Source organism: Gymnogyps californianus, chromosome 2 (genome assembly GCF_018139145.2).
Source record: "Gymnogyps californianus isolate 813 chromosome 2, ASM1813914v2, whole genome shotgun sequence".
NCBI classification, from domain to species: Eukaryota; Metazoa; Chordata; class Aves; order Accipitriformes; family Cathartidae; genus Gymnogyps; species Gymnogyps californianus.
In genome coordinates, this window is record NC_059472.1 from 145443215 (window position 1) to 145587272 (window position 144058).

The 144058-nt window shown below is 39.1% G+C and overlaps 2 protein-coding genes across 4 annotated transcripts; both read left to right on the forward strand.

Moving 5' to 3' along the window:
* Positions 1-25689: 25689 nt before the first annotated feature.
* Positions 25690-90417, forward strand: LOC127012528 (macrophage mannose receptor 1-like). 3 transcript variants are annotated; one of them, XM_050890665.1, is made up of 30 exons: positions 25690-25750; positions 29706-30107; positions 31588-31761; positions 36389-36553; positions 39703-39816; positions 42797-42943; positions 47523-47705; positions 51580-51737; positions 58299-58412; positions 59777-59892; positions 61249-61397; positions 62986-63185; positions 63683-63807; positions 64990-65077; positions 66001-66145; positions 67704-67745; positions 67867-68030; positions 69173-69240; positions 71235-71335; positions 71843-71985; positions 72732-72846; positions 74771-74940; positions 76529-76631; positions 77511-77740; positions 78823-78988; positions 79929-80081; positions 83728-83844; positions 85779-85952; positions 89566-89619; positions 90006-90417. In XM_050890665.1, exons 1-30 carry the CDS (start codon positions 25690-25692, stop codon positions 90254-90256), a joined length of 4392 nt encoding a protein of 1463 aa, XP_050746622.1. In that variant the 3' UTR covers positions 90257-90417. The 3 variants fall into 3 exon arrangements, with proteins under 3 accessions (XP_050746622.1, XP_050746621.1, XP_050746623.1); XM_050890664.1 differs by having other exon boundaries at positions 85779-85946; XM_050890666.1 differs by lacking the exon at positions 25690-25750 and having other exon boundaries at positions 29786-29820; positions 85779-85946.
* Positions 90418-96193: 5776 nt separating this feature from the next.
* Positions 96194-128835, forward strand: LOC127012580 (macrophage mannose receptor 1-like). The gene is made up of 30 exons (XM_050890772.1): positions 96194-96254; positions 97973-98371; positions 99605-99778; positions 100760-100924; positions 101232-101348; positions 102273-102416; positions 103792-103974; positions 104157-104311; positions 105187-105300; positions 106029-106144; positions 106946-107094; positions 107521-107720; positions 108102-108223; positions 108963-109050; positions 109764-109908; positions 110380-110415; positions 110504-110673; positions 111493-111560; positions 113353-113453; positions 114716-114858; positions 116381-116495; positions 117687-117835; positions 119403-119505; positions 120325-120557; positions 122171-122336; positions 123367-123519; positions 123779-123895; positions 125332-125499; positions 127435-127476; positions 127906-128835. Exons 1-30 carry the CDS (start codon positions 96194-96196, stop codon positions 128148-128150), a joined length of 4341 nt encoding a protein of 1446 aa, XP_050746729.1. The 3' UTR covers positions 128151-128835.
* The last annotated feature ends 15223 nt before the right edge of the window (positions 128836-144058 follow it).

Sequence of the window (144058 nt, forward strand, 5' to 3'; positions counted from 1 at the left end):
TATGACAGATGTGATGTCCTTTTCCAATGCAGGAAAAGCAGTAATTCTGCATATCATGGTTACACTTACAAGCTAAGGTCTATCTATGAATTTACAAACTTACCTGAGTCTAGGTTTCATTGCTTCCTGAATTGAACACAAGTGTATCATGACTATTAGATGGCTTATCTACCAAAGTAAACTAGTTAACTAGTAAGCGATTCGGGGGGATAACGGCAAATTATGATTCTGCTTCAGATATAATTAGTAACTTAAAACTACTATTCAGACGCTGCTAAACATATCATGGGACCATGCAACAGGATCTTGCATTTTATCATGAGAAGCACGTAATTTATTTTTTCCGAGTTGTTTTTTACAATGAGAACCAGAACTGTATTCTATGTGTGTTGGTAGAGATTACACCAAAGACAGGAATTGAGTTGGAGGAGAAATGATGGAGTTTTAAACTGGAACACACAACACGAATAACACTATTTTATTTTCTTAATTAGAACGTGGAGAATTATGGACATCTAAATCACTTTGCTGAACAAACCTTCAGGGCTTTCTTTTCTCTCTTGTGGCCTTGCTTAGCAATTTGTTCTGTTTACTGTTCTTACACAAACACTTCTGCCTTAAACATCTGTTTCAATTTCCAGTTGTACCATTTGAGTTTATTAGCCCTTCTATAGTATGCATAGTTTATGAGGCATCTTATTTTCATTCACTTTCAGGTTACTTTGAATTCTCTTCTGTAGCAACATGCATTCGACTTTTTTAAACCCTTGCATTTCTCAGTAACTTAGCCAGGTGGCTCCTGAAGGCATGATATTTTCTTTCTGTAGCTGAGGTCTGCAAAAGGAACATGGTAATGGAAGGCAGCATTTCAGATACGCTTGATCAGAGTTTCTTGTACAAAGACTGATGTTACTTTGCATTTGTATTCAATCTATGAATGCATCCTGGTTTCCTCTTATCTTTTCCAGTGACTCTAATTCCATTTAGAGCAATACTAGATGGCTTCAACATCAGATCTGTGTTTTCAGTCTTGTTAGTGGGTATGTCAGAATTGTATACTATATTTTAGTGTGATGCTTCTGAAATTAAATGTTGCAATTGTACATTATACTATAAGCTGACCTCAGTTATCCCATACACTCCTGTGTCTGTTCACAGTTACCTAACATGCCTTTGTTTCACTGTTTTAATAGACACTGATATTTTGCCTGTTAATGCTTTCAGATGACTACTGTGCATAACTTCTAACTGGGGTGGTTACAAAACGTGCCCATAGCTGATGTGTTCCAGTTGTGGATGTTCTAGCCAGCTGGCTGTTTTGATACTAGTATTTTCACATATTTTTTTTTTCTCTAGAATTCTTAAGCACCCACACAACCTGTCATTACTTCAGTACTTGGTGTGATCACAAAAGTCTGTGAAATTTGAAAGGAAATACTAAAAAAAAAAAAATCCAAGATATTGTGTCATAGATCATTTTTAATAGATTGAAGAGGTGATTTTCTTTAGAAAGGGCACATAGTGTTGTCTGTATGCTTTAGGTACCTTATTCCAAAATCAGAGAAACAATGTGTATAGAAGTGTATAATTTCTACACAAAAGTGAAAACAGCTTTTTACTCCATAGTTCTTAGGCCCTGATTCAAGGAGAAGCTTGAAGCATCAAAATAGTCTTGCTGACATTGACTATTTGTATTCTTAGGTTTTCATATGTTGTGTCACATGTTCCCTAATAAGGGCCTATGGAACCTCTGTACAGAATGACTCAGCAAAAATACTTTTTGTTACTAATTGGTCTTTGGTTTTAAAATTTTTGAAGTCTTCTTTCCTTTAACACACAGAAATGCTTGTTCCTGGTTTCTGCCTTGAACACTGAAAACTTAGGTGTATCTTAAGCTTTTCTGCTTTCCAACTTACTTATTTGGGGCATTTATCCATCTTTAAGAAAATAAAAATCACCTTTCATTTGTGTTCATCATGACCAAAAAACACTTTCTAAAATGCAATGCCACTATAAATTCAGTATAATGAAAGTTGTGAAAAAAAGATGGATGCTTTTTATTTTCCTTCATGCCTTTATTAGTCACTGCTCTAAGGTATGTCCTGTAACAAATTGCGAATTTTAGTTGACTTAGAATCAGTTTTCATTGTCCACAATTGGTGCAGTAGATCACTAGATTTTTACGTTCAGAGTTGTAGCGTTTCTGTTGCATCCTACATTTTCCATTTCAGATGCAGTTTTCAGATTAAATTGAATTTGGAGCTGTATTACTTCATGTTGATTTTTCTTATTTATCAGAAAAGATTATTTCATCATCTTGCTTGGTTGTGTCCCATGTGCTAGATACTCTAAAGTGATGCCTCCTCCTACCTTGCTAGATGCTGTCATTGCACTAATTCCTTCACCCATCCTCTCGTATCTTCTCTAACTGATAATTTAGCAATTATATTTCAGTTCACCTCCTCTCTGCCGGTTTAGTATCATGAACCTGGAGATGCCATTGCTGGGACTTCTCTGCTGTGATTTATTCTGAGATTCCTCGTTTATGCATTGTTTTGACCAAGTTCACGTATGTTCTGTCTTACTATGGTATTGAACACTGAAATATGGGTGAGAGGGGGAAAGTACATGTACAGCTACTGTATGGAAAAGCTTTTTAGCAAATAAATAAAGTGTCAGACAGTTAATCTATTTGAAAGTTAAAAATCCCTGGAAATGATATGTTATTCATGTTCCAGTAGAAGACCTAATTTTTGAATGTCTTGTTTCTTTACATGTAAATTGTCAATGAAAGGCTAAAATGTTTTCATAATATTTTGTATAACCCTTTGTTATTTAACCCTTTCATTAAGGAATACAAAAATGTTAATTAACTTCAGAAGGGGTATTTTAGTGGCTTGGTTATCATGAACTGGAGCAAACTCTGGCAAGTGCCTTCTGTGCATTTCACTTCTATAAACAAAGCTTGTGTACCCATGTGTATCATCTCAATTTATGTGGGCATAACAAAGATGTCAAGATTTACTGTAAAGCATCCCAGGAAAAATACTGAGGCAGCGTGTTAAAATTTGCTGCGCTGATGTCATGGCAATATGTTCCAGAGTGCGCAGTTGCAGGAACAGTTGCAACATATTTACCCACCTCTGTTTAGTAACTGGTACCCATGTAGATGTGTATTTAATGTCACTGGCCAAAGTACATACAGACAGCAGTAAAACAACAGTAAAAAGGAACAAAATATAAGAATTACTGCATGCTTCTCAACAGGTGTGGAGCAGCATATTGCCCTCATGGTACAGTTACTCTTCATGAATTGGGGGGGGCGGAGGGGGCACCTGAAATGAATTTGAGTAACCAGAACTTCAGAGAATTCTGCCAGATTGCAATGCTTAGATGTAACAAAGGAGATAAATTTGCTTTTAATAGCATGTACATATTTTGCTGATCAGATCTAGGCTGCTATTATAGTTCTCTGATTTCATCTAGATGGCAGGAACATCAGATTTACACTGGAGAACTGCTTAATACCTCATTCTCCAATTTTTTTAGTATTTTCTCTAATATCACCTTATTTTTCACTCATATTTCAAAGATATCTGTGCAGTCTTTACATATAAAGGTCTTACTTTATTCCTTGTCTGCTGGGTTTCACAGACAGAATGAAAAAGAACATCTCTAATTACAGCAGCTACAGTGGCACTTTGAATTACGCAACTGCAGCTTCCTTTGGAGAAGATGCATGTATCTGTTTTGAAGAACAAGGGAGCATAATTTTTCCAGTTAAAAACTGGGAGGAGATTTTTTTAAAGAAAAAGGCAAAGTAAGTTACAAAAACCTCCATTGCTAACAGCAGGCAGAATCATTTTTTACTCTGTTATTCAATCTTAGTAAAGGTGACCAGCTCCGCACTACAGCTAGCCCTTTTTGATTTTCAGCTGCAATGCAGAATATTAACCTTCATGTGTATACTATCCAACACCATAGTAAAACATGGGAAGGCCTTGACATTTGAACTTTTTGCTTCAATATGTAAAAAACACTGTGCATTTTTGAAGCCTTGTTTCTTAAATTAGGATGTTTGTGTTTAAAAACATTCCATTTGCTACTATGTAAAATTGCAGACCTAAAGTTCACTTTTCATGCTGCTACCTTGGCAAAAAGGTGGTAGGAGTTTTTGTTCTTCTATCCTGCATGTGCTTCTGGAAATCCAAATAATTTTTGTCTTTGTCATGAAAAAGAAAGGAAGCCTGCTGCAGTCTGCTTTGGTTTTAATAAAGTGTACACAGTAGCAAAGTGCATTTTTGGTTTTGTTTGTTTTGATGCTCCCTTTGATGTTGGCATATGTATATATTTAGATATACTGCACTGTTGTACAAGAATTGTTTTAGTAAATAACACTATTTGTAAAAACTGTTAATTGTTTTTGGTATGAATGCAAAATATTAAAGTTGGAGTATTTAGTTCATTACGTTGCAAAGTCAATTTATAAATTTCATGGAAGAATAATCAGAAAAGGACTTTGCTGGAAGGAGTTGGAGATGCAACAGGCAAGGTCTGTTAGAAGCACTTAGCTCAAATTTTCTGATTTCAGGCAGGGTGGAGGTAGGTTTTTGGTTGTTCTGGGTTTTTGGGGGGGGGTTGCATGGTGCTTACACATAGATTATATTATTTTTACTTTTAAAGTTTTTAATCTGTCATTAACTTCCCTCAGGTAAAACCCAAGTAATACATTGTACATCTTATTTCAAGTATGCTGCATGTCCTCTTTCTTTTGGTAAGAAATACAGCACGAATATTTTAAAGGGGTGGTAAAGGACAAATGAAAACAACTGTATCTGTACAGTCTAATGTATATATTTGCTTACAGATCAATAAGCAAATACTACTGGCAGCTTGACAGTTAATTTACACAGTTATTTGACAGTTAATTCAATTTCTGATGACAGTAACACAAAGTAGCGTAAAACTTAGTTGTTTAATCTATGTGAAATGAGTTGAAGATCAGGCTGAAGCCTGGTTCGTGAATCTACGTTACTGCTTAAAATACTGTCACAGTTGAAACTTGATAGTCTTGACAGATGTATGCTGTATTCTTAAAACAATGTTAAATGTTATAGGTTTCTTGCTTAAACCCATGTAAGCATCTGAGATCACCATGGGACTAGGAGCAGTGGGCAGCAGGTTATCAGTTTGGCCTGTTCGTTGGGTCTTTTCCTAAAAACGTGAGCTAAACACCTTAGGATAAGTGATGATGTGGACTGTGGGTTAATTCAGTATGATAATTTCTGTGTTTCAAGAGAATATCGATTCAGTTGACAGAATTAAAGGTCCTATAGATTGTGTAGAAATGAAACATGTAATGTCTCTGATTTGGAACAGGGAGGGGGAATTAATATTGAGTTTGCTTTACTGCCCCTCTCTTTTGGACAGAAAGCGTGTTTCTGTTGAGATGCCTCTGATTAAAATATAGTTTGAGAGTGTGTTCCATAGTATTTAAAGCTTATCGTAAAATCTGCTGCCATGAATCTGGGCAACAGGTAAAATAAGCGTCAGTCTGTGTTTAAGGGGATCAAACCAACTATCTTCACTTAAACTTCCGATGAACTGGTTCATATGTAATCTCTCTTCATAGCGGTCACTTCATATTGCATTACGAAGCTGGGGACCTTAATGCACTGTCTTACCACTGTAGATGTTTTTCAAAATCTTATGCTACTCTGTTTCAGGGTAAAGACTTTTATCTCTCACAATATTTGTAAATTTAAATTACCTGGATTATTTTAAGTCAAGGCTGTTTTGTTTGATACTGATCATGATCTGTGTTTCAAGCAAGAAATGAGAAATAAGCCAGTGTGAGAGAACCTGTGGAGAAGCTTCCACTGATTAAGGCTGATTTGCGCTTTTAAAAATTCACATCAATGTTGGGAGTATACATGGGCAACATGCAATAATACAGAAAATCGTATGGGGGGGGGGGAAGGCAAATATGTATTTCCAGTTCTGGATTGAGAGCATCTTTAGAGCAGTGTCTCTCGAGCTGCTATAAAATATAAGGAATGTAGTGATTGTAGCACCTCATGGTTTTGCTTTGACTTTGCTCAACCCTGTTAAGCATGAGTTTTGAGTCCTTATACATGCGCCTTTGATTTCTAAAATCAACGCAGGTTGGTGTTTATGCCCCATGTTCCCGAGATTGGTGACATCCACTACCTTAGCAGTTGTACTTTGGACCCTCGTCATAGAGGTGCTGAATCCAGCAAGAACGTGTTGTGCGGGTTGGTAAAGCCTGTCCCCAGTGTGACACTGTTCACTAGTAGAAACTCATTTGCCTGGTCAGTGTCTCTATTTACCACTTTTTGGCTATAGGAAGCACATGTATCAAGAAATGGAACCCTTCAATGTATCCATGCCTGGCCACTTAATTTTATACAGTATATTCTGTAGCAGTTTTCTAAGCTTGATTTACTAATAAGCAAACAAATCTGCTGTGACTGCTACCGAAACCACACTGGAATCTATTTCTAGCCAGTTGTGATGGCTTGCTCCTGTTGACTCATGCATCCTCAGGTATTTGTGGATTATGCAGACGTGTTTACTTTCACAAACTGTGTGTCAGACTGTCCCAATTTACTGGGTTTCACAAAGGAGTGTGAACATTTAGATCCCATGGTTTTAATGTCTTTTAGACTTGTGAAAATTTCCACAAATTAGTCTTTCTTTGTTCCCCTGGTGACATACTCTTGTAGCTCATGCTGAAGAATTGCGGCAGAGTTCATTTAGGCAAACCCTGCAGCAAAAAACATGTGGCCTGAGGAATAAAGGTAATATGATAATTTATATAAAAATACGGTGTTTTACATAGGAACAAATGGAAGTCTCAGCTCAGGCGAGGACAGAGAAGTCATGGTTCTCTGGAGCTGTGTACGAACACAGGGTCAGTACCAGCCACCTCACTGAAACGTGCTATTGAAACATTCAAATAGGTGTTTTTCAGAGAAACCATAGGAGGTGTCTGAAAGACTCTTGTTAGCGGTGTGTTTGTTCAGAGGGCTCTTTTTCCTCCTGGTGCAGTGAGGAAAAACAAATAGTGAAGATTTTTTTGCTTTAACAGAGTCCACAATCTCCCTTTGTAACAAATTTCTTGCAGCTTCTGTGGAATTGTGATTTATATTATCTGATTGTGTGACTAATGACACTCAAGTGGGATTCAGCATTAGTAATTTTTAAAACTCCTCCTGCTCACTTAGCTGTAAAGTAGATAATTTTGATTTAGTAATTTATCTTAGTAAGCTTGTTCTCTCTCAAAACACGACATGCTTTCTACTCTTGAGCACTTCTTATCTTCCGGATAATCAGGGCTTCCTGTAAATGTTCGCTGTTCCTTCCAAGGTTTCAGACTCCCACTGATCACTTCAGGGGGCAGCTGTTTGCCTTGGTTGCTCAAACCAGTCCCTAATTTTGCCTCTTCCAAGAACTAGACTCCCTTGAATTTGTCTATCCATGAGGCTCAAATTGGCACCAGCTTTGTTGCTCAGGTTTCTTTATTCAAGACAGATAGTAGGTAACAAGCAATTAATTGCATATCTGTAAACAGCACCGAGCTGAGCAGCATTCAGCGGGATCCTGTAGTTCAGCAGCAGCAATGCAAAGAATCCAAATTCCAACTCTCCTGTGTGTGTGTATATATATTTTTTTTCAGTCAGTTCCATATACTATATGTGTTTCCTAATGGTTATCTCCTTTCATATGCTTTCTCATACTTGATCCTTATAGTAAGCATGTCCACAAATACTAATGGTTAGTAAATCATAAATTTGATTTATATATACATGTATATATTTCTATATTTGGACATTTCCACTCTGCAGATTGTCCTTCCACAATAATACAGGTGTCTTGTGGAGCCTTTAAGTTGTTTTCTGAAATGCAAACAGTCCTGCTCTTTAATCTCTGAAGTACTATCTCCTTCCCTCATCACTGGTTCAGGCACACAACCGCTATAATTGGGCTTTGTATTTTTCAAGTCTCCATAATGTCATTTTGGCCTACAGTATATTCTTCACACAGCACCTTGCCATTAACTTTGGATCATAATTTTCCAATTTGCTTTATTTTTTGTTCATCAGTGGTACAGTTTCACAAGGGAATTGGCCAGATTTCAACCCAGGAAAAGAGCATCTCTGTTCTTGGGGACCGAAGTTTAGTTCCAAATGGTTTAATGAATCAAGCTGATAGTTGCATCCTATTTGCTATTTTTATTCCTTACAGGACTCGGAAAGGCAATTACTTCAGTATGTGTGGCAAGTCCATCCTAAACTTTTGAGTGGTTCACCATACATTGTGTGTTGCTTTTAAGAATTTGATTATGCTTATACAATCCCAGAGATGACTGCAGCTTTCATTCCAACTAGACCATGCACTTAACAGCTTTTGCAGTCTCGTTTGTCTCTGCTAGAGACTTTGTACATACTTTGAACTCTAGTTTGTCACTAAGGACTTCATATGATGGATGGATGGCAGGGGAATGTAGGAGAAAGTTGATTGTTAACAGTGTAAGAAAGAGCAGTCTATTCCAACCCTGCATTGATCAAAGTTTGTGTCTAGATTTTCCAGGTGTTAATTTATATCTTCCAAAGTGAAAGCATGTCCTTCAAGAGCATAGGTTGTTTCTGCAACTTCCTGAAAAAAGATGTTTCTAAATCTGTGACAAATAGGGATGTACTTCCAGAACACCATGGATTGGTTTGAAAATAAACTAATTTTTATTCTACAGTGAATTAATGTGAGCACACAAATTTCAAGTAGTTAGAAATGGCAACTTTTTAAGCATTACTGAATGGCTGCAGTTTTTATCACACAGGTAGATGAAGACTCTAAGCTTTCCAAGAATAAGTTGGTCAGTCAGTGCTGCTGGGACTATTCTCTTTGACATGTCCTGGCCTCATCTTTGAAACTAAACTGCTAGAAAAATACTCTGTTATGGAACAGTTCTAAAGATAACAACCAAAATCTCATAATCAGCTCTTCATTTTTTTTCTCATGCTTTACTCAGGAGGAGGCTATTCTAATTATTTTATTTGTACCATTTGGGTAGAGCAAATAGAATAGATTTAAGTGTTTAAAAGTAAATGCTTTCCTTGGGAAGTCGTTGTTTTTAAAGTGTCGTACTGTGCTGAACACAATATTCTGACGGAAGTGTCTGTCTGCCTAATTAGCCAACCCTATTAAGAAGTGGAATTTGTAATAGACCTTGTAAGAGTTTCCACTTAAGCATAATCCAGTATGTTTCTGTATTTTTATCATGGTATTTGTGTTATTAATCTGTTCCCTCCTCATATTTTTCTATTATTATTTTGGGTAGTTTTAATGATATTTTTGTTTTTAAATAGAGTTTACATAAAGGCAACTCCCAGCTAAAAGAGAATCACATTCATAAAATATGGAGTCAGCAATAGGTCCAAGTGCAGCACATTTGTAATCACGTTGGGAGTGCCCATCCTGGTCTTCAAAATACTCTGTGTAACAACCAACCAGTTTTTTTTTCTTTTTTTTTATTTATTTTAGTATTAGGTGGAAAAAGTGAGTCTTTTCCCTCTCGCATTTGTATTGGCTCTTCTTCAAATAAATCAATAACTCTTTTGCACACAAAAACATGATGATCTTGACATTTTTCTCCTATTTTCTGTCTTACCTCCTACTCCTTCCTGTGTTTGCATTTTCCTTTCATTTTTATCCTAACAAACCTCAACTTCAATGGTCTCAATTCCCAGCAAGTCTTTCAGGCTGCAGCCAGTTGTGTGATGCACAGCTCTCCTCAGTATTTGGAAATAACGGTTCACTCTTGAAGATTTGCTGCAAAATCCTCCTGGGGTCTGCCAGGAATCTTGTTGCCATCGTTGCAGTTTATGGTCACTTAACTTGTTTCTGGCTGTTTTCTTTACTAAGTTTGATTTTTAAAATGCTTCGGAACACTAACGGGTACTTTGCAGTTCCCCCTCCTTCAAGGTCAAAGAGAATTGTCTTGCTTAAACAGTTGGAGCATGTGTTGAATCTGAGTGTGTCTTGACAGTGATAATGTCCCCATTATCAATTGGAATTTTGTATAATAATGTCAATTTAGCCTCTTACAGCCTCTTGTCTTACCTATATAATGTCGGTGCTGACTATATTCAGTTTATGACCTTGGAACTCCTCCCTCCTTTTTTTCTGGAAGACATTTGAGTCAGAGATTTAACCAAGTAAGTAGCAGCTCTGATCAGAACTACTTTCAGTTCATTTTTTTTATAAAAAGCAGGATAAGCACCACACATTCCCTGGATGTGTTCCAATCCAGATCCAAGTACCCATGCTCATCGGGACCTCCATATTGTGGGCTACTGGTATGCAAAGGGATGACACCAGAGGCGTGACTCCACATCAGTATTTTGAAAGAGTGCTCCAGACTGAATGTGGCACTGCACACTTGCTTCCCCTAAACAAGGGACGGGAAGGTCTTAGATGCTGGCTGGTGGGTGCCCGTGGAGTTAATTTTCTGTATCCTTACTAATAGCAAAACTGTTATTATTACAGTTGCAATACAGTTGCACATATAGGCAGCAGTCAGGAAAAATAGTGTTGACCACCTACATATGCAATTTTATTTTTTGAATGTTCCACTGCTGTATTAAGGAATATGACCTCCTGGTTCATTACTGCCAGACTGGTTTTTATCAGCAGCCATACTGCATGTTCCACAGCAGTAAATCCTGTAGGCTTAAGAATCTTTCTTAACAACAAAGTCTGCAAAAAATCTTTCTTTCATGATTCCCTCCTAAGCCCTGGGATCCTACAGGACAGCTGTAGCATTGCCCACATATTCACAGAATATTTAAGCCCACCTTGTGCACTGAGTTTACCGGAATATCAAGATCGCCTGGTTTTTCTGTTTCTATTGGGGGCACAAAGTTTTAAATTGTCCCTTGGAAAAAAAAAAAAAAGGACTTGGCCACTGAGATACAATAGTCTTGGGTTAATTTATTTTAAGGATAAAAATCAGTCCTGCATAAGATCAATATCAGCAGTGCAAGCCTAAAAAGCTTGTGTTTCATTTGAGAAGGTTGGTAAGCGAGGATCTTTAGCTTCTTTGATAGGAGGATGCTGTATTCAGGTATTGATCAAGATGTCACTTCTAGCGTATGCTTTGCATGGATAGTAATCTTTGCTTCACTGATTCTTTGATCTTTCATTGATTGTGACTCCCAATGCAAAACTGTAAAGGATGTTGTGCCATAAAGTGGATCTTCACTGCAGATCTAGCCTGTCATAATTACCCAGAAATACCTATTTTGTCTGAATTTCTCAGCTAAACCAGACTTGTCATCCATAGCTCGCTACAGGTATTTGGGCTATTTTATTTTTTTATTTTTAATACTTGTTTGTCTTGCAGAACAGAAGGGGCAGCTGTTGAAGGTATCTGTGGTAAAACATGGAATATAGTAGTCAATCTTTTTGGGTAATGTTGTACTTTGGAATAGCAATGACAAGCAAGAGACCGTGATGAAATGGATTTAATCTCTTTTCTTAGTACTTCACTGCCAAATTTGTGAAGCGTTGGCTTCACTTGAATTAGGTATGACACGTGGGGTAGGGTCTCAAGGACTTAAGAGTGGTGGAGAGAATGAAGGAAAAAAGCAAATTAGCACCTGAGGTGGACGATACAATCAGGAGAGACAAAGAAGGAAGAAGACTTTGTGCAAATAAATGAATCTTTAATAATAAAGCCTTATTTCTAGAAGGACACACATGCTTCATATAGAGAGGATTCATCCATAGAAACCCTCAATTGTCTGCAAACCAAGCAGTATTTTAAGTCTGTGTAAGAAGTAACCTCTTTGTGTTATAAAAGATGTAAAGTAAGCCAGGGCTCTGAGTGAAATCAGAATTACGGCACGTTCTGTAATGTCAAGAGACTTGCAGAAGTTTCCTGCATTGGGTGCAGTAGTTAAGTACCTCACCCAGGAGAATTATTAAAACAAACAAAAATTAAGGAGAGATATATATAGGCAAGTCTTTTGGACAGTATTCTGACTCCTATGGCATGTGATATCCTGAGCACTTCAGTGTTCATCTTCAATTGCTTACATTTGCACTGACTAGTTTGTAGGGAAAATCAGGTTTTATGATTTAGGAAGCATTTCAGTTTTCTTTCCCCCCGTTTGCTGTTCGCCGCTTGGGTCTCAGCTTTAAGAGCGTAAAGGAAGCATGGGATGTATATATGGAGCATGGTTTACTATATCCTGCTTCACTGCCTGTGTGACATTTGCTGATTTGGTTTCCTGTAAAAACTGATACATCAGCTCACTTCTGGTCATAGATAACACGCAGGAAGAGCTGCCAGGACTCCCAAGAAGAATAGTCCGTATAAATCCTCCATGCAGCACAGAGCTGAAGTGAGTATTTTTATTTTAGGAAGAAAAAGCAAACGGCATGTTTTGATACTGCAGAAGGAAGCTGTTCTCAGAAAATACAGATATTTTAAGTTGTTCATGATTTCAAACCCATTGCTCTACAGAAAGCTTAGATAAGATGAGACAATGTCAGTGTGAAGTGAAATAAGAGAGAACGAAGTTGTCGTGTCGTTGCTGTCTTGATTGCTTGGCAGGCTGCCATAATGGGTCTGCCGGAGCAGTTACACACTGTACTGGTTGAAATAACAAATGGCACAGTTGCTGTGGTACCTTCAGAAACAGACTGTGAGGATCTCTTGTACTGAACTGAATGCTGCAGATATCTAATTTCTGGGATTGCTAGTGGAGGTAACCTAATTTGGGTTTAAATGCAGATAGCACAGCCAACTACTAGTCAATGAAAAATCAGTATGTTTTATCTAAGGACTCTCACAGTGCTTGAAATGGCAGAAGTGCTTTGAAATATTAAGAAATTTCTTCAGTGAAATGGTGGAGATGGCACATTATAGAAAAGACTGTGGTCTTGACAAAGAGTGTCCAAAAAAGGGAAAAACCTACCTTATCACAAAACTATTCTTAGCATATCAGAGCGATTGTTTCCATTTGAATTTTTCTGATTTAACTGCTATTTAATCAGTTTTGAGAATTCATATTTAGGATTAAACTAACAGCTAGGTTTCACATTTTCAAAGTCATTTTGATGCCTAACTCCCACTGAAATGAGGCATCAAAATAATCCAGCCACAACTGTGGCTGATCTCTTGCTTCTAGCCAAGGCACCAGGAAAGGCAAATAACTAATCCCAAACCCTGCCTGGTTTGGGATTATCATGCCTTTCCTCCAGGCACCTTTTACATTTTACTGCATGTTCTTTCCCATGTGTGGTTTGGGGTTTTTGTTTTGTTTTGTTTTTTTACTTTGACTTACATAAGAAATGTCTTGTCGCTCTATAGAAATACCTACGAAAGTTGGAGTCCAGGTCACCCATAAACAACCCGTATCTGTATGAAACAGGAGATGAAGCTCTCCTGGTAACAGGATCATTGCTGTTTGGCCAGGGAGGAGGTACAGGACTATTCTGTAGGAGCGAAAGAGAGAGTGTATGAGTCTCCTCAGCCCTACAATGCTGTCGATGTCCACATGTGTGAGGGCTGATCCCCACTGCTGGTGCAAAAAAGGATATAATAATCACAGAAAATAGTACCGTACTCTGAGTTGTTTTGCGGGGTAGGACATTTTTCAGCTAGGACCCAGACTGGGTGCTACTGCCTACCATTTTGGTCTTTTATGTCGTTTTCAGAACCACGTTGGAATCTGGCTCCCTGCTGTTCTGAGGAAAGCTTTCATGATTGTACTTTATTGCTCACTCGGCAAACAAGTTTTATCATGAGGAACATTACAATCTCGCCTATGAGTGGTCATCATCTTACAAGTATTGATCGACCTACACAGTACGCTACGTCAGCATGCCTTAAACTGGTGAAACGAGGCACGCAGTGACTGCGCCGCATGCCATGAACACGCAGAAAACCGGTAGCTGAGGTTAAATTCCAGGAGCTCTGGATTCTAGTCCTGTTTGCACATCATGAGAGTGCTGTTTCCCTGGATTCAAAATCTCTTGGCATAGCTCCCGGGAATCTGGACTACTTGCCTTTCAGATTTTACAAAGTCAATATTCACAAATATTCTCAAGGAAATGCCTGTTGAGTCTATTACACAGTGGTACAAGACATTTCACTTACATCTCAACATTTTAAAATATTTCTTTTAATGGGAAACCAGTTGTACAAGTAAAATGAAATTGGCTGTTTTCTTTATGTATACAACAGGTACAGCTTGGCTTTGAGGCAGTGCGAGATTTTCTGACTCCTTGTAATGCTTCCCAGTAGGAGAGAAAAAGGTGATTCAGTCTCTCTGCTTTTTCATGCCAGGGTATTTCTGCTGAAAATGCTACCCAGTGAAGAGCTGAGGTGATGGCTTACATCAGGATGCTTCTGGCCCGAGTCAGTCATTTCACTACTGGTTCACTGAGCAGTTTTCAGATGGCAGGTTCTTTGGGGCAGTGTAGTGCTGTTCACGTATTTGACATGTTGCTGCATTTCTTAATAACTTTGGAGCTCTTGCCAAACTTCTCAAAATTCAAGGCAAGGCTGTTGAATTTCCCAGAAATGATTATTTACAGACTTAGACTCACCCCTCATATGTTATCAAAACTTTGTAAGAGGAAGACAGCAGTTTAAACTTCTGTCTTCTCTTTATCTTTCTCCCACTAAGACCTAGTGCAGGAGACACTGCATCGAGAGGAGGTGGTAAGGTGTTTATCTCTTGGAGCAGTGCTGCCCTGAAGTTCAGCTATGGATGAGCAGATGGAGAAAAAAGTGAGGCGGCTCGTTACTGCAACTCCAGCAGCCTTCCGAGATCCAAGTAAGGATTAAGCCCCAAGGTATCTTTTACACCAGTCCCAGCCTCCTGTTTCAGTATGTGCTTTCTCACAGCAGCACTCAGCATCATCCCAGCCCCTCCTCACCCCCCCGCAGGTCTGCTCCCTCCATCAGAGCTACTCACACACACCAGGTAGTACCAGCCTCCCTCCCTCTAGTGCTGTCTTGCAAGTCATCCTCCTTCACACATACCTCTTCAGACCACAACCTACAAAATTGTTCCATGGCTTTTATTTCATTGGAAATAGGCTGGAGGGTAGAATAGCTTTGAGACTGTCTCAGCCACTTTTTGGCTCATAACTTTCACTATATTCAATACTCAATATACACATCACTATATTTGCTCCCCTAGTAAGTCAAGGGAGGTAGTAACTATCTCATTTTAAGGGTAAAGAAGTGAGGGCAGGAATAAAGTGAAACACAGAATCACTAAGTTAGGTACTTAGGACTGGCTTTATGGAGAACTGTGTGTTCCTCGGGACTGGCGATGTTCCTGGGTGACACTGCAGTGACAGGACATGTGCTGTGCAGATCTGAAATCCACTGTGGGACGCATCCATTGCCGTACACGTGCCCAGATCTAATGCACCCTGCTGTGGTCTAATGAGTCATTCTGTCTTGTGAATCCAGCATGACAATCACTTTTCAAACAAACTTGGTGAACAACGTCTGAATACATAAACAGTTTCGGACTAATCAAAATGACATTATTTGGTGACTAAACAATGTCAAATAAAAACATCATTATCAATCTCAGTCATTCTCAGGAGAGACAAACCTAGCACATTTATGAGCAAAACACAGGGTGAGCTGTACCGGGGCAGAGGGCCATCTCACAGTTCTGGTGCTGGCCTAAAGGGAAGTCACTGGGAGGGACCTCGGTCTGTTCTGGCACAGACAGAACTGAGGCATGGAAATTTTATTCTGTTCTGCAGGAAATATTACCAAAAGAAAAATCCTGTTGTTGAAATTAGCATGAAATGTAACAATGTTCTGCAAAATAAAATTTCATTTTTCCCCTACTATATTGAAAATGCAATAATATGTACTCAGTGACTGTTCAGTTTACGCAATACTTCATAATAATTCAGTTTTACTGAGTTAATTTTCTGATGAAAAAAGATTTTTAAATTCTGCAAAAATGGTGAAAAAAAATCCAGACAGCATAGGTTTAAGGAGTTCATTGAATAAGACAGGAGGTTTGAACATTAAATTACAGATGTAACTGCAATTCTCAGTGCCTTTAGTGAGATTAGGTATATTTCCTTCAAAAAATCTAATAATCTGCCCATGGATAAACCCTATACTACGGGTAACACTTCATAAACTTGAGGTTAGCGTATGTTTAAATTTCTGTAACAATAATCTGACTAATAGTAGGGATAGTATAATTTTTTTTTTAAAAAAAGTGCCTTTTTTTACTCATATTATTGTTTAATTCCATAGTTCTTCGGGAAATTGCACTGAAACCTGTTTCCTTTTTTCCAAATAAAACTCCTCTGTCACATGTGTGCAGTACTTTGCTACTGTAACCATCATGAATTAATATTCTTGATGGCATAGACTTACTGGCATACTGATCATGGATGTAGACTTTTATTTATAATAAAGAATATTGCAATGTTGCTCAACTACTACCCAACAGAGTAGTTGCCAAAAGAACTATTTAAAGATTTCTCAGGTATCCTCTTAATACTTATAGGAATGCCATAGTATTCCTATTCCAGTGAGCCAGGATCAAATCTCTGGTTAAGGAGTGTGGCCTATGATTTCATCCAAAATTAGATTATTTGAAGTGAAGTTAAAACAAACAAAAAACCAAAGAAACCCCAAAATAACCCTCTTCTCTGCAAACAAAGCCAACACAGACTCTCTACCTGACAGTTACCTATCGGTCCTATAACCTGCTCAGAAGTTTCTTCTTAAATACTGTCTCCTACTGACTTTTTTTCTGTCCTAAAGGATGATAGTTCTTGAAGGACCTCTGACAGCTCATTTCTATGGTTACAGTTTGAGTTGATAGTGACAATGGATATGAAGATTGTTGTTTTTGAATTAAACTGGATTTTTTTGTGCTTGTACCATGATATGGCAAACAGAAAGGCCTGACAAACCAGCTCTGTACTGTTTATCCTTTTAGCTTTCTCTATCATGTCTCAACTTTTGGCTTTCACTTCTAGAAAATCTATTTCCTGGTAAGAAAATCTCTTCATCCTTTATTAAACACTGTTTCATCTGTGAACTGCCACATTTCTTCTTTGTCTCTTTTTAACTGTGATTAATAACTAGAATGGAGTATACAGCTCAAAGGTAGTAACTGTTATCAGTATGTTATGGCATTACATTAATTTCAAGGTGTGCTCTGCTCAACTCCCACTGAGTTCCAAATTTTGCTGACCTTTGACTCTGCAATAACATCCACATAGTTGAATATTATTATGCATGAAGAAAATTTAGAGACCACTGGTCTACTTGTAAAGTTATGAGGGGGATTAAAGATGTGTATTCATTTTGTTAATTGAGAAGTAGTCTTATCAAAAGACTTATGGCACCTAGATAAATGAGAAATGGCAATCCAGAGCTTTATAATTGTCTCTTGTGCAGATAACAGCGCTTTGGGTCCCACTGCTCTGGTTGTGTACAGCTCTTTGCCATGCAAAGCACTGTAATTAAAACAAAATTCCCACAGTTATTACTTAGGAGTACTTTATTAGTACAGAATGGGAGAGAAAACTGAATAGACTGTGACAAGTAACCAATGATTACTTGTATTGGATTTGCGTGGCAAGGTTTTGGTAGCTGGGGGGGCTACAGGGGTGGCTTCTGTGAAAAGCTGCTAGAAGCTTCCCCTATGTCCGATAAAGTTAATGCCAGCGGGTTCCAAGACGGACCCACCGCTGGCCAAAGCCGAGCCCATCAGCGACAGGGGTAGCGCCTCTGGGATAACATATTTAAGAAAGGGAAAAGAAGTTACAGGGGAGTAGCAGTTGCAGCCAGAGAGAGCAGAGTGAGAAGATGTGAGAGAACAACTCCGCAGACACCAAGGTCAGGGAAGAAGGAGGGGGAGGAGGTGCTCCAGGCACCAGAGCAGAGATTCCCCTGCAGCCCGTGGGGAAGACCATGGTGAGGCAGGCTGTCCCCCTGCAGCCCATGGAGGTCCACGGGGGAGCAGATATCCACCTGCAGCCCGTGGAGGACCCCACGCCGGAGCAGGTGGATGCCCAAAGGACGCTGTGACCCCGTGGGAAGCCTGCGCTGGAGCAGGCTCCTGGCAGGACCTGTGGACCCATGGCCCCGTGGAGAGAGGAGCCCACGCTGAAGCAGGTTTGCTGGCAGGACTTGTGACCCCGCGGGGGACCCACGCTGGAGCAGTCTGTTCCTGAAGGACTGCACCCCGTGGATGGGACCCATGCTGGAGCAGTTTGTGAAGAACTGTAGCCCGTGGGAAGGACTCACGTTGGAGAAGTTCGTGAAGGACTGTCTCCCGTGGGAGGGACCCCATGTGGGAGCAGGGGAAGAGTGTGAGTCCTCCTCCCCCTGAGGAGGAAGGAGCGGCAGAAACAACGTGTGATGAACTGACCCAAACCCCCATTCCCCGTCCCCCTGCGCCGCTCGGGGGGAGGAGGTAGAGAGAATCAGGAGTAAAGTTAAGCCTGGGAAGAAGGGAGGGGTGGGGGGAAGGTGTTTTAAGATTTGGTTTTATTTCTCATTATCCTGCTCTGATTTGACTAGTAATAAATTAAACTAATTTTTCCTCAAGTCGAGTCTGTTTTGCCCGTGACGGTAATTGGTGAAGTGATCTCCCTGTCCTTATCTTGACCCACGAGCCTTTCGTTTTATTTTCTCTCCCCTGTCCAGCTGAGGAGGGGGAGTGATAGAGCGGCTTTGGTGGGCACCTGGCATCCAGCCAGGGTCAACCCACCACATTACTACAGTGGTATTCCTTTTCTGCCTCCTGGCTGGAGGGGATTCGTAGCATGGATTTCATGTTTGAGAGCAATTCTGTTCTGGGAGTGAACTAAGGTACTTTACCTCCCAAATCAGTGGTGAGCTATTTTCTTCCTGTACAACAGATACCTGCCATAGCCTGTAGGCAGATGATAGAGAAATGAAGTTAATCCCATTTGCTTTATGCTGGACAACTGAAAGGTAAAAAAGGTAATTAAAGTGTTTTTTTTTTTTAAAAAGAAAAGCACATAGGGCTTCACAATCAAGGCTTGAGGTCTTGCCTTGAGAAAAACAAAATGGTTATTCAGTTTTAATCTTTATTCTATTGCTCTACTTAGTACAATGATGTATGTATCCTGTTCAGGAATGCAGGTCCAGGCTTAAGTTAGGTAAGACTGGACATCTGAGGTGTTCATGAAAGGGTATGAGATCCAAATTGCTCCTCTCTTTCTCTCCACTGACAGCAAAGGGAGGCTAGAAAGATTGTACTGCTGTCTTAGGAGTTGTGGAAGTGGGCTGAACACATTTGGGTATTTAGAGGAGATTTTTTTGTGGGATTTAAAGTAATTACAGAACAATGAATCTACTCTCTTGGCAGTGCTTTTTTTTTTTCTCACCAGTGGTCAAAATTTCTTGTTGCGATAATGGTATTGTAAAACCAGTGCTGGATTCTACTTATGCACTGTTTTGTTCACTGTTCCTATTAGCTGTCTCATTTCTCCGTACTTGCAGAAGTCAACAGGATGAGCTTAAGCCTTGCAAAGCAAGAGATGAGATGAAAAAGTGCTGAAAGTTTTCATAAGCCTTCTTTCTACTAGCTCCTGCGTGGAGGAAAGGTGCCTGATTCAGCCTTAGCTACATTTGAAATCTGCTCTGGTGACTGTTAGTCAGCATCCAGAGGTTGGTGTCTTGGCTCTTCTAGTTCATATGCAACAGTGCTGTAATTTTTCCTCAATTTGAGAGTTACATTTAGTTTGTCTGTCATCGAAAATTCTTAGAGAAAATTCAAGATTTCTGTCCATTTTCTGTGATTTTCCTCTTAGCTTTTAACTCTTTTTGACCCCTGAAAGATTCTGGTTTAAATAAAGCTAAATGCTCTGACTCCTATATACTAATTAGAATGTATGGAATAGTAAAGTTCTTGAAATGATCTTCATAAATAATGTTTTAGTCTGTGTCTATTGTGGTTTAACCCCAGCCGGCAGCTAAGCCCCATGCAGCCGCTCGCTCACTCCCCTGCAGCGGGATGGGGGAGAGAATCAGAATGGTAAAAGTGAGAAAACTTGTGGGTTGAGGTAAAGACAGTTAAACAGGTAAAGCAAAAAGCTGCATGCACAAGCAAAGCAAAACGAGGAATTCCTTCACTACTTCCCATCATCAGGCAGGTGTTCAGCTACTTCCCAAGGAAAGCAGGGCCTTGGGAAGACAGACGTCATAACTCCAAATGTTCCCCCTTCCTCCTCCTCCTTTCCCCACCTTTTATTGCTGAGCGTGACATCATACAGTGTGGAATATCCCTTTGGTCAGCTGGGGTCAGCTGTCCTGGCTGTGTTACCTTCCAGCTTCTTGCCCACCCCCAGCCAACTTGCTGACGGGGCAGCGTGAGAAGCAGAAAAGGCCTTGACACTGTGCAAACACTGTTCAGCAATAACTAAAACATCCCTGTGTTATCAACACTGTTTTGGTCATAAATCCAAAATATAGCACCATCTGAGCTGCTATGAAGAAAATTAACTCCATCCCAGCCAAAACCAGTACAGTGTCTAACTTTAGCTCTTTACAACAATACAATCTTCTAGAAAGCTAACTCTCCAAAACCATTCAATAGTGTGAGAATGTTGTTTAAATACTCTAGGACGACTAATGAAATGCTGAAATGTTTGTAGGCTTCCATTATGGGTAACCCATTGTAGCATCAAAAAACCCTCACTTGGTTGCATATAAACTACCTGACTGTTCACAGAATAAGAGCGTAATGTCTGTATCAAGAGAGAAAGCATTTACAACTTGATGTCTCACAAGCAAGTTGTGATGTCAAGCATTTAAGAAAAACCACTGAGAACAATTAAGGTAGGGAGAAGTCATCAGCATCTTCCACTGCAGAACTTCCAAACATCGGTGTCTTAATGCTGGAAGGCTTCATGATGCCCATGGAAGAAATCTTTCAATACTAAATCTTTGGTATCTTTGGATTCTGCTTAAACTAGGTGGTTTTTCTTGGTGGGTGGATAGAAAGTGGCCCAGGTTATGGCTACATTCCTCCCTGTCCTAAGCAGAATATCTTTACTTTCCAGTCCATTCTCTGAAATGTATATAACTTACAAAGTTTCTGGTTTTGAGATAAAAAATCATGTATATGCTAAACTGGTGGCTTGTCTAAGGAAAAGACCTTTCATTAAAAGAAAGTAAGTCCCGGCTGTGTTCACCAAGTGGCCCCTAATGTAATATGCTAATTTTAAGATGTGAACCCCTTATCCTTAAGGACCTCTTCTCTGTATTTTATACAAAACAGTCCCCACCCCACAATCCAATATCTAGCTGTATTTCTGAAACATGACATAGTAGAATACCATGGAAAAATCAAATTAGAACTGATAAAAGGCACATGACAGGATCTATGTAGGCACACCGGGTATTCTACAGCCATGGATCTTCTCTCCTTTACCACTTGAGACTCCTCTATGATGACAGAAAGCAGAAACCTTCTAGAATGTCTTTACTTGGCCTGAGCATCTGAAAACTTTGGGCTGTATTTACTGTGGCTTTTAACTATGCAGGCGACACTCATTTGTAGCTGTAAACAACCAGAAATGCAAGGATGTGGACATTTCTCTTTATTTTCATAGTGTGGGTCAAGCATAAATTGAACTTGAAATGTTAGAGATCATGAGAGTATACATACATTCCCAATAGCCATGTGTATTTATGAAGCAATTAAAGTATACGCAAGGAACAATGACATTCTTGCTTTACAGTAAAGGCAGAATGTTGGAATTGTTAATGTTTTTTAAATTTAAAGCACAGATAGAAGATTGCATTAGTTGAATTTAAAGTGAATATTGTATATGATATTAATGCTATCCTCAAGGGACTTTTGCTAGGTAAAGGTTCTCTGGTGACAGATATTAAAGCCTTGATTGTTCTCCTTCCTAAAACATTTTATTATATTTTGATTTTAGAAATCAGAAGCCTCAGAATCAATTTTTGAATAACATTTCAGAGGAGTCTGATTTGCACAAAAAGGAAATATTAACTTTGCCAATTCCTATTTTTTTTCCCTGATCAATTTCTTGTTTATATAGCTTCTTAATATAGTATAGGTATTGTGATAATAGTGAGGATACAAATGATGTGCATTTTGTTCTTGAGTATGTGTTTATTATATATGTTTATATAAGAGTATATATATTATATATGACCATGCAAACATTAGAAATGTATAGAAAACTACTGAATGCCATCTGAGAGATACAGGTTCCCACATGAAACATCAAAAAACATCTTGGATGCAAATGTGAAAGAATGGATAATAATCCAGTTGTTTTGCTTCAACACAAACAAAATAGGTGTCTTATGTTTCAGGTCTGGATATGATTTAATTTAGACTGAACTTTCCATCTTCCTGTTGACTATCAAAGTCAAGGGCCATTGTGACTCCAGGATTTCAGGGTATTTTGCCAGGAAGAGTCACCAGTTGCAAGTACTGGATGTGCCAGAAGCAGAGAGGGTCCGACCTGTTTCAGAGGAATTTAGGCCTTTCTGTTCCAAACGTAAACGGCATCTGGCTTGCTACCCACGGAGAGATGAAAACATATGTCTATCTAGGGCATGTATCCTGTCATTAGTTATTTAGCAGATTGAACTTCTGGTAACTATTTGCCTACAAATCACTATAGCCTGAGACTTTGCTGAATCCTTTTGTCTCAAAAGAGAGAAAATCTTTCCCTTGGACTATATCAGATCAGAATATACGATTCATGTATTTGTGTGATGATTCCCAAAGAACAAGCCAGATCCAGACATAATTGTTGAGGAGTATGCTGCAGATGAGACATAGAGGCTACGTGAATAAGCTCATCGAGACCTGTACTGCTCTAGACAGGGTATATATAAAAAAATATATATATGTACACCACACTCAAAATGGCTTTGAAGTGGCAGTATCTCCAGTGTGTGCAAGGGACAATGAGAAAAAGGCAGGTTTCAGATCAGGAAGGGAGCTAATTTGGTGAAGCACAGATCCCAAGAAAGGCTGGAATACTTGTCTTGGAATTAGCGCTTCTGATGTCTCATTTTGGTTGGAAGGGACCTCTGGCAGTCATCTAGTATGACCCCCTCCCCAAAGTAGGGCAAACTTGAAATTTAGATCAGGTTGCTCAGCTCCTTGTCCAGTTCAGTTTTGAGAATCTCCAAGAATAGCCTAATACAGTTCCTTCTGTCACTTCAGAGTATATAGCTCATTCCTGGTACAGCCACCGACTGCTGAATAGGTGTAACTACTCATCTACTTACTCCCATTTTTCTGCCTATTTGTGTGACACATAGGCACTTATGTGCAGCCCCCTTTGCTGTTTGAATCATCTGGGTTTAATCTAAAGACTTTTGTTGCAGTTGTACTTACCGACATTGAGACTGAACTTCACACAGTGTCTCCCTTCTCTGTTTATCTTGCGCGAAAAGAATACCATGAATTCCCAAACTTTCAGTGACAGTCTTACAATAACAGTATTCTGTTGGGGCAGCAGCATTATTCTCCATCTTGACTTGTTCCTTCTAGCACTAGATGCTTTCCTGGGCTTCCAGGTGTTGCTGACTGCTAGGAAAATAAATACGTAAACAAATATTAAGGTGACTTAGGAAAATATTTTTTGTTCCACCTCTAAAAACACTTTTCATACATGTTTTGAATGCCTGAATCTTTTGAAGGTGGTAGTGCTAGAACACGGAGGAATTCTTCACTTCTGAACTGTACTATGATTATTTGCGTTAGCTATAATCTCCTCAGTGCAAGCACTAGGATCTCTTAGTTGTTCAGCATAAAGGCCATTGCAAATAGTTAGCGAATAATAAATATCTGCCATATACTGCAGCAAGAGATGAAGTTTCCCAGATGATAATTTATCAACATAACGATACAGAACATTGCCGATTATGGCTGAAATACTTCCCACCTCCTGTCCCTGGGCCAGGCTGTTCCTGACCTTCACACGGGTCCACAGATGTCAAGAGAAATTATGAGGCACTTCCACTTCACTCCCTGCACGTAGTTCACAGGAGGGCCCAGCACAGCTGAAGTGCCTGGCTGGAATCCCTTCCGATGTTAATGGGAGTTTCATCATTGACCTCAAATGAGCTTGGACTTCATCTCCTTTGTTTCTTCTCCTCTAACAATATTGTCAAAGTACCTTCTCACTCTGCCCTGTCTCCTTCCATACTAATCTCACATTGGTGTTTCCCTGGACGTGCTCTACTTTTCCACCCACAACTTCCAGCAAGGAGGCTTTCAAAGATTTTCAATACTTACCAGAGATTTCTGAGTGCATGACAGTACAGGAAGAGCTGCTGTACAACATGCTTCACACACGGCAGGTTTGATGCTTTGGAAATTTGTGTATGCTGTATCACAAAGCTCAGTAAGTCTGATGTTACAAAAGGCTCTGTGTAAAACAGCAGTAAGATTGTTGTATTCCATCCATTTGGGACCCTTCAGACCATATATTGACAACAGCCTCTAAGGAATAACACGCTGCTCCCCACAAAAAAACACACGGTGAGGTCTCCTACCCAGCACTGCAAGAAGCCATGAAAACCTCAAGGCAGACTGTGCTCTAAAGGCACCTTTTCAGAAAGATTATTTAATACCATGTAGGTGCTTCAACTTGTGAGAACCTGGCCAGCAAGCAAGGTTCTGTTTTTCTCACACTCTGATTCTTGAGCAAGATTTGAATCCTGTTAACAGCAGATCTAGCCACCACAAGTCAGAAGAATGAATGAATAAATAAATAAATAAATAAATCGGTTGAATTTCATTTGTTGGGGCTCAGAAAATGCCTCGTTAGAGTTTTTAAGCCCGTGCGTCTCCTCCGGCTCTTCCTTTCCACCCCCGAGCACAGGCTGCGCCTCCCGCCGCGCCCCGGCCCCGGCCCCGGCCCCGGCCCCGGCCCCGGCCCCGGCCCGGCCCCGGCCCCGGCCCCGGCCCCGCCCCGGCCCCGGCCCCGGCCGCCTCCCCGCGTTCCGCTCCCCGGCGGTGGTTGGAGCAACCTGCTCGCACGTGGGGGAGGAGTGATGGGGGACGGGGGTGGCAACCTAGATCCCGGTTTCCCAAAAGTAGGTCTCCGCTACTGCTGCGGTCCTCGCTCTCGGGAGAAACTCGGCCGTTCTAGCGGGGGGTTTGTTTGGGACTTGGGTTCACCTCCGAAAGAAAGGAGGGGGATGTCCTGCTCCTTCGGCGCGGGTTTGGCTCATTTTCTTGGAAAACAAACTACTGACCCACATGCAACGCTGACAGGGTAGCAAAGGGGATAAAAAAAAAAAAAGAACCACCACCACAACGACAACAACAGAAAAACCAGCCCTCCTCTCAGCTATCACCACTTTATCACCTGCATGTGCCTGGAAGGAGGCTCTTCCCTCCGCTGAGGGGGGAAAAAAAAAAAAAAAAATCAGCTTAGGAAAGCAAAGTTTGAACAGCGAATTCCTGTTATTTCAAAACGCCCCATGTGACAGGATATTTCCTTATCATTTCGAGCCCAGAGCTTTCCCCTGATCCACCAGCCCTTCACAAGTGCGGAGGACCGGCCCGGCGGGAAGCCCTCTCCCCACAGCGGCTGGGCGCCACGGGCGAAGCCGCGGCGATGGCTCCCTCCCTGGTCCTGCTTCTCCTCGCACTTCTCCCCCGGGTTTTTGCGCTGCTGGGTAAGTGCCCGCAGGGGCTGTGCGGGATGAGACGCGCCGAGAAAAGAGCGGGGTCGCGGCGGGCGGCGGGCACCGAGCCCAGCCTGACCTGGGGCTTGGGCGGGAGAGGAGGGAACGTCTGCACAGGTGGAGAAGCCCGCGGCCATTTTAACCCCCTCGGTGCTGCCTAAGGGCAGCCTCGGTGCGGCGGGCCGGGCAGCTGAGGGAGGGCCCGAGGGGAACTTCCCGTCGAGCCCTCCCTCAGCCCCCCACCTCTACTGCCTTCCCCTCCTTGCCTGCACCCTGAGGTGCCTGGTAAGCGAAGCTGCCCAACAAGGCAGCCTTTTGAGTGCCCATGGCGTTGCGGGCACTAAACAGGGCTGTCACCAGTGGTGCCTCAGTTTCCTCCACTGCTCCGGGGACTCAGTCCCTGATCGATTTAACACCATCACCCAGCTTTCCCTGAGATACCTCCTCACTGCTGAGGTTTGCAGAAGGGCCTGATGTTGGGGCTCTGCCTTTCATCCAGTCCTCGGGTCTTTGATGGGCCTGGGGACCTGCTTTTGGCAGATGGCTTTCGTGGGGGGATGTTAAGGTAGCTGAGGTATTGGCACAGATTAAAGCTGTGAAAACAGGTGAAAGCTGTGTTTCTTGGTGAAACCTGGAGCTTGCACCTGCTCACTCTGAGAATTACTGTGATTTCCAGCGCACAGCTATTTTTCAGTGGAAGTTTTGCATCTGCCCTTCCCAAAAGCCTCTCAGCATCCTCTGCTCTCCAGGTTCAGGTCTACTGAAGCAAAACTTCATAACACTGCCTTGTAACCTTTCTTGCTTTGTGTAAATAGCAGCAATCATTGTAGGCCATCTGGTAAGCAAGAGTCTGCGTGGAGAAGACAGTCTTCCTACCTGCTTGCTGCCTCATTGCTCCCCCCTCTCTTGCTTCTGGCTTTTGGTGTGCTCTTCTGGTGCTCTCCATTAGTGTTTAACACTAGTAGCACTTCACTGGCTTCACGAGTTACTTCTTGATTTACACTTGTGTAATCTGTGATAGTTTGCAAATGCTGCAGAGTGTGAAGCTACCTTGGCATACTGGAAATCTCTACTGTGGAAAAGATACTTGGCCAGTGAGATTTTACAGTACTTGGCACAATTCTTCGGGTATAAGCTGGGGCCAGAGATAGGCAAATAGTCACAGTGTGGTTGGTGAAGAAAAATGAAAGCCTGTGAGAAAAATTCTATTAGGATCTACTTGGGACATTTGAGGGAAAAGATGCTAGATCTCCCTGAATGGGTTATAACGGTGAGGTAAGTTGGTTCCTATGCCTGGCACGTTCCTATGCATTTTAAAGAACCTCCTTCCAGGAGTAAGTTCCAAATATGGATTACTCTGTTAGAAATTGGTGTAATTCGAAGTACCAAGACTGTGGTACTCATGATCGCACTGTGGTGGACCTTTAAGTGTACCACCTGCAGTTCATCTAGAGTGAAGAATGGCACCCTGTTATGGGAGCTCTATAATAAATGTTGCTACAGAACAGTGAAACACAGTTAATGGTTATATGAGTAATTCTGCTCAGCCCATTTTACAGATACAACTCATCATATTGACAGGAGCAGTATCAAGTGTTTACAGAGAAGAGTTGGCAGGGCATAGAAAGGGTTGCACAAATACGTGGCTTGTTTCATATCCTTCTAGACTATCTAATAATTCACATGGAAAGTGTTGTATGGGAATCCCCTTTGGTGTCCAAGCAGGCAGAACAAACATAGAAATAAAGCTGTAAATAGAGCAATACAGGACGATGCTACAAGTCTGCTGTATGGTCATGGATGACACAGGAGCAACTCTGAGGGGAAGGAAATCCTGCAACTACAGTCTCAGCCACAGTTGCTCCTGCATCCTGCTACGTCCTGTTCTGTCCTCCTGTTTTGGTGCCAACTTAGTTTCAATGCCTGCTTGGCTGTGTTGGCCCTTTAGCTGCTTACCTATGTATTATTCCCTGTCAGAGCCCTGCGTGCACTGGGGCCCTTGTGTAAGGAGCCATGTTGCATTTACACACTGCTAACGCTTTGTAAAGGTGCAGTCAGAATAGCAGAGGGCCAAAGATTTGTCTTGCCGCCCCCCCCCCCCCCCCCCCCCCCCCCCCCCCCCCCCCCCAACACTGGCTAGACCTCTTTGTTCAGCTTTCCAACCTTGTTTCTGAAGCCAAAACTCTGCTCCCTTTCAGGCTTGGGTGCAGCAATCCAGGCTTTTGACTTTGGGGTACCTTTTTCACGTGCATAGCATCCTCTCTTTAACACCATAAGCTGTATAAAATAAGGAATGTTATTTTAGGCCACAAATACAATTTTAGCAGTTTGAAAGATCAGGCAGTGTTTTCCACACATGTAAAAATGTCTGACATCTCTTTTAGCCAGAAACTTTAAATAAGATTTCAGGAAAAGGAGAGTTGCAAGCATTGCATATATCAGTTTACAATAAAATTGTGCTAAATGCTGGTAGAAAAGCAGAATAAAAAAAGTTATCACCAGCAGTGATAATTATACATTTCCTTGTATTGTCTGTGAGTAAAACAGATTGGCAAAAGGCAACAATTTCTGTCTCCAGTGCTCATCACTTTTACACTACTTCCCAGTGAGTTGGGAGCCAAAGGATAGGAGAAGGAAACTGAACCATGGATGAGATAAGTCTAGGTCAGCTCTTTCTCTGAGAGAGAGGTTATTCATTCCCAGGTTGTTCTTCTGCAGAAAAGTATGATTATTTCCACATTGGAGCCTCAGCAGAGAAGGGAAAATTCTCTGTGGTTAACCTGTTTTCCCCTTAAATATTTCTCCATTATAGAATTTGTTTAATTTGGTAATCATACACTAAAATAAATAATGTTTTAATTAGCTTCAATCCCCAGAGTCACATAAATTAGTATTTCTCTTTCCTAGTTTGTAGCCCAGTTAAAATATAGTTTTAAGACCTTATGCATCCTGTTACGTTATGCGATCCAATATCAGAGAGAACTATTCAGTTACCGTGCTAAAATGTATCTCAAGGGGATCAGAGAGGAGAAATTCTCAGTCTTTGGGCAAGACCAGCTCAGAAATGTTGCACTCCATAGTACATCCAAGTGTAAGAGATGTGAAAAACTTTTCTAGTGGTTACAATTTTGAAATAAACCTTGAATACATGAAAATGCATGCTGTGAAGCACTATTTACTAAGAGGGAGAAATAACTTTGGGAGGTATGAAGAGCCTCATAGATTTTGATAAGTCATTAAGAGGCATACCTGATAATGGCAAATCCCACTTGTCAGTATTTCATTCTTAATGGAGAAATGTAAGAAAGGAGAAAGAAACCACTGATGACTGCAGTTGAGTGAAAAATGAGTATGCTGTTCTAGCCCTACAAGTAGCTTGTCTATAAAGCTTAAAAAAATATCCTTCCCCTCAGTTAAGATTTTAAGGATTTTAGCAGAGCTTATGGGAACAGAACTCCTCACTGTGGGGAAACAGAGCCTGAAGAATTTAGTGGCTGTTGTCATCTCCTCACGCCTGGGAGCCAGGATCAAGGAGCCAGTGCTGCTGGAGTGCTCAGTGTTGGGATCTGCAGTGTACAGTTTGCGTGCTCCCTTGTTTCAGTAACTCCCATAGGTGCAGCTTGGAATAATACCATGTGGGTTTTTTTCTCTTCAGTTTAACCCATGCTTTAAAGCTTTAGGAGACACTAGGTCTGCATCTCTGCTGCCTTGCACTTTTGAGTGTAGATGCTTTCACTGACACAAAACAGTTGAAAAGTCCTCACTTCTGAACTAGTTGCATTCTACAGTCACTTTAACAGGTCTAGGCCACAGCAGTACTGCACCTTCTTTTGCTGAACAGATAATGAGATTTTAACCCCAAGAGTGGTGTCCAGATTCATATTTCATTTAGATAATAGGTAAGATTACTTCAAACCAAATGATTCCACTCTTTTTTGTCTTACAGATACTAGCATCTTCTTAATATATAATGAAGATCACAAGCGCTGTGTACTGGCTCAAAGTTCTAATTCAGTGACTATTGCTCCTTGCGTTCAAGAAAATGAGTCACAAAAATTCAGGTGGGTCTCAGATCACCAGCTTATGAGCATAGCATTCAAATTGTGCTTGGGAGTGCCTTCGAAGAAAGACTGGGTTCCGATCACTCTGTATCCTTGTGACAAGGCTAGTGAACTTCAGCGATGGGAATGCAGAAATGAGACTCTCTTTGCAATCCAAGGGGAAGATTTGTTTTTCAACTATGGAAACAGACAGGAAAGGAATATTATGCTGTACAAGGGATCTGGTTTATGGAGTAGGTGGAAAGTCTACGGAACCACAGACGATCTGTGTTCTCGAGGCTATGAAGGTAAAGTTCTGTAAATTAATTTCTGTATTTCAAACTCATTTCTATGTGTATCTAATTAAAATATTTAGAAGTGTAGGAGAATTTCCTTCATCTCGTTAATGATCAGTGAGCATGACTTCTGGTGAAATCAGCAATATCTGAGTGTGTATTTTATGTTTTTTTGAGAGGTTCATTTTGCTTTTTTGTCAAAGTTGTCAAAGTTCTGATAGATAATTGACCATGCATGGTAGTGATTCATTTGGAGAGGGGAAAAAAAGTCTATGGTTATTCAGAACGTGTATAACTATTACACAACAGTTAATGATAGTTTTACTATTTACATGTGTACAGAAAGACGTAGTCTAAGTGTATAGTCTGTTGATTATGTTTTTTTTTCCTTGGGGAGCAAATATTAATTATGCTGTAAGAATTTAGTTAACTCTTGATATCTTCAGCTCTAGTATATTGAAGATGCCTTCCTAGGTGTTTGAAGTGAGTCTCAGAGTTGGCTCTGAAATGTTAGACAAAGAAATAAGATATTTTAAATAGTTAAATTTTAAAAAGTTATGTATGATACATACATACATATATACATATATTTATGATAAGTATCTGGGAATACACTTGACTTCCCACTTAGTATTCTTTGACAAACAGAAGTGGTCACAGAGGAAGGTATGGATGCATTTTCTGTAGTTTACACAATTAATGGCTGATTACAGTACTAGTCCTTGGTCTAAGGCCAGAATAAAAGAACCCTAGCAAAGCAAATTATGTGAAAGGAGGCAGGGGGGAGATGGAGTGATGGCCTGCCATTCCTTCCTCCTTTGTCTTCTAGCAGCTCTGTGAGACAATGACCTTGGTATGTCACCTCTCTAGCAGTCCCTGTCAAGTAATGTTCCTCTGTATGTCCTCCCATCAATGCACATACATTATATGTGCACACACAGAAAACTGCTTCAGTTACTCTGATAAGTTTCATCGAGTCAGGTTTCTGATGAAACAAAAATTATCTTTGGATGCCAATGGAAATTTTATTTGGGCATAGTATATTGGAGTCACTCTGTGGTATATATCTTTCAAGTTTATATGTACATGCTCTTCCCTGTCTAAAATGATCAGCAATTGAGTGGGTTATTGACAGAAGAATCAGCAGTTGTTTGTGCTTAAAAAGAAAATTGCTTAACTGTGTGGATTTTATACTTTCGATTGTTATGCATGTAAAATTTAGCATGGGAATGTACTTGTCTTGGCTCAGTCAGTTCCGGTCAGTGGACTCCTTAAGCAATAAAAATTTATCCCATTGTGGACATGGTATCATGTGGTATGAGCTTAGACCTAGAGAGTAAAATTATCAATGTCCCATTTCTAGTACAGTTTGTATACTAAGCTAGCAAGCTCTGCTTGCTATAATATGGTATAATATGATCATAAAGCTGAACTGATATATATCCCATGCTTATTACTGCTTACATATTTTAAAATTGTTGTGTCTCCTTAGATACCTACACAGTGAAAGGAAATGCCAATGGAGCACCTTGTGTATTCCCTTTTAAGTTTGGTGATAAATGGTATGCTGACTGCACCGATGCTGGCAGATCAGATGGCTGGTTCTGGTGTGGAACCACTTCAGACTTTGATGTTGACAAGATATATGGATTTTGCCCATTGAAATGTAAGTTTTGTATGTTCATTATTCTGCTGTGCTGTTATTCAGCTGCCTGGAAATGGTGTCCTTAATATGTGCTTTACTGTACAAAATACAGTTTGAAATGGTGCATTTTTCTGTCTCCATTCAGCGTGCTACCCTCTGAGGAACTACTTAAATATGCAAATACAGGGCTCAGCATAAAAAAAATTGACCAAGTACATCCAGGTGAAAGTGTGTTAATCGTATGCTGAAATCTGTAATTACACCGTTTACTTAAATAGAAAGTTAATTAGATGTAAAGATGTTACATTAGTATATGCAAAAGGCCATGTAGAGATTTGTGCAGCAGAATTGGAAGCTAGAATATAGCTTAATTGAAAATTAAGACTACTTTGTAGAACGAGTTGCCTTTTAAACATGAAGGAGCTTGCATGAACTTTTTACTAAATCCCAGTATTTCCCAAATCTGTGTGCTACGTTGTAGTTCTGTATTTAAAATCAATAAGAAGTATTTATATTCTAAATTCCCTGGTTTGACTATAGTTAGAGTTTGAACTGTAGTATTATGAATATACAGAACTTAATTTAGAAATGTTGATATTACTTTAAGTAAATTGGAGTAATATGCCTATATGTATTTGAATTCTTTTCAATTTGAATAAAGTTTCTCTGAACTTCTGTAAAATATGTACTAAGCATTTTGTCTGCAAGCTGCTGCTTCTTCTTTAATGCTGAGAGAGGCAGCACTTCTCCCTCCCTTCTTCTTTATTATTGTGTTTTGCTGTAAATCTCCAGCTGAAGGCAGTCAGAACTAAGGAGAAAAATATGTCTTTCCTTTGATATGAAGAAAAGAGTTTGGGTTGATCTTAACTGGTTTGATGATGAAGTATTAGTGTCCTTGCCTGGTTTCCATGAATGTTGCATTCATTATTTCAGACAAATAAAAATTGCATGTTTTTTTTTTTTCTATGCCAGTATTATTTTCAAGATATTAAAACCATGTTGGGAATATCAATCCCATTAATACAGCACATGCAAAATCAGCTTAAGAATGCTACCTGTCTAGTGTTCTTTAAGTATAGCAAATAGGAGGCATCATTAAAATTTTGTTTAATTCTTTGGTATAATTCAAGGAAATCCATTCAGATGGCTGTGATTGTTTTTGGAAAAAGCTGCTTTATGCTGATTGCCTGCATGTTTCCTTCTTGATTCTTCAGTACTAGCTATAAAATATTCAAGTTTGGGTCATGTATTTTCATGAGAGACAGGCTGTGGTAGCAGAAGTTTTAGTCAGCCCTATGAAATAGGAATGCACTGCATGAGAGAGTGATAAGTTAATAACTTCAACAGGACCTTTAAACATAGAATGTCTAAGTCTTTGTATGTTAAAGTTTATTTAATAAGATTAAAATGTTTCTTAAACCGTCTGGGCAGCAAAGGTGCCGATATGAAAATATGTGATGCTGACTATTACAGCTGTTCATAGTGGGGCCTGGACATACAGTGAAATTATCATGATTGAACCAGTCACTCTTTTCCATCGTGAGCAAAACCGGCTCAAGTGTTCTCCAAAATGAAGAGGGCATAAGACTATACTTCTAACAGTTATTCTTCTCAATAGAGGTGTAGAAATTTGACCAGTGGAGGTAACATAGTTGTGAGTATGACTCTTTATTTGGTGCTTTAAAAAGAGATGCTGATATAGTGACAGTTGAAAGTGAAATCTCACAGGAAGAAACTGAGAAGTGTTGCTACATCAGACAATTTTTAGTAGCCTAGGAAATACTGGTTCTTTACAGGTTACACTGTGTCTTTTTGAGCTGTATGTTGCCCTGCAATACAAAAGTAGGTGTTGGGGAAGAAAACAGGTTGCACAGTGTAAGACCATCAGGAGAGTGAGTCATGAGGTGTGACTCACTATACACTCTATAGCTGTATTCAAGTGGGCAAAAGTCCATTCAGGCCCCTTTCTTGACAGATGAAAGAGCTAGAATTTCTGTGAAGAACTGAGAAAGCCTTCTAAATGATGCATAAAACTTGCAGCTGACTAGGAAGGAAACAAAAAGTGCAGAGAATGAGGAAATATTTAAATAGTCTTAGCCTGGTATGTTAATTATTAGGCAAATCTACATGCTTTCACAAATACTGAATTTATTTTTTATGACAGGCTTTTTCCCCATGCTGGTGTTTAAAGACATTTTGAAGGGTTTTTCATTGTGGTTTTATGTCTGGTTCAAAATGTCTGGTGAATCGGTCAAATAAGTTGTATGGGGTTAATTGTGTTATTTTTTCTGATTTGTCTGCAACTCATAACCTGACTTTGGACCTCACAAATTTATCTAGGAAAAAGAAAGAGAGGACCACTTTAGGAAAAGATATCTAAGTGAAGATAAGCATGTGAAGGAAGTTTAGTATAACTTAGGCTTTTTTACTGTTGACAGCATTATATCTTTATATACTATATTATAAATTCACGTAACCTGTAATGTCTTTGTTATGAGATTCCTTCCCTACTGTATGCTCAGAGAAGAAGCGATAGCAGTTATTTTATAGACTGTCTAACAAGATTTATATTCAGTTTTTGTTTGGCATGATTCTATTCATGCAGTTTCCGAGGATATTGGACTGAGATTCCAGCTTGGTTTGGATGGATAACTAAAGAAACAAGAATACTTTATTGTTACTGCTAGTCAAAGGCCAGATTTCAGCTTGCAATTTTGAAATTAAAATCTCTCAAGATTCTTCCGTTTCCTAATTCAGGAGAAATACTGTATTTTGACATGATAATCATGTTGACACTTTTTAAAATTATAAACGTCATAAATATCTGCATTGGTCAGGACTTTATGCCTTTCCTATAAGTTTGAACTTGTCTGTCAAGGGCTATACCTGAAATGCAATGCATTTTTGGTCTGCTTTGCTTTGTTTTAAAGACTGAGAACTTTCAAAGACACAAGTGAAATCTTCTGACTTACTACATTGTACTTCTGGGATTTTGATAGTAATCATAGTGGAAATAGCTAGTTCTCACTAATTTCAGTGTATACAAAAATGCATGCTGAATTCATCTGTGTAGGGATAAATTTCGGCTTTTTTAGTCTTTTTCCAGTTATGTACTAAGGATAGGTGTGGTTTAATATTAATTTAGTTTAGATGCTAAAATATACAATTCCAGAAAAGTGATTCATCTTCTGGTTTCTCTGGGAATACTAAGCTTTAAGCAATAGCATATAGATTTTCCAAAATCCTGCTCTGTGAAGGCATTTGACCTCATAGAACTCAAATATCTTAAAAACAAATTTTCCAAGGTTCAGAAATGAACTTTATTTTTATGAAAGACCGAAGTTCTACAGGAGAGCACCATATGCAAGTCAGCTATAAATTATGAGACTGGGGGAGTGAGGCGGAAGGTTGGATGAATGCCTGAGACTTGTTTACCTCTTCCTCTGTAATAATTGTACAAGACTTATAAAACCCTTTCTATCAAGTTAGAGACAGTTTTCTTTACTGAATTATAGATTTTACTATTTTTGCAATCTCCATTTTATCCCAGGCTTGTGTTTGTGCACAGGAATTTATGGTCTTATAGAACATAGTGTAGCGAAGAAATTTTACCTTCTGATAGTCATAAAATATTCTGGACAGAAGTTGGTTTGTGGATAATAATAATGAGATGAAAGTTCCCATTTTTAGTCAAATGTCATTATGACAGTAGGTTATATTTGATTTTTTTTTTAATAAGGATAATTTGAAAAGAAGCACATCATATTATCTATAGACTATCAGATTTAATGCAGGAAAAACTGGAACTGGTTACTGACCTGCTGACATCTAACATGTACCATCCTTTGTCTTGAGTTTTGTTTATTGTACTGTTTTCCTCTTATTTGCACACTTAAGTTTTCTGAGCTCTCTGAATTCGGAAAAGGAAGAGACCTCTTTCTCTCAAATTTTTCACAGCTTGCAAGTTGAGGGACTCTGATACAGGCTGCAGGAATTTCAGTCATTTTCCCATTGTCAGCAGACATACAGTGACCTCTGCTATATTCTGCTTTTGTCATGTAACTTTAATCTCTTTATGTGATATTTAGCTCAGCGTTGTGGCCTCCTGTAGGTTCCACTTTTGGCAGAGCAAGATCACACTGTTTTCTGTTGCTTATTGTGGTGATTCAATTAAGACAAGCCAGGAGAGACTGCAGCAGTGTAAGAAGTGTGGTACCTTCTGGGGCCACTTCTAATGTTGGGCCCTGCTGGATGACTTTTTCACTGGTTTGGCATTGCCTAAATGTGCCAAGTTCAGGTATTCAAGGAGATCACAGTCAGGTCACGTGGCAGAGAAGAAAGCGTGATGGTATGTCAGATACATGCATAAGAAATCAGGAATTGCAGGAAGGTGTGAGATGGATACTGATAATGTAAGTTTTGCGTTCTTTGCTTGAGTCTGTTTCATTACCTGCGTACTGTCCAACATGGCTGTCATGGTTTAGCTCTGCCCTGGATTTACTAACACATTAGAGAGCCTCAGGACTCCTTTCAAACCACTTGTCTATAGCAGTGTTTAGGTTTTGTGTATTTTTGCTACGCAATTTATTCTATATTTTATCTGGCTCTGTCTTCATGATCAGTTACAGTATTTCTTTTCTCCCTACAGTTAATAGTATTGATTTGTTGTGGAATACAGATCCTTTAACAAATGTCCAGTACCAGATAAACTCTGAGGCAGCTCTGAAATGGCACCAGGCAAGAAAAAGCTGTCAACAACAGAAGGCAGAGTTATTAAGCATCACAGAGTTGCATGAACAAACATACCTGACAGGTAGGGTAATATCCATCAGGTTTTTTTAAAAAGTGCATTATTGTAACAGTGACACTTATATAGCATGTTCCATCTTGAAAATTGATATTTGTTCAATTCTGGTAATTAGTAGATTTAAATTGTTATCTTCAATGATTCAGCTGGAAAAATCGGACAGATAATGATTATTTTATCCTGATTAATTATTGCCAGAAACTTACAGTAACATAAAAAATACAGCAATTAGGTAATGCAAGCAATGAAGAATGAATGTTGGAATGCAGGAAAATGCAAAATAGTTTGTAAACCAAAGATGCAGATACCGAGGTTGCATACTTTTTGTGCTCTACTTGTTGTGTGTCCTAGTCAGCATTTTTGGCCTATCTCATTGAAGCTGTTGTATCATCAGTATATGCCAAAATACGAAAAGAAAGAAAAAGAACTAATAAACAAAAGAGCTCACAAATAGCTTATTTTCGATCTCATTCAATGTTTTTTGAAGTAATTTCCAAACTTCTCTGAGAAAATTCTCTCCTGAATTTGTACTTGAATATATTTACCTTCTACAGTGAGACAGTCTCCCTGTTATTACCTTCTTAGCCTGAGCACACACATGAAATAGTCCACTAATTCATCTATTAAATAGATTAGAAAATATTTTGAATGTGTTACATCAGTTGGAAGATAAACTATTCTATGCCATAAGCTATATGTTGTACTCTGTAAGTTCATAGAATCATAGAATCATAGAATGGCTTGGGTTGGAAGGGACATTTAAAGATCATCTAGTCCACCCTCCCTGCCATGGGCAGGGACATCTTGCGCTAGATCAGGTTGCTCAAAGCCCCATCTAACCTGACCTTGAACACTTCTAATGATGGAGATCCACAAGTTCTCTGGGCAACCTGTTCCAGTATCTCACCACCCTAATCGTAAAAAATTTCTTCATTATGTCCGATCTGAATCTACCCTCTTTCATTTTAAAACCGTTGCCCCTTGTCCTGTCATTACAGGCCCTGGTAAAAAGTCTCCATCTTATAAGCCCCTGTTATACACTGAATGGCCCTGATAAGGTCTCCCTGGAGCCTTCTCTTCTCCAGGCTGAACAACCCTAACTCTCTCAGCCTTTCTTCACAGGAGGGATGTTCCAGCCCTCTGATGAATTTTTGTGCCCTCCTCTGGACCTGCTCTAACAGGTCCATGTCTGTCTTGTACTGAGGACCTGAGAACTGGATGCAGGACTCCAGGTGGGGTCTCACCAGAGCAGAGTAGAGGGGCAGAATCACCTCCCTCGACCTGCTGGCCTCGCTTCTTTTTATGCAGCCCAGGAAAAAACTGGCTTTCTGGGCTGCAAGCACACATTGCTGGCTCATGTCCAGCTTTTCATCCACCAGTACCCCCAAGTCCTTCTCTGCAGGGTGGCTCTCAATCCATTCATCCCCCAGCTTGTATTGATACCGGGGGTTGCCCCAACTCAGGTGCAGGACCTTGCACTTGGCCTTGTTGAACTTCATGAGGTTCACTTGGGCCCACTCGTCAAGCCTTTCAAGGTCCCTCTGGATGGCATCCCTTCCCTTGAGCAAATCAACTGCATTGCTCAGCTTGGTGTGATCTGCAAACTTGCTGCTGGTACACTCAAAGCCACTGTCTATGTCATTGATGAAAATATTTAATGCAGACCCTAGAGGGACACTGCTTGTTATTGGTTTCCATTTGGACATTGAGCTGTTGACTGTAACTCTTTGGATGCAGACATCCAGCCAATTCTTTATCCATCTAACAGTCCATCCATCAAATCCATATTTCTCCAATTTAGAGGAATGATAAATGTATTTTTAATGCTATGAACAGTCTGTTCTGTCTGAACTTTTGTTTTCAATTTAAGGATTTTGACAAAACATGGGTCTTTATTTTTACTGAGTGTGATGAAATTATTGTTGAAATTAATGCTCAAGGGAGCAATCTAGCACTAACATATAGGAGTGAGTTATTAGTAGGTGTGTTTTAATTGCAAACTAGTAGATATGGCTGCCAAATGTATGTGAAAATCAGTTTTTCATTCTATAGCTACCCTGGCAGTACCAGGATTTCCTGTCGTGCTCAGTTCTTGATTGTCTTAACCACAACTTGTTTGTATAGAAGTAGTACCGGAACACATTAATGTGTTGGTGCCAAATCAGGCTCTTGTATGACATTCCAGTCCTTTCCAGTGCTTAGCTATCCCTCCTTTTAACCTTGTCATGCTTCAAGTGCTGCCCATAATCACGGTGTCAAAGACAACTAAAATATATATAGCAAAATTACATACTGGTATAATGCCCTCGGTAGAAGCAGAAATAAATAATATATACTGTGCAATGATTTTCTGTGAGCTATGCAGAAATACATTTAATTCAAAAAAATCAAGGTCATCCAGCTGGGCTTCCAAGTCTTATATGAAAGGCAGAGATAGACAATTGATTAATAATGACTATAAATAATGCTAGAGAATTCAGCAGGACCAGGCACAAGCATGATATTTCCAGGTGCTTTTCAAAACTAGAGCAGTAAGTTGGAACTGGTTTTGGAAGCCTGACATCATTGGCTAAAGAAGTGAAATCAGATGAGTCTGAAAAATGTACAAGATGTGCTGTTAAAAAGACGATGTTTGGAGCGATCGCATTTTAATGTATTTTGATAAAATGCGAACAGTTTTTTTTACTTTACAATATTTTGTAAATTTGAAACTCACACTTGTTAATTTTATTGGAAGAGAAAATACACAATAGGAAACTATTCACGTTTCATTTTAGAAAACTGATTTTTGGTTTTGTGGTCTTTTGTGCAACTTTAACAATTTAATATTTTATGATTCTGGAAAAAAAAGATTTGTTTCATATTTATGCTCATTGGTTTACAAAAAGCATGCAGAAGTATAATTTTGTTTTCTGTTGTAATAAAATTCTCCACACCTAAAAATGTGAAAACTCTAAAACTAAAGTGACCCATGTAAGATGACATGTTTTGCAGGTTTAGTATAGCCACTTTAACTAAAAGGTTAAAAGTTGTTGAAACTTGTACTGGGACAAAGGAGCAGCAGACGGTTTAGCTAGAATTCAGCTCTCAAGTTTTGAGAAAGTGTTTGCTCTTGCTGTGCACTTCCAGTATCTCTCTTTGTCTCTGTTACCTAGGTTTGACTGGCAGACTGAGTTCTGCTCTCTGGTTTGGTCTTAACAGTTTGAATTTCAACAGCGGATGGCAATGGGTTGGTGGTGCTCCTTTTCGATACTTAAATTGGGTTCCAGGTAAGGTTAAATATGTTGCTACTCAGTTTAAAAGGCAAAAATTCGGTCATTCTTTTCTAGTACTCTATTCTCCTGCAATTATTGAGCTTGTTTTGATGTTGAAAGATTCTGACTGTGGCTATAAACACTATGAGTAACAGCCCTTATGCTAGGGATACACACTGGGCTTAATTTATTATTCACAATGGAAATGGTAGCCTCAAAATCCAGAGGAAAGTTTTAAAAGTCATCTATTTACACTTCATTTGTATATCTTCTTAATTTACTTTATTTTTATATGAATACAGAATAAATCTGATGCTATAAGTGTCTTCATTTGTGAGATTAGACTGGCCAGTGTATGGGGTTTATTTGTTTGTTTGGTTGTTTTTTTAAAATTCTTTTCCTTTCCAATTTGTTTTGGTTATTTGCTTAAAGATTAGATTTTCATTTTTGTTTGGGATTAACCTACCCATGGCAGTAACACATATCAAACTGAACATGTTAGGCTAGTCTACTTTGAAGCAAACCCAGCTACTTCACACCTGTAGTTGCAATGTTGGAACTCTGGTGCCATTATTAAAAAGCTAGTCTCTATGCCATCTGTATACATGGTGAAGAAGAGGTGGTTTTCTGGTTTACTATTCAGAGTGCCTGTGTTAAGGTGTCTTTTTGCAGGACCATTGTTCCCTTGCACTGGCTATTCAGGAAGCCTTTGGAGACTAATTTAAAGTAGATGTCTGAAATTATGCAGTGTAAATACTCTTCTTTATCTTCACTGAGCACGTCACATGTATTTAATCTGCAGTAACTATAAATGCACACTCCATCGTATCACCCAGTGGCTTCCTTGTGTAGATAAGGCCAAAAGCACATTTTAGGTGGACAAACTTCTTGAGTAGGTAAGCTTGGAAGAGTGAATTGAACTACTTTATAAATAGCTCTCCAATGGAGTGAGCACACAAGGCAAACAGATGGGCTGAACTGCAAGTTGCTGTGAAGGTATTTATAGGTCTGTCATCCAAGTGCACTGATGAGGATCTGCATGTAATGAAGAGTGGGGGAAAACTAATTGTGAGGTGGAGCCAAAGCAGCAAGGGGAGCTGTTCATGGTTGTTAAAACTGCAGACAACTCTCACTTGTCCTGTAAAGAATTAGATGGGGTTTGGTGTAACCAAAATGGGCTCCATTTATCTTTAACTCCTTAATTTCATTGAAAGATAATACTCTAAAGTCCATATAACCTATTTTATATTTGTGCTATCTTCTTTACGACTTTACTTTGGTCAGCCTACCTCTATCTCATCCCCACTACCCTGGATATTCAAGAGCTGGCTGTTCTTCCACTAGTATATTTTAAAAGAATTTGTGGAAGCTTCATATTCTTCCATCTCACTAGCCCTAAATAAATAACAGAAAAACATGGGAACTAAGTTATCAACACTGTCATGGTTTAACCCCAGTCAGCAACTAAGCACCACACAGCCGTTTCCCCTTCCCCCTCCCAGTGGGGTGAGGAGGAGGAAAGGAAAGGAAAAAAAAGTAAAACTCGTGGGTTGAGATAAGAACAGTTCAATAACTAAAGTAAAATATAATACTAACAGTAGTAATGAAATATAATAATAATAATAATAATAATAATAGTAATGAAAGGGGATATAACAAAAAAAGGAGAGGGTGGGAAGGAAAAAAAAACCAAAACGGTGATGCACAATGCAATTGCTCACCACCCACTGACCAATGCCAGAGCCGTGATCCGTGCCTCCCGGCCAACTCCCCCCTGTTTATATACTGGGCATGACATTCCATGGTATGGAATACCCCTTTGGCTAGTTTGGGTCAGCTGCCCTGGCTATGCTCCCTCCCAGCTTCTTGCACACCTGCTTGCTGGCAGAGCATGGGAAACTGAAAAGTCCTTGGCTTAAGATAAGCGCTACTTAGCAACAACTAAAACATCAGTGTGTTATCAACATCATTCTCACACTAAATCCAAAACACAGCACTGTACCAGCTACTAAGAAGAGAGTTAACTCTGTCCCAGCCGAAACCAGGACAAACACTTAAACTAAAATTATGCTGATTAGGCATTTGGGTGAGCTAACTGCCAACAGCTGAACTTTTTTTGTGCATTAAAACAATTTAAATTTGTATTTTTGAAGTAAGCATATCTTTTTCTCCTATGGGAAGAAGATATAACATGACTGCAAATATAAGACTAACTGTAATCTAAGATAATGAAATCATAATGATATAAGAAAATTTTCAGTGAACAATCTTGGACACTAAAAAATACTGTTTTGCTATGTTTATTGCTGAGCAGTACTGACGCTTGTTGTGTAGTATAGTGGCATGTGTTCAGAAATGAAAGAAAATCCATGTTAAGTTTAATCCATTAGACCAGATCTTGAAAAGTTCATCCGGTTTATTGTAGAAATTTGTTCTGTTCGACAGGTTCTACTTTTCTTCTAGATGTTTCTGTTAGTGCTAATGCTAATCTTCAACTGAAAATATCCAAATATCCTGCTATTGTCGCATTGTTTAGACAAGTGAACAGGAAGTTCACATTAGCAAAATAATTACTTATTATTTTTCTGTCTTTACTGTTACACTAAGTACAGAATTTGACTAGCTTACTGAACAGTTTTTTCACCTAAAGATTGTGCTCTGGAGTTTATACATTCTTTGTTTAGAAAGGGAAAAAACCCAAACAAAATAAATAGGTGCACTGTAATACCTTCCATCAAGACTTCGAACCTGTGAAGAGGCTGTTAAATTGTGAACTGTATAAATATCTCAACTTGTGGTTGCTGTGAAAAAATACCTCTTAAGGGAATGAACTGCCCCATTCAGTCTAAAGGACTGTGGAGAATCACAGTTGTCTATATGTTAATGTATCTTATAATTAAAGCATGCAACAGATTAGAATGCAAGAGTAATTGGGAGGGTAACCATGATATACTTTGTTGTTGTTGTTGAAGTTTTGTTTTGTTTTTTTTTAAAGGACATCCTTCTCCAGAACCTGGAAAAATCTGTGCAGCATTAAATCCTGGCAAAGGTGCTAAGTGGGAGAATCGGGAATGCGATCAGAAACTTGGCTATATTTGTAAACGAGGAAATGCTACTTTAGAATCTTTCATTATTCCTAGAGGTAGGTTTGGTAGCAAACCCTCAACAAATTATTAATGACCAGTGTTTTTTATCTGTAATTCTAATAAGTATTTGATATTGCACATGGTAAAACCAAGCAAAGGTCTCCGCAGACTGTGGCTTGACCAGGATTCCCTGTAAAAGTGAACAGTGTGTACTTCCTTTTTGTTCTGGCCTCCCTACTTCCTGTGTAGTAATCTTTCTTCAGTAGCTTTGAGTTCTAAATTGCAGAAATGGTGGAGTTCTCTTTTCTAAAACCAAGCAGAACTGTGAGATTTTGTTCATAAAATAAAAACAGAAATAATTTAATGATTAAAAAAAATGATCTATCTAAAGCCCCATGTACTCAGTGAAACTAATCTATATCTTCTTGCTGTCATTTTTACTACTTATGAAATGGAGTAAGTTTACCAGTGCAAGTTGGTAGTGGACTAGCGGAATTTTTTGAAAATCTCTTTTGAGAGAGTTAAATAATTTTTATATATCTATTTTATGAATAGATATATATTTATATACAGATATATAAAATTATTTATTTGTATATATATAAAAACTATTTAACTTATGAAATTATTTAAATTATATATATACAGACACTATTTCAGAAGAAATGTAATTCTGGCACTTGCCTGTATGTAGGAAAGACAAAACAGGGATAAGTTTTCATAGCTTTTTTTAGACCTATTCCCTCATTATCTCTCTGTGTACTATAAAAAACGTGTAACTTATTCCTTTGTTTCGTCACTCCTTCTTTCTGTTCTTTCCAAATTTCTTTCTCTTTCCAGGACATACAGATATCTCCTAAATCCACTGACATTATTTTGTATAGGTTTTAGAAGCAGAAAGCTAAACCATTACTGGTTTTCCAGTCCACTTATTAATATGCAAACTATATATTAATATGCAAAATAATCTGGCAAACCAGATGTTTTAGAAACTCAGTGTTTGACATTTGGCTTAAAACCCCACGTTTTTAAATGTTTTTCCTGCTTTTGCCAATATATAACCAGTCCAGTCAAAAACACTTAGGACAGAGACTTCTGCCTAATTTGTTTTGCTTTATTGCTAAGAGAAAAAACCACAAGAATGAGCTAGTATCTCATTAATTAAATATTGAAATCAATATTTAATATTTAAATTAATTAAATTAATACTTCAGTATTAAAATCAAGCATATTTGTTGCCTTAGCTGAGGACTTCAGTGCGTATTTTAATTATTTCCTAAATTAAGATGTAAAGTTTTGTTAGTATTTGTATACAGCTGATAACCAGATAGTTTAACTTATATAGGTTGTCTTAGATTGTTCAATTGGCTGCTGCTCAGCTTTTCAGGTTTCATAACATCAGCTCTTAAACACTGATGCCTATAAATATACTATCAATTCAATACTGGCTGCTATCTTATTTAGATTTAAATTCAGTTTTGGGGGGGTCTAATGGCCATTTCTTTCTTATGCATTAGGCTTTTGATTCTCTGCCCCCCCAGCCCCCCAGTTTACCAGTAATTTGGAGGAAGAACAGAAATGAGACAAAAGTTTTCAATTGTACAGAAATTGCTGAGTAAACATGGTGACAGATTAACCAGAGATTGGCAGTGAGTCACTTCATAAAATATTTTCCAAAATGTCCCATGGGGGGAAGTCATAAAAGGAATAAGCATGCGATCATGCAAGGTGTTAAGTGCCCTCAGCTTCTAATGATGTAAAGGAAAACTCATGGCAGATGATGTTTTCCTGACTAGGGCTCCTGAGTCAAGAAATAAATTAATCGCAAATTCATACATGCACTTAGTTGTGCACTTAACATTAAACACAGAGGCAATCCTTTGAAATTTTAACCCTAGAAGTTACAATTGGGTCTAACAAGGCAGTATGCAAGGACTGTGGGACAAAAGAACACTTCACAACAGAATATAATCATGCTTGTGTCCAAAACAAAGTAGAGAAAAATCTTTACAGAATATTTATTTTTGTTGCAGATGAAGATATTCACGAAGCCAACAGCTGTACATTTTTTTTTGTAGCAGACGTGTTTTTTCCAGCAGGGGGCCACAGCACTGTATACATCTAAGTGATGTAGAATCTTAGGGCTTCAAAGCATTTGCCTTGTAATACAGCAAAGTGGATTAATAGGAACCTGTTCATTTCACCTGCAAAACTTGCTTATTTTTAAACTTAATTTTCTAAGGAAAGGCTGTCTGTCTGTCTACCTTCACCAAGTGACTTCCAAAATAGATTTCATCCCAATCTAACAAGGTGTAGTGATCTTCAAGTATTGTTTCCAAAAGTTTCATAAAACATTCGATTAGAGGAAATAAATGCTTTCAGTGTCACTGTGACTGCTGTGTGAGCTCTCTCTTATCAGACCACTGAGGATGGGTGTGAGAGAGAGAAATTTGAATGCCTGAATCACAAGACAAACTTCAGCTAGTGCTTTCACCCTTTTAGACACCCAAGTCAATCACTGTGAGATCTTCAGACTTCAGGAAGCTAAGCTTATAGTTTACAAAAGTATTTGCTCTCTATTTGAGGAATAACCATTCTACGCTTACAAACTTCATTTCTGTATCTTGATCTATTCCACAGTAAATTCATCAGCTTGACATTTGGGATAACATATTTTACACATTCATGTGATTTCCTTTGTTACATCTTATTTGTTGTAATTTGCATTGCTTCTTTTGCTTAATTCAAATGAAGTTCAGGGAGTAGTACTTGTTTCCATTAGGATGAAAAAATAGATTGTATGGATTTGTGTTGTCATGTATTTTCTTTAAAAGGAGAATAGGGAAGCACAGAATTCATTTTTGCTGAGTACTGGAAATGAAGAACTGAAGACTTTCTCTTACTGAGAAATCCCCAGCTATGTCATTCAATAAGACTTGCACCAAAGAAACTAGGCTGTCAACTGTTTTTTGTTGTTTTGCGGCCTGCAACAAATTCCCTAGTGTTACTGGATTTACAAGCAAAAGATTCTCCCACCTTGCCATAGCTACTTTAGTGTTTACAGTAATAGTCTCACAGTCTCACAGAGACTCTCATGGACTCGCTGGGGAATAAATACCTTTGGGACCGTCTTTGTAGCTGTGTCTGAACTGCTGATGTCTCTTCTATTCAGTGTTTACAGTTTGCAGAAGGGTGCACTAAGTGTGTTGGAGGTGCATATATGCCTAGTTTTTTTTTCAAAGGAATTCTCTGACTGTTACAGCAAAGCACTGTAAAATGCATATGCTCAGAGCTGAGACCATATCGGACCCATATCGGACAAATTAGGCAGCTGTCTGAAGCATCAGACTAACCTCTACAACAGCATTTTGCCACCTCTGTCCTCTCTTGTTTCTTCCAACACCGCCATGTATATTCAGTTTGTTTTTCTGGGGTTCCCCCACTCTCTATTCCAGTTCTTCCTCTCCTGTGGCAGGATTGACAGGGCTCTGACCAAGCACTGAGCCCCTTGTCCTGGTGACAAAGCTCAGTTTTACTTAAACGTTGTGAGAACAAGCTAGCACTTTTTTGAGGCAGGTCTGCGAACAGCAGACACTGTTTATAGCTGTGCTAGAAATCTGTGTTGTAACACTAAGTATCTACTAATCATCAGCATATTCCAGTTGAAACAGGATATGTGCTTGCAACCTGGGCCTGACTGGTCATGACTTTGGATGCCTACTTAAATATTTGTACGGAATATACCCTGCTGTTGTTACACACAAACGCATTGCCTCTGCTTCCCTGACATATACAATTTTTTTTGCCAACAGAATTTCTGCAAACCTGCTGTCCTTGTTCTACTCTGTATATTGGTGTTTGCTAAACCCATCTGCTGATTATAAATAAAAAGTGCTGCAAGAATCATAATTTGTTTCTACAACGGCAATATTCTGTTTATTATATATTCAGGTGGCACTCCCCCCAAGGCTGAATTGTTTGCTGAACAGCAGTGTGGTTGTTGGCAGTACTCTGATGCTGTTGAACTTTTAAAAGCAAGTTTTAATCATAAATCATTTACTTTGACAGTATAATTTTCTCAATGAAGCTTTTAAAAAGGATTCCTAAAAGCAGTATTCTTATTTGCGTGCTCTCATGATTGTGTAGAACCAGTTATTTTTTCTTTGCTAGTCTAGCGAATGGGGCTAATCCATAAAATGCCTAAGGTTTGGGGAAAAAAATTACCCTCATAAATATGTTTTGTAAGCCCAGGTTCTTAACATATAGGTATACAGCATGGAGGAGGAAGAGAAATGCTGACATGAGTGTAGAAAAAGGATAAAGCACAGCTCTGCAAACCTTACCTTTTAGTATGTATGTGTGCATATAAAAGTCAAAACTGTGTTTTATGGTAATTTTTAATTCTGTCTTTTCACAAGATGCAAGTACTTTTTTGCAGCTGTAGTGTTCTTTAAAAAAATCTGGAAAATTTAATCATGCATGTAGATTGTTATCCCTGTACATATTTTTCAGCTCTGCTGTTCTTCATGAAGAAAATATATAATTAATTTGTTTGTTAAATCTTTCCTTATGTGATTTTCAGTCTTTAGTTAAGAATAGAATTCTGAAACTCTTCATGGTAATTTTTCTTTTCAGAGACTAATGTACCTATTAGATGTCCTGATCAATGGATGTCATATGCTGGTCACTGTTACATAATTCACAGGGACCCCAAAATATGGAAAGATGCCTTAACATCTTGCAGGAAAGAGGATGGGGATCTGGCGAGCATCCATAATGTTGAAGAATACAGCTTTGTTATTTCTCAGCTTGGGTACCGTGAGTATTTTTTTACAATAACATATATATATATTTATACTAAGAAAATAAAGAGTTTTGAATATGTCTTACCTATTAATAAAACAAGGAGACTGTTTAAAAACAGTAGTTGTCCTGATCACAGGGTACAGAAGGAGTTAAATTTTAAATTTAAAAAAACTTTGGGAGAAAAAAAACACAGTAAGAGCACAAAACCCAAACAAACTCTACGGTCACAGAAAAGCTGTGGTCAGTGTTGTGAATTGCATCAACTATTTCAAACTCCTATTTCTTAGGGTCTGCTTCTACCTCCTTTTATACAGATTAAAACAATTTTCAACCTTTTCAGAAGCTGAAAGAATTTTTACTATTGGTCTGCAAAGATAGATGAGGAGAAGCAAAGTCTGTTGGTCAGACAGTTTGGGAAGATCTGGGTCCTATTACCAGCACTGCCATGTCCTTATTTTTCAATTGACACTGCTTGTGTTTCTTCTGAAAAAGGAAGCTGTCTGTCCCAGTACGTGGATTCAAATGTGCCCCAAATTAAATACGGTACTTAGGTGCTCGGTTTCTGAGCACACATTTGAGTTGTTGCAAGGCAAGGTAGGCTACAGATGCTGTGTGTTCATTAGGGGAGATGCAACCATGCTGACACTGAGGCAATTTTGTGGTTGCTATTGCTTTACATGAACCTGATTTTGCACGTAGGATCAGTTACTGCTTTTTGATGGGAAGAGCATGTTCACATCTATGTATGCTTCTTTGCAGTAACTGATCCTATGTGTGCTTTTAGTGCCACGTAAGTGTGAGTTAGTTTATCCTTCACTGAAAGTGCAGTAAGCTGCTTTGAGCTGCAGTGTAACAGCAATCTTGGAGTGGCAATCATAAAATAGCTGATATGCTTTAGTTTTGTATCCTAGCCAACTCCATGGCAACTTGTGCTTGTCCTCACATTCCTGAAAGAGTGATTTGTTGTTCTTTCATGAACAACGTGAAACTTGTACTCTTTCAAAGGAGATCATTAGGAAAGATGGGACCTCTTGATGAGACATTAGGACATTTGAAAGAAGGTAGGCTCTAAAGGAAATCAGTTGTATTTTCACCTTACTCCTTGGAAGTAGATTATTTCATAGTTTAGTGCCTTCTTCAAAGACCTTTCCTGAACTGACTGTGCTGCACTGTTTTTGTAAAAGTGAATGTTTCTGAAAGGCAAATAGTCCTGAAGGAAACCAGGCTGCTCACATATGGCACGCTCACTGCAACAGACTATTTTGAAAGCATTCTTTTCAGAGGAGTAAAATTGGAACAACTAAAGAAGCCTTTTAAGGCAGTTTATGACAGTATCAGGTTACCCTTGTTCACCACTGAGATGAGAACACCATGTATTGCAGTGCCTAGAAGATCTTGTCTGCATCAGAACTCTGCTGCAGTAAGTGCTGTACAGAAAGAACAAAAGCCTATCTTTGTGCCAAACAATTCACAGTCCCATGACAAAACAAAGGAAGACGGGGTACAATGAGATGAGTATTGTCATAGTAGCCAAGTTTTAGTTGGCATTACCCACAAAGGAGAACTTTAGAGAGGAACATGAAGAAGAATAAAGAAGTGCATTCTGGATGTTTACACAGAAGTCCAGCATGTGATATGGCACAAAAATGGCCCAGTGCATGTCTGAGAGAGTGGGAAACAGTTTATTTACAAGTGGCTGGGAAAAAAAAGATCTTGGTATTTAGTCACCCAGATTCAGAGATGATTGCAAAACTCTATGACAGCATTTCTTCTTCAGAGGAGAAAATTTTATGTAGGAAGAGGCTCTACAGAGCCAGAAATGGCTCTTGGCCATTTCTGATTTACATGGCTTATTTAGATGACTTTGATGTAATCATTTTGTTAAAGAATGCTGTTTATTACCATGGTGTGAGCCCACCACAGTAGGAGCTCTGGCCATGGATGAGGCCTCTGCTGTGCTAGGTGCTTAACAAACACAGACAGAAAGATTTTAACAGATAACTAAACAAAAAAGAAATTAGCAAGCATGGATGGTGGAAGCTAAGGAGGGAATGAGAGCATGATAGGCAGTGGAATTGGAACAGGTTTCAATTTTGGTAGCAGAGGAGAGTTTAAAGGAGAGTACTGAGATGTGATGTTGGGGGACTTCTGAACATGAAGAGCAGTCTGGAAGAAGAGGTAAAGGTGCCTGTTTGAAAATGGAGCCTGATGTCCTGTGAATCTGAGCCCTTCTTATTGGGGGAGAGATGATAAGGACAGTATGGACGAGCTATGAGGGCTGATCATACTTAGGTGTAATAAAGATGGGAGAGACAAGGGAGGGAAAGACAAAGGAGAGAGCGTTGACTCCATTAAAGTGGCAGGCTGGGAGGGTGATTTTTGCAGCAGCTTGGTTGGTCAAAATGGGAAGCCTCCATATTCCTGTAACTAGCGGATGGGAGGAATGTCACAGGAGAGTTTTAAGTTATGGGGGTATCTAGGAAAACCTCCATCTGAAATGTGTTAATCAGAAAGGATTGCCTTGGGGGCAATGACTTTTAAGTCTTTTATAGGCACTTCTGTTGCTAGTGACAGCAGCAACAGAAAAGAAACAGTTCCAGTTCCATTGAGACACCCACTACCACAGCTGATGTCTTTTTGGGTGGACTCACAATCCCATTTTTAATTTCCATGGGTGATTTCATTGTCAGATTGATTGTGGTCAGTCTGGATAGGGGATGTTAGAGGAAGACTTATGGAAGAAGGCAAGAACGATGAGAACTGAACAGGAAAAACCTCTGAGTGCTGTAGATGGGTTGTAGAAATGCAGGGTCATAAGCAGTGGAAAAAACAGTTAAAAAGTAGTCTCCCTATCATTCATGAAAAATACTCATAATGAGTAAGTTCTAGCAACCAAGTAGTTCATACTCTGGTTGGAAAGACTGCTATCTAAGGAAAGGACTGCGCACGTAGCTGGTCAGTGTGATCTGAGTCATAATGCTGTGGACAAAAGGAAACACCTGCTGCCTTTAGCATAGGCTGGATGACAGACTATAAATAAATAATTAAATAATAATTTAAAAAATGCCAATTGCACTGAACAAAGTCATGAAATCAGTTCTAGAGAGGAATACCCTTTGATGATGATGGAGTTCAGACTGATTGTAAATGCCCATATTTTTAATCCTCCTTATTCAAATAGTTTATTCAGAACAGAACTAGGTATGAACGTTATAGCAGCAATGTGTTAGAGTGGAGGATTTTAAGCACAGACAAATAAACCTCTAAGAAACAGCTGCTGTAAAGTAACATCCTTGATCAGTCCTGCACCTTCCTTCCAGCCAAAAACCAGCAGTTAACTCCGTTAACTGTAAACTGAAAAAAGTCCAACAACTACCTGAATTTCATTTTGCTCTGAAATGAAATAATATATAGGAACACATGTAATGGGAAAACTTGCAGGTACTCTGGTTGTCAGCTCTAAAAGTCAACACTGGGTGTCTGAGCATTAGAAAAGAGGGCACTTCTTTCTTCACTATACTAAAGGTAGGAGGAAAAGGGGAGGTAGCATTTTATTTAGGTGTTTATTCATATCTTGTTACAAGAGTTTTGAGCTGGAAGAAAAGAATGAACCTAGTTGTGTTGCAACATAATTCAACAAAAAGAGTATCTTGGCTGTTTTATACAAAGTTAAACACTCTTGTATTGCCACTACAGTGAGTGGCCTTTCCTAATGACTGCAGTGGGTATACAAGGAACGGCCTGCCCTCTTTATGAAACAGGGAGCCTTAATTTCCTGTGACTGCCTTTTAAACTTCCTGAGAATAAATTATTTTCTGTTCCATGAAGATGAAAGTTCACATCACATAAAAGGACTGTTATAAACCTTGTTAATCGTATGTTTTAGAGCCAGCTGATGAGCTATGGATTGGGTTGAATGACCTCAAGGTTCAGATGTATTTTGAATGGAGCGATGGGACACCTGTCACCTACACCAAGTGGCTTCGTGGAGAACCCACTCATGCAAACAACAGGCAAGAGGACTGTGTTGTTATGAAGGGAAAGGTAAAGTCATGTAGCTATTGACTTAATTATCTTATCATTTCACTTATCATTTGGGCTTTTTTCTATACAAGAGCACAAAAGTAGGGGATATTACTGTTTGAAGCAGCCTATTTTAGAGTCTTATAGGTGTTACTTTTTTGAGGAAGGATCCCTGTTCAAGGGTGCCAGACAGTTGTTTTTGTTGTCTTCCCTGAGAAGCAGGCAAGTGGTGGCTTTCCTTGAAGGCAACTGCCCCCCAAGATCCATATTTCTGGATTTCAGTTTGTGCATGTGGGCTTTTTTGAAGAAGCTTTTAATTACACTGTGAAGCACAAGAACATGTAAATACTTTTCTTCAGGAAGCTGCAAAGACATTTTGGATATGTTTGGATTTTTTCTGCTTTGACTGAATATGGATATACACCTACCTTAAAAAATTGCACTACCAATTTTTAATGATGTTAGAGAGAAATACTATCTTTAGTATCTTTAGAAAATAGATGCCTTTATTTTCTTTTTCTAGGCAAAGTTATAAATCTCAGGTCTAGGTGGATTAGATGTTATGCTTGTATCTGCACTGGACATGAAGAGCTGTGAGAAAAGTCGTTAGCAGTGGCATTAGTGGAAGCCTTTACTGAGTGATTGTATACCTACAATTAAAAGGCTGCTTTGAAAAGGCTGCCTTTTGGAATATGGCAATGACTGATGAGCTAGGTGTACTACAGGAACTGAGATAATACCTGGTATAAAAGTCAGTCTGTGTGTGATGTTGCACAATGGTATTTTTCCTCTTTGTGATAATTAGAAATATTGAACTTACCACTTCCTTCAGGGTTTATCTATTTTATCAGGAGGAAAAAAAGTATTTACCCATACCAAAGGCATTTTCTTATTTTGCAAAATTAAAACTTGAGGGTTGTACTTTTGGTGAGCGCACTTAAAAATTGAAGAAGAGAACTAAAAATTTTTTTCCCAATTGGCCTGAACACTATGCAGAACTTGCCTCATAGGGCAAGCCTGCACTCAAGCCCCGATAGGCCTAGTTTTCTAACTTGCTTCACTTAGGTGCAGTCATCAACAGGAACAGTGGCATGTTTGCATGCAGCCAGTTCATGTGTCTCCATCATTCTGGTGCACAAACACTCAAGTTCAGAAATTGAGATTGAGTGCAGTGGGAGAGGGCTGAGCCAGCTCTGCAGCAGGAAGAAGCTGTAGGGGACATAGAGGAGTTAGCAGGTGCAGCACTAGAAGAAAAAGGGACCACATCATCACTTCCAGGAAGGAATGAGGAAGAGAACTAGAACAGCATCCTTGGGAGAGCAAAACTGCAGTGGTATCCATGGAAGAGGCAAGTCTGTGTAGGGCATAGCATATTAATCTCCCAAAATTGAGCAGAGCTATGTGTGTTTGTGGAGGTGTTCTCTGGCTGGGCCAAAGCTCAGATCTACAGTTTCATTGCTGTATGAACTCAGCAGGGAGAAGGAACTTCATGTGCAGTCAGATGTGTCTGGAAGGTTAGAATTTGTTCTGTGTTTTAGTGAAGAATTTTGCACTGGTCAGAAGCATGGGTAAGATTATAACCTATTAAAAGTTCTTCTCCATTGTATTAGTGGACATACTGTGGTGAGAAGAGTGTAAATGTATATTTCTTCCATGGCAATCAGGCCATGGTGCACGTGGTAGTTGAACAAACAGATTTTTAAGGGTGTGAGGATTTTTGTGCTCCATTATCTGTGCAGTGGCTATGCCAGTGCTGGTTGAGGATGTAGTAGATGCTCTGTCTAACAGAATTATAGGGTCAGACAGCGGAAGGAAGCTGAATGCTCAAATGTGAGGGTCAGTCAATTGAGGTTGTAAATGGCAGTTGCTTCAAGGACTTTTATACTGGTCAAGGCTGGAGAACTTTCTCAGGAACTGGAGGTTTGCAAGGTAGCTGGCCTTGGTGCATGTGGGTGGTGAGTTGCAAGGAACACATAGTTGAGGTTTTGTCTCATCTACCATCCTGTGCCCTTTAGCTACTCTCATCTGTTGGTGTGAACTTTTAGGTTTTATGCTATTGTACATGGAAGTATTGGTGCAGGAAGTATTAGAGGAGGTTACAGGCTGACAAGCATTTCATAATTTGGCTAGTACTTTAAAAAAAGTACTAACATTGCTTTTGATACGCATAGTTCCTTGATGCAATCTTTTTTTTTAATTTCTCTTTTTTTACAGTCTTTTGCAACATATAGGGCAGCTTAAATGCATTGGTAAAGCCATGATTTTTATCAGAATGACTTGACTGCCTTCAAACCAAGAGTTTCAAGAAAAAACAGCAAGGGGCAGAATTTGTTTTGTGGATGTCTGAGGATCTGGATGGCATTTTCTGGCCAAGCCAAGTGTTACAGAATTTTGGGGAACCTGGATTCAGGTTAAAAATCTCTAGTTATGTACAGAAGCTGAGATTCTAATTTTCTGCAAACCTAAACAAATCACTTCTTGTGACAGTTTGAATTCTAGCACCTGTTGCATTTCTCTAGGAAAGAGACAGCTACCTCAGTTTCTGTTGCAAGGTTAGAGGAACGACACATCTGGTTAATTCCATAAGACTTTAGGAGAAAGGCGAGGCAGGGAGAGATTGCAGCTAGCCCTAGCAGTATCCTCTGGCGCAGGTCAGGAACAGCATGGTCTGGAGTAAATTCGTGCCACTCTGCAATGCCAAGCCCTGAAAGAACCACTGTTGGGCTACCTAATGTTTTTCCCCCTTCCATGTGGCCGTTCACTGAAACCTACTGGATAAGGAAATGGATGGAAAAATAGGAGTCATTCCTATTTATGTCCTCGCCCTCACTTTGTATGGTCAGTAAAGTCCTGAAGTGTATGCCCAGACTGAACCACTGGAACACACAAGCAGTTCAATTACAAGGAGGCAAGAATAGTTACAGATATATGCAGTGGCATGTGATTGCTTGTATGTGCCTAGGCAGATCTGTTGATAGAAGATAACCTAAGATTATAAAAGGGATCTAACATTTGGTTGGGTATTAAAATAAAATTAATTCAATGGCCAGGGTCTCAAAGCATTGAGATTTGGACTCACTGGTCATGTCCTATGTGCCATGCTAAAAGTGGCAGCATTCAGTGCAGCCAGATAACCCATTATCACTGCTCAGAAGTAGAGTTTCTGATGGCAGGCTGGCATGCTTAATCCTATGGTCAAGAACCAGCTGAAAATACCGGTTCAGGCTGCTGGGCCTTGACTTTGGGAAGGGAGGAAGCAGAAGACTCCATCCTCTGGTAGACCAAGCCTTTTCTTCCTTCACCTAACACAGTGTCTGTCAGTAGAGAAGGATCTTGGGGTCCTCCAGCACTGAATGTGTATTAAGTGAAACTTGTGTCTAAACCCCAGAGGCCCTTTTAATTCCAACAGCAATAGATAGATATATTTATGGCTGTAGCTATAAATAAAAGTAGCATCCTGCTGTTCCATTCTGATGCTTTAGAAGACCTGTCATCCTTTCACTTGTATCAGCACTCAAAAGCGATACAGAAGCATGATGTAGGTTTTGGCTGAAGAAATAAAGGGGGTTTTGATTTGTGAAAGAGAAATCTGAAAAAGAGCAAAAGTCTTCAAGTATACGCAGCTTGTTACAGAGGTTGCAATCAATTCTTCCAATTATTTATTTAGTAAAAAAGCAGAAGGAGCTACTTAGGGTGGGTTTTTTGTGTGGTTAAGAACAGGTTAGCTGGAAGCCAACAGGGATGTTTATTAGAAATAAATTACTTCCTCTCTCACTTTGATGGATTGAGATAGAAGATGTTTTGAGGTCTTCCAACTAAATATTTCTTTGGTTCTTGGAGAGTGTGAACTGTTACAGAAGTGATTCATACCCATTGCTTTATGTGGCTGGTCTCTCTGCTGCTCATATATGTAGCAGCAGATAATTAGCCTTCAAGGATAATGAAAAAAAGGAAGCACCAGGGAGCAACAAGGATCAGCTCCTTCCCAACAGGTGAGGAGCCACAAGCTAGGCATAATAGCTCAGCTTGCAGGGACAGAGCCTGTCCAGCCAGAGCCTGTCACACTGTCCCTGGCGAGGGAGCAGGGCAGGTGGGGTAGGCAGCTGGTGGCAGACCAGAACCCATGTCTGGGATGATGAGGCAGGTCCAAGGTCAAGCCAAGTAGCTGAGTCAGGATCAGGTCCGGAGAGAGTAACCATGGTCAGACACAATCCAGTGATTGCTGGGCAAGTCCATAGTGACAAGGCAAGTCCAAGATCAAGCCAGGAAGACAGTCCAAAGGTCAGGGTCTGAATCAACAAGGCCCATAGCCACGTACAGACATTGCTGCAGCTGGAGACAAGTACTTCTGTTACAGCATGGACAGGGATTGAAGGCCCAGGTCTGAGTTTAAGTGGAACCCCAGGGCCCATGGGCAGGCAGCTAGGTGGAGGCCTGAAGTGAAGATGGTGGGGGCCATTTAGGTCTATTGGTGCCTTCAGGCCGCTAATGGAAAGTTAGAAATTAATTATAACAGTAAGACATGCAACAATGCCATCAAAAAGAACTTCTGTTTATAACATGCTTGTTCATTGTGTGATGGTTTTTGTCTATTTTTCATTGAATTTGGTGGTCGTAGGTGCAGTTTTATTTGAACTCCTCCTTCATTACATTGTTTTTACATTTTAATTTGACTCTACCTTTTGGACAGTGATGCAAATTAATGTGATACAAATTTGCTATGATGTAAAGAAGCTACCATTTGTCCAGTTTAACATTTTGAAAGGGTAGCTGTTGACATATGCTATGCTTTAGTTTTTCTACCATTCTTTTTGATGGGAAGACTCTTGCTTTCTACACCAAGTAGTAAGTCAGACTGGTAAATGTTTTTTTCAAGGCTAAATTTTAAGGGCTTGATGCTTGCCATCAGACCGGGTTTTCCCTTGTTTTCAAAAGTCGGTAATTTCTATTGTGAGAGTTACAGATTAAAAAAACACAACACATTTTAGCTATATACAGACTTTTCATATATGTGGCTTTTGTGTGGAAAGCTAATTTTATTGTGGGTTCTTCTGAACTCTTTCAAAATACATACCTATTAAATAGTTGATCTTAGTAGGAAAAGTAACTTCAGATTCCATGGAAGTTGCACTAGTCCCGTATCTTTTGGGATCAGCCATCAACTGACCAAAAAAAGCATAATTATAAGTTGACTTGCCCTGGTTTTTGTTGAGGTTTGTCTACCTAAGTACATACATGGTTCCATTGCTGATTAGTTTGGGTTGTTCACTCCTTGGCTGAAGTCATCTGACTCCATCATTTATTTTTATGGAACAAAACCTGCCCCTGTCTATGATACCACCTTCTTTTTAAAGGAAGTATTTGGGTTTAGTTAATGAAATAGGAGAACAGAGAGATATTTGCAAAAGGCAGCTCATAAGACATGGTAAGAAGTCCCTAGAAATTACTGTATGAATTTCCCAGTGAAGACACAGTTACAGGAAGACAGCAAAGGATCTTTCTGCAACTAGAGAGCCAAAGCTTCAGAGTAAGTTTTCCTGTGTTGAAGAAGTCTAAAAGTTCTGAAAGTTGTGCTGATTTCTTCCAGGCTGAGAAGGTCAGAGTTTTGGGTTGTTATTTGAAATGCCTACCAGCCTAGTGAGACTGAGAAAGAAATGGTAGGAGATGATGAGACAGCTACCAATGGATTTGCTTTGCAGTCAGCGTAGGACAGAGAAGAAACAAGCACCAGCTGAACATCCCAGGGTTCTTCATTGTTGTAGGCAGTAGTGTTGAGCTTTGGAAGAGTTTTTGCTGGAATCAGGGTTTGTTGAGGCTCTTGAGGACTTTGCGTATTGTGGCACAAGGGACTGTGTATTACCATGATGATTATCTTACATTTTTGGGGGGGGAAGGGGGCAGAGAGGGGCAAGGAAAAAAAAAAGAAAGAAATTGCCACGAACTGCTATGATTTTAATTTTACAGAAGTGGAGTCTTTAAGGCACAGGTGAGAGAGTGCTTTGCACAGGGGTTTCTCTTCCTCTCCCAATACCTTAGTTCATCTGTTGAACCAAAATGTATGTGAAATGTAGCAGGAACATGGTGTGAGGTTCCTTACTTTCAGTACAGCTCCCACTGAATGTCATTGTTTCTTCTGAGAATCTGTAGTATGAGGAGTAACAATGTTAATTCTAACTTTGACAAGGAACTTTCTGCATCTTCAAAGTTTGATATAAATGTTAACTAAGGAATGTAGTCTTCTGGGTTTTTTTCTGTTGCAGCTGGATTTCTGTGGGGAGAGATGACATCTCCCTTTCCTCCTGTATGCTTATTAAATCAGTAGTCTTTGTGAAGATGGTGTATTGCTGTCACCTCCAAGGGTTTGCTTTTCAGAAAGGTAAATAATCAAAGAAAGTGTAAGCCAATGGTGAATCAGCCCCAGTAGAATTGAGGCTGGAATGAGGTTGGAATTAAGTACTGAACTTAGATGTAGATTTTGCTTCTTTTAAAGCTAGCAAAAAATAATTAAATACTTAAAAGCATAAAGCACCCTTTTTGAAGACTAAATCCCACTTGACGGTGACGCTCTCTTCTTATGTTCAGGATGGATTTTGGGCAGACCATTCTTGTGAAAAGAAAATTGGTTACATCTGTAAAAGGAAACCCATGTCAGAAGCTCCTACAGAAGAGGAAACTGTTGACATGGGCTGCCAGAGAGTAAGTGAAGAAAAAGCTGTCTGATCTGAATAGGCTGCTAGGAATGATTAAGAGGAGAAAATGCCACCTAGGCGACAGATAAAACAGGAAAAATGGGTTCTGTGTTGTCATCATTAGAACAGTTGGCCTTCTCATTTCTATGGCAGATGGGATAGGTGATACATATGAATAAATCTAGGCTCTGACTGTCATTTGGCTCTGGATGCTCCCTTTCTTTTTCCAGAGCTTAAACCAAAACTCAAACCTGTTGTCCCTGCAGCAGCTCATTTTTACGTGGTTGGCATTCAAGCCTTCCTAAGGAATTTGCCTGTACCAGCAGTTGCTCTTCAGCTCTGCCTACAATTTTCTTCAAAATTATTCACAGCAGGAAGGGTGTGTGCCTGTCTACATACTATTGTCAAGGCTTTGCTGTGGTCTCTGGCAGTGCTCTCTACTTTGAAGAATTTGTTACTAGTGCCTGAGCAAAATGAATCCATTGTGCTCCTTCTGAACTGCCAGTGGATCTATTGTTTATTTGGTAATGCTCGCCTTCTGGTAACATAACACTCAGTCATTCCAAAAAACCTACTGTAATTTGTTATGTTATAGGAAATCTTACTGGGTTTTTGTCTTCCATGAAGAAATTGCCTTTTCTCCCAAATCTGCTTTACACAGCTGCAGAGGAAGTCTTTGATGTTTACTCCCAGTATCTGTAAAAGAGTACCTGGGAACCTTACAAATATTCAACTGTTGGAGAAGATAAAGGGATCCTAATGCTTATGGATGTTATCCTTGCCTAGAGAACTAAGTGCATTGCTGTAGAAAAAAGTCTCTCATAGGTGAGAAACTGAAAAAGATCAGAAGAAAATTTGTGTGAATTGTGGCTGGTCACAGCAAACTTTTCCTCTGTAAGCATATTCCTGAGTTAATGACGTTTGAATGACATAACATTAGAAGAGAGTATTAATGTTAGTTAATAATAAACAAACTTGTTTGAGGTGTCGTTCCCTTTCTGAAAAGCCGAGCTGAAATTTGCTTCTCGAGACCATTCTTATGATTGCACAATGCCTATGTACTAGTTATAATCCTATACTGAGCACTAAAGGTGCACAGCAAAGCCTCTCATGCCTTTATAAGAGGAATGCACTAATTAAAAATTTATTATATGTGAAAAATTGTTTTATGAAACAAAATTTTAAAAAGCTTTGATCCTGTCTGTTTCCAGTTTGGCTTTTCCAGTTCAGTTGTTCCTTTGTCTAACGGTTAGCTGACAGTGGTATAAATCAGTTTTGTTTTGTTGTTTTTTTTCTTTTCTGTTTTTTTTTTTTTTTAAGAAGTTTAGAAAAGCTACAACATATGTGATCACTTAATGTTTATTTTGACAGGGTTGGAAAAGACATGGTTTTTATTGTTACTTCATTGGAAATACATTTGTATCATTTTCTCAAGCAAATCAAACCTGTGGAAGGCATCAGGCCTTTTTAGCAACTATTGAAGACAGGTATGTAAAAGCCGACTTGCATAAGGGGATCACATGAGGATTTAACATCTAGCGTCATCTGAATATCAAAGACTCTGATCTGGATAAAAATCTTGCTTGAGAGGACAGCTATCTGTAGATACAGAACTTCTCACAGTTTTTGCATGTATATTCAAATCCAGGAATTCATTTTAAAGGAAAAATAGGTGATGGCTGTGAAATTAGTATTGATGTAGATGGTTATGTCAAGGAAAAAAATAGAATTATGTTTTCTGTTTCCTTAATTGTAGTGGCTTGAGGATAGGTTTTACTTGAGTGAGGGATGCAGAATCCAATTTTGATTATTAAATGAAGAGATATGGCTCTGAATTCCTTTCAATAGGTAGTTCAAATGAGCAAGAGGATATAATTTTCACCTATCTCGTCTTCTCAGAATTGAGCTACTTTTAAAAAAATTAAATAAGAAACCAAATGATGATAAAACTGCTTGGTACCTGAAAATCCATTGCAATTCAGCCAGGGTTCAGTGTGTGCTAACTTTCTGAACAATTGGTGCACATTATTGAATGTGGAATATTAGGAAAATGAAAGTTAGGGTTAAGAAACAGCTTATTTTGCTTGCAGTTGACTCGATGCTTTATACTTTCTCTTATTTGTTTCTATGTAATCTAAATAGATATGTTCTAGTGTGCAAGCTCTAGCTGTCATGAATGGTAGCTCTCTAAATGTAGGTAGCACTGCAGCTGTCAAAAATGGTTTAACATTAATGTGGTCTTCAGACTATACCTTGTTAAGGGAAGACTTCTTTTATTTGCTTTGATTTCTTAAGAGCTGTTTAAACACCATAATGAACTATGACAGACTTTACCTCTACATAGGTTTGTTTCCCAAACATAACTTTTCTTGCATGATCATTGGATCTAATTTGCAGTGTTCCTTAGTTTGATAATTTAGTATCATACTACTCTAGCCTCTACTTTTGTGTATTTCTTCAATAATGCTGAGATTCCTTTTCCAGTTTTGGATTTGCCTGAAACAAGAAGTCATTAAAATACAAGGGTACTAGAAACTCTCAAAAAATACAGTGGTATAACACATAAGTCATGTCAGGTTTCTTCTTTCCCACCAATTTCATGTCGGTCTGTGATTATGACACTTTCTTCACTGGACATCTGAAGAGAAGGCAGAATACTCTGGTACTGAAGCTTACAAAATATCTAGTATGTAATGTTTTGTTATGCACTTTGTTCAAGTAAATCCATCCAGGCTATGCTTTCAAGAAGGTACAGCAGTAATTCTGAGAGAATAGCAAGCCTTTTACAACTTTTTAAAATAAATTTTACAGTATTAATTTAATGGTTGTGTTCTTTTGAACAGATATGAACAAGCCTATCTGACTAGCCTGGTTGGGCTGAGAACAGAAAGATACTTTTGGATTGGACTTTCGGATGTAGAAGAAAAGGGAACGTTCAAGTGGGCTAATGGTGAATCAGTCTTATTTACACACTGGAATTCTGAAATGCCTGGTAGGTATGGCTCTGTAGTGTTTAATGAGTCCAGTGCCCAAAATACATTGCTCACTACTTGGTTTTTTTTACTTCATTTCTCAGCCCTTGCTTGGTGGTATAACGACTAATTGCTCTCAAATATATCTGGCTGCTTTCTCAAGCATGCAGTGCTGTTGCTAACTTCCTGCTTAGTGCTGAAATGAGTTTTTAACATGAGCTTGGGAAGAAACTTTAAACTGAGATCAAGTTTCTGATTTGTGTCTGTTCTGGGAAAGTCTGTGTCTGTACTACTCTGGAAGAGCAATCTCTGCAGGCATATTGCACCCTGCTTGCAAGTCTGGCTGGTTCAGCCATATCTCATAGTACACTTGCTCACTGCATGTACTGAGGTGTGTGAGATCACAGGATGCATGAAGCATCTCTGGTTCTAGAGAAAATGGGATTGTAGGGAAGGACAAGAAGGCCAAGGGAAGATTTGTGTTTAATCTTTTTTTAGTTAATATCTTTGCTAGATTCATTGTGATTTCCTTATTTACTAAGTTTTGTTGATGAAGACTTTGTTATTTTTTTCTATTCTAATAAAATTATATGGGTGGAAGGTCATTTCATCTCTGACATGGTCACATCAGAAAGGGGAAGGTTGTCAGCCTTCAAGGTTCTGGCGTGTTGCATTTGCCTTTCAGGAGATCCTCTGATTCTCTTTAATTTCGGTGCCTAAATGCTGATTTGAATGCGTCAGGTGGAGTGGTAAGGCTGTGTAGACCATGAAGCCAATACTAGGCCTATATATAGCAAGTTCATTTTTGAAAATCATAGTCAAATTAGACAAATTTGAGAAACTAGCTCTAACCACATCTTCAGTTTTAGGGGAGAATTTGTTGGATCGCAGGTTATGATGTTGCTAGAGTCAGCCACTGGAGGTGATTTGATGTGAGGCACAATTCAGTATCTCAGATGTGGATGAACCACAGATTTTTTTGCCTGTTTTTTTTTTTTTTTTTGCCCTCCCCATGAATTAGAATCATAGAATCACAGAGTGGTTTGGGCTGGAAGGGACATTTAAAGATCATCTAGTCGTCCCCCCCCCGCCATGGGCAGGACGTCTTGCACTAGATCAGGTGGCTCAAAGCCCTGTCCAACCTGACCTTGAACATTTCCAATGATGAGGCACCCACAACTTCTCTGGGCAATCTGTTCCAGTATCTCACCACCCTCATAGTAGAAAAATTTCTTCCTTATGTCCAATCTAAACCTACTCTCTTTCATTTTAAAACTGTTCCCCCTTGTCCTGTCACTACAGGCCCTGGTAAAAAGTCTTTCTCCACCTTACTTATAAGCCCCCATTATATATTGAATGGCCGCGATAAAGTCTCCCTGGAGCCTTCTCTTCTCCAGGCTAAACAACCCCACTCCCTCAGCCTTTCTTCTTAGGAGAGGTGTTCCAGCCCCCTCATCATTTTCATGGCTGTCCTCTGGACCTGCTCTAACACTAGAAACATTTTTGACTCTATACAAAGACTTAATGTCTGTCAGGATAGAATATGAAGTTTTCTAAATTCTTACAACTCCCTAAATGTTACTTTTGTGCATTCCTGTTTACAACCAGGAAGAAAGCCGGGCTGCGTTGCCATGAGGACTGGAATTGCAGGTGGATTATGGGATGTAATAAAATGTGAAGAAAAGGCAAAGTTCCTGTGCAAAGTGTGGGCAGAGGGAGTGACGCTTCCACCTGTTCCTACAACAACTCCTATTCCCCGATGTCCAGAAGGTTGGGACTCAAACAATCGTATTAGCTTCTGTTTCAAAGTAAGTATGTTGCTTATTGCTGCATTAAGGTAGTTTCTATTTGCTGCACATATATGCAATAAAAATTGGTATACATATGTCTTACTGTTTCATAAGCTTATTTAGAGATTATATGTAGAGGTCTTGTTCCCATCTATTGAAATGCTCATGATTTTGTTCATTCTGTTAAAGTCTGATCTTCAGGTCTGATATGATCTTAATTTCCCATTCTTTTAAGATTGAATTTCCCATTCTTTTAAGATTAAAAGTGCCTTTCTCCTAGTTGTTGTCTTGCAGCAGATACTCCTGTCAGCAATGCAGTTTGCTAACTTGGCTTAAAGATACTCATACTAAGGCTGTGTTTCACAGAGGTGAACACTCATAAACCCTATATTCAAAGTTTCTGTAATCCCCACAGAACAAGTGAATTGTAAATGAATTGCTTTTGGGTAGCTGATGTTTCTTGATCTTGTGACCTATATGGTCTATTTTGTCTGATTGCAAAATGCTCTTTTTAGCCTTTTTCAAGAGGAGACCAAAAGAAAACATGGCTTGAATCTCAAGAGTTTTGTCGAGCTATAGGAGGAGATCTGGCCTCCATTAATGGTAAAGAAGAACAGTATGTGATATGGCGTTCTATTGCGTGAGTATCTGTAGTGTGGTCATCCATTCACTTTAATTCACCTTTTGATCTTTCTGAAGTATTTAATTTTAGGTATATGTTTTTACTTCAGTATAAGCCAGTCTGGATTCATTATCTGCATCTGTATCAAACACATACATAGCAAAAAAGTAGAGCTGATGAAATAGCAGGAGTTGTATGACTAGCAGCAATCACTCCAGAAGCTAATGCTAAAATGAGATTGGCAAGATATCTAGTTGAGGCAACATTTATCATCTGATGTAAAAATATTTACTGTGGATTTGGGGATATTATAAAATTACCACAGATGCCACTTGTTTTCACATCAGCAAGTGTACAAATAGGGTAACAGTTGTGATATAAATCTGGACAATATGTTGATTGATGGTCATTTTTATGAACTAGTCAGAAAGAAGAAGCAACTTCAGATTCATGTTTTCCTACACAGGGAATGTAAATAAGGTTAGTAAGTCCCTGGACTGTAAAAAGCATGTCTAAGATTTCTGAATGAAATCAAATGCTCTTAAAAAGGTAACACTTGCAATATGACCTGAATAGACTGGGCTCAATGAACTTGTACATCCCTGTCTAACTAGGAAGCAAGACTGAAACATGGCAGCCTTGCAAAATGCTACAACCGTACTAGAATCCCAGCTGCATACTTATAGTAAGGAAGAAGTCCCAGATGCTGCATTACAACAAATTGACTCAATAAGTTCAGATAAATCAGTAAAGTGTGTCTGCTTGCTGACAAGAATTAGTTTAAGGTGCTTTTTTTTAAATGTGATTCAACTGCAGCAAGTAAGTTTGTGTTTGGAAACCGTAAGTGCCTCTACAGAGAAAATGGAGAGTTGATAAATGGATCAACAGTAGCTATTGAACCATTATACAAAAGTATTAAGTCACTTTATTTTCAGGAGTTGGATTGGATCTGGACATTTTCTTGGTCAGTATTTCAAACTGAGTTCATGTACAGTGATAACAGCTAGAAGGGGTTGCATTTTAATTAATTTCCACCCTGGTTGTTATTGTTTCTAACAGCTTTAAGGATTATTTTTAGAGAAGCTTATTAACTGTTGTGAATGATAGATTATTAAAAATATTGTAATGCCCTTATTAGTTTTGGTTTTATGTTTAAACTTCTTATAAGTGGGACATTTATTATTTTTGGGTTTTTTTTAGGAACAATGGCTATTACCACCAGCATTTCTGGATGGGCTTATATTACTTGAATCCTGATGATGGCTTTGTTTGGAGTGATGGATCTCCAGTGAGTGATTTAATTTTCCACAGCTGTTATTTTGCATTCCCTGTGCTTCTCAAGTATGTGTGGTGTATGTGTTTCTGTGTAATTTTATGCTTAATCATAACCCTCTACTGTATCATGCTCTCTTTAGGAAAGCTTATGAATAGCAATTTCATGGCTTGATTTTTTTGGCTAAAACATACTGATTTTTGATAAGAAAATGTGCATTGAATCAACAAGAAAATTAAGTTAATGCAGACTAAAAGGATGTTCTTATAAATGCAAGGATTTTTTGAGTAAAATAGTCCATCTTTAGTATTTCTCTTCTTTGCTAATTAGATCTTTATCTGAAATGGCCTACATTCCGTGGAGCTGAAGACAGTTGTTTTATGCCAGTGTGACTTGTCTGTACTTTAGACTAAGATATAAAACTGTAGAAACAAAAGTGGTTTTGGAGATGTGGGTGTATTTCATGCAAGGTTGGTCAGAATATAGTGATGGAAGTTTACCGTACAGAAAACTGAAACTGGAGTTTATACAGGAAAATTAGAATAGCAGTAACTTTTTTCTCAGAAAAATGCCAGCATTTTTGTTGTGTCTCAATAATGTCCTACTATTTTACTCATACAGGATATTTACTTAGTTTAATACCAACATGTAGCACGCCCCATCATTGTTATTAGATGAATTTTACAGAATTTAGGTCCTATTAAAAATGTCAATATTCTTCCAGGTGTGATCAGAAAAAACTGTTATCTAAGCTGCAGTCCAGTTGCAATCTGAAAAAAAGTTTGAAATGTCAGCATTTGCATGGGGAGATTCTGGTTTCCTCTAAGTTTTTAAACTGACAGTAGAAACAAGTTGTAGGTCTGTGGTTTGATGCTGTCTCCTCCCTCCATTATTTTCTTTCTATATAACAGAATCTTCACAAAACCTTTCTGTCATAGGTGAGGTATGAAAACTGGGGCTTTGGAGAACCCAATAATTATCAAGGAATTGAACTTTGTGCAGAGATCAGTGGCGATTCCAGCATGCTTTGGAATGACAGGCACTGTGATTATCTATATGGATGGATTTGCCAGATAAAAAAAGGTATCACTTACTCCTGTGTATTAGTATAATATGAAAAGATTCTCAGTTGATTTTTTCCTTAACTTTAAGAAATAAAAAATTTCAAAACCTGTTTATCGGAATGGTTCCCTGTGGAATGTGAAATATTGAAGTGGTATAAGGATTTCCATGTCTTTGATGCATTTAAAGATACAGAGCCTTTGCTGCCCTGCTGGGACTTCTCACTGATCTTTCTCTATGATTTCAGAAGGGGGAATGTGATACTTGAAAAATAAAAAATGTTACTTTGAATATTCACATTCACTTTTGAGTTTTCATTTAGAGAAGTTCATGCCTTCTCCAACAAATCCTATTTTGGAATTTTTTTCTTAGTTGACTTTCAAGTTATTAGAAAACAGTTTGCAAATCAGTTCATACTTGAATTTTATGTGTGAAAACTCCCTCCTTTACTTGGCTCAGGTACTGTTTTGTCAGCTAATTGAATCTGTAGTTGCAAGATGGAGCCTGGTTTCAAGATACTTTATTTTGCTTTGACTGGGTTTTATACTCACATGTTGGCTTCTTGCTAAATTCTCTTGAGATCTGAGTTTGGATGCTTTTTATTTTTTGAAGACATCAAGACGAAATTCATAATTTAGGGAAATGTTGAGTTCCACAAGCAGTGCACCTGCCTAAGTTCGAATATTTTAGAAAGTGCGCATTTAAACATTTTACTACATTCTTATATTGGGAGGGAAGAGAGCAAAATAAAGATGCTGCGTTAGATTATTGACAATAAAGTACCAGCTCTGCTTTATATTGGTAAAAGAATTTCTTAGGCAGAGAATTTCTTATTAAATGCCAGTATCTGTGAGATATTATATTTTAGCACAAAATAAATTGGTAAACCTATGAAGACAGAGATCTCCTGTATTAGAAATTGTTTTCCCGAGATGCTAATGATGCCATCCAGGATGCCATCTCCATGACGCCTTAGCAAAGCCAAATGGGAATTCTTTAGCCTGAAGTCTTCTTTTCAGAAAGGATCAGTTAATTTCTTGGGATCTTTTCCTGTGAAATTTTATCTAGGGAAATTTTTAAGATCCAGATAGAAGTTCTTCTCAACCAGAGAAAGATGGAAAGAACCTCACTCTGTAGTAGCTAGGGCACCACGGAAGAAGATAACCCAGCCTGCATTCCTGCTGCCTCTGGTTTAAGCCAGAATTCATGTATAAGTGACCTGGGGAAAGGAGAGAGGGGAGATACAGGACTGTCTTAATAGAGTTAATGCTTTGGGACATAAGGTTTTCTGCATCCACTGAATACCAAAAGTAATTACTTAATTCAGGTAAATTTCAAGGTGTTTTATAATACCTTCCATATAAGGAATAGCCTCAGGGAACAAGAATATGTATTTAAAATTGAATAGTGTACCAAAAAGAAAAGATTTAGGCTATTTAGTTCCTTCTAGCTTTTGGTGTTAAATCCATTGCCAACCATAAAATTCAATGTCAATAGAAAAACATGTCTATCAATCATAATAAATATATTCTCTTGCAGCAGAAAGTGTACAATCATAATAAATATTTCTTTCTTACAGGGGCAAGTGTAAAGCCTGAACCAACAGAATCTCCTGCACCCAGTAAGTGTTATTGCTATTACTATTTGTGTGTGTGTATGTTTAAAAGTATTTTTAAAATTTTACTAATGAGAATGTCTTGTATCTCAGGAACAATACAGTTAGCTTACCATTTATCTTACAGAATACGAGACTACTGAGGATGGATGGATTATACATGGAGACAAACAATATTATTTCAGCACGGAGAGTGTTCCTATGGAAAAAGGTCGGGAGTTCTGCAAAAGGAACTTTGGAGACCTTGCCGTCATTGAGAGTGAAAGTGAAAGAAAGTTCCTCCAGCGATATGTAAGAAAAATCATTAATACTATGGAATAAATCATCCAAAACAAGTGAGCATGGGCAGGAATCCTTTTCACCCTGGTGTTCTCCCTACAAGTTTTATGATAATGAAATTGCAGTAGCATTAAGCCAGATTAATATGAAGAACAAACTCAAGTCTTTTTTTAGATTGTTTCATAGCTGAGATGAGGACAATTTTGCTTTGGTATTCTGTATAGAAATAAGCACAGTAAGCATTAAACAGATCATTATCTGCTTTTCCTATTCAGTGTGGCAGTTACACCACATTATATCTATCTGCAACTGGTAATGTGCTAAGGTAAATCTTAATTCTCATTTTTAATTGATCTGTGGCTTCATTTTAGCAAGAAGTATTATACTTGTGAGCTACGATTCTGTAAGGTGGGTGAGTTAACTGGAAGTAAAGTTTATCAATAGGTAAACTCAAGATATCTTAAGCAGTGGATCAAAACAAATATCGGCTTACATGCAACACTCAGAACATTGGCTTTTGATCTTGTCAGTGTATCTGGGATGTAGTCTACCTAGCAGCCTCTTTTTGGTCCTCAAGTTTGCTCCTTTGCCTCCTTCTTCTTGTGGGGAGAATATAATTATGCAGGAAGAACAACTTGAGGCATGGATTATGCCATGAGAAAGAGCTTTTAAATGATATTTCCTAGGTGGCTGGGGTTGGTTGCCTGTTTATACTCTTTTGAGGCCAACTTCTTTTAATCAGGAGTGTGCTTAGAAGTCAGATTTGAACTACATAAAACTTTTCCTGAGCTGGCTGAAGAGTGGCAGTGAGATGACACAAGGGCCTATATCACTTTATATCCAAATTGTAGGAAGGCTTGTCCCTTGCAAGAAATTTGTCAGATGATATCCGCTGCAGAGACTGTGCAAGAGGTGCTGATTTCAGTGACTTTCAAGTAAGACTGTGAGAAGTGTTGATATAGTGACCACACCTTTTGGCCAATGGTGAAGTTTGACTGTGGACTGTCAGCTGTGAGCTGCTTTAACTTAAATGTTGTAGCTAGAGAATATAGCAGTTCATATCCTCTGTCAGTCAGACGTATATTACTTATTAACATAATAGATTTCTATGATAAAAAGAGGACATTTATACAATTTTAATCTTTACATTCTAGATCTTGAAAAATGGCAAAGAGGATTCATATTTCATTGGTTTACAACTGAGTGTTGACCAACGGGCGAGGTAGGCCAACTAGAACCATCAGTCTTGCATTGTGCTTTAAAATAAAGGAATCTACTGCGCAGAGCAAAAATAATGAAGTGCTTGAATGAAATCGTGGCCTGTCAAGCAAATGAGAATGTTTTTCCTCTGAATTCTGAGGGACTGCCATATGTAGTGTTTCTTGATTATGAAGGCTGTAAAAATGTATTCTGTAGTAAATATACCACAATGTGCCATTATATTTAATCCACTTTTTTTTAATCCCATTTCTGTTGTTAGGCATTCTCACCCTACTAATACTACTGTTATTCTATATTTGATTATAGCAGGAAAAAAGCTTGATCTGAATTTTGCCCTCAGCTGTTGTCTGCCTTGTCCATACTCCAATAAAATATAGCTAATATAGGTAATTTTTACAAAGTATTGCCTGTTGATACTGGTGAAATTTTTTCTTCATAGAAGACCAACTCCTTTTCAAGTAAATGGAATTTCTCCTTCACACCACTGGAAGCTAAAGTAGATCCATAAACCCTAAAATTTGACTTATTCTTTAACAATATAAAAGCATTAACTTTTTTTTTATAAGTTTACATCACATCTATTAGATTTGGAAAGTTCTGCTTTACTGTTTGTTTTAAGATTTTGTAGTCTGTGGGACCAAACAAGTTAACTCAATAGGGCATAGATTTTCAAAGGGCTTACCTAGCTTTGAGTCTTAATTTAAACATGGTTGTATTCTCAAATGGTTTAATTCCATATTAATTTAGCTCCAGATCATCCAGGACAAATACTGCATGTTTCCTAAATAGAAATCACTCAAAGCTAGCAGGAAAATTACACTGCAGATAATGTATTTTGAATTTTTATTCAGGAATTCTATTTTCCTTTATTCAATGATTTATATTGAAAATATAAATAGATGCCCCAACTCAAAATATATAAGATTTTTGGTAAGTAAAAATGTTCTTTTTCCCCCTCCTTAACTGTTGGGAACAGACTGTAATAAAGGGAAAAATGCAACCTATTTTCTTTTTGTAGAACAAAGATAGCTGTTGCCATTATATAACTTCAGATGCACTGTGAGGATAAGCAGGTTTTCTGCAAGCTTTTCTGAATGTCAGTATGCAGCACCATATTGATTTTTACATGTGATGCTAATTTAGGCCTGGATTCAGTTCAGTCTGGGTCCTGAAGTGCCTGGATAGATGCCTAGTAGTTCTTGGTTCTCTTTATAGTCCACAGTGACAATGAGGACCCTCCAGAGGATAATTAGGATGTTAGATGGGCCAGATCACCTTCTGAAAAGCAGGTGTCTCTGCCATTCCATTGTTTTTGTAGGGATCCTAAGATGAATATACTTTTAAGTGAAGTATCTTGTGTATGTGCCTGAAGGGCAAACCTGGGCACCTCTGTCACTTGCAGTCCAACAGGAACATGTCTCCTAATAAATGTTTGGTTGCCTGGTTATGATTTTGTTCTTTATTGTTTAATCTACATGGATGTACAACTTTTTCAATGTTTGTATTTTACCTTATGGTAAGGCACATTGTCACAGGAATTTCCTTGTAGATGGTTTGTCATGCCCTTTTCCTCTGCATGGGGGGAAGATCAAGCATTTTACCAGTGTTATGAATAAAATCTCTTATCTCTGTAATAGGCACAGGGAATGTATGACTTGGGGGAAATGGTGAGCATCTGGGCTCTCTCATGCTGAAATGATGTTTGGCTTTCATGTTGGCTTGAATGATTATTTTAAGTATTGTCCTACCAGTTGCAAAAGTGGTATTAAGCATATTGCTTAAATGCAGAGTAAACACAACTTCAACACATACCCTATGTCTTTGCACAGAGAGTAAGTTTAGTGCAATTAGCGAAGAGGCAAATTGGTCAAAAAACCTTGTACACCTTAAACTATGAATGGCTATATTAAACATATTGCAAAATTACTTTCTGTAACATGGAAGCAATTCTATTTGTATGTGAAAGAACTGTTTTGTTGGATTGTTTTTCTTAAGCTGGATGGATGGCACTCCGGTGAATTATTTGGCATGGGCGCCACATGAACCTAACTTTGCAAATAATGATGAAAACTGTGTAGTTATGTATAAGAATTTAGGTAAGTTTTATATGTTTGTTCCTGAATTTCATTATTTGTGCGTTTGTGTCACAACTTTTTTTCCTTCTGAGAGGCACCCCTTCCCCCCTTTTTTTTGTTCTCTTGTAAAATGTTATAGAAGTAGACTATAGTATTATATTCAGGACTTAATAGTGCTCTTGTGTTTACCTGAAGCCTAGCATGGGGAAGCTCTGATAGAGGCCTGTGGTTGTGATTGCTATACAACTGTTTTATATTTTTTATTAAAATTGGCCTAATGTGCCACTATAAAATTGATATTTCTATTACCTTGTTCTACACAGCTTTTAACATTCTGTAATTACAGTGTGCTTCAAGTGACATATTTATCCTAGATGCTGATATAGAATGATAATAAACTGAGAGACTCTGAGGATTTGATCTTATCTTTCAACTAAAAGCACTTTGTGTAAGAATGAGTGAAATGGATTTCCATTTAACCAGCTCTGGATGTGGTGTCATACAGTCCCCCATTTATCTTACATTCAGGATTTTGGAATGATATAAACTGTGGTTATCCAAATGCCTACATATGTGAAAGGCACAACAGTTCCATTAATTCAACTGTTCCTCCAACAACATTTTCAACTCCAAGAGGATGTCATCCAACTTGGCTTTCCTTTCATAATAAGGTACCATAACAAATACAGTGCGTGTTGGATGTTTGGCAAAGTATTAAATAGAAAACAAGGGAATTATTTAATAATACTGTTTCTTATTAGAGTAAAATACTGTTATTTTTTGCAGAGAGCTGGTTGACGCCTGCATGCTTTTCTTTCTTTGTTTGCCCATCCACTGTTTTGCAGGAAAGGTGCTTTTTTGATGCTTCTAATGAAGTGGCAGATGAGCATATTCAGTTGCAGTTGACAAAAGTCATTCTCTAGTCATCTCTTCAAACCTTTTGATATGCATTTCCTAAAGAGTTTAGACAGAGTTTCTGAAGTATTGATGCTTTGATCTTGATGTTTTTTAACCAAACCGTAATGCTTTTTCAGTACTGAATACATTTTGTCTTCCTTAACTTTACTACCACGGTATGCCTTGTAGAGTCAAATAAATAAACAGGCAGACTAATATCAGTCATGCATAACTTACCACTGTTAGCTGTCTATAAAAAGTCAGGTTTTGCTTATTTTCTAGGGATTTCAGATCAAATCCAGTATGTGTCTTGTTGAGCAAAACACTTTCTTGAGACCTTTAATTTTATATAGAACAAGGACCAGCACAAAAAGCTCATTTTAAGCTGAATGTGTTTTTTTCTGATAAATGCATTATTTTACTGCCTTTTCTCCATCCTGCTTTGCTTAAAGCAGTAGTTTTCAATCTGTGAGGGATATTGGAGTAAAGATAATATATAGAGAATTTGTTCATGTTTTAGTGTTACAAAATATTTGGATCTACAGAAGATGAACGTGTCACTTGGCATGTTGCACGAACAGCTTGCATGAATTTAGGAGGAAACCTGGCCACCATCCCTAATGAACAAGTGCAAGGTACTGTGTATAGTTTTGTAACAACTAGATGAGATGACATTTAATCTTTACAGGATGGCTGTTGTATTTGTGTGAATATAGATAGGATTTGAATAATGATTGCACATCTGATTTTTGTTCCAAAACATACAATTTTTAGAAATTTACAATGAAGTTTTCACCTGAATCTACCGAATTTTAATGTTGACTTAGATATATATACACACATGTATATTGTCCTGGCAGCCAAAGTAGTGCTTATTCTGCTTACACATGATGCAAGCTGGACCCAGTAATTTCTGTTCCAAATGATGTAGTTTCACTAGGTGGCATTAACTTGCTGCGTGGCTTTCCTATTAACTCAAGCAGAACACCTTTAGGATGAGAACTTGCTGTCTCTGGGCAGCTTGGGGCAGAGGTTTGACTGCTCATACACCTACCCACAACTCACCACATAGATGTGCCATTCTTTTCACTAGAGGAGCTTATTTTAATGAACCTAAGACCTGCATCCATGACTTGGGGAGATGAGCAGAGGGAAATTACCTCATACTTGAATAAACATGGCACACATTCAAATTAAAAATTGGGGAAGATTTTGATAGATGTTAATAACACCCTCTTTTTAGAAATACTGTTTTATACTACAGTGATGAGAAACAGATGTTGCACAACACACACTGTTTGTGAACTCAAAAGAGCATACTGAAAAATCAACCATTGTAAAACAATTCTGTGTTGTAGTCTGAGCAATTAAATAGTTTAAATTTAGACTGCTGACATGAACTTAGTACAACTTATGTTTTCCACATGTGAAGAGATAAAGAATCAGACTTTCACTTTTCAAACGTAGTTAAATTCTTATTCAACATAATTTCTGCAGTACAGATTTCAGGTGGTTGGTTCATGCACAGGCTTGAATTCTAGGTAAAAGAGAAATGAACAATAAAGCTATTAGCACAGAACTATTGTTATTGCTGGCAATGTAGGCATAAAGGCTTGAGTTCCTGTTACAGTTTCTGGTAGAACAGCAACCCTAACATTTGGCAAAGAAATCTACAGGTTTCATTCCTGAAAGTGTAAGTTGCATTCATTTTCGAAGACTAAAGGAAGGTGAACAGTTGATAAAGCAGACAGAAATTCATCTATTGTTTGCAGAAAAAAGTAAGCTCATAACAATGACTGCAGCAGTTGGCAAAAGCCATGATATGTTCATTTTATCACAGCGTTTGATGTATTGTGGATTAGCAGGTTGATGAATGCCAGCTGACCTAGCCTGCTCTATTTGTGAGCTAGCCATGCTAGCTAAGACACATAAACACCTTCCTGGACTGTGCAAAGCTGTGGTAATTGATTTGCTTGTGATAAATAGTTCTGTTGGGACTCATTTTAAGCATGTCGCTTGTGCATTCTGCTCCCTCCTAAGACAGTGCAGGCTATTGCCCAGGTGTTCCAGGGAGAGAGGAAACATGCTTGCAGTCCTATAACAGCACTACTTACTTGCACTACTATAACAGCAGATGCACAAGTGGTAGGTGCTCAATGGTGCTGTCTGATGCCATTGAGGGGTAACCACTCTGGTGGGATTATCAAAAATGTATGTGATCTACACGGCTGTATATTTCTAAGTCAATTGTGGGACTAGGATTCAAAAATGTCTTGAGACATTATAAAAAGCATTTTTATCATGCTTTTGGGATTCATCCCAGTACCAGGTTAGATACTTAGCTGAAGTATTTTGCCCAAAGCAACAGTTATATATCTGGTTCCCTCTTCATTAAACTCAAAGTCACCTCCTTTTCATCTTACCTGCTTGTGTTGTCAACAATGAAGTGTTCTGTATTTCAGAAAAAATATTTACTCTCACCAATCTCAGCGAGGCCAGACATTTCAATTGTCCTTCATTAAAAGTATTTCTCTTTTTCTTTGCCTTTTTTTACTCTAGCTTTCCTCACCTTACATATGAAAGATTTTGTTACTGATACATGGATTGGATTAAATGATATAAATCATGAACTGAGGTTCCTCTGGACAGATGGAACAGGAGTTTACTTTACAAACTGGGCCAAAGGCTTCCCATCAGGACATATGGATTTATACTCATATGATGGCCAGGTAAATAGCAATCACAAACTGTTCACTGAAATTTGATTTTAGGTTGCATTTACGCATTTGTTGGGATCTGAGATATGTTACTGCTTGATTTATTATTACTTTCATACTTTTATACATGTCAAATGTAAATCCAAATAGAATGAATGATTTTGAGCCCTTGGGCAGTTGCTGTATTAGCTGGTGACAGGATCTGTGGAGTGCTCATACAAAGATTGGTTTCAGATTTCAGTTTTCTATGTCCGTGAAGGCTACACTGCTTCTGTGTTCACCCTGCATTCGCTCAAAGGCTCTGGTAAAGAGGACAGTGGGATTCCTGCCTCATGGCATTTGCCTCAAAAGCACACTGAATGAGTACATCGTCCTAGTCCTCTGACCACAGTTGTGCCTGAACTTAGCAGGTTTCTCAGTTGGCATGTAGCTTGCAAGGGGCACTTACTTACAAACATTTGCCGCAAAGAGCCATGTCTTATATAAAAGCAAATTCTGTCAGTCACATTTGCGGAAAGGACATGCTTCTATAAAAAGACAGCCATTCAGTTTTTACGAAAAAAAAAAGAAAATCACTTCCCCTATTTCTCTGTCATACAAACTGATCTGATAGGTCATAGAGTTCTTCTCTCTGTTCTTACGTGTTTAGATAGTTCTGTGCTATGGAACTACAGCACATTATAGTACTTGCTCTATTTCTCTTGAATGCCGCCTTCTTTATGAAAAGCAGTAGGATTTCTATGAAGTCTTCTGTGAAAACTTATAAAGTTTTTATTTTATAAATTTCAGATTTATTTTTAAGTTTACTTGACCTTAGCAAAAAATAAGTTATCATAGTTAATACAAAATACTATGCAACTGTTCAGTTTGAAAGATTTAAATCTCAATGCATTTCACTTACAAATGGAGTGTTTCTCTGTGCATCTCCTCCTGGACAGCAAAACCAAATAAGTAAATAGAATAAAATAAATATGGATGCTTCATTGCACAAAACCATTTGTACCCACGCAGCCTTTTGCATTCATCACTGTTTGTTTAATATGTGCTAACATAGGTTCTAGCTATCGTGTCCATGTCAGAGAAGTTGAAATGTCACTGTAAGGGTGGTACTGACAGATCAATGGCTGCCTTTGGGCAGGAGCAGTTCTAATTTTGCTGTGTGTACTATTACAGCTTGCAACAATAAATTTGAAGAGACTGATATGTCAGAAATGTTGCATTGCCCATTGAGGGTCCAGGGTTTTTTTCTGGGGCAAAGTTAGCTGGTCTTTCCTACAATAGTTGATTTCACTTCTTTTGTGAGATGATTGTCTGTGGCTTTCCTTCTCTCCATGCTGTATGCCTGGAGAAATGAGAATACTGGAATTTCTCTGGTCTGCTTATCCACCCCAATGTTGCGCAAGAGAGAGCAACGTTAAGAAAGTTGTGAAGTGCAAGAGGAACAGAACCTCCACATCATAAAATTTATGCTCTTAAATGTTAAAAGGATATGAGAGTAAAGCCACATTACTTGTGTCTGAAGATGTAAAAGGGGGACAAAAGTTTCATTACTTCCTTCTTCTAGCTATTTGTAACTGATTTTATATCTTTTTGCCTCGAGGCTGATTGTGTTGTCATGAGAAACAATCCTGTTAAGGAAGCAGGGAAGTGGGCTGATGAGAGTTGTGATAACAACAGAGGATATATATGCCAAATTCATGCAGGTACTTGTCTTTTTAGTTAAAACACAATCAAACCTTATGGTTTTCAGGGAATTGCTTGGGTGTGTGGATTTCAACATCATTTCACTTCCAATAAAGATACATCCACAAATTGTTTTTCAGGCAGGAACAGAAGGGTCATATGTGGTCAGAGGTCCAGTTAGAGTCACTACTTTCAGCTGACCCTTCCCAGTAACTGCCGTGTTGCTGCCTTCCTGAGCTGGAATTTGTATCTGCATCTTTGTGTTTAGTGTGACCCTTGACATGATATTTGTTCCATGATTTTGTCTGTCATTTTCTGAACACATTGGCTTTCAAAACATGTTCTGGAAAATACTGGCTTGTACATGTAGCATGAACTGTCTGGAGTGCAACTGTAACTCACCCGCACTGAACTTGAGCTAATTCACCTCCAAAAAGGAAATTAAAAAGCAGTGAAAACCTGGATTTAAATATCTGATTGATTTTTAAGGACTGGTCTGTTGTGGAGTTTTTCTTTTCTCTGGTAAAAAAATCCCTGGAAAACAACACAGTCTCTGCAAAACATTGCTTTTGATAAAAAAATATTTTATTAAAGAAATTGTGACCCAATCTAATCCTAATTCATTTCAGTAATACTGTTCTGGAGGATTATACAGAATGATCCTTTGCTCCTTGTCAGAAGTTGCTTTAAGCAGCTCTTTTCCTTTCTACAGCTTTGTAATTCATTTTTGCTACTGATGGTGGCGTAAAGAATAGCACATCTAACACATGCTGATCAAAAGTCAGGGAATATGAAATCAAGAAAAAAGGCTTTCTGTTTAATTCTATTTGCAACCACAGTGAAATCATAATCCCCTTTTGAACAAGTATATGAGTCTTTTTTCATCCTTTATTTTACAGATGCTGAGTTTCTGCCTTCTACAAGTTCATCCCCATCCAGCATTATCCGTTATGGTAACAGTAGTTATTTGTTCATCCATACCAAAATGAAATGGGAGGATGCACGAAAAAACTGCAAACGTGATCAATTTGACCTTTCCAGCGTCTTAGACCCCTATAGTCATTCGTTCCTGTGGCTAAAGATATTAAAGTATGGGGTGCCTACGTGGATTGGTCTTAACAGTAACGTGGTAAGAACATCAAACTAATTGAACATGATGCTGCTTCTCTTATGGACAAATCAGAAACTGAAAAGTCGTCTTATCTCTCTTTAGTGTATTAGTTTATATCTTGGTCCTAAATACTTTTAGGTACTGTCAGATTTACTCGTAGGAATCCGTTCTCTTCCATTACTCTGATTAAATTGCATATATTACACATTTTTCACACTTTTTCTGTGATATTACACTCTGTGCACTTCCAAACAAGACATTTTCAGCTAGCATCTTGAAATATCTCTTTGTATATATGGTGTATTTGAGATAAAATCCACATATTTTAAGACGTCCAGTGGAAAGCATTTGTTCTAAATAACAATATCTAATTTTCAGGAATAGAATAAGGTGCTGTTGCTATGACTCTTTCAACGTTTTTGAGGATAGTTAGCCAAATAGTTAACTGGCTTACCTAATTTAATTTTATTTGTCTCCCCTCTCCCAGTTCTTTGATATCTTGATACTTTCTGGATGTTAAAATACACTACCCTTTCTTCTTGGCACAGACACTTGTCACACATTCATTCCATTTGGCTGAACACGTGAAAGAAATACAAATGAGTGAACATAACACACCACTTCCTAAAAACCAAAAGATTCCCCTAACCTAGTCAACAGGATAATTCACTGAGTTCACCAGCTTTGGAGGGAAATGATTAAGTTTTTAAACATACTTTAAGTTAAAATAATCTACATTTCTTTAAATTTGGGGGGAAATAGATAGTACAAAAATTAGTCGTCAGACTTTCACTCCTACCAATTATTTTAAATGAAATTTTTATTAGTCCCAAATTAACAGTTTTGTTAAGTTCAAAATGAATTCAGTGTCACTTGCTCTGCATTTCCTTTTGCTGAAAAGCATTTGTTGCGCTGCTGTATTTCTCAATGAATAGCTGCTTGTCACAGCATAAATTTAAAAGTTTGAGCCATTTGTATTTGTTATTGATTTCTAAAAAAAACCTTCTAGCACAAGGTGCTGCATAGACAGACATTTGACTGATGAAGGAATGTTTAATGCTTAGAGTTTAATCATTCCTGTTGATTTGTTTTGTTCTTAGACCAATGGGCGTTATGAATGGATTGATAACTGGAGAATGAAGTATACTAAATGGGCTGAAGGGGAGCCAAAGCAGAAAATAGGCTGTGTCTATCTAGACATCGCTGGAGCCTGGAAGACAGGATCGTGCAATGAAAGTTACTTCTCTGTTTGCAAAAAACCTGATGGTAAGAACTTGAATCTAACAATTGTAATTACAATGATTATCTCTTTAGAGTTCATTGCGCTGGGTGGTCTGCTGATAGATACTGCTTTTTATTTCAAGAGCTAAATAGATGAAATAATTAAAATTTACTTGGGTTGAATGGGGCTGCTTTAAAATGAGGGCCAACACATTAAGAAAGAGCTAGTGTGACTGTGAATAGCCATCAATTTACATTAATAATGTTAAATATATTTTGCAAAGCTTAGACTCATGTTACTCTGCTATTTATTCTGATATTGAGTAAGCATGCAGGACCAAAAACCTCAAAAATCAAAAGGCAATGAATGTTAGGTAGTAGTCACATGGGTTCAGTGTTGAAGGGGGAAGAGCTGAATGACCAAGCCATAAGGTGTCACAAGGAATGTTTACTTATAATAGCTTTCCAGGTTTTCCTTTTATAACTAAGTAACAAACTACAGATGGTATAGAAATGTTTAAGGATGCTTCTTCAGGCCGCCTCCTCTTACGTTTTTGACCTGAAACTCCTGTTACTATCATCTGATAATGCCTTCTGCATTCCATGATATTAGGTCACAGACCATATGACCAAGTTCATATGGGCCCTAATTCAGCAAAGCAGTCAGGTGTGAAAATAAGTTTGTGAATAAAGTGTTAAGCTGAACTTAAGAATGTCTTAAAAGGTAGAAGTATGCTTGGATTCTTTGCTAAATTAGATTTCTTGAGACTACAGTTGCAGTACTTTTTGTTCATAGATTTAGGACTTTTTCCCATTATTGTGTTGTAGTAAGCAGTATAGACTACCAAAATTACATTTTTTTGTAAAGACCTGAGTGAGTTTTCCAACATTCGGTTAGAAAAATCTATTCATGATAAAAGAATGTATAAGAAGCTGTTTCTTTAAATTTTGTGCTTTCTTTTTTTAATTTTTTTTTTTTAAACAGTTCAAGCTCCCACCGAGCCCCCTCAGCTTCCAGGAAAGTGCCCTGAATCAGAAGGACACAAGTCTTGGATCCCTTTCCGAGGTCATTGCTACTACATTGAATCTTCATCTACAAGAAATTGGGCCCAGGCATCTTTAGAATGTCTTCGACTAGGTAAGTATCCTCCTTAATCAAAAAGCACATCTTTCTGACTTGTTTTTCCTCTCTGTGGAAAGCTGAACATGTGCTATGTATTTTTGTGATTTCAAGGATGGTCCAAGTGTTGGACAGGACAGTTGCATCCAATTATTGCCTTAAGTTGGGAGGAGATGGAAAATAGCTGTCTACCAGTGGCACACAGTCTTTCGTGTGTGTGGGACCAGGTATTAGGGGAGCTGTGTGGCCTGGAGATCACAAAAGTGGAAACTTTGTCCTTTGATCCTGCTAGGAGGTAGTCAGCCTCATCCACAGCAATGACTATATCTTATTTTAATGGCATTTTATATTGTTTGTATTCCTGATCTAATTTGCCCCTTGATTATTGCAGTTTTATGCCACTGCAATGACAATTACAGCTCTCTAGGCTGGATAATATATTAGTGTCCTGCTTTCAGCTGGGATAGAGTTAATTTTCTTCTTAGTAGCTGATACAGTGCCATGTTTTGGATTTACTGTGAGAATAATGTTGATAACACTCTGATGTTTTAGTTGTTGCTAAGTAGCACTTATCCTAAGTTAAGGATTTTTCAGTTTCCCATGCTCTGCCAGCAAGCAGGTGTGCAAGAAGCTGGAAGGGAGCATAGCCAGGACAGCTGACCCAAACTAGCCAAAGGGGTATTCCATACCATAGAACGTCATGCTCAGTATATAAACAGGGGGGAGTTGGCTGGGAGAGGTGGATCGTGGCTCTGGCATCGGTCAGCGGGTGCTGAGCAATTGCATTGTGCATCACTTGTCTTTTCTTGGGTTTTATTTCTCTTTTTTTATATTCATCTTCATTACAATTATTACAATTATTATTTTTATTATTATTATTATTGTTAGTATTAATTTTATTTTACTTTAGTTATTTAACTGTCCTTATCTCAACCCACGAGTTTTACTTTTTTTCCCAATCCTCCTCCCCATCCCACTGGGAGCAGGGAGGGGGAAATGGCTGCGTGGTGTTTAGTTGCTGGCCAGGGTTAAACCACGACAATTAGTAAACTAGAGTTGTTGTGTTGTTTCCTTCTCACAACTTCCTTCTCTGGGAAAGTGATGTAAGATTCATTATGCTAGACTTCATATGTCTATAGCATTGGTGTCTGTAGCATTGGTGTCAATATGACTTAGGTGTCTAACCTCCCACTAGAGTATGCAGAGATCTTGTTCATGCTGTCAGTGGAACTGAATACGGATTCATCTTCACTGGAAGTATATATTGACATTTGGTCAGGTGAATTGCACCCTAAACTCCACTGACTGGGTTGATTAAGCCTCCACTGATAATAAACCTACCAATGAAACCCATGTCAAATATAGACACCTAGAGCTGGGTAAGAAGAATCTCACTCTTTCTGCTGGTACTCAGGTTCATTCTTGGGTTCTCATCAGCTAGTATGTTGCCAGCTCTAGTTTGAGAAACTAGTATTTTTGAGGGAAGGTTCAAGTTTTGGTATATGTTCTTTAAATCTTACTATATTCTCCACATCAACATTTGCATAACATTTGGATGAATATACTTGATAATATACTTTTAAATGTAGACAAGTCTCCATAATAGAACACTCTTGCTGTAGCTCAGTCTTTAAGACTATGACGATTGTTACAGTGTGATCCATTTCCATACAGTCTTCTGAGTTCTTTTGTTGGCATGACAGATGCTCAGTCTTTGAAAGCAGCAATGTATGTTCTTAGTTATGCATATTCAAAAGGACCTTGACAGCTGTGCACATTAACAGCTGTTATCTGTTATCAGCAGTTCTCTGCTTTAAGTGGAATGATTATAATTTTGAATAAGCTTGTCCGAGAAAATAAATAACATTTCTTTGGAGGATTGAGTTTCTGAAACAGATGTTCAATAAGAAGAATGGGGCGAATAAATGAAAGAGTTTTAAGGTGAAGTTTGAGAGGAATTGGATGATGATGTTGCATGTGATAGTAGGTGCCTCCACTCACTGACTCAGGTTGTCCGCAGCTGTCCCACATCTTTGTTGTTGGAATCTGCAGTTACTTTAGAATTGCCTTTTTCTGTTGAACTAAGATTCCTGAAAAAAGGAACTAACCATTTGTTTCAGTGTGTGTGGTACAAGACTGGTGTTATGTGGAATTTAAAATTTGAATGCTAGTATACTTAAGAATTCACGTCACTGACATCCCTTTCCCTTCAATGCTAACCTTAATCTTTCATGGTGATTGTTAGGGTAGGCTGAATCCAGCAGCCCGGCAAAGGCAAGTTTGCCATGGCTCTATGCTCCCAAGTCCAACCAGTGACAAGGCTGAGAATGTGTTCCCTGTAGGCACAGACACACACATATAGAATGCATCTATACATATATTCATGGCTGGTCGCACAGTAGTCAATCCCCCATGGTCTCGCCTGTAGAGACACACAGGGGCACACACACATACAGAGCTAGCTGGAACTCCCCTGGTCCTCCAGTAGCCATCCGCTCCTTGGTCTCACCCATAGAGATGCATGCACATCAGCTGATTCAGCAAAAGAGGAACAATTAGAAAAATACAAAGACTACAGTGAAAAAAGAGGAACATTCCATGTTCTCTTATATTCTGCTGTCCCTGCTTGCACTCTGGGTTTTGTTTGCAGTTGGACATTTTCCAATTATATCTTACCCATAGTAGAATTCTGAACCATAGTAGAATTTATCAGTAGCTCAGCAGTGATTCAAATGACTTTCATATTTTCATTCTCTGTAACTGTGCCTTTCTTACCTGAGAAAAAATACCTTCAAAAATTGAACAGCCAAATCAAAACAGTCAAGTGCCAAACACAGCTATTGTTCCATACCTATTGACTGGATTCCAGCCCCACACTAACGAGAACTGAAGATGCACTTTCTCCAGTGTTTAATGCCACTCCATACAAAGTCACATAGCTCATTCTGTCTGCTGGCTCCATGCTGTGACTTCTTAACTTTGCTGGAGCATCATACAGAATGAATTATGGAAGAATGCCTAGTGTTGTATGTGGATGACTAACAGAGTACTACACTAAGCGGGCAACAGATGACCAAGATGATCTGTCTTTCTCTGATGGCTACAAAGAGAATGTAGGAAAATAAACAAGACCTGGTTAAAGAGTTACACTAAGGACTGTGCTTCAGAAAGTCAGCAAAGTCTGTGCTATACATGAGCTATACAAAGGCTCAGAAAACATTTAATCATTAATGTGCGAAGTTATATTGCGCACAGACTGAAGTTATACATACTTTTTACTAAAAACATAAACTTTTAGAGTGTTTTTGGTTTTTTTTAAGTAGTTACACATCAGTAGAAATTTATGCTGGTTGCCATATTGGCCTGTTGTATTTTGCCTAGAGCTGTTGTTCAGTTATGTTGCTATTTCCCAGTGGATGAGGAAACAAACAAAATACTAGTGCAATGTCATGAAAATGATAAGAAATACACCAGCAACAATGCTAGAGTCCTTCATAAGATATTATCCAAAGTTAGTTTCTGTTTTGAACTTCAAACTCCGTTTGGAATTTGGCACAGATAATCAGTGGCAAAAATAAGACTGACATTTGACAGGACAATGAGAATGCTTTCCACTGTGAAACTTATGTCTCTAGGAGATTTTCTTTTTTTCTGTGTCTTCCAGGTGCCTCTTTGGTATCGGTTGAAGACTCAGCTGAAGCCAACTTTCTGGCATACACCATTGAACCACTTGAAGGGAAAACATCAACTTTTTGGACAGGAATGTACAGAAATGTAGATGGTAACTACTTTTGACATCTTTTTGTTTGGTGAATAATTGTCACAAGCTGTTTGACATGGGTATTGAAAATTTCACATTATACTTCTGTAATACATAAAAAGTTAAATTAGAAAAGGTAATATATTATCATCATAGGGGAAGCTGGTCAGTTGTTATCAAGCAATAACCAGTAATATGTAACAGAAAGACCAGGCACAGAAAGTTCATCTTAAAGCAAGAAAAATAATTCACAACAAAGTAAGGCACAAAGGTGCATATAGCAGAGTACAGACAGGACCATGTTGGAAGTTGAGCCAAAGTCAAATGGTTCTTCTCAAATGTGGAGACGCCCTGGGTTGATGTGCTTGTCATTGAGATACTCTGGGTTTTGCGCCAGAGAATAATGTGGCTAACATCACCTCTAGTCTTTGGAATCACCATCCTGGAATGACTAGTCACCCATCTTTAGTTACAGCTGGCCCTTAGAACAGCTTCACTTTGAAGGTGGAATTGTTTGTGTCTTTGGAATTAAGTATCACAAGTTCTTCTATTTTCTGTCTCACTGTAAGGAAGGTAAGGTAAAAGAGAACAGGCATTAGGCTGCTTTAATTAAATCTTAAATTTGCTGATTATTGCTTTTTCATTAATACAATTAGTATTCAATTAAATAGATAGTTCTGTCTTTACGATAGACCTAAAAGTTAATTCAGTCTTGTGCTGTTCAGACTAAAAGCTCCAGTATCACAATGTCAGAGGCAGGACTGCAGAATTGTTCAGGTGACTTGGAGTGGGGTTTCCTGAGTTTTGGAGGTTTTTTTTACAACTGCCTGCTCAACCACTTCAATGACAAACTAGTTAGGGAGAAGAGAAGTATTCAATTACATTAGCTGAATCTTAACCAGGAAAAGGGAAAGTTTTCAGTAGAGGAGGAAAGAATTTGAAGAGAGTAATGATTTAGAAGCATAACACATAAAGAAAAACTGAGGTTTACTCATGTGGTTAACTGACACATAAAATGTTTTTTAAAGTGGTTCTAGAGCAGGTGCAGAACAACACTGTTCTTGCAGTGATCATAAACACAAGAGCTGCTTCAGCAAGTACATGTCATTATATTACTAGATAGTGATTATAGTGATTTCAGCATAACTGCATAACTAAATTTCATATCTTTGGAAAAGCGATTGTATCCAGATGCCATGCCCTGACACAAAGGGTGGCAGGTATTAAAAAAAAAAAAAAAGCAAAATATAAAGAATCTTATGAGAAAACAAAACACAGCTTTCATGCTGAGTCTAAGAATTTGCTGGTTTGAGTACAACTTCAGAGTCACAAGGGGCACATTTATTCTAAATAAATAATGCTATTAAAAGAAAGAAAGAAAAAAAGGAACAGGAAGGAAGAGACAGAAAGTCCCAGTATAGTTGAACAACAGTGATCACAAGATTTTTGAAGCAGATCTTTAAAAAGGAAAATCGTGTGTGTAAAGTCAGTGGAAAGGAGCAGAAATTGAAAAACAAACGGAATAAAATTGGCTTAGAAATACTTCAGTGGGGGCTTTGAAAAAAGTGATACAAAACCTCCCTACAAATTACTGAAATAAAGGACATTCTGGTGAAGATAAATTATGTTTTCACATCAGTAATTTCTATAAACTGAATAAATAATTGAGACTGCACCATTGTAATAAATTGTGGGACATACTTCTTTAAACCTTTTTGCCTTTGTAACATCATAAGCCAGACTGGCCTGCCATTTTCCAAAAATTGATGTTGTATCATTTGCATAAAAACTTAAGGGCAACATGATGTGTCAGACTAAAAATCTAAGTAGTGTAGTGGCCTGTCTCCAAGAGTGGCCACACGTAGATTTCTCAGGAAGGCAATAAATGTGGAGCAGGTGTCAAGATGGAAATGAATACAATCTTGTTTTTCCATATTCAATGTTTTTCCAATTAGGAGAATGGCTGTGGCTAGACAACACTGCAGTGAATTTTGTCAACTGGAATGTAGGAGAACCTTCCCCTCAACAAAACGAGCACTGCGTTGAAATGTATGCAAACTCTGGGTACTGGAATAATATCTATTGTTCTTCCTACAAAGGCTATGTTTGTAAAAAGCCAAAAAGTAAGTGCTACATTTATAAATTTGTTTTATGTACGGAGTATGCTCCTTGTGTGCTAGTATTAGTAGATGGCCGTTACACACAGTGCATTTTAGCTGGGTGTTTTGAGGTTTTATAAATGCCAAGGGATGCACATTTGCATGCCAATAAAAAGATAGAATAACTCTTGTCAGAAAGTAGAAGTTCTGACCAGTGCTCAAGTCCCTTCAGAATTGTTTTAAAAAGATTGTGTTCCTATCTGAACTGTACCTAGTGTGTATACTTAACAAGTTTGCCTGTTCTGTATCAACAATGGTTGAGTAATCACAATGTTAGTACTGTGCCTTGCACACACAGATTTGTCTCATCTATTTGAAAATACGTTCCTTAGGGTATCCCCTGTGCTGAGCCCAGGGAGTACCCTTTGCTTATTTCCCTCTGGCAGTCTCATGTACATGCATTTTCTGAGTATGAAGTAGTGTTTCTGTGAATTGAGTATTTATGAATTGTGAATTAATGAACAGTTTTGGACCTTTTGTCTCTGTGTTCTCCTGTTCTGAGAAGATGAATGAATGAAAAGCAAAGCAAATAGCATATTCTGAATGTGCAAAGCAAATAGCATAGTCTGAATGTGCCAAACTGAGGCTCCTGAAATAATTGAATGTGCAAATTTGACAGTAAGGACATCTAGTGCGTATGTGTTCCTACAAGTCATCCTAATAATTTCTTCCAGCATGTACTGCAATATCAAAACCTATTACTAATGTTTACTGAGAAGAGTGAAATGCGTGTAGTAGCTGAAATATGCCCACTTCCTCTACAAGACTGGAAATGAGAGAAATTCTGCTATCCTTTCTATAAATTTGCTGTCATGCAACATTATTCTCACTTACTCAGATGCTTGTAATGATGACTGTATCTTCTACAGGAAATACTGCAGAACTGTCAGATATAACCATTCATTCAGAGTCTACTTATCTGTCTTTTTACATTGTGATTGACAAACAAAAAGGCACTTTGTTTTCATTCTCTGTCCAGAATAGTCATAGATGTAGGTAACAAGTGTTAAAATCAATGGCCACCCTTCCTTTTTGACCATTCAACTCACCTGTTTGTGCTGGTACGGGCATTCACCTGCTTTGATACTGAGCCATTTCAAAGAGCTGAAGCAGATGAAAGCTAGTTACTTTTTCTAGGATTAGCTCCAGCCAGTCTAGCCTCCTGAGCTGGAATGCCATGGAGTCAGCCAAATGCCAGTGTCAATGCAAGGACTATATAGTTGCTCACTCAAGAACAGGACACAACTGAGTCCTACACTGTCGTAGAAATGCAGCTTGGCTTAGCACAGTTTTGCAATGCTGTGATAATGCTCCATTTGCAGAATTGAAAAAGTTTGTTAAATAGCTAGAGGCTAATAAATGGAGTGTTAGAAGCATGATTTTACTTAGTTGCACTTGCTGTGGCTTGTTATGTTTGCTGTTTTCTGAAGAGGCTGCAAATGCAACACTGTGACTGAAGTCTTCCTGTAGAATAGATGCTATTTTCTGTTCCATTTATTGAGGTAGTTTTTACCATAGTAATTTGAAATTCTGTAGCGGGTCTATTCCATAAATAATCTAACTATATTTCGTAAGTAAGGAGGTACTCTAAAGAACTGTTCAGCAGTTTAACAGGTGCTAGTTGATTGTGCTACAAATACTGACTAGGTAGATTATGTTCATGGCATCTCACTCTCACTTTTCAGGAATAGCAGATTCATATCCCTAAATGTACTGCTTGTTTAACATGTAGGTAGGTTTAGCATGCAGTTATCTCATACCGAAACCCAACAGTGATGTGCATAATATATATGATTGGTGCTATACCAAACTTGGTCAGTCAACAATTTTTGGTGAGGAACAAGGAAAAAGTGTCTAGGTTATTATATTCCAAAAATTTTCCAGTCAAATGAAGCAATGCAGCCAGAGGATTATTTTCCAAATTTACATAAAGTAAATTATTTCGTCCTATTCCTTGATGCATTTCTGACACTGTTTTTTACACTGTGCTTTTGGATATAAGGTAGCATTATCTTCACAGAATCACAGAATGGTTGAGGTTGGAAGGGACATCTTGAGGTCGTCTGGTCCAACCCCCTGCTCAAGCAGGGCCACCTAAAGCCAATTGCCTAGGACCACGTACAGATGGCTTTTGAATGTATCCAAGGATGGAGACTCCACAACCTCCCTGGACAACCTGTGCCAGTGCTCAGTCAACCCCACAGTGAAAAAGTGTTTCCTGATGTTCAGAGGGAACCTCCTGTGTTTCAGGTGGTGCCCATTGCCTCTGGTCCTGTCACTGGGCACCACTGAGAAGAGCCTGGCTCTGTCATCTTTACACGCTCCTTTCAGATACCTGTATACATTGATAAGATCCCCCGTGAACCTTCTCTTCTAGGCTAAACAGTCCCAGCTCTCAGCCTTTCCTCATGTAAGAGGTGCTCCAGGCCCTTCATCATCTCAGTGGCCCTTTGCTGGACTCCCTCCAGTAGCTCTCTCTCTCTCGTACTGGGGAGTCCAGAACTGGACACAGACATGTAATGTAGCAAACATGCAATGCCTCCAGAAAGCACTTCAAAAACGTGCAGATACAGAAAGCTCCCAGTTTCCCTGTTTTCCATAGATTTGCATGCTGGTGTAGTGCAGACAAGTAACAAACTGCTTTTTATTGTAAACAGCATTAATAGATACTTTTCTTGATAGAAACTCTTGGAAACATCCAAATAATCATGCGTAGTTTTACTCTGAAGAGCTAAATATAGAGTAATATTTGTCTCTAAATGTAAAAATAGCTGGGCTAACAGACACTCCAGCAGAGTTCTGGAAAATCTTTGGAAGTCGAGATTGTTGGATTATTAATGAAATCAGGCAATGTAAGTGGGGATTGGTAAAAACAATTTAACTTCCTGGGCTCACCTTTTTCAGAATGAAACATGATGCATTAATTCAAGATTTAATTATAGACCAATTTTATGTCCACATGGCAAAGTATGGATCTTCATCTTAAATGATGGCCCAGTTTTCCTAGCGAGCCGGATTTCGTGGTCCAGATATTAAATTTTAAATGAGCTACAAATGTTTTAGTTTGGATGTGATACGTGCTAAGACACTTTGGAGTTCACAAGTGATTGCAATTGTCTGTGTAGGTAGGCCGTTAATGTCTCTTGGCAAACCAAATTTATTACACTTGCTATGTTTATATAAGATAACAACTACTGCAAGAATTTGTAATTATATTGAGGATTATGTTTGATCATCTCTGTCCTGAAGATGCTGTGTAGATTTTCTTGTGGTTTTACACTGATGTCAGGATCTGTCTCCATGGAGCTCTTTGATGTTTCTTGTCTTCTGCTAGTTCATGTAAATACCTATACATGAGACCAGAATACAATAAGCCATTGTGCTATGCCTTTTGATAGGTATATATAGCTTTGTATGGACTAAACCTAAGTGTTTTCAGTATTTAGTGGTATGTATTACCATATATTTCTCTGAATATGATTTTCAGTATGTTCCAAATATAGAAATAAATAATAAATAATGTAGAAATAAATAACAGAATAACATAATAACATAATTCTTTTTCAATGTTTTGAAATGCCAGCAACTGAAATGCCACCAGCAGCTGAAATGCCACCAGCTGAAATGCCTACAAAGGGTAAGAATATTGTCTTTCAGGTAGACAAAAACTAGTCCCATGTAAGATCATAAACAGAACAAATCATATTCTGTGTTATGTCTCTTACATTTTCTCATATACCTGAGTACCATATCTGTTTCCTAGGAGCATATTATTTCCTAGTAGAATACAATATACTCCATTCAGTGTCCAAGTGCAGATTTAAAAAAATAATAATTTGTGATATAGCATGCAATGTTAGCATTTTAAAATCAATTAATTTTATGTTGCTACCTTTGTCTCTCATTATTTTGAAACAAATGGAACACTTTTGCTTAAAACATCATGCTTTCTAAAGAAATTGTTTCCAGCAATCAGATAAAGAGTATGTAGCGTCCTCTTCATTTCTTTGTATTTGTTTTCAGCAATGACAAAGGACGAGAAGGCTCCTACTCTGAACCATGGTAAAACAGGAGTTGTAGTTATTGTTGTCATCCTCATCCTAGTTGGAAGTGGCCTTGCGGGCTATCTCTTCTACAAAAGAAGAAAGGATCGCTTGTCAACAAATGACAGCTTTGAGAACAATTTGTATTTTAATAGTGATGCAGTTCCTGGAACTAGTGACACAAAGGATCTTGTGACCAACATAGAACGGAATGAACATGCGACATTGTAATGTAATAAAATGAAATGTAATGTAATATGTAATGTAAAATGTAATGTAATAAAATAAAATGTGCCTTGTTTTAATAAAATTATGCAATTAGAATTAAGCCAAAGCTATTTTCTCATGTGCAAATACTGTAGTAGCCAGTTTCAGTGTGTGCATAACGTTATATACAGCAGTTACTTTATTTTGTAGCCATTGTATAATGTGTAAAATTTCAGATCTCACAATTTGATGACCCACACTGGCGCGTGTGGGTCTTAACAAAAGAGATAATATTGACTAATTATTAAATGGAACCGTAGAAATGGATGCAATAAAGATAAAATGTAGATAGATCCACTGAAGAAGGCTCCCAAGATTTGAATTTTCTGCACCAGGTTTATTTCAAACCATGCTAATGCACAGATTCTCCAAGCTATTCAGCAAACATCTCTCTAATTCTACCATCTTTCAGGTATTCCTAGGGACCTAACTACAAGGGTAGCTGCTAGATGACAAGTCTGTATTTAGGCACATCCTCTTTGAACCATGTGGGGAAAAAATCCTTTTATGATATAATTTCAGTTCCTACGATTTCACACAACACAGAGAACCAAGTATGTAGTTCTTGTAGTTTATGTGCTCTAGGATTTAATCAGGTGAAATCTGGGGGCAGGCCTCTGGAATGGAAAAGTGTGGTTGGTGTTAACTGCCAGTGTTCTGGCTGGCCACAAGTGGGTTTGTCTGGGAGAGGTGATGAAGACTGTGGCAAAACTTCCTTCTTATCAGGACAACAGTTTCTGAGGAGAGGGAGGAACATGACCTATACATGTTCTGAAGGTTTATAGGAGGGCTGGGTGGCTGTTGGTGATGTTGGTGATCACATGTTGGTACTGCTCTCCTACAGCCTCTCAATAAGTAGCATAGGTTTGTGGGGTGTGTGCTGGAAGTCAAGAACAATTTAGCTTTACCAATGTATTAGTTACGACTGATTTTATTTCCTTTCTAAAATGGCTAGATCAGTTACCATTTATGGAAATCTTAGATTCCCCAATGTGGAATTTATATTCCTAATTTTTGTAAATCTCGTAAAATGTAAATCATGCATGCTGCCTCACTTGCATACAAAGGTTTGCAAGGCTTCATTTTGTGGTTTCAGATTTTGTTCTGTGAAATAAACAGTAACTAGTTTTGATTTTTTAAATAGTTTTTCATTTTATAGTCTTGTCTATATAAGACTCTGTAACAGGATAAAATTAAAAAGAAGATGATACAACTGTGGAGACATTCCATCCAAAATTGCGATCAAGTAATATATTGACCATATTTTCCTGAATCTGTCCTGGGATTGTCTGCTTAAAACCAAGACAAAAATGTCAGCTGAGTGATTTAGTAAAAATCTTGAATTACATATGTGTGTAGGTAAGGTGGGGAAATTTGTCCTGGAACTCCTTTTCCCTGGCTCTGCTCCCTTTCTCCCAGTTATTTCCTTGCCTCTGTTCCTACTGCTGTTTCCGTTTTTAATGCACAGTTGTTTGAGCATGTCTTTTCAAGTAGTAGTACCTCTAATGGTTCTTCATGCCACCTGAGGTGGCTTATGTGCCAGAAACCTCCTGACTGACTGATTAATGATGTTAAGGATGACGTCGTTTCAATTATATGGAGAAGTGGTGCCAGCTAGAAAGGTCTGTGAAAGGGACAGTGAAAGGCCAAGAGGCCCTGACTGGAATCCCAGCCGCACGGCACTGGCTGCTGTGCAAACACCAAAGAGGCGCCGTCTCTACCCAAAAGAAGTTCAGCCCTGTTCTGGGGCCCTGCGCAATCTTAAGGCAGTATCTGCACACCGAGTGATTCTTCCGGATAAGATTTCATCACATGTATATAAGCAAATGTATGATTGGAAAGAAAATAAAGATTGAGGGGATGTCTCATTTCTGGTGCTTTACCGTACTTATCAGGTACATCTCTACAGCTAAAAAGTGTCAGGGAGAGAATCCAGCTGCTGGAGCCTGGATAGTCCTGAACTCATTCACCCATTTATACTGCCTGAAATCCAGCATCATCTTTGAGTTGAAGAGAATTAAAAATGCCGTGCTAGTTAATAGCTGGCAGTAGGTGTAGCTGCTTCTGTGAAATGCTGTGTCTGTTCTGCTCTCCTGGCCAAATGGGGACAGAAAAAATAGAGGAGGTTCCAAATCAGCAGCTCTACTCTGAAGATGGATCTACTTGGCCTGCTCATTTTAGAAAAAGTGTGAGTGAAAAAGACTTGAAAGATTTTCAGAAGAGGAGGAAATTTAAGTTTACTGTCCCTCCTATTGCAATACAACGGAATTGAAGCAAATTGCCCATTAAAAAGAGCAAACATGGAAGCGGTGGCATTTACAGCACAGGAAATCATTACAGTTCCATGTAGTAAGCTGAAGATGAGCACTGATACACAAACTGTAATAGGAATTTTTGAATGGAAGGTAGAGAAACGAACAAGCTTGAACACTTTAAACAATATCTAATTAATATAAGATTAAATGGAAGGCTTTTAGCTAGGGACTTGTAATTATAAAAAATGGAATTTCTTGGTTTTTTGTTTCGGTGGGGTTTTTTTTGTTTGGGTTGGTTGGTTGGGTTTTTTTTTCTTTTTTTTTCCCCAGCTAGTACCTTTCAGTGATGGCAACTCATTTATTAGACTGTCTGAATACAGAGTCCGGTCCCAGGTTTTTAAAATCATCATTCCTTTGGTCATACGTGTGACAAAACTGATCATACGATTTCAAGAAAAATTGAGAGGGCAGTTTCTGATATTCTCTTTCCACACCCTCATGTTATTTCCATCTTCCCTGGACTGAGTTGTTGTGTAACGGTTTTACCAAACATCATTTGGTGATGTGGCATTATGTCCTCTTTTCCTGCTGCTAAGCTGCAATGTTCCGGACAGGTGACAGACTGCATCAAAAAAGTTTTGAAGATTGGACTGGGGAAATTATCCATGTTGCTCTGTTTGACTGAAAAAAAGCAGTGTGTCTTCTTGGAAATGATTGATATTCATATGGATGCAATATAATTTGTTACTTAATGTATTCTGATCCTTCACCAATTCTTTCAGCCATTTTCTAGTACCGGCTGCTATTCCTGTTGGGATCGGTCAGTTGCCTTAGAACCGCCCTGTTGCTCTTGTGATCTCTTATTTTGTCTCCTGAGTAGATGCCACTACTTAGGGGAGGTTTCAGGCTGTATGTTGCATAAATATACATTCACAGAGGAACTGGGATCTTGCTTTTCTGAAATATTCTTGCTGTAAAAACAAGGAAAATAATTTCTTGATAAACAAGATGAAACATAAGTGATGGATAGAAAAGCAAAGGAAATTTTTAACTGATCACTAATAATTCATAGCCATAATCCTCTGATTCTGCCAAGATTTCTTATGTTTGATCTTGGCGGTTTAGATAAATGAAAGAAAAAAAGAACATTGATTACATAGCATGAAAATATAGCGTGAAAGTGCAAGGTGCCTTATGTTGCTCTTTCAGTATGTTTTGAGCCTGTCTAGAGAAATGGAAAAGTTGTTCACTCTCTGGGTTTTTTTTTAGGCTAGAATGTTTCTACTGAGGTTCAGAGCATGTCTTTTTTTTAAAAAAAAATTGTTTTCAGTTGGAAACTGCGATTGTGCTATATGTGGGGATTCTGGGTTGAAACCTTCTCTCAAGTTATAACAGGCTAAATGATCACAAAATTCCTTTCAGATTTTAATACCAGGGTTTTTTGAAAAGGAATTATTTAACTTCTGTAGGGAAGCACCTGGTTGAACCTGGGTGGACTCACCCATGCATTTCTGTGGGCAACTGAGGAATGACTTGATGGCAATATTCGATAGCATGTAAAGGTTTGTCTCTTTGCACATTGCTACGTTTCTTGATACCCTTGTGCTTAGTTTTCGTTTCCCCTTTTCTCCAGAAGAGTTCAGACTTCAGAGAAAAGGTGGTGAATCTGCACACTGTGAGTGTAACTTCCTGCCTGGGAGCAGAGATTGCCGAAGGAACAATGCTGACTCAACACAAACCCCAGCAGCCTTTCTTCCTTGCCACTTCTAAAACGTCAGGCTGTGCCTTGCCAAGTGGAAGATGCTGGAGTGCATCTTTGCAATCTTCTGGTTTTCTTTCCCACTTTGTGGGCTGTGATGGCGTCTGCTCAGAAAAACTTACAAACACTGAGGTGAAGCTGACCTCAGTACGTTTTCCTCTTTTTCAGCCTTTCTCAGCAGATCGCCGACAACAGTCCTTCACCAAACACCAATCTTTCTTCAGAACAGAACTAGGTTTTTTTTCCCTGTTGTAATTGTACTTGTTGCCTCCTGGCAGCTTTGGAGATGCTGAGATGTTACATACAGCAGAACCACGAGACATTACATCTCTCCTGCCTAAATAATAAATAAGAGTATTTTTTCCATCTGCACATGTGGAGCTCCTGAACAAGGAAGCAAGGAAAGTTGGAAAGTTGAGGTGGCAGTCAAGCAGTCCCACATTGGGGAGTACCAGAATGCTTTACTCCAGACTCAGTGCAGCCATCTTTGCATATGCATCATAATTTACTGAGTAATTGACCATCTGCAGCTTTGTTGAGGGAGCCCTCTCTTTTCTCCCACTTTCCTCAGGTCTCAGTGTCCTTCTCAGGCTCCCATGTTCTTTCCATGTTTTTGGTCTAGCTGTACCTGCTGGCCCTCAGGTCCCACTGTTTTCTCTCACTGTTGTAATTCTTGTTCTGCTCTAATTCCTTGTGTACCTTTTTAGACCCAGTGAGTCGTCCTGAGCATCTGAGTCAGAACAATAGAAGCAGGGTCCCGCATCTTCATGTAGGTGTCCAGGGTTTTCATTGCCTGCAACAGCAGACATTTTCAGGGAAAGACCCCGAAGAGTATTTGCTGCAAATACAATATTGGGGAGGTTATCCCAAACCAGCCTTTCCTGAAGATATGGGAACTGAAATTTTTCAGAGGCCATAAGCAAAAAGGGATGTAAATCTTCCACAGGAATGCCTTTTCTCTTCCCTACCCTCTATGTTTTTCTAATTCTTTTACCTGTCATGAAGGAGAGAGCTTTTTCAAAGTAAACATCAGAATTTTGTCAGAATGCCTGGAGGGTCTGCACTTTAGGGGGTGCAAACTTTCACAGAGTAGCGGGACAAAAAATGTGGCAGTATTCCTTATCAGTTTAGTTTTCCTCTCTAGCAATAATTGAAAATCCACTATTTTCCAGTTACAGGTTCTCTTCTTCCTAGAACTGTGTGGTTTCTTTTCAGAATTTCTTCAATTGTTGCTGTCAGTTTGGGGACATTGCTCCTGCATATAGTCAGGAATGGAGCAAAAGAAGGGACAGGTGCCTCCTGAAGAACACATGTCCTATTTTCTACAGCTTTTCTCTTTTCTGTGGAACTTCAGACATGGGAAATTCTGGTTCTCTCTGATACCAAGGTCATAGTTACTTGACTTGCATGGTGTCCCAGCCAATTTTTCACAGTACTGCATTGCACTCTGGCTTTTTTCATCATTTATTGATACAGACAAATCTTCCTCTTCTTTTTTACCTTTTTCCTTTATTTCTGGTGAAGAGACGTTAATGTCACCTTTTCATAAAAATAACGATCCTGAGTTGTAAGGTATGTCTCCAAAAATCCTCACTAAAATGTTTACCTCTTAGATCTCGTATTTCCATGGAAGAGAAAAGTTTTATACAGTAAAGAAACTAGCTTAGAAAGCAAAGCTTATTCATTAATGTATTATTTCAAAATTACTCATGTGACATGATACAGTTCCTTATTTGCAGCTCAGAACTTCCCTGTATCTGTCGGGTCCTAAAAACTGAAACGGATTTGTTAATCCAGTTCAGTGCAGACAGGTTTTCTTGCAAGGCACAGATTTGGTCTTCAGCATCAATTTGAAGTGAAGGGGAGAAGGGAATGAAACATTTGGCCATGGCTGTCTACCTGCTCCTGATTTTTCTCTTTTCCTTTAGTACATCTCTTCAAATGTCTGGTAAGTCTTTGTCCTCTGATGAGTATGGAGGTTTGCAAGTTCTTTCTCATGCTTTCCTGTTGTCCTCCTTGGTGGACAGTGAGTTTAGATCTAGTCACAGCATGTAATTCGAAACAGTTTTATTCAACTCTTAAATTTGGTGGTATCTGTATATGCATTCTGTTTCCTTAACACAGTTTTCAAGGTGGTGTATGAATGAAAGAAATATGCCAACAGATGTGGGCATAACATAGACAGTGCTGATTCTTGAAAACGAGCCAGCTGAATACAGAAAAAAGCTGATCTGAAATTACTCCATTGGAGGTTAGAACAGCTCAGAAGTACAGGGCAGCATCCTCCCAGCATGCACAGAACTACTGGCTGATGTGTGCTTTGAGTTTCTTAGAGAGCTCATATAGACTATGGCATACTAATCATTGCATATTGGAGTCCTGTTTCCAAGCTGATGGCTTTAGGAAGGACCTTAAAAGCTTCTGTCTGTTAGATTTCAGACACTCCTACTGCTGAGAGGAAAACAAATGATGCTGTGTCTGCGCCTCTTTCCTGCAGGAAGCTCCCAGCTACAGAACTGCAGGAGTCCAGTGCTATCGCTTGAATGGCAGCAGGGGCTAGCCAACGCTGATCTAATCCACTACAGGAGAGTTTCTTCTGTGCATGTTTTTGGGCGAGACCAAGCTGGCTCTAACCCATCCTCTGCTAACCTTCTCAAGAACCACTGCAGCAGGAGAGCTGTGCCAGGGGAAGTGCCATCTGGCTTGTTCAGGTCCGCAGCCTTTCAGAGAAACATCACCGAGGCTGCTTGACCACTCCCTGGCAGCTCTGGGATGTGGGGGGGTTATGAAGCCCCATTTAACTCTTCCACCCCTGGCAAGAAACCTTGGGTGGCAGTGAAGCTCAATGGCACAGCAGAGCGAGTTAGATGATGTTGCTGTCGCTTAGAGGGGAGCTAAGGGATGCAAGGTGAGCTGCAAAAATGGTCAAGGTTTGGAGCAGGCTGAAGTTGTGTCCTTTTTTTGAAGCTGGTCTTAAGCACCAAAACCCTGTGGTGCAGTGTCTCACATTTCTGTTTACAAGTGTAGCTATTAATGGCACTTAAGATACTTAGCTTAACTGTGCTCAGAACTGAAGTGATGATGCTGCAAGTTGTGGCTTCCTTCCAGAGAAACTCACAAGTTGAACTCCGTGTAGAAACGAATTTTTGCACAGTTGCCAAAAATTTCCAAAATAATTAACCAAAAATGAAAAATACCCCACTTGCTTGATGAGCTGAAAAACACAATGTCATTCTGGGCCAAATATAAAAATGGTTGTATTTTGAGTATGTAAACCATTTTTAATAGCTCTAAAGCAAAAAGTCCTTTTACTTGTGAAATTAAAGCCTGTTCAATACACTGTGTGGTGGTGGAACTTTGAAGAACTCATGAAATTTAATAAAGGTCATTTTTGAATGGCATTCTGAGAACAGTGTGCTTTAAGGAGGGATATGAAGAAGAGCAATTTCTCTTGAAAGAGCTATATTTTCAGCTTCTGTGTTGCTTGCATCTTAAGAACATTTTGATGAATATCCTTCATACTGATGATTAACCTCCCTTGATTTCTTTCTCTATGGACTCTATATATTCAATTTTTTGTTGTAGCAGACTGTCAAATAGCAAGTAACTGACTTATCTCCCATGAAATGTTTCCTCAGATGTTTGCATTCTCATTTTATTTTACAGATAGCGGAATATTTTCAATCTATAATGAAGATAGCAAGCTCTGCGCCCAAGCTCAAAACTCTAGCTCAGTCATAACCACCGTTTGTGATGAGCACAATGAGTTTCAAAAGTTCAGGTGGGTCTCTGCCACGCAGCTGCTGAGCATGGCGCTCAAGCTGTGCTTGGGAGTGCTCAGCAAGGACGAGGCGGCTGCCATCACGTTGGAAACCTGTAACAGGACGAATGAGCTCCAGTGGTGGGAATGTAGAAAAGAGACGCTCGCAACCCATGGCAAGGATTTATTTTTCAACTACGGCAAAGGGAAGGGGAAGAAAATCAGGTTGTCCAAAGAATCGGGCGAAGGGAGTAGGTGGAAAATCCACGGAACTGCAGACAGCGTGTGCTCTCAGCGCTATGAGGGTGAGTACTAAAAATTAATCTCTATTTCTAGGTAACTTGACTGCCCCTATTTACAAAGCATTCCACCACCTGCTTGTCATGCAGCAACCCTTTTCTTATAGTGACATCAGTAGCAGAGCTAACTACAAATAAGGTGTAGAAATGCAAGGCAAATATGACTGTATATATTTCTGCATAACTCAGAAAGTGCAATTCTTTCAAATGACAGGATAAAATGATAAAGGCCTATGATGTAATCACAAGGGAGAATGCGAATTCTGTTTGTACAGCAACAGCAGGAGGAAATCTATGACTGTTTCAAAATATGTCTGATCAATTTGTAGAAGAAGTGGTGATTGTGTTATGTTTAAATATTTATTGTTGCTATTACTTGTTTTGACCATGTACTATCTCTAAGAACTTAATTTCTAGTTAACATAGATGTAATCCACTTTTAACAGTGTTTACCTGGTATTTCCCAGGCCCAGCAAGAAGAAAAAGTAGGAAAAAACAAAAGGAAAAACAGTGCTTAATGGTTTAGGATGCAATAAGTCCTAACACCTTGACAAAGGAACACTGGAGAGTCAGATCTCCTTTTCCTGCATTATTATCCCTCTTGGGCTATGTAGAGTGGGCATTCAGGCTCAAGTGTTCAACCTCCTTTCTGCTGTGACACTGGTAGCGTGGGAAGTTAAATAACAAGGGATGAATTTTTGCTATGCCCTACAACAGTTCCAGCTAGAGTGAAGTTTGTTCAGATAGCAGCAAATTAGACTGCATAGAGATGGGAGGGTCACTTTCCAGCAGAGTCACTTGCAACTTTAAGATATAACTTCCTCTCATGAAGACTAATAAAAACATTCTTATATCTCCTTTCCAAGCCTCTTCAACCATACAGGAAAAAAAAAAAAAAGAACCTAAACATCATCCAAGGACAGATGTATGTATGCAATGGGAGAAGCTGGATCACGAGCATGTCTGAGACAGTAGTCCAGGTAGCAATGAAAAGAAAAAGATAGACAGAAATTAGTCTGAGGGCCAATTAAGGGTTGTTTGAGAGTCTTAATTCTGAATATCTTGCCATAGTCATACCTGATTGGCACAACAGCTTTGGAAGGCTCTGTAGTAATGAAGTACTGATGTGTTGAGCTCTTGCACAACTCAGCTGTGTCCATGGAGAGCTGCCTATGAGCAGGCACTGTGGTGAACATCTGATACCAACTGACTACTATTGACCTATGTTTTTCTCCACAGATATCTATACACTGGGAGGAAATGCCTTTGGTGCTCCTTGCGTGTTCCCTTTTAAGCTCAATGGTAAATGGTACACTGAGTGCATCCCTTGGAGTGAAGATGCAGGCTCTCTCTGGTGTGCAACTTCTTCAGATTTTGATAAAGACCAATTTTTTGGATATTGTCCACTAAAAGGTAATTTATTTCTAAAGATTTCAGGAAAGGCACTAAGCAAAAATTTCATCCACTCTAATGGTCAAAATCTCCTTGGGATGCAGAAGTAGCATTGGTCTGCGAGCTGCATTCTGGCTAGCCTAGTTCACTGGTGAGCTATGCAATGATAAAATGAGGTATCTGCTCTCACTGTTTCTCCAGCAGAGATGAGGAGCGGTCCTACAGTGCTCCCGAGACTGGTACATATGGGGAGTATTCTGAGGGTGGTGACTGGGACTGATGGAAAAAGGAAAATAAAACCCCTAGGACTAGGTGAGAAGAAAGTCAAGGCAAATGAAAGGCAGAAAGAAATGCAATGGATAAGGAAGGTGAGATACAGGGAAGTGGGAGACAGCTGTGTATCATAGGATGGAGCAGAGAACAGGAAGGCTGGAGCGAATGGAAGGGTGCAGGACACGGGCAGTGACCTTCACCTGTCTTCGGCGCTCCGGTGCTCCTCACACCTACAAATCATCCAACACAGTTTTCCAACAACCCCAGCACAAATTCCCTACCCCTTCACCCCCACTTCACATCTGATTGATTGGAAACGATCATTTCTGTCATGTTGGGAGGTCCGGGAGAGCATAAGAGGGGTCCCAAGGTAAGAAATGGGTGTGGAGACCAAGATTTTCTGCATGGGGAACACAGAAATACGTGTGTGTGGGTAGAATATATCAGTGAGTAGGTTAATGTGGACTGAACTGCGAGAGAAGTAGATGAGTTATATAAATAAAAAGAAACAGTCAATGTAGAAAAATTAGGTTTGTGAGGAGGAATAATTCCTTCTGTGTTTAATGTATTATTAATAATGATCAGACAAAGTATATTTAAGTGGGGCAAACTATATGTAAAAAATTAGCAAATCATACAGTTACATAGTTTTGGCCTGCAATGAAGATTTTATTTTCTGTGTTAGCAAGTATGATTATCTTGTCAAGTTGCTGTTATTGTGTTTTATAGACACCATCCACAATGACCTTTGGAAAACAAATCCTGTGACAGAAACCCACTATCAGATAAACTCGGAGTCACTTTTGACATGGCACCAAGCAAGAAAAAGCTGCCAGCAGCAGAATGCAGAACTACTAAGTATCACAGACCTTCATGAAGAAATGTATTTATTAGGTAAAGTAAAAAAAAACCCAAAACAAATTAATGCATAAAATGTAGGTCAGCTCCAAGAACTTTAACATGGATACTTATAAGACCTTGTGAAAATAGGTCTTAGTGACGTTCTTACAAAAGCTTGTCCCTTTCTCACAAAAAAATGTATTAAAATAGTGGAAAAAACTTAACCTATATTAAAAAAAGATGTCTACTATGACACTTTTTATTTTTCGATGCTTTAAAATTTTATTTGAAGCTTTATTGAATAACTTACAAAATCAGAGGCATTTAATAACTTGACTGTTTGTTTCTTTTGGCCATTTAGGGCTCACTAGTGACCTGGGTGTCAATGCGAAGCTCTGGACTGGTCTTTTCAGTGCACTTGACAGTGGCTGGCAATGGATTGGGGGCAGTCCTTTCAGATACCTAAACTGGGCTCCAGGTAAGTGCACTTTTCTGAAATGATGATCAGCGTCTGGGCCAAAATTCTCTTCTCTTTCCCAAATTCCTGTTACCTAATTCCTTTCGTTTCACAGAATTTTCACGTTACAGGGGATTATGGGAAAGGTAGGATATTACAGTAATAGGGATCACACCAGAGATGGATCAACATTAATTCTGAATTTCCCAGAAAAAGCAGATAGCTCATCCAAGAAAGCAGTTAAAAACAAATATCTACACCTCATTCTATTTTTTTTTTTCCATCCACAATTTTCTCATCAGGCATATTATTCAATCCAAACAAAAATACCTCATGAAAAATGATATAAAGAGGATTTAAAGAAAAGAGAAAAAAAATAAAGAGAAACATTGCATAAAAAATATTTTCAATTGTTCTCAGTTACTGCTTATGACAGTTACCTGATGTACTTTATCTTAATAAGTTTCCACTCTTTTCTTAGGATCTAAGTCACCATCTTGCATGTTGCCATGTTACGTATTTTCATAATAGTTGTCGTGACTACAGGGAAATCCAAAGGGCGAGCACTCCTGTGGAATTAAATACGCATTTCATGTCCAGTGTTCAACAGTAAAGGATGTTGAGTTGTTTGCAATATTACCACCCCATAAGGAATTGTGTCTTAGATGAACTTTTATAAAGCTTTTTTCTGTATGCTGCTGTACTTCAAATACACTGAATTTCTTCTTAACCAGTGCATGGGAGAAGAGGGGCAAGTCTCATGTTTGAAATGTCGTCCTTCTTGGCCATCCCAGTGGTGCTCCCTTGTCGCCTCTCTTGGGAATTATCACTCTAAAGAATAATACGCCAGTGGCTTTGCAGCTGCAAAAGACTTGCGCGTTCCCTCCTGTGATGAGGTGAAAATTTTCAGTGTTAACAGAGGGATTCTGTGCCTCTTTCCTAAAGGAAATCCCGCTGTGGAATCTGGAAAAATATGTGGGACCTTCCAAGGTAGGAATGGCAAATGGGAAAACCAGGTGTGCGATCGGAAACTGGGATATATCTGCCAAAAGAGAAACTCCTCCTTAGATTCCTCCACTATTGCCTCAGGTAAGTTGGTCAAAAAATAAGGCTATTTTTGCAGTGAGTGAGAAATACTGGGAGGGTGCCATATACGAAATGACAAAATATTGTCGAAACAGAAGGATTACACTTGTTGACCTGGGTCAAACACTGAGAAGACTTTAATTTTGTGGCTCATTTTAAAGATGATGTCTAGATGTTGTTCATCATTTTGAAAAGATCGCAGGGTACTAAAGAAGGCAGGATTATGTGTTTAGTCATGTTATCCGGATCACGAAATACTGATGAATATCCTGTGCTCTGAAAAATACACTGAAGATGTGTCCTGCTAAAAGATGTGAGTGAGAGTTCATGCTCCCCCTGCTCTCTCTGACCCTTTTTGCTCTGGTCTGAAAGGAAAAATTCAGAATATGGGGCTGACACCTGTTCCCCATTGAGTTCCCATTCCACCTGAGGCAGACTAGGTCTTATCTATGTGAAGAAAAAGGTGTGCAGTTATTTCACCTGGGAATTCCCAGCATGCAACTAACTCTACAGTAACTTCCTCGGCTACATATATGCTAGTATATAAGATTATTCTCTGGCTCAGGAGATGAATGGCACATCATAGCTGGTATCCTGTACATTCTGGCTGCATCCAGACAGCTCACTGGGAATGGTTTCTGACCCGTGCTAACCTCCAAACCATGCCTGGATATTGTTTAGGGGAATGCAAGTTTGCGCAGGTCAGAACCATGTCCAGGGAGCATGGAACAATGTGGTTGATCACACATCAATGTTGGGCACGCATCCTGCCTTCTTCAGCTTACTATGTAGGTGCAGACCATGTGAACTTTCAAAGCAGTGGAAGATGATTGGCCATACTAAATTCACACCAAGAAATAGCCGCTGAACAAAGTGTGCGGCATTTCTGTGCAGCTGGGATTTCTGACATGTCTGGTATAACATAAATGTGTCTGGGCTCTCTGATATATGATTTGGGCTGTGCAGGAGCTCCAGCTGACTCCCGAGCACCTGGTGTTTCCAGAGAAAAAATATACAAAATCTCCAAAATTCACCAAGGTAAAGTCTCTATCAGGAAAAGAGGCCTTTTTCTGTAAAACATGGCTGTACCCAGAGCCTCACTGAGGGGGATTTAACATGGAGTTGTGCCCTGCAAGTTTGCATGCCTAATTACTTAGTATTTATTTAATCCTGTAAAAGCGTTTTTTGGTAGCTCCCAGCACAATTGGGATGGAAAAATCTGTTTTGTATTCTTTGTGATCGTCAGACTTTTGCTTCTCTCCTCTGCCAGTATGTGCTCCAATATTTCAAATTCATGTCAGTACAGGTCATTTTCTTTTTGATTAAAAGAAAGCACTGAACAGGACTGCTCATTAATTGTTTGAAATAATTTTTTCAGGTGACCTAAAGCCTTTTAAGTGCCCCAGGGAGTGGGTGGCCTATGCAGGTCATTGCTATAGAATTTACAGAACACCCAAAATATGGAAAGAAGCCCAGTCTTCCTGTAGAAAAGAAGATGGAGAGCTGGCGAGTATTCATACTATTGAGGAGTACAGTTTTACAGTGTCTCAGCTTGGGTACAGTGAGTATTCCTTCGGGTCGCTTTTTTATCTGGAATTATACTGTTGCTATTATTCATTCAATCATTGTAACCATGATCTTAAATGTTTTTTAAAAAGTTCTTCTTCAGTCAAAAGTGGGTGTGAGATGCGATTGTTCCATTTTAAGACATATCCATACTTACAATTACCTTTGTGTCCCTAGAGCCAGATGATGAGCTGTGGATTGGTCTAAATGACTTCAGGGTTCAAATGTATTTTGAATGGAGTGATGGGACACCTGTGACTTATACCAAATGGCATCACGGAGAGCCGATCCACACACGGAATAAGGCAGACTGCATTGTTATGAAGGGAGAGGTAAAAATCCCTCTCCCACCTTCATGCTTTCTTCTGTCCTTTGTACCTCCAAAAAGGAAAACATCTGTGACAAAAAAATGAAAAAAAGTAAAAAAGCACAAGGGTTTTAAAGGTTTTTATGAACTTGGTTTAATTCAGAATATTTTAGTGTGGAGGGAGACTGGAGACCAGATCCAGGAAGGTGTATGGTGGAGCACCAGAAGCAGTGCACTGCGCTGAGACTTGGTCTGCTCTGCAACAGTTACGATAAATCTCCCATCTGAAATTGGCTGAAGTAACTCATCATCCACATTCAACATGGCTGATCATAGCTGCATAGTATGATTCTTGGAGCAGGGACTTCCTCATGTTTCCCCTAAAACACCTAAAATATAGGTTTATTAGAGCTACTTTGGAGGCTCATATTGCCGGAGGCATAAAAAATTAGGCACAAAAAATTCTATCTTGTTTTGTAGTCAGCATAAAATGACATATAATACTATGGAAAAAGACTTAAGAAATACATTTTTCATATTTTATGTTTAGTTTATCCAGCATTTCCTTGCTATTGTCATCTGATTATGCGAACATAATAAATACTATGCTGGTGAGAATAGAGTGGAACAGCATGTTTCCTTCCTGCTCTCATCAGCCACTGAATCTTTAAGACATGCAACCCTCATTCTCACACCTCTGAGGAAATGTGGCCCTTACTGTCTTTATTGTGTTCCCTATTTGGGAGTTTTGGAGGAAGGAGCAAGGCAAGGAAGAGAGCCGAAATAGCCTTAGCCATATGAAGAGAGAAGGGTTCTCTCTGAGGATGGTGAATATTCCTGTTGGATCTGGATTTTCTCTAGATTTCACTTCTCTTTGTGGTTTCTTCTTACCATGCTCAGGATGGATCCTGGGCTAACAGTGCTTGTGAAATGAAACTCGGTTACATCTGTAAAAGGAAACCTTTGGCAGAAGAATCAGGGGGAGACGAGGTTACTTACCCAGGCTGCCAGAAAGTAAGTGTAAAACAAAAGCAGTGAAAGGTTGTTGCATCTTACTTTCACTCCCATGATGGTGAGTATCACAGAAGTCAATTATTTTGACTGTTCTTGGTGGAGCCCTAGAAAACTGTTAATTTTGTATGTACTGATACTTCTTAGACTAATGGGGAAATTTTTTCTTTCTTTAATCAAAATGTAGGTCAACCTCTTTTTCCATTCCCTTACATGCGCACTTCATTCAGCTCTCTCCTAGTGCAGAACCGGTCACTTCACCCATAAAAGCCGCTCTCTGCAGAGCGTGTCAGTATTTTTTCATGCTGTAACTCACTGGTCTTGGGTGGCACACAGCCTTCTCAGTTCAATCAATCCATCACAGGAGGCAGGAATATTTGAGCCGACTGTTTTGCAGATTGTTTGTAGCCTCTTGCAACAGCTACACTTACACAGCGAGAAGGCAGAGCAGGCTTTACACAAGGAGCTGCAAAGTGGCTGTGAGTGTGCTTGCCAGCTCCAAGTCATAACCATGGCTCACTGCTCACAAAGACCTCTTGTGTGTCCTTTATCAAGGGGCAAGACACAGAGTTGTGGTTACAAAAGCTATGTTTGATTATCCTCTTCGTTTCTTCTCATGGCTTGTGAGATTAATTTTGACTTGGGGTGTGGTATTAACGTGGCTTTTGGAAGTGTACTGCGCTACGCAATCTGACAGCCCCTCCGGGCATATCTGCTGTTGACACTGACAGGGCTGGATGAAGCATGGCTTTTACTGTTACTCCGTGGGGCAGTTACCAGCAACATTTTCAGAAGCAAAACAAATCTGTAAAGAAAACAAAGGTTACCTGGCTACTGTGACAGACAGGTATGGAAACATAATTCTTGTCCGTTCATACGTGCAACCAGGATTGAAGGGTCAAACAGAAATCTCTTCTTACTTTGCAGTTATTCATAGTGTCTAGTGTGACACTGCTCCCTTGCTGGAAAATTTATGGTAGAACTGAACAAGTATTACAAAATACATCAGGGGCTTGTATGTTATCAATACAAACATCCAAGCCATTGCTACTACACACCTACACTGTTGTTGACTCCAGGAATTAAAAAATTGAGTCAACCCCCCAACAACCCCAGATTGCCAGATTGTTTTAAAACTTATTGAACTAAAATAAACAGATAAACATGGAAGTATTTATTTCTTCTGGATTTGAGCTTTTCAGCCCTTTCTTTGCAACAGGGAGATCTGGAAACTTACACTTTTTAGAATAAAAGTAGATTTTTTCCCCCAGAGTAACAAGATTTAAGGATCTAGACCTTATCATAAAGCTCAGTAAAACAGTAGCATTTATTTATACAGAATGAATAACGTGCATTAACACAAGTATTGTTTGGCTTTTGTTGTTCATTGTGCAGTACAAAAGGAGAATAGAATCACTGTAAATTCTAAACATGATTTACATTACCAAAATATAAAATAAAAATTAATTTATATGACAATTAGAACTATAAAAGTAAGATCATGACCCATGCTTCAATCCATACTTATCTTTTCCCACATATTAACAAATCACCTTAACTTTACCAGATTTGCTACAATAAACTGTTTGAAGAAATGAACAAATTAAGATAAAATGTGATACATCAGTTTGGTACTTACTCTTCACAGATATGAACAAGCTTTTTTGACTTCTGTAACTGGATTCAATCCGGCAAAGTATTTCTGGATTGGTCTCTCAGACACGGAGGAGCAGGGGACGTTCAGGTGGGCCAGTGGGGATGCGGTCACCTTCACTCACTGGAACGCAGGAATGCCCGGTATGTGCCATGGGACCCACCAAGTTTCTGCTCTGGGGACCCAAGAAGTGAGGGTTTGAAAGCTAAAAAGTGGTTAGAAACTCTTCTGGCATAAAGTGGCAGAACGACAGTGCAACTTTCGTTTGCACTACAGGGATTAAATGAGGGATCGTGGTAACTCCTTCCAGTAGACCACCTGGGACTGCATGTGTCTGTTGGTATTATTTGCTCTTTGTTGTGTGATGGTTTTGATAAGTGATTCATAGTATAATGTAAAAGAAATTTGATAAAATTTCTTTTTATTATTTAACGGAAATGCACATGAGCTACTGTGAGCTATTGGCATCCAAACGCAGTGGGGACAGGTTACTCTTCAGTAAGTAGCATATGCTTTGAGAAGATACAGCCATTTATCAATAAGGTTTAAAAATTTTATGTTTCATGAAGGAAGGGAGTCAGGCTGCGTGGCCATGATAACAGGAACTTCAGCTGGATTATGGGATATTTTGAACTGTGAAGAAACAAACATGTTTCTCTGCAAGCAGCTGGTGGAGGGAGTGACCCCCCCTCCTCCTCCAACGACAACCCCTCTCCCATCGTGCCCAGAGGGATGGCAATCCGTTCCTCAGAGCAGCTCCTGCTTCAAAGTAGGTGTTTACTTTCTGAATGCAAATGCTTGTCATTTCAAATGAGAATATGTTTCGTGTATGCATGGAAGGTGGCTTTTACCCTGCCTCTCTGATAAGTAGTCTGTGGCAATGTGTCTCCAGCCATCCCCAGGTGGTGTGGCTGGGAAGAGCTGGAAAGTGCTGTATGTAGGTTGAAGTTTGGAGTCACAGGGACTCCGAGATGATAGGAAAAGCAAAGTTGCAATAATCAAATTTGATAGATGACCACAGCTTATGGTTGCACAATTAAATAGTGATAAAACTAGAGACCAGGAGACCAGAAGAAAGATAGAAGCCCAGAATTCTGTTTCTAAATTTCTGTAATACTCAGCCCAGTATTTAGTTGTCCACTTTTTATAGATTTTTCAGGGAGGAAGGGAGAAAATGCAAACATGGTTTGGTGCAAGAGATTTTTGCAGAGCCATCGGAGGAGATCTGGCATGTATCCACAGTGAAGAAGAACAAAACCTAATAGCTGGCTTGTAAGTATCTGCACAGTCCATCGTTTAAATGTAGGAAAAAAAAACATTTAAGAAATGACCTTTCTGAAAGACATAAAGGATTTCTGGTGATCAATTTCTACTTTGCAAAGATGGCAGAAGGAAATGGGTAGAAAGAGGTGAGCAAAACGGTTTCTTGGCAGGCCTCTGGGAAGGTGGTGCTATGTATTGAAGTAGCCTGAACTTACACAAGAATGAAAGAAAGATCATCAAAATTAGTTTCAACTGAGTTTAGTTCAAAAAGATAAAACTGATCTTTCTAGCTCATTTGTAGTTGATCAGTAGATGGAATACTCTTGATTAAAGGAATAGTTTGTGCTGCTTTCTTCCTTAGTTAAGGGGAAAAATTGAGAGACTGAGGAAAGCCTGACCTATTGATGTGATTAGATAAATGTTTAAATCAAGCCTATGACTACAGACAGGTCTGAATTTGGATGCTTAAGCTACTTGGTGGAACCAAGACTTTAAAATATATTTTCATTTAACTCAGTATTCATGGACTCATGACACCTGTGATCTTGCCCATGAAGCTCTGTGTTTCACTACTTCCTGCCACATGCAGTGCCAGGATGTTTTTCCCCACATGACAACTGAATGATTACTTTATATGACTGTCTCAAATGATACTTCAGGCATCAAAACACTGAAAATAATGTAATGATATACATTCTCCTTCTCTGTTTCACACTGTGTCTGATTGTCTATATTTGTAATCATTCAGAAAGAGAGATTTTCTTCACTTATCTTACTGGATGGGTTTAAGTGCCTTGGACTCCGACAACGGATTTATATGGAGTGATGGCTCACCAGTGAGTAAATAATTTATTGTTCCAGCTTTTTGTCTCATTTTCCATGTATATCTTGGCAGACAGCTCTCACAACTCCTCCTATACAAGCCGCAAGTGACCTTAAGTCTTTACTACCCGATTCTACTCTAGGAATTAGTTTTTATCTTTTGATAGTTCATCATTATAGATAACAGCATGACATTTAGAGTTATGAAATAACACCAAAGGTGATGGAATATCTCTCTTGATCTAAGCAAATCTGGTTGTACTAATCTCTATATTCCCATTTGTCATTTACTGTTAGAAATAATTTTGTATGTCTACACAAGCTAGGCTTTGTTGCCCTTGCCGTCTTAAGTAGATCAAGGTCTGCAAGGCCCAAGTCCATATGGCAGCACTGATGGACTGTCTCAGGTCAAAACATCAGAGCAGGATAACCGACCCAGGGATCAGAGGACGGTACTTAGATACTTCTTTCTAGAGCTTGACAGAAGAACTTAATCTCTGCTGATAACAGAGGGCAACAACTTCTTGGCTTACTAACATGGCTTATAAATACACAGACGAATCATTACGCTATGCAAGGGTCATTTCCTTCTCCTTACAAGGTCTGGCACCAAAGCACAAGACGGACCATGAAATCAAATGAAGTACATTCTTCTTTAACAGGATGATATAAGACAATTGTTTCACTTTAAAAGGAAAATAGTGACAACGCTGTGTTTCCACTATAGGTAAATTTTGAAAAATGGGCAAATGGAGAACCAAACAATTATGATGGAAATGAAAAATGTGGCGTGTTTAATGGCTACAATAATATGAACTGGAATGATTTATTTTGTGAACATATGCAGGACTATGTTTGCCAAATAAAAAAAGGTAAGATAACTTTCTTCCTTAAGCAACTTTTAGAGGCAGATAAGAACATCCTTTCCAGGTCAGATCACGCTATCTGCACGTATTAGAGCCAGCTGTGCCATCAAGCACAATGAAACACTTAATACATTTTAATTTAAATAAAAGCAGTTGAAAACTATGAATTCATCCATGAGATACACGTGTAAGTTTGGAATGTATATGCAGCATGTTGAGGAAGTGAAATACAGCAGCCTGAAGTTGGGCATAGTTTCTGTAATCTTAACTTGTGATCAGGTCTAACATGGTATTTTGCTGAGTGTAACACCTTTTTTTCAGATATTCTGAGAAATTCTGTGACAAAAATAAGCATACTGAGTAACTCTTAAGATTAAGTTTATTACTTGGAATTAAAATGCTAACAACTGTATAAATATATTTAATTGAGAGATGTCTGAGAAACATAATATACTCAGATATTGATTTACATTGCAGGAGCATCACTGAAACCAGAGCCTACTTCCACATTCAGTAAGTCTTGTACTTCCAATAACAGAAATAAATTAACATATAATGATGTTAATTTCTATTACAGAATGCTTAATGTTTTACCTTGCAGATTATGAATATGTTGTTAGTGAAGATGACTGGATAATATATAATCACAAGGAATACTACTTCAGCAAGGAACCAATGCCTGCGGAAAAAGCCAGGGACTTTTGCAAGAAGAATGGTGGTGATCTTGCTGTCATTGAGAGTGAAAGTGAAAAAAATTTTCTTTGGAAATACGTAAGAAACATGTTTTACTTAAAAAATGCACTGTTCTGTTCTCCACTGAGGCACCTTTTTCAGCTGGCTTGTGAAATATTAGAAAGTGGTCCCCATCATAAAAAAAATCAGTGCCACCTTTCATGGGCTTATGTGCTTAGGAGCTTTACCATAATCATTATTTTGATAAATTGCCACATGTAGACAAATCCTCAGCTTCTTTTCAAGAATGCTCTCAGGGTGCAACTTTCAAAAACTTTGCTCTGTTTAGCTGAAAGCTACAATTACTCTTCACATAAGTCAAGAAAAGCTTTTTCCCTTTATTTGTCAAAACAGATTTCAGATTTTCAGTAAAAGGTTTAAGCCAGAGTATTTTCTAATAGGAAGAGAATAACCTGATGATGATATACTTTTTTGGAAATAGTTTTGTACTATTAAAACCAAATGATTCCATCCTTTCCTCCACATGACTAAGTACTAAACCCCACCATTTACTTGTAGCCTTTCGGCAAATTCTCACTATGCTTTCCTAAAACTCTTAAAAATATTGTTTTATTTTACAGCCTGCTTAAGAGGTCATTCTTATCTTCTTAACATAGCTTTTTGCTCCATTTCTTTTTCATCCCATTCTGCTTTTTTTTTTTTTTAATTTAAATACTGCAAATTGAAGGAAAATTTTGCATTTTGCAGTTCAGGCACATAATCCCAGCAACTCACTGCACATCATTGCATACTACGCAATTGTACAACTGAAACTAAAATGTTTTCTGAGAGCTTGCTTATTTTATTTGAAATCTGTTTTCTTACAGCTCATTAAAATCCTTATTTTTTGTCTTTTAGACTTTCTATAAAGACTGGGGAAATAATTTTTATATTGGCTTAAGCGTGAGTCTTGACAAGACATTCCGGTAAGTAAAAACAAATTAAGTTTGTTGGACTTATAATATGGATATTTGGCATGGCTGTCTGTAAGAGACTGTTGAAGTTCAATGACTGACACAACCTGTCTACAGCCATGTCTTGACATAAAGTTTTAAAATACGATTCTGCTCCTCAGGGGAGCACTTCTCCCATAAAATTTTCACTATCTATTTCCCCTTCTTTTGGTTTGATACTCTGCTTTTGTATTGTGAAGCTCAGATGTTCACTCACAGTCAGTGCAGTGTCATTCCCTTTTCCTTGTTAGATGAAAGACAAAATTGGTTGGAGGTCTCTAGGATGTTCCAGATGGTACTTGCAGACATTACTGAATATTCAAACTATCACAGAAAAAGAACCCTCAAAACCTGCAGTGAGAGGCATCATGGTGGTTTTTAGAGGTGAAATATCAATACTACAGAACCCTTGTCTGGAAGGTAATTTCCAGATGGTTGTACTGTCAGAGCCCAGGGCAGGACAGCTTCAGGCTACATGGAGTCATTACTCTTCTACAAACGTCTTTGGATACAAAGTGCCCCGGGAATGTCCTAAACCTCCCCTGGAGCCTTAGATGAGTTACAGACACATGTCTCCTGTGGCATGGCATGGCGTGGCGTGGCGTGGCGTGGCGTGGCCTGGCCTGGCCTGGCCTGGCCTGGCCTGGCCGGCCCGGCCCGGCCCGGCCCGGCCCGCCCGGCCCTCCCTCTGCCCACCCCACCTGCTGCTTCTTTTTCTAGTGCCTTCTGGGATTTGAAGCTTGATCAGGTGAATTCATTCAGCCTCTTCATTTCAGTCTTTCTTCTGTCGCCTCAGGATGTCTTTCTTGGCCATGAGCCACAGAGACTGGGTAGTCTTGTCTCCTGGAGCTCCTGCTTTCTACATCACATCCACTCCTCAGAAAACACTGTTGTTTGTCCAGTTCTCCCTTTTCCCTCACTAGTTTCATTCTCCTCCCTGATGGATGATGGTGCTGCTATTTGTCTTTATATTATTTCTCCCAGTGTACTATATACTCTTTTTTCCTAGAAATCTCCTGAGGAGATTTGCAAGTGGAAGCAGCTAGGCATCCTGTTGAATTCCTTATTTGTAGTTTACTTGCAAAAATACGCATGCAATTGTTTAGTCTCCAAAACTGGAAAAACACTAAATTGCCCTGGAGCTGATGTTGTCTGAACGCTCTCAGTCTTGGCAGATTCCCCACTTGACTTTCCTCCTTCCAGCACACTGAGGCTTTTTCACTTTTTTCTTGGCTACTTTTTGAGAATAAATCTGTGAATCATCAAACTAGGAAATGATTGTTGCACAACTGAAAACAATAGCTCTATAATATTAAAGATTTCCTTTGTTTAACAAAAATGGTTCCAAGTGGTCCCCAGTATGTGGCTCAAGGTTCTCTCTTACCCTACAAGATCTTATATTATTGCTTTTGGACCCAGGAAATTACTAAAATAGGCTCAGATTTCTGTTTCTGTGCTCCAGACAAAGCTAGGTCCAGTGCTACACTGGTGTGTTTCCTGCAGGCTATCAATGCTCAGAGACCAAGAAAGGCTGGGACCACCAGTTGAGATGATTAGTTCAGACCTGGTTCAGGTCAACAGAGTAGGCAGTTGATATAAAGATATTTTTTACTAATTCCAAGTGGTTTTCTTTTACCAGAGAACAACATGTGTTTGTAAGCTAGGATATAGGAAACTTAAAATACAAAGCTCTAATACGTCCTTTACAAAGAAATAATAACTAATTCAACTAAGAATTATTATTCCCCCAAATTACTTCTTTCAGGTGGATGGATGGAACTCCAGTGAACTATGTTGCCTGGGCTCCAAATGAACCCAATTTTGCAAATAATGATGAAAACTGTGTGGTCATGTATACCCAAACAGGTGGGTGCTGTAACAACATTCAGTCTGCACTGCGTGGCATAGGCTTGGGAGGGCTGCATGTGCAAGGCTGGGTGAGTTGCAATACTGAGCAGGCTGATGTTTGATAGAGTGTTTAAAAAGCATAGGAAAATAAATCACATTCTCTTCTTTCATTCATGCACTTTTAAAAAATTCAACTCTATGTAGCTAACACATTGGATTACATCTGCAATTTGATTCCTAGCTTTGTCAGAAAATTTCAAAGTGAACAAATCAGTTAAGCATCAGACCATCTGCAGATATAGAGTCAGTATTGTTTTTCCTCTAACCTCTGTCCATTTTATGACTGCCTCTCAAGGACATCAGCTGTCTGTTATCATTTGTGCAGTTCCGAAAAATCTAGGGCTTGGGCATGGCTTTGATTATTACTAAAGAATGCTATATACTATTTTAATTAAAATAAATACAAATATCCTTTAATACAGAGAGTTTGAAGTAATTGTGCTTACACTAGCCAAGCACTTAGTCTTCTTTGGAACAGTTAATCTCTTCTACTTTTAAACATTTCTAGTCTCAAAATCTATAGCTGAGGTAATCTTCCTAGGCTCTGTTAGAGGTCAATGGAAGGAAGTGAACACTTTTGGGGAGCAAATATTATGTCCTGTCTTGGAGATCTTCTTTAAGATAAGATGAATTATGTCCTTAACTTCACTGAATTATAATGACAATATCTCCATTAAACATAAGGTATGATTAGCTCTGCTGTAGATAATTACCTTCTAACAGTCTGCAGCTAATGAAATGAATGCCATTTTCTTATTCATTCCTGATCTGTAAAATGGGGATGATGATGTCAATGTTATATTCTTACACCACAATTCCATAGGGAGAAAAGATACCCAGAAGACTATAAGACTGTGAGAAGCTCAGGTAGTAAGGTAACAAGGACCGAGTACCTTATATAGACAGAGTGATCCTAGAGATCTTACAGATCTTAGAGAGGTGAATTAAGCATTTGAACTAAAACTCCCCTTTGGCAATGCTATGGTTTTGCAGTATTGAAATATTTCCATTCTCAGAGAAAATATTCATATTCTGAATTTTGCTGGAAACCTGAATATTTCTAAGGAACAGACATAAAAATTACTCACTATTTCCAGGGGAGAGAAATACAAATACTGTAATCAGTTTTACTTCCTATGATAGATTTGCTTTAGGAAAGGACACTTTTTATCCCAGTCTCAGTTGCATTTTGTTTTTCTTTTATTCTAATTTGCTTTCAGGTACATGGAATGATCTCAACTGTGGCAGCGTTGAGTTATTCATCTGTGAAAGGCTTAACAATACTGTTCGTCCAACTGTTGCTCCCACTTCACCACCACCAAAGGGTGGGTGTCCAGAAGACTGGCTCCTCTTTGATAACAAGGTGCAGTATGAAATGTCAGTGTATTGTATTTTAAAAAGAGCAGAATAAAAACCATCTTTGATTCAGTTTTTCAGTTGTAGCAGGGTTTTCAGTTATCACAAAATATGTTCTGATTGTGTATATTTAAATACTCTAAAAATACGATTCCTGAAATAGAAATTATAGCCTCTATTGGGATCATGGCAGTTATGAGGGAGGTCATGAGACATACAAGAAGAAAGCTGCATCTTATATTTTTGCTAGTGTTTTTTTGTTGCCAACGATGGCTGAGCAACTTTCCTTGTGTGGAGCTGTTGTACGTTCTTGTTTACTGTGCTGAGCTTATCTGGCTGTCACAGGTTGCCTGGACACTTATTCATCCCTTGGCTACTACGCACTGGCTCTCAAGCCACTAAGGCACCTTCTCTTAAGCAAATGCATCAGTTTTTTTCTATAATCAAACACCTGTGAAGGTTTTTAAATAATCCAGTTATAAGCTTCACCACACTTTATTATGTAAGATCACTCTTAGCCTTCTCAAAAGACAAAAGTTCAGGATAAGAGACTGTATGTATTTAAAATCCATAGATTGTCATCAACGAAGCTATAAAAGCTATAAAACAACAGCATACACTGTTGAGAATAGACCTAGCAATGAAGATAATCCTTGATTACATTGCTTCGTCTAGCTCTGTCTGTCTTCCTTTTGGCTAAGCCAAAATATGATTTCAGTTTGATAGAGCTCTTTTGTTTGAGATCCACTGGCTGCTATCTCCTCTTTCCTTCCCTTTCTCAGTCCTGGGGAAAAGACTAACAAACTCGGAGTTTGTTCCCTTTCATGGTGCTCTCTCAAGCTGAAATGTCTCACTCTTCCTCGCCTCCTGGAAGAGGAGCTTCCAAAGGCTCCTTTCTTGACTCCTCTCCAAGTGTTTACACACCACTTCTGACCGTCATGGAGCTACCTCCCTTTTGCCCAACTTTTTCCCCAAACTGGCTGATTAACTTTTCAGTTGTGTGCTTTAATTAGCATATTTAGGTTGCTTGGCTCTGACAAAGTTGTCTAATGACATCTTGGTTAAATCTCATAGATCATATTACAAGAAATGGTAAATTCGTAGTTTTCTTTGTAATGTCAGAATCATTCTCTTTCTGTGATTATCCTGTGAGAACCAAACCTGGTTTGACAAAGAGGGCAACAGAAGCTGAGATGTATAGCTTCAATAACATATCTTATCCTTGTTTGTTTTCTGAGGTCACACCTCAGAAGCGTGCTCAGAAGCTTTAACATTATTTCTACTGAAATCATTAGACTGACACACTCCTTCTAAGTGTATGCTAAAATATTGGGGTTTATACTAGTTTTCTAGTATAGATCTTCTCTTTCATAAAGACCTAAAGACAAGCTAGAAAGGACTGTTAAATCAGCTAATCTCCCTTTTTTGCTTAAAATATCCAACTTATCTTGTTTGTTACAAACAGAGATGCTTTCACCAGGAATTAAAAGGCCATCCAGTTACAGATTTGGCACACTTCTCTTTTTCAGTGTTTCAAAGTATTTGGCCTTAATGAAAACGATACATTGACATGGCACGCTGCGCGGAACAATTGTATTAATTTTGGAGGAAACCTGGCTACTATATCAAAAAAGGAAACACAAGGTATAAAGTACCAATGTTTTGATACTGGCTGAGACATCAAGTAATTCCTGATAAACAGATTAAAACAGATGTTATAGCTTCTGCAATATATGCTATTATTTATGCCATATTAATATAAAGTTATGTTGAATGAGAAATTGCACCTTCGGAAAAATGCTTGCATAGCTTTTAGTGTCTTGATTAATTTTTAAAATCATAGCTTTGCGGTTAATATAGGACGTACAAAGGAATTCATACTGTTCAAATATTAAGATTTTGTATTAGGGGCTTGTCATACAGTAAAATGTCCATATTTTAATTTTTTTAAGAGTACATGTAAAAATAGCACACAAAGGGAGTAATATCCAAAGCAAATCACCTTGCACCTAGCTGCTGAGCCAAATGCTGTGGGTGTCGGTGGACACATCCTCAGGCAGCAAAAGGCTCCAACGCTGGAGTCCCAGCTTCCCCCTCTTCCCCTTGCTCTGCTGGTCCTCAGCCTGCTGGTCTTGCTGCTCAGCATGGTACACGTTTTTTAGTGAGGCCTCATGTTTGCTCAGGAAATGTAATGCCTTGGGTCCTGAGGGCTGCACACAGACCATCTCCTAGCTCACTCCATCAGCGCTTGTGGTTTATACTTTTTTCTAAGCAGAAGGAGGACATTCTTTTAGTGGAAAGTCAGTCTAGGCAGGAGCTAGGGGAAACAGCATCTGGCCTTCCAAAAAGCTGAGATGTCAGTACATACATACTTGGTTATTAATTAGTTTTATTTGTGTTATGCCTGTTTAGAAATGAAGATATTAAGTCTGATTAACACAGAAGTTACCAAGGAGGAAAAAGGAGTGCACAGTCTGCAGACTCATTTTCTATGTGCCAAGGTTTACTGTACTCATGTTAATTTCTGTAATACCATTAAAACATTTTCCCTGCTTCCTCAGATGATGAACAACACAGAAGAGTGTACACATAAATTCCTTAAAAATTTTTGAAAACAATTTTATTTATCAAAATTTGCCCATCTTTGAGTTTGTAAATACTTTTTCTGACTTTAACATCAGATGACTATCTATTCTTTTTATCATAAGATTACCACCTTATTAAAAAAGAGAAAATCAAAACTCATCATCCTGGTTCCAGGCACTCTAAAGTCTGCACTGTTGGGGAAAGGTGCATTCAGTTTCCCTCCTTGTACAATTTTTCTTTTTTCTTCAGCTTTCCTCATGTCCCTCTTAAAAAATGCTGAAACTGATGCTTGGATTGGACTCAATGACATAAATCAGGAGCACACATACTTATGGACAGATGGAAGCCCAGTTTACTATACAAATTGGGCAAAAGGTTCCCGAAGTTATTATAGTAAGGTAAACATTAATTTCTCATTATTGCTTAAACATTATAACTTTGGTAGATGAATAAAATGTATGTAGCTACAACTGTATTTTCTGTAAAGTTTCCTTTATGAAGATTTTTAGTAATCTTGATGCTTTTAAAAGCAGAGTAATCATGTGGGAGATCTACCTTCACACATGTTTTTTCAACTTCTGTGTTTTGTCATGATTCTGTATTAATCCAGACAGAGGTTTGGAAGCATTATACGAAACTCAGACAAGTAAGCAATTTCCCTCACTTTACCATGACTGATCAGGAGATTCAAATAAACTATAGTATAACAGTAACTGTATAATTTTGGAATACAGTGAATGTTATTTAGACTTAATGAAAATACTCAGATAACTGCATATATTTACATTTCTTGGTGCTGAGCTTATTAAGATAAATGCATTGAACGATATCCTCAAAAGAAGGAGACTGGGTCTTCCTTTCTCATTTTTATCTTCTCCCTCTAATTGTCCTTCTGAAAGATCTCTTCTGCATGCTTTGAAACTTTCAGCACTGCTATACCATTTTGTGTTTAATTGCAAGACAAAACTGAGCGTTATTCAATAATTGTTAAATGGCTGATGTAGAATACTGCTCGATAGTACTATTTCTGTACTCCTGTGCTAGCTTTACCAAGTTCCTCTCTTTTTCATAACAGAATTGCTTTGAGTTCGTCTAAAATGGGAAAAAGTTCTGTGAGGTCCAACCTCCGCTGCCATCCAGGCTAGAGCTGGGTTTTGGGATCTCCAGAACTTCCCCATCTCACACATGTGTAGGCTTTCCATAGAAGGCTATGCCCATTTCCCTACACAAGTTGCTCCACATACAACTTCCTTCACTTGCAGCCAAGACCTTGGCTAATGCCCCTGAGGAGGTTTGGAGGTAGCATGAGGTTGTGCTGATGTGAGGTGGGGAGAGCTGCTGCCTCTTGCTGCAGAAAGCCAAGCAGCAGCTTCTCATGCTGTGGGAGGAAAAGGAGGAAGATAAAGAGGCCAAATTGCAGTGGAAGGGTTTGGGAGGTGTCCTCCATAAAAGGTTGTTTCTGATCACTACCTCTACATTACTGCACTGTGGTGACAACTTTGGTTCCTAGTGCCAAACTGGGGCAGGAAGAGGATTTCAGCTCTCCAGGCAAGCTTCAGTGCTGAGGAGAGTTTCCCCATAACCTCCAGGAAAACAGCAACAGAGCTGAAATATCCTGTGGGCCAGACCTACCATACACATGTCTACCTGTACACACACACACACATACACATGCATGCACAGAAATTATATACATACAGATAGTCCCAGACACTTCTTCCTGCCTCTGCGCTGTGCTTTGCAACTCCCTCCATCATCTAAGTACAAACTTTCCTAGGGCTGAGTTGTAAATGCTTATTGTCATATTACTGCTCCTGACCATTGCTTGTATGAGTTCATATACATGACCTTTGTATTATTCATTTGTTTGTGCCTGTGTGTGACAGGTGAGTTTGTATATCCAGCAGGAGTAGGAATGTTTCCTATCTATACACATTTTTCTCGTTAATCTCATTTCCCCTGTAGGATGACTGTGTCTTTATGATGAAGAACCCTATTGAACAGGCAGGGAAATGGAAAGATCAAGAATGTAAAACAAGCAAAAGCTACATATGCCAGAAAAATTCTGGTGAGTTGTCTTTCACCACTTTCTAGTACAGCTGATTTATTGTGGTTATATGTCAAACGGGTGTTAAAAGTGACTTTCCCTGAAATTAATCCGACAATATCACATGCACTACGGACCATTTTAACAAAATGAGCACACATTTTATTTTTTGGAGAAAAACTCTTAACCTTTCCTATTTTATGGACTAGACTAGTAAATAAAAAAATAAAAAAAAATCTATGGATCATCATGTATTTTACTATTTTTGGTGATCAGGTGGGAGAGAGAGAGAACAGGACTTTGTCTTTATATGGGTAAATTCTTCAAAACTGAAATTCTACTGTTATACCTAAAAGCACTGCAACTTCTTTATTTTGAAAAACTGCCCTGCTTGATTTCCTTTACAGTCTTACTCAGGCAATTCCATCAACAGCAGTTATATCCCTCTGCTTGCTCATGGTGTGCTTACTGTACCCTGTTCCTTGTTGGAAATACAACAAATGCTAATGTATCATGAAAAAAGTGGAGGAATAGTTTCCTTTAATGCCCCACATCATTACAGTATGCTTTGGGAAGGTCTATAGCTTACAAGGCATGTTCCTGGAGGCGATACAGATATTTATGCTAAAAGGTCATTCTGACAAGAATTAGAAAATTTTGTCACAGAACATGAAAACATGGCTTTCTTCACTGCAGTTATAGTTGGGACACATCTTAATTTGTTATTCCAGCCTCCCTTAATTATTTGATTACTCCAGTACACTAGATCTTCTCTCAGTGTTATATGGCTAGCCAATATAAAGCGTTTGACTTTTCTTTTTGTTTGTTTGCTCGTTACAGACCCCAAACTGCAAAACTCCCAACCCATAGTTCCGATGTTTGGCTTTAACAATTATGGTGATGACCGCTATGCAGTCATCAACTACAAAATGAGCTGGGAAGAAGCACAGACGAACTGCAGAGACCAGTTTGCAGAACTCGCCAGTGTTTTGGATCCTTATGCTGAATCTTACCTGTGGTTACAAATATTAAAGCACGGGGAGCCTGTATGGATTGGTCTTAACAGCAACACGGTAAGTCCATCAAATGCTTGTGACAATCTGCCACCCTAGATCAGCATAGATCAGCCATATTTCTTGCTCAGAGGTTGACAGGATCCACTGCTATGGGCACTGTTTGCTCCCACGTGAGTGCTATTCGTCAGATCCGTGAATGTTTGGCAGGCATCAAAACCTTGCTGAGATACCTGACTTCACTTCAGGGGTTTTACACATCTAAATGTTTGGCCATAATGTAAGTGAGAACTGCCACAGCCTGCATTTCAAAGCTACCAAGGATGTAGCTGCAGTAGACAGTGGCTTCAGTGGTAGAAATGGCTATGAGTTTTCTACTTCCTACACCACGGTCTACCACACGCTCATGTGGGGGAGCATTGCTGTTTCTGAAGACACATTGTGGAGCACACCATGGAAACAACTTGGGTTAAAAATAGTTCTTTCTTCGTGAGGTTATTTTAAGTTTTGTTTTAACTCACTGTCTAGCACTACAAGAGCTTGTGCTGGGCAATAGGGCAAATGGCAAGATGCAAAGTAGAGACGGGAGCAGGTCTCTGGCAGTGGGGACTCCTTAGGCTGGTTTTTGGAGCTGAAGCCAGTGCCTTGTGAAAAACTGCCAACAAACTCAGTCAGCAAAGAGTGGAAAGGTCTGAAAGGGGAAGCATCTATTAGAGACATGTAAAAAGAACATGAAAAAAGATGGTGTAGCTGGATATTTGTGAAACTGGAGTTGTGAGGAAATCAAGAGGAGAGAGGTAGAGCCGGAGCTTGGTGGGACACAGGACTGAGAGAGGGCACAGGTGCTGAGGTGAGAGGAACCGGAGCTGCACTTCAGTGAAAGCAGGCACTGGGAAACCAGGATTAGACAGGAATCTGGGATGAAACGTGGTCAAGGACTTCAAAGGAAAAAGGACAGGAAAGGAACTGGCACAAAGAACTGGATGGGAGCCTGCCTCCAAAGATTGCAGGAAGAAGTGGCTAGGCTGCACAGGACAGGGTGACAGGAGCCATGGATGTGACTAATGTTGATCATCCTCTGCAAATAGTGGTGAAATCCACTGAAAAAATACATGACAGCTCATCTCTAGTAGCTGATCCTTGCAAGAACTAGAAACCTATCACCAGCCCTGTTAGCATGGGTGGCAGAGGTCTGTGGTGGGTGCCCTATGAAAAACGTCATCAGTATTCCTCTCTCCAGTGGAACATCTGCTTTTTCTGTTTGCTTTCTAAATATATAGAGAAGCCTGTGTTAGAGGAATGCTAACAATAGTTTCTCTGCAATCTTTATTTGATCTGTGTGTATATGTGGACTCCTTTGATATCTTCAACTGTATATTCACATTTGTTACTGCAAGGCCCTTTGCCCATTTAGTGCATGACACAGATGGTGTGAATTGAGTAACGTAGATTGCATACTAAATAAACTTCTGTAGGACTACTGCCCTAACTGCTGTGGAGAGTGGAAGTCTGGACCAGATTGTTATGTATTCATGACAGAGGACGGATTAATTTTGTGCAAGAAACCATGATTCTGATTTTTCCTAATTTTTACATACCTTCAAGTGCAATCTTAATGTTCTTTCAATCTAATTCTTGTATGTGACATAATCTTTATTGTCATTTGCTTTTAGACTCGTGGCCATTACATATGGTCAGATAGAAGGAGGAGCAGGTATCATAACTGGGCCAGTGGAGAACCAAATAAGAACACAGCCTGTGTCTATTTAGATTTGGATGGTTTTTGGAAGACAGCATCTTGCAATGAAACATTTTTATCTCTCTGTAAACAATCCGATGGTAAGTTGTGAATGGGAGAAATGTGATTTGGGAGGCTGGAATTTAAATTAATGGCTTCATTTGAATTTAGCTTTTCCACATATGCAAAGATTGTGATAGATGGTGTATGCCTTGTGATAAACTATTGCTTTTGTTAAGGAAGAACTCCCAGATCCAGTCTGTCGTGAGTGATTTCCAGACTTTTCATTTCACAGGCCAGTCAACAAATGCACATCATAAAGACAACTGCAATATTTCATGCCACATGCAATAGTTCTTTTCTGCATCCTTGTTTGTCAAGAACTGCAGAACTGATCAACTTTAGTCTAACTATAAATACATTAATGATATATTTTTATATTTAGAAGTATCTTTTGTAATATTGGGAGACAAGAAACTCTCAGTGTAGCAGCTGAATCGATTAATTTATGTTTGTTGAAAGTATAAGATCCTGGGAAGCTTCTGCTGAGATACTTTAGAGCTCAAATATTGCACCTAATTTTCAAACATATTTTAAATTATATATGAAATTTATGATCTCTGCACCATACTTCACAGCAAATTTTATATTCATTTAAGCTCTGCTTTGGCTTTAATCAGATGATGCAATAGGCTACTAATTCTGCTTTTACATAGTTTAGGAAGTATGTACAAGGGCAGGTACAGACAGCTTCTCTGACTGACCTTGCCACAAACTGGCTGGACACAAGCCACTGGCTTGTGGTGGTGGTGGTGTCGAGATCCTTTATGTACACTGACTCATTCCTCATTCTGTTTCACAAGTTTTAAGTAAAAATTGCCTTGCTGAAAACAATTGCAGTTAGACTGGTGTAAGGCTTCTTTAGCAGATTGGAGAACCAGCTCCAACCAGTACAGTTTATTACTAGTTTACCGTGTTTATTTCAATATTTCTTTAGTTCTGTCGTAGTTAAGTCTATGGGATATTCCTTTTCCTGGAATCACTGTCAAATTGGTAGGGCTGATACGTGGTGCAGGGTACATATTTCCCTTGGCTTTTAAGACCCCACTGAAACCTGTGTGTCTTCTCTAGAGTTAATCCCTAGTGAACCACCACAGCTTCCTGGAAAGTGTCCTGAACCGAAGCGTGGTAGATCTTGGATTCCCTTTCGTGGTCATTGCTACTATGTTCACATCACTTCTGAGGAAAGCTGGCCTGATGCTTCCATGACGTGTATTCAAATGGGTAAAAGTGCTTTTTTCTATTAGGATATTTTACAGGTTGTTTGTGCATTTGGTTTTTTAATCCAGAATCAAGAAATAATACATAGATGTGTGTGTATGTATATCAATTATAAGCTACAGCTAATTTAAATTTATTATCAAGCTTTTCTACTATATGAGAAAGCTGATCATGAAATATGTCATGATTGTTTACTGAGATAATTAATTTCTAATGGAAAATCTTACTGAAGTTATATGTAATATTTAATTGATATTTTTAGGTGCTTCTCTGGTTTCCATAGAAGATTCAGCTGAAATGAACTTTCTCTTACTTTATTTGTCTCCACTTGCAAGTGACTTCAGAAAGTTTTGGATAGGATTGTTCAAAAATATTGATGGTAATTATTTCACAGTGCATACTGAGATGAAAATAAATACTAAATAGAGAGAATACTAAATAACACTAACATACTAAATACTAATACTAATATACTAAATACTAAATAAATAATCAGAGAGAAATCAACTGCTAAATGTTTAATAGCTTTTCTGCTAAAATACTTAAAACATAAACTACCAAGGCGTCTAAGCTTTTTGTATCTTTACTGTAGTTAGGGTATATTTCAGTTTGCAAAAGGTTCTACCTTAGCACTGCACTAGTTGACTAAAATGTTTCCTGTAATTTTTTTTTACTCAAAATTCTTGACATTTAACCAGTGTTAGTCTTTTAAGAAAAATGTTGTCTTGTAATTAAAAGCTGAGGCAGCCTTAAATTGAAATTTATTTCTAAACAACACAGAGGACAGCAGCTCATATGAGCTGCCTAGCAACATTTCTTAATCTAAATTTGAGGGATTTTTCATAAGTTTTTTGATGGAGCTTTTTATTTTAATCAAAAAATATTTCAGCTTTTTTTTTTTTAACTGCAAATTTGATCCTGTTTTGTATGTCATTGTAATTCTGAAGCCTGTTTTTCATGGCAGACTTTGAGGGTACATCTCCAGAGCGAGTCTAGACTGGGCTGCAGTGAGTGGCCTCGGCCATGGCTGCCCAAGTCCCTGTGTCTCACCACCAGCAATGGCTGGCACCTTGTTGCATGGTGGGCCAAGTTCATCTGTTCTAGCTGAGAACTAACAGTATAAAAGCAGTGATTCGTTCCTGACCTGGCCCACTACACTGCCACGCTGCTACATGCAGTGCAAGTAGAGGCAAGAGGAAAGTGCAGCTGCAGACGGGGAAACGGAGGAGGTGGCATTGAGGCAGTTGCGACTTGTATCAGGATATGCTGCCATGAAAGCCTGAGGGAGCAGAGATGGCAATTATTCCTACTTGATGGGCCTCAGCAGGAGATGAGCAGGGAGTTATTGTTAAAGAGAGCTGACTCAGTCCACAAAGATAATTGATTAATCCAGTTCTAATAAAGCAGTTATTCACTGATCTTGGATACACACATAAAGAAAATCTCCTGAGCAATCTGGATCCTTGAACTGCAGAGCGTGGCTCACACAGGTGCTCTGCTTTTCCTAAGGATCCCAGGCACAGGTGAGTCCTGGGCACAGGCTTCAACTAAAAGTCCTCGGGTAGCCTGGGCATGTCTTTCTTACATCACTGACAGCCATGGCCCTGAAGGCTAATGGAGTTAGTTTTGTCTGTGAGCATTTACATCTGGTACATTCGCATCTGAATATCTCTGGCTGTTAAAAGAGTGAGAAATGAGCCCTCTGTGATGCTAATTTAATCAACTAATAAATTCCACATCTGATGTTGTTGTGCCTGGTAGGTTAGAAATGATTCCCCACTTCATTCACTCACTAGGTAATACTTTTAATTTTAGGGGAATGGATATGGACAGACAGAAGTGCGGTAGAATTTGTGAACTGGGAGAAAGGAGAGCCTACAGTAATTTTTGACGAACACTGTGTTGACATGGATGTCTCAAGTGGAACCTGGAGGAACTATTACTGCTCTGTTGACCAGAATTTTATTTGCAAAATCCCCAAAAGTAAGTTCTGAATTTCTGTGCACTGTGTTATTTTAGAAGTAGTGGTTAATATACATCAAGCCAAACTGCTTATGCACTGGGTATGCTTTATGCATTGATGCTGATGCATGTGCATCTGCACCAAAGCCAAGAGTAACTTCTGTTAAGGACAAGGAGAAATAATCTTGCAGAAGAACCTGAGTCACTGTTTCCTCCTCTCAGTTTAAAAACATTGATTTCTTGGCATTTGCTGTACCCTGGGATAGGGGAGAACATATCACCTGTCGAGAGTGCAGAGAAAATTTGTAGTCATTATGGTTAAAGTGCAAGGGGCAGTAGATGATGAATAGATGACTAAACTACTGCTGAGAAGGCAGACGCTCTCCTGATAACTAAGCTGAGGGGCAGCACTGCAAAGTCACTGAGCTCCTGCAGAAAGAAGTTAGGTGCTGCCGGTGGGGTCGGTACCAGCAAAGTGTGCTGGGATCTGCTGGACAACCAAGAAGAAAGCATCAAGTGAGAGTGGGCAGTGGGGCCCAATTCATTTCTCTGCTGACACAGGCATAGGGAGACATGCCAAGACAACCAAACAGCGTAGTACATTTCATTTTTAATGGTTACTTGTGGCCCTGTGGTTTTTTGGATGTCAACCCATGCAAAATCTGAATGTGTCACAGGCTGGGGTGAGTCCCTCTTGCGTGCACAGCAGTGTTGCATAAAGCTTGAAGGATGTAAATCTGCACACATACTAGCTAACGTTAGTCACCGTATACACGCGGATTCAGCTGTGTTTGCGCACACCAACTGGGAGACAGTAGGAAATAGGCCAGATTTGCCATTGGCAAACAGATCCACTGCACAAATATAATAGATGCAATATGGAACCAATTGAGTCTCCTACTTGTGGATCTCCACATGTTGGCAGGTTGGCAATGGAGTCATCCATGAGTTTCGTAGGGCCCAGCCAGCCAGTCCTGCAAGCAATTAACTGAATCATACTCCCCAGGCAATGGAGGGAGGAAAAGGAAGTTGCCTAAAAATACAGCTTAAATGCTCTTAAGTACAAATGTGCTTTTCGCTTTTGCAAGTGTAAAAAATTGAGTTCTTCCGTGTAAAGTGTGAAGCCTTACACTGTGGAAGTGTAAAAACTTTGAACATCTGTCTCCCCTATAAAAAAAAAGTGTTTGAAACAATTAATAGTGAGACAACAGTTTGGGGTTGTTTTTTTTTTTTTTTTTTTTTTTTAAAACAACTATTTTTAACAAGAATATTTGATAGATTCAGCCTGAATTGTCAGGGAAAATGTTTTCATATATTTTTCATGTCCATGTGCTGTGTTCAGCTCTGGGGCCCCAGCATAAGAAAGACATGGACCTACTCAAGTGAGTCCAGAGGAGGGCCATGAAGATGATCAGGGGGCTGCAGCACCTCTCCTAAGAAGAAAGGCTGAGGGAGTGGGGTTGTTCAGCCTGGAGAAGAGAAGGCTGCAGGGAGACCTTATTGTGGCTATTCAATATATAACAGGGGCTTATAAGTAAGATGGAAAAAGACTTTTTACCAGGGCCTGTAGTGACAGGACAAGGGGCAACAGTTTTAAAATGAAAGAGAGTAGGTTTAGATTGGACATAAGGAAGAAATTTTTTTACTGTGAGGGTGGTGAGGCACTGGAACAGGTTGTCCAGAGAGGTTGTGGATGCCCCCTCCCTGGAAGTCTGCAAGGCCAGGTTGGATGTGACTTTGAGCAACCTGGTCTAGTGGAAGGTGTCCCTGCCCATGGCAGGGGGGTTGGAACTAGATGATCTTTAAGGTCCCTTCCAACCCAAACCATTCTGTGATTCTATGATTATTTAAAATTTGATAGGAATGCAAAGTAAAAATTATGTATGCAGTGTTTATTTAATCTTTGAATGGTTGCTTGCAAACTATGTATAATATATATATTTTTTAATTTTGAAGTTATTGAAGTTGAGCCAACCCATGATTCACCTATCAATAAAGGTAAGTTGGTTTCTTGTAAGCCCATTAAACAGAAATGTCAATAAGTTTATAGGCATTTATTATTTACAAGTAAAATTGCCTCCAGAAAAGTTTCATTTAAATACCCATTTAACTGCCACAGATGATTTTATTTTAAATCTGTTTAAAAGGAGAGCTCTTCTATCAAACTGGATGTCTTACTGATTTTTTTTTTTTTTTCTTTACGAATGGTATACTGTAGTACAATATAATGCTCCTTTTAAAAGGAACACAGAAGAGATTGAGCCCGATTTTGCATTGTCCATCCGGAACATGCATCAATTTTAACTGCTGTTATGGTTGTTCAGTACTTTTACAGTTCACTCAGTTGATTTACTTAGGGAGATGTTTGTTGTACGCAATAGCAATCTCTGGCCATTTGTAGTAATTGTTCTATTTTGTCTTTCACAGCATCAAAAAATGAAGCTGCTGCTTCGTCTGCAAATAGTTTAGGTGGGATGATTGTTATACTGATCTTCCTTCTGCTAACAGGAACTGGCCTTACATTCTATTTCTTCTATAAAAAAAGACGTGATCGACAGACAATTACAGCCAGTTTTGACAATGCCATATACCGTGGTGATGCTGACCTTGGAACTCATGAATCAAATTGTCTTGTGACCAATATTGAACAAAATGAGCAGGCAACAGTTTAACAAACAGGATAATCTTGGGCCTGATTTTGAAAGGAATTAAAGCTCTGGACTACAAGAATTCTTAAGGCAAAGCGATTTTCTCCTATGGAAATTCTAGTTCATTTTGTGCAGGATGCTTCTTGCTTTCTGTACCAGCAGGAACAAGCAATCTTGCAAGGCAGATCCAGAGATGGGCTCACAAACTGTAGTACCTGGGAGGACTGTTGAGCATACACACAGACCTGGAGCTACACTGTGTAAGTGAACACTCAGGCAGTTCCAGTCTCTGCATGGGTCCAGCATCACCTTTAGGCACAAGAAGAACCATGCTCACCACAGGAGAATATGCTCCTTAGCATGCCTCAAAAAGTATATCCAGATCTGTACGTATCCTGAAAATGCCACCCCGATCTCCAGCGCAGACTGGCAGAATTGCACGGGTTGGACGGGACATCCAAGCTCTCCTGGCACAGGTCCCTGCTCGAAGCAGGACCAGCTCCCCGCCTCAGCCAGGCAGCTTGCTCCAGTGCTGTGGGTCCACATCTTCCTTTTGCTACTGAGGTACCCACAGAAACCCTTTGTGTTGCCTGTAATATCTGAATTAACACATTTTCCTCCTCTGTATATGACTGATAGAAAGGAAAGTGTAAATTGTTTTTCTTCTGCTATAATTCTGTAACACAAGCATTGAAAGATCAACTATAATAAGAGGTTGGAATCTATTGTGAATAGAAATACTTTATCATTTAAATAATAGAATAGTGATCTCAAAGGATTCTGCAAAAGGGGGGGAATAGGCAGGATGAATTAAACTTAATTCATACCTGAAAAAATTACATAAAAATTATTCTTGAAATCTCCAGTACCAGTGAAGATTTCATACCTTTTTAGGCCATTTTTTCAAAGCCTAATGAAACTTACCATTAGAAAGTCTTTTCTAATTTCTAACCAAATTCCCCCTGTCCAAGTCTGTTTTAATTCTTTGAGTATCGTTTCAGACTTCCATCATGATGGAGCTGGTAGCGTTGCACGTCATACTGGTCTACTGGTATATTCTCTGGGTTCATAAACCCTAAAAATATACAGTAGGCTCGCATATAGGGTTTTTTTTTTTTTACTTTTCCAGTGTATTTTATGCCAAATGTAAACAATCAAATGACTCAAAGCTCTTAGTCTACAGAAGGTCCTTATTTAATTTGATATTTTTTGATATTTTAATCTTTTGAAAGATTTTAATTGTGTTTAAATTAAAATATTTTGCGTGTGTATGAAATACATGTAAATAAGTTTTTATTCCACGTTAGTTCACTAAATGGGCATTAAAAGGCTGGTTCTAAGTAAAAGTTTGTGTGTCTTCTTGAACAGAACAATTTATCATAAAAGTAAAAATAACAGGAAGGAGGGATGGGATTCTTAAATTTCTATGCACAAATAAGCATCCACTTCTCCTAGTCTAGCACATTCTTAAATGGCAGTAGCGATTTGTCTTTACCATCCTGTGAAACAGTGTGTCTCATTGCTTCTTTATCCCTGACATTTGAAAGTTTACCCTAATAAACATCTAATGGAAGTGTTGTAATTTAAGACTACTTATGTGTTGTACTGCTCTAGCGGTTTCTGAGCAGATTCTTATATATTTGATAGCTCTTGTCACGTCTCCCTCCATATTTTCTGATAGCAACACTAGTTCTTCCCTCTTTACTTCACTGGCTACGTCTTCTAGATCTCTAACCCTTTTTGCTGTTCCCTTCTAGACCATGCTCTGTGATATGTAGGTCCTTCTGACAGTACAATGCACCGGTGGATAAGGTATTTCAGGTGAGATCCTAACAACATTAAGCAGGTCAAAAAGACTAATCCACCATAACACTTGCCATAGAGGACCCTTCTATCGGAATTGTCTGAGTTGGTTCCACAGGATCTACAGGTTAGGATAGAGAAATGGCTACCAGAAAACAAAAGGCCAAAGACAGGAAAGGTGCCTAATGAGAAGTTAGTTTGTGCAAGTTTCCAAGGAGTGATAAGATTTATAGACTACTAGTCCTCTTGCATCTGAGAGAACTCAACCAAGAGTTTGCTGGGACTGTACAAGGCTACTAGTGCACAAAAGCATCAGCAGAGGATTGTATAACTTGGACCGCATCCAAGACAGCAGTGGCTGCTATCTGATAACGAAGAGTACAACCCTCTGAGGGGCTTTCCAGACATCTCCCGAGAATCCCCTGGAGTGCCAGTCTGGCTCTCTGCAACTGAGTATACAGCTGGGATTGGTTTCCAAATATTGCTCCAACCAGGTAGCTGTGGGTGAATTCTGCGAGTGAATAAGTGAATGTGTTGTGTGAACAGTTATTTGCTATTTATTATAACAGCTTGATTCTATTAGTAATAGCTTAAAAAACCCCCTTGTTCTAAGAAATACTGGTTATGATCTGCATTTCCCCCCATCCTGATCCCCTATCAGTGAAAAGGCAATTTACAAGAAATTTTGGTTTGTACATCCCAGTATGATGCTTTTTATTCTCAAAGTTTATGTTTCCTCTCAGGTTTTTGATTCCAAATTCCTCTCCTGCAGCTGGATTTCTGAAGGAAAGCTGTGGCTGCCACTGTATTTCACACCAAATCCTAGCTAATAGACCTGCTCCAAGAATGCTCTTCAGATGAGACAGATCTAGTACCTAGTTTAAAGACACTACTTATATGGAGGTATGAAATAGGTGCTCATCGAGGTGCTTGGACACATACCCAGAAACAGGTATGGGGGAAATTTAGTGCCAAAAGCAAGGTTTTTACTGGGCCTAGGAACCTTCAGGGTTAAGCTGCTGTAAACAGAGGTTTGGGGGACCACAATTTGTCAATTTGTCCAGCTTCCACATAGATTCTGGATTTGGGCTTACGTGCAACATAATAGCATTTATAAAATGCCTCTCCACATAGACAAGATGTGGAGACCTACTTTCTCAGTTGCTTGCCCTTTCTTTCTCTATATTAGGGTGGTATTTTAGAGAGAATGTCCTGCCCTTTCTCACTGTTTTCATTATATCCCTAAATTGTAACTATAACATGGCTGAAAAAGTACTTGATTCTCAACTTGAACTTATTACAATGTAAGAAGTAGTAACTGCCTTTAGGGAAGGAAAAGCTGTGCAAGAATTCACCATTGTAACTTTCTGTAATGTCAGACAGTGACACAGCCATGGCAGATGTAAAAAGAAGACTGGAACATCCTCTTCCTCCGAAAGAATACCAATTTACAGAGAAACTATTTGCTAATATCAGTACCAGTAACTGGGAACAGAAAAGAAAATATTAGTTGCAGTTCCTTGGCTAAAGCAGGTATCTAAAAAGAAGTTTATGAACTGGAAGTGTTTAATTTTGTCATTTAAGTTTCTGAAACTAGGAGACTGAAAAAGGAAGTGAAGAGTAATTTGGAACAAAATGTAAGAAAGATCTATAAATACATACAGAATAGATAGATAGTTGTGAAATGAACTAGTGCCTTCAGGCCAGATTCCAATGGGCAAAAGCCAGATCTTCCGGGGTCAATAGGAAAGGTTTGAACTGCCCCATAAGCATAAAGTTGTCCTGATGTCACCGTATCCGGTCACAGGAACAGTTAGGGTTCATTTTGCCTCTTCTCAGCTGTGTCCTTATCTGACATATCCAGCTTTCTCCCTTCTATGACATTCTGCAGAGCACAATTTTTAATTCACTCTCTGTTAAATAATGATATCTAAAGCATTTTAAGGATATGGTTAGTGGTTCTAGTTCCTCTGAGGAAATATTAGCTCTCATTTCAGGAGAAAGCACACATTGCAACCATTATACTGCCTTTTTATCCAGACTCTTGATGACATAATTCTCCTTTATAGTCAATAGTTAGGAATATACATGTAGGACTTGCAGTTGTTCCGTGGTCCACCAGAAGAGGCTAATGATGGGACAGAGGTTCTGGAGACAGGAGGAAATAATATTCAGTAATGGGAGGAATAGGGGCTCGTGCAGTGAGAAACATAGACTGAAGTTGGTAAAAGGATGGTACAAAAATACAGTGTGAGGTGTCCAAACAAAAGGGGATAGAAGGGAAATAGCAAAGTAGAAATGAAGGAGTTTGAATTGGGCCAGAAGTGCTGACCATCCCTGGGAGAGCCAGGCAAGGCTGGGCCGGTCAGCAATGGCTCGGCAAAGCAGAGGTCTGGGAAATGCGGATGCTGCTGGGAGAAGTGCAGGGGCTTCAAGGGATGGTTGGTTCCTGCAGGAGGAGAGGACGCCTGGTTGTGGGGAAGCAATGGGGGAGTGAGCGTGCTTTGCATAGGAGAGAGCCAAGAGGAAAAGCCAGCTGAAGTGAACTGTTGCCCCGGGAGCCCAGCTGCACTGTTCAGACCGGCGAAGAGAGTGCGTGTGTGGACAGGGAGGGGCTGGAGGGTGTAAGATATTTGTATGATTCTTCCTATTTGCCTGAGTACTCTGTGTTCTTTGGAAAGGCCACAGCTGGGGATCAGGGAAGAAGGCAGGCTGCCTCTCTGCCTTGCCCTGGCTCCTGATGTCTTTCACAGGGCAGAGCCATCTAGAAAGATGAGGAGAAGGTTTCTTCCTTGAGAGTGGCGAGTGTGCACAGAGTGGGGGGGATGCTTTGGAGCATTGTGCTGGAGTGCAGAGGATGGGAAGGAAACCAGGGTTTTCGTAAGAGGAACAGAAAGTGGACTTGTGGGGAAGCCTCTGGGGTGATGGAAAGGAAGGGGTTTCTCCTAGAGAGCTACAGAGGAACTGTATGGCCTGTTTTGCAACCCAAGCAGCCACGGAGAGAAAGCTTACAGGCAAGCACTTTCTCTGCAAAGATACTGTGGAAAGTGGAGGCATTTGTTTTTAAACAACCTGTTAGAGAACAAAACTCCCTCTGGTGTCCTGGGACATGTTTAGTTTGAAAAAAAGGTGCTGATAATTCCACCTGCTGGATCTGGCCAGCTTGGGGTCTGCTCTCGGGGGGGTGGTGGGAAGCAAGAAAAACAGGAAGAAGAAAAGGTATATTGGGTGTACGATGCCTGTGATCAGTGGGGGGAGTGAAGGGGTTGAATCAGCTGTCAAGAGGCAGGTGGAATAGTAATGAGGCTTGATTACACATCTCCCATCCACCCAAAGATTTCTCCACACCCCATGTTGCAAGAAAATAGTTTTTTATTACTGGGCAGTGGGAACAGTAGCCTTTTCTCCTGGTGATAGTACTTTTAATTTCAGAGCTATCACATGGGATGGTGGCGGTTGTTAGGCTGGTATCTGAAAGTAAGCAAACTGTTAAAGGCACAGTTTGCTGTGTACTCTGACTTAATGATGCCTTTAAAAACAAGCAAAATTTAGGATCTATTCAGAGTTAAATCTGTTTACAACAAATTTTTAACAGGAAATGGGAAAGTAGAAATGTGCAAGCTCCACACATTGCAAAGATAACAAATGTCTGGGAAAGAAGAGACCATTTCACTTCTTGACTGATTATTTGTCAAAGCAGCTACATTTAGAGCACATAACAGTGAAGCTGTTCATTCTTAGTTGGATTAAAAATGAAAGGGAATTGATTATGCCACTAAAAACTGGCTACATTATAATTACTTCAGTGAAGATGTGAAATTTAATGATATAAAAACTTAGCATAGTAACACAAAATAGGGAAGGGATTTTAAATAAATAAGGAAGCTAGAAATAAGATAAAAAGGAAGGAAATCCTTAAATTTTGCATGAAAGCTATTTGCATTCAGCTAAATAATCACAAGAGACAAGCACATTCTATGAATTGTCTTCCTTTAACAGTTTTCCATTGCTTCTTGTGCACTTCTATAATTTGACTGAAATTGCATTGAATACTAGAATCATTTCAGTTCCAGAAGTTTAATACTTTATCATAACTGACTCCAAATATTCATAAGGAGTTTTTTTCCTCAATTATTCATATGGTGTTTGAGAGCTCAAACAATTAAAGTGTCATTCAGAGTGAATTTTGTAAACAATTTCTGCCTGTTCTCACACTTAGTGTGTCAACATAGATAAATTTTTCTATGGAAATGTCATTCTTGGTTGTGGAAATACTCAAAACTCAGCTGGAAAAAGTCCTGAGCAACCTTTGAAACAGTATATAGCTTTGAGCAAGGGGTTCAACCAAATGACCTCCAGAGGTCTCTTCCAGTGTAAACTATTCTATAATTCTGTGGTCAGTAGTGGTATACAGGATTATGCATTTAGGATGGTATACAGGATTATGCACTTTTGATGAGCTAAAGCCTCTGCTCTTGGAAAAAGTAAAGAAAGCGAGCAGAAAACGTGGCAGAGGCAGGGAAGAGGTGTGGCCCACACTGTAGGAAGCAGCACTGTTCTCCTGGCTGCATGACTGGTGGCTGTATGGGCAGTGCTAGCACCCATGTCAGGCTTAAGCTTTCCACTAACATGAGATCAACGCACAGATGCCACAAGCACCCTCCATCAATGTCATTTTTGTGGTGTCTAATCAGGTGCTACCAGCTCGAGAACTGTGGTTTATCCTCTCCACTGTCCTCATCCCTGTCCAGAAGTGGACCGATGTCCCTCACTGTCCTGCCAGCCTTGCATAGCACAGCGGCAGGGACTGTACCAAAGGGAGCAAGAAGACATGCCCCAGGACTACTCAGTCACAGCCATTATGTCCCTGTAGCAGCCCCCCATGCCATGCCAAATTAGAAAAGACAAAGTGATAGGCTCTTCCTCCTAGCTGTAGGTGACCACAAAATAGGCTCTTGGACACAAGAAAACCAGCGAGGCTGTTTGGTCCTCCTTCTTGATAGGCATTTGATAGATGGCACAAGACCTGGGCCAGAGGAGCTCCTACTGGGGTAGAGAGGCCGGCAAACCAGCTGCCTGGGAGAGAGGTCGATAGCCTACTGCAAATAACGTTAGAGAAGGGATGATAATGTATCCCTGGCTGCTCAAGACATTGTTGCGAATGGCAACTCCCAGCAACAAGTTCAGTCTCATGCCCTGCCATTTGGGGATGATGGCTTCTGCCTTGGGTTTGTGAGCCTAGCTTAGCTGATGAGGTGGTTTTGGCTAATCAAAAACCTTAAAGTTTACCTTAGGGGCTAATTACAATACCAAAAGCAAAGGCAAATGGTCAATTATGACCAAAAATTACATATTTCTAAGTCCTGCCTGAATACTGTTTCTAAGTATTTCTTGGTACCTGCCAATATCCTCTAAAGCCCATATTAAGTCAGCAATTGGAGAAGTTGGGGGATAACTGCCGTTTAGAAAACAATATACACTGAAATTAGTTTTAATGCAGCATATTTTTATACAGTTGAAACTCAGGTATAGAGTCCTGTTTATTGTCAAAACCCAGCAGTTTTATCCATTTTTTTTTTTAAACACACTTGGAAAAATTCCATTATCTTGAATAGATTTCTAAACTTTATCCAAGTCTGCTTGAAAAGGTCTACGGACTGGCATCTGTAGAGTGTGCTGAAGTGACGAAGAACAGCAGAAAGGGCTGATTGAAAGTGTGCATATGACCCTGTGAGACATTTTCTCCAGCTGTGGCAACATGGATCCCTGTAGAGCCCTACATGGATCCATCAGGCCTACAGAAAAGAACTGACAGAGATGTCTACTTGAATTAAGCCAGTAAATGTGGCTTTTTTCACAACTTAAGAACAGCTCTACTGGGTCATATCAAAGGTTTGTTTAGCATCCTGTCCCTGATGGTGTCCAAAAGCAGGTGCTTACTAAAGAGCACAAGATTTGGCAAACATCAAGTGGTAGCTCCTTATTTGCCTCTCTTGGCCTCAACATTTGCAGCTCAGGGATTTTCTGAGCCAGAAGTGGTGTTTTTGCATTCATCTGTATATAGAAATTAGCATGCAATTAACCTTGGGTTTGAATTTTACAGTACTCTAGCAACTCCACAGTAAGTCCTCAAATAGACAAATTTTAACGTGCAATAAATGTGAGGTGATTTACTCTGATTTGCATGGAATAGGAAAAAAAATCCACAGAGACTTATGAACAGGCTAGCTAGTACACTCAGTGTATACTGTTAACAAAATTTTCCTACATAAATAAGCCCCCAGAAAGCCAGCAGAGAAAAAATATAGTATTGCAATACTTCTTGAAAGAGTAAAGTACTTAGTATCTCTTCAGCATGCTTACTTCTTTTTCCTTCCTGTTGAATCCCTTTGGATGTTCTGATACTTCACATGTATCAAGACAATTTCTGACAGCAGTCCTCTTCACCTTGTTTTTCTTACTATTTCAAAATTTTAATTTCTTTTCTGACAAATTCATCCTATTAAATGCCCCACAGAGTGAACAGCTTAGGGCAGTGTAGCATAACTTACAGAGTGTCAAAATATGAAAAGATTTTCTAGTGGTCTGTACATCAGAGGGCAGAGATCTGGTGTCCTTGAAGAGACGTATCGTTTTTTTTCCTCGGAGTTAAAGACATTCTATAATCCTGCTTAATTCCTGTTCTCATGCCAACACAGCTTGACTCATGGTTTTTCAATTGACGACTTCTAAAAGAAAGCATCTTTGAAGAAAAATATACTTCTCTTTTTGTAAGTAGCCGGATGGTAGACTATTCTGGTTTAGTTCAGAGAACTAAAATGTTGATTCTCACCTTTCCATGAAGAATAGTGGTAGCTGTGTGTGTGTGTTATCCTTTACTATTGCTTTCATTAAAGGAAACTTTCTCTGGTCAGTCTTTCCTTGCATAAGAATCTTCAATTTTGCATTTCATTTCACAAGTCAGTTACTGCATATTCTTTATGAAGTTCATTCTGCATTTTAGTTTATGGATGTTTCCTGCTGTCCCTCTGTGCCCCAGTGTTCGGGCTTCATCAGGAAACATACTTGCCCAGAAAGTGCAGGACTGGACCTCTTCTAAATATTGGTGAAAATATATATTTTTATATGTAAAAATACCTGAAATGAAACAGCCACATTCATGACAGTGTGAGTAATAAATACAGTTACTGATAAAGAATAAGAATGGCAGAAATCTGGATCATATCTAGAAGAGCCAGCCTATTTTATGAATTTGTAGATTATATGAGCTAAAGATCTTGTACCGCTGGCAATGCTTTAGGAAAAGTCCTGTGATTGCTGAAAAAGGGCCAGAGATAGTAGTGAAAGAAAGTAATTCCTTACCCTATACTTTAAAATATTCTTACGATTTTTACCATGTTTCAGGGAAAGCTGTCTGTCCATTTAAGTCATGGTCTGCTCTTGATTAGTGAGTGAGTGACTTTGCTGTAGCTCTGAGTCTGACGACGAGAGCAAGCATGGACATTCAGACGCAAAGTGGGTGTGAGGCATGGCTCACATGGCGCTCTGGCACCTTTCTCACTGTTTAAAGCAGATCAGCCTGGGCACGAGGTTTTGGCTTGCAGACAGGAACGAGGTGATGCCAGGCCAGCTCGGATCACTGGCTCTGGCACATGGACCATAAGCAGCTTCCCTGACGTGCTGCCACCCTTAAGAGCTGCAGCATCTTTTATTTACCACTGAGTGGAGTCCTTATCAAGACTGCAGATGTGCCAGTCTGCTGCATGACATTTTGCTCAGAGCAGCTTGGCAGTGAAGCTGTGCCTGGCATTGCAGCCAGACGGTCCAGAGCATGGGTTAGTGCAGGGCTCATCAACCACAAATACAGGATTACCTTTTTGGGCACTGTTGTCAAATCCATAGTTTCTACCAATGATTTAATACAGACATTTTTTTATTTAGCAACTGAGAGGCCTGTTTATAAAAGAATATTAATTTCAAAATACATGTATCTTTAGTCATTATAGTTCACTGGCACTTTCTTTGGACAATGTCCTGTATCAGATACTCACCTTGGATCTCTTTCTGTGGCCATGACTACTACATTAACCCACTTGGAAAGCTGGGTTGACGCTCCCATATGTTCAACTCCTCTGTCAATTAGATGAGTGCTTCCAGTAGGTTGTAAAAGTTGCAGCTGGTATTCCAAATCAGGGTCCAAACTAGACGTGATGCTCCAAGCAATTGGGGTCCCATGTCCTCAGGAAATTCATTATAGTGTCAGCATGAAAAAAAACCCCAACAACCAAACAAACCAAAGAAATCAATTCAGAACAGAAAGTAAGGTGGCAGGAGTTGAAAGCAATGTTTTCCTCCTCTCCATATTTCTGAGTGGCTGTGGGTAATTGTTGTTTGTCATCCTGCGGTCACTTATCTCAGTCTGTCTCCCAGTATCAGATTCCCTCCCAAGACTGCTATCATCTACCTCTCAGTCCTCTGCTTCTTGTTAATATCTTATTCCCTGCACATTTCTTGCCAATTCCCTGTTTTTCTCAGTCTCTTCATGACGAGACTGATGTGCAGGGACCCTCAGTGAGCATCCATTAGTTGCTAGTTTCTGCAAAAGCAAATTACCGTGGAGGAGCACACGTGGATCCAGTCTCTTCCTTCATATAATTCCTGTCTGTGTGAAGAGACAGAGGCAACAGAGGAGAGAAAAGCACAGAGGTGCTTCACCTGGTATGTGAGGAAAAGTAGGTGATGCTGCTGCACATGGGGTGAAGCAGTTATCCAGCCATTCTAGTCTGTACACAGGAGCAGTATCACTCAGAGATACTCAAAATGTGAAGTTCAGCAAGGTAATTGCAAAAATAACAATTATACTTCCTGACATATAGCATCTGTGCAATCTGTTGTGATGCTGGAAATGTCAAGTTCTCAGCTGACAGAACTGTATTTTACTTCAGAGTCTTATAAAAACAATCAGTATATAAAGCTTCAGTACACAGACACATTTTGTTCTTGTACTGGGATGTGTCACTTCCATGTCACACTAGCTGTATTATGAAACAATGGGTCACTTCAGACTTGTAAGCTTCAAAAATACTGATTTTGAATTTAGCAGGGATTTCAATCATGCTTGAATAAACATATTCTCTTTTGTTCTGGATGCCACTGAAAGAAAAGTGCGAATGGAGTTTCTTTCTTCTAATGCTAAAGTAAGCAATAGAAGGCATGACATAATTTAAAGGTTAAAGATCTTAGAATTTTATATATCCTGTGAATAGGAACCTTTTATCATATACATAATAGAAATAGGGAACTGAAAAGATCCTGCCCAAAGGCAGTGTCAGCTAAAACTAAGCAGCTGCTGACAGATACAACCTCTTATAAAGTTTTCAATGGTGATGATGATTTCACCCCTCCACTGGGCAACCTACTCAAAGGTTCTATACTAATAATGTCAGTGTGCTTTGCAATGTTGCCAGCTCCTCAGGACAGCTGAGCTAGAGCAGTCCACATCTATGCTAGTAATGAGCTCTTGGTTACTCCAGAACAGGCTGGTGGTGGCTGTGTTTAAGCTGCTTCATGGGAATGACCCCTCGAATGCTGGATGTGCCAAACTGGACCTAGAAATATCTTTGGGGGAGTGCTCGCTGGCATGGGTGAAGGACACATGCCTACATCCATTTACAGGATAGACAACCCTGCAATAATGTCTCATCCTGAGCACTGTTTAATTTAAGTTCATTTGCCAAGTTTTAATAATTTATTAAGTACACCTTTTGCCATTATCTGAGCTGTTAACATACAGAATAGCACCAAATCTTTCCATAAAACCCTTGCCGGTACACCTTCCAGTTCAATATAAGCTGTTAATTACTGCTCTTTCCTTAGGGATTGACTGTGATTACTTACTATCTAGTTATCCTCTCATGATTAATAAATAGTACCATTTTTTCTACCACTTTTCCAGGAATTCAGGTTAGTCTGCCTGGCTTATAATTCCTTGGTTCCTCTTTTTCCTCATACCGTTTGTTGTTTTCTGATATGCTCAAACCCTGTCTAGCTTTCATCAGTGTTTACTGAGAATTGTAAATATCTCCAACTACTCCAGCCAGTCTCTAAGTGTTAAGACTAATCAAATTCATCTTTTTTTAAAAAAGCTATATATAGTAGATGAAAATAATGTATGGGGTTGTCCTGCAGCCCAAACATCACATTTGGTTTTGATCTTTAATCTGTACTGTTGTTTTATGTGAAGTTGGGCAGAACTTGTGCAGAACTAATCGATGTTCATGGTATGGGAAATGATCTTGCAAATATTTGCTCATCTTCCGTTGTTTACATGCCTCGTAATGAAGCATCTGACAAAATGTTACTGAAATGAAGAGCATACTTTAAACAGTGCACGCATGTGTTTCGGTATGAAGAATTAAGCTCATGAATGCAGTGACACTGCCTCATGTAAAATAACAAGGAAAATGTATTCTGCACTGAAGCTTTCCAGAACAGATTTAAGTTTGATACACTGTGATGCTGCCAAGAAAAAGAGTGAGATTACTAAAAATGTGGGCAGGAGCCCAAACTCATTTCAAATGCACATTGGCTTCATGAATATGGAAATTCAGCTCAGTTAAGAGCACTCTGTACATGCAGTGATATGAACAGCATCCACAAAAGTGTACTTTGATGGATGATGTGCCTACTTAGATGAATGTCTAGAGATAAGTGTTAACTGAAAAAAGTGTGACATTGGCTGCAGAGAATGTGCCTTGGATAGTCCTTTAGTTGGGAACTGGCTGTGACTTGAATTTGAAGTTTTGACCAAGGCTTACCAGCTTTCTAGAGGTAGTTCAGATCATCCTATCAGTTTTTAATGTTTATCATACAATCTGTATCTGAAGTGAAAATTTTTAATGTCGGTTAGACTTCACAACACCATCATTTTGTGCAGATACAAAAATTAGAGGATGTATGCTTTGATTGCAAAGGAGGAGGGCCTGATAGGTTGCACAAGGACAGAGCTGGGAGCACAAATACTAACCTTTAACTTCTTCCATGTCCAGATATGTTGAAAATCAGGGCAGGTTTGGGCAGTGCAAAATTTTCTTACTCACCATAGAGATTCTGGTTTTGTCCATGGAAATCTGGCTGGAGATGACCAGCTCATTTCACAGCTGTCTGTCAAATAGATGTTTCTACCTATAGCTTGTTCCTATATTCTTAATTATTTTTCACTTCCTCTTCCATTCTCTTAACATTCATTAGTTACAGAGATAGGAATGGCAAGATTCAGCTTTGCAGGTTCCTCAGTTTCCCCTTTCTCTGTCTATGCTTTGGTAAATAAATTGCTAGGTTTTGGTTAATAATGCAAAGGAGCACCTGGTAATTTTTTTCTGCATTAGATAATTCCCCAGGCTATTGACACCAGTGGGTGTAATCCAGTCTTCCTGTCTGAAATATCTAGGTTGAACACTTTTTTCTCAAATTTCTCACTTTTTCTCAGATTTCTTTTTAGTAGAGAGCTAAGTAGTATATTGGGTGCTTCTCCCTCTCTCTACATTTTGTTTGGGATATATATTCCCAGAAAACAGTTTGGTATGTTTATGGTAGGTGTTTACCTCTTCCCTGAGAAGGACTCAACAAGAAGCATTAGATGCCTTCAGCATTTTGTGCTCTGGTCTGCTGAAGTGTTTTTTAAGATGGTTACATGGTGCTAGCAGTGGCTGCAGATTACTGACTGTCTTGTTTGTAACAGTCAAGGTGTTTGCAGACTACCAGCAGTAGGTAAAAGGTGTTGAATCTAAACCCTTCAAAGTTCCCTAAATGTGGTACCTGGCTTACCTTTGGTGAGGACACTCTCCACCCCTCTTTTTGTGTCCATGCAGCAAGGAGTAGGTGAGTCAGAGAGAGAAGAGGCAAGAGGGAGGCCAGTCTAACTGCATGCCCATGGCTGGTCGCTGGGCTAAAGCAGACCTGGAGCCCTGGCCTCAGCTCCCTTTGGCACGTGTGGTTTGCATTGTCAGCACAAACTAGTCAAACAAAACTTGTCCTGCAAACGAGATCTGAACCATAAATCCCAACCATGACCATCAACCTGGTAGCTCTTTTCAAGCTCATCAGTGGAGCTCAGATGACTGCCTAAATATGGATTACTTTAGGCAAGGGATAGGTGCCTTTCTCTCCAAAACAGGCAATTCTGCACAAATGGCATGACCAAAGTAGTGTGCCCAGGGCACGTTCAGGCTAAGTAAGGTGATAGCTTCAGGATTAGGCAGTCCTGAGAAGCAGGTAAACTGAACTGACGACTGAGCCTTAAGCAAACCACTTTCTGCTCCCATATAGTTATAAATTCAACCCCCAAAAAGAAATAGAAGAAGAACAAATTGCATTGCAGTGATATTACAACGCTCAGACTATGCCTGGAAGAGCTGTGATAGATTTAGATGCCCTTCATAACAAAGAAATCTGGAAACTATTTCAGATTAAAGCCTGCCTTTAGAGCTGTTCACAGAGCTTCTTTTACTCTTTATTTGAACTACTGTGTGTAACTTCCCAGAAAAAAAAGAAACCGAGCCCTACAGATCTTTTTATAGTTTTGTAGTTAAGAGATTTCTTTGGTAACAGTCCATGTGAATGTCTGCTCTCTCTATCTCCTTCTGTGCTGTTAATTATGAGATTTCCTTCCTCTTTCAGAAAATAGGTTTGATGATACAATTGTAGTTGGAAGGTGTATGAGGAGGGGAAGAACTACAGTGTCTTCCTTGCCAGCTGATGTAAAGAAACTTCAGTTACTACATACCTCCCACCCCCATAGAGACTGACAGGTAGGTCAGGCCATGAATCGGTGTTGGGGGGCTGGCATTAGGACATTTTTCAGATGTGATATTTTTTACACACCCTTGTTACCCATCTTTAAAATCATGTTCTGGACCTCACCAATCCACAGGTAGTAGGGGAAGAAAACAGTCTTAAATATATTTTCTGTCAAACTTTCTGCTTCAGTATGCTTCTCTTAAATATTCAAGTCAAATGCTGCATTTAGATATGGTAGGGAATTAACATAAAGGGATTAAAAAGGTGTAGAAAATTATCATAGAATCATAGAATATCTCGAGTTGGAATGGACCCATAAGGATCATTGAGTCCGACTCCCTGCTCCTCACAGGACTACCTAACACTAAACCATATGACTAAGAGCATCATGCAGATGCTCCTTGAAGTATTAGCCCATGGAAAATATTTTGAAGTGTTTCTTTCTGGAAAGTGGTATATGTTTGTTTTATAAGGAAGGAAACAGTGATAAAACAAAGGAAGAAAACAATGACTCACCACAGAGATAATATAAAGAACAGGCGTTTTTCCAGTTATTTTTATAACTATATACTGTTATCCAGGAAGTATGGCTGGACTAGTTATTTTTTTCTTACACAATCCATTATTTAAACAATAGTCCAAAGGTGCGTGTTGATTATTTCCAATGATTACTGAGGCTCAGTTAATGAGAAGCAGTTAAAGGGTAGTACAAAAGGTTGATGAGTGTATCTGTAAATCAGCAGTCATGGAGCATACATTGATCTGCTGTACCTCAGCCAAAATATTGAGGTTCAAATGCTCTTGGGTCATCAGGCAGGGCTAGGCAACATCTGCAGCTGTGACATGCACCCTTGGGTGCAGTCTCCCAGATGGGTGCCTTCCTTCCCTCAAATGTGGCACCTGTGGCTCTGTCACTGGAAACAAGGGCTGAGACCTCCTGAGCTCCTGGTACTCACTCAGATATCTATCAGCATGGTGATGACTTTGGCTCTGCAGTTTAATCTCTCTTTTTAGCATGCTTTTCTCATTTTAACACCCCAGTCTCTTATTGTGGAAAACAAGAGAAATTTTCAAGCAGTCAGCTGCTGCTTCTCTCCAAGGAAAGCTTGGCTAGGTCTCACCATCCCTTGTGAGTCCAAGGCTGATGTTGCATGATAGACCTAGAGATTTGCCCTTCACACCAGAGATTTTCAGCCCTCACCCCCATCTCCCACCTGCTCTGGGTCTAGTTTGACCTTGTTATGAGCTGCTTCAGCACATTGAGGAAAAAAGGACTACATCTCTGCTGTCCTAGTGTGCTGAAACAGCTCTGTATAGAAGCAGGCAGACCC

Coding starts and splice junctions, on each gene's coding strand:
- LOC127012528 (XM_050890665.1), top strand. CDS start 25,690: ATGGCTCCCTCCCTGGTCCTGCTTCTCCTCGCACTTCTCCCCCGGGTT. Junction 71,336..71,842: donor AGTTATGTATAAGAATTTAG/GTAAGTTTTATA, acceptor TCTTACATTCAG/GATTTTGGAATGATATAAAC. Junction 71,986..72,731: donor GGCTTTCCTTTCATAATAAG/GTACCATAACAA, acceptor TTCATGTTTTAG/TGTTACAAAATATTTGGATC.
- LOC127012580 (XM_050890772.1), top strand. CDS start 96,194: ATGGCTGTCTACCTGCTCCTGATTTTTCTCTTTTCCTTTAGTACATCT. Junction 100,925..101,231: donor TGAAGAAATGTATTTATTAG/GTAAAGTAAAAA, acceptor TTGGCCATTTAG/GGCTCACTAGTGACCTGGGT. Junction 120,558..122,170: donor TTGGTCTTAACAGCAACACG/GTAAGTCCATCA, acceptor ATTTGCTTTTAG/ACTCGTGGCCATTACATATG.